This window comes from Pempheris klunzingeri, chromosome 4 (assembly GCF_042242105.1).
Source record: "Pempheris klunzingeri isolate RE-2024b chromosome 4, fPemKlu1.hap1, whole genome shotgun sequence".
In the NCBI taxonomy this organism is placed as follows: Eukaryota; Metazoa; Chordata; class Actinopteri; order Acropomatiformes; family Pempheridae; genus Pempheris; species Pempheris klunzingeri.
Window position 1 is genome coordinate 8,892,010 of NC_092015.1, and position 143,730 is coordinate 9,035,739.

The window sequence follows — 143,730 nt, forward strand, 5'->3', positions numbered from 1 at the left end:
TTCATTCAGTGAGTGTATGAAATGCAAAGTTCCATTTTAACTGCATTTGAATTTGAAATTAAATCGTATATGTCATTTATGCACACCTCTGGTGTTCACCTCAAAAACTTTAACTAGTGACTCATAAAATGAACTCTGTACCATGTTACAAGTACCACATAATGTTGTTGTTTTACATAATGAGAATTCTAGTCATTGTTTGTGCCCCAGTGCCAAACCTGAGATGCAATTTGTGAAACTAACCTCGAGTGATTTAATTGGTAACCTTTTAAGATGTTGAAATGCTTCACACCACTGAGGTGAATTTGGTCCCTGGAGAGCATCAAAGAGAAGTGCAAGACAGAAAGGAGCGACAGATCAGTGGAAAGGCCGGCATTAGAATCTGACCCTGCAGACATGGAGGTATCCAGTGACAAGTTTTTCTGCTGCAGGTGGATGCGCCACAAGGTTCCTCTGGCCCACAGAGAGGAACTGTACCACATCCTGTGGATGACAGGGCCTCTGGTAAGGACTGGCTTTGTTTACATACCCTGCTCTGTCTGCAAAGGACTGTGTGGACTGTCCTTTGGAATAACTTGATTTATAAAATGAGAGACTGATGAGACTGTTTAGTTTAATACGTCAGGCAAAATGTCACTTTGTGAGTTTTAGAAGCAGTGTTTGCCAGGTTTCAAACAGCGGCTGCACCCTGCCAAAGTGATGACAGCATGATAGCTCATTTGCATTGAGAGCTGTGCTTATTAATTGCAACTTGTGTTTACTGTATTTTACAATGTATCATCTGTGAACCGATAGCTGTATCAACTCCACCATTGTCAATGTTTGTCTTTCTAGCTGTTCTCTCGAATCCTCAATTACCTGCTTCCATTTGTGGTCACAATGTTCTGTGGGCGTCTGGGCAATGAAGTGATGGCTGGCTATGGATTAGCTTCTGCTGTGAGTGGTCATCTGTATGCTCTATGGACTTGGGGAGGCTAACACGAGGAAATTACAGGTGGAGATGTAACGTTAGGGGAGAAAATGAAATATTCCAACTATAAACTGACTTTCCCATGATAGCTTTTACACACCTCTCACAAACTGGATGATTTAATCAATATAGGGTACATTTACTCATATGAGTCATGGAACAATTGGTTACATCAGAGTCCTCAAGCTTACATCAGACTCATTCAACTATGTTTCATATTCATTTCAGGCCATTAATGTTACCACTGCAGCAACAGGATGTGGTCTGGGACTGGCATGTGATACTTTAATATCTCAGGTTAGGAAAATCTTTTAACTGACCCCAGATCCAAACGGTTCATCACTCCCTTTTCTTAAATGATTAACATTGTCTGTGTTGTTGTGCAGACATTTGGAGGTAAGAACCTGCTGCGGGTGGGAGTGATCCTTCAGCGAGGCATCATCATCCTGCTGTTGTTCTGTCTGCCCTGCTGGGGTCTCCTCATTAATGCTCAGGCCATTCTCTTATGCATGGGCCAGGAGCCTGAGGTGGCCAGGTAACAAACAGCACCCAACTTGCTCAGTAAAACTTCATCCTCTCAGTGGTAATTTACTGAACAAGAATCAGGAATCTGTATTCTAATCACTGATCAAATTACATCTGCTGTGTAAGGTTTATAACATTATATGAAAGTAGGTGCACACTCTCCTGAATTATTCTAATGCAGCCTTACTCCACCATTTTAGCAAACTTCTTTGGGGTTGCTAAGTCTATATACATTAACCTCTTAAAATTATTTCTCCTCAAAGGCAAGCCTTTCTCGCCATGAATCAATTTCTGAGTGACAGTGGAAGTAAATGGGCTTGAATAGTTTATAATTTACTTTAAACTGTCACGTTGCTGCTGTTGAGTACCGGCTCTTGGCTCTTGATTTCAGAATAGCCCAGCTGTATATGACAGCCTTTCTTCCAGCTGTACCGGTGAGTAGTGACTTTTCCCCCACTATTATCTGCAAAGTTGATATATTCCACTGAAGCATAGAGAAACGACTTTCTCTTAAATCTTAATGTCAAGAGTTTAAATCTTTTCTTTGTCTTTTAGGCAATGTTTCTACATCAGCTTCAGGTGTCGTATCTGCAGAACCAGGTGCACTAATGGACGCAGATCTTTTATTTCAGAGAATCAAAGCATCTTGTCTTAATTAAGGTAATCAAATTTCTCATGGGAAAGGTAATCATCTGGTGTTTGTGTACCCAGGGTATAATACTGCCACAAATGTACACTGCTGCCATGGCAAACATCGCAAATGTGGTGACGAACTACGTCTTTCTTTACTGGCTGGATCTTGGTGTTGGGTAGGTGAACTCACACACATCAGAGTAACATTTTAGATTTGAGCAAAACGATTACACACACTGATATCACTGTGTCTGTGTGCATGTCTCACAGTGGATCTGCAGCAGCCAATACCCTGTCTCAGATTTACATCTGCGCTTTTCTGTTTGCTTACATTTGGTGGAAGAAGCTCCATGTAACAACATGGGGAGGTAATATCCATGGTTCCCCTATGATTTCTTGCATCCCTCTGTCTATCCTTCATTTTTCTCAGGCCACATGAATGTGTTTCTCTCTCCCCCTGCAGGCTGGTCCGTAGAATCACTGCAGGAGTGGGGCTCCTACATGAAACTGGCCATTCCCAGTACACTAATGACATGTTTCGAGTGGTGGGTTTATGAGTTTGGAGGATTCTTTGCAGGTAATACAAATATTTTCATATTAACATTACTCCTGTTCTTACAGACATAAACAATGATCAGCACAGAACCATGTCATTCAAACCAGCATGTGCTACAAACTTGGAGTCATGACTGTTCTTTGTCTCTAATGATCAGGAATGCTGAGTGAGGATGAGCTGGCAGCCCAACATGCTGTGATAATGGTGGCTTTCATAACCTACATGGTAGTAACTACACACACAGAGTGTTTCATTCTTATTTTGAAAGTCCTCTCCTAACATGTCTCTTTTCAAAGAATAGATTTCACAAATTAAAGTCAGCCTAAAGAGAAAGCTTTTCTGTATATCAGTGTTCATACTTTCAGATATATATATTTTCTTTTATTCTTTTTCTTTTTTCTAAAATGATGAATCCATAGTTCCCTCTTGGTATTCAAGCTGCAGCGTGTGCCCGTGTGGGAAATGCTCTGGGTGCAGGAGACACTGCCAGGGCGATCCTCACCAGCAAGCTATCACTCACTCTCGCAGGTCAGTTAGTGCATCTTATGTTAATAAATCAGCATTTCATGTGTGATTTCTTCAGCATTTTCTGCTGTTCGACAGATTTCACAGCTCCTCTTTTCCAGGTAGCTTTGCAGTTGTTGAAGGTATTGTGCTTGGCTCAACAAAAACAGTGATTGGATTCATCTTCACCTCTGATGAGTGAGTCTCTACTGCTGCAGTCACATTTCAATAACTGTGTGCTATAGTTGTTGGAGCACAGCTGCTGCACATAAAGACACATCTTAATTTTCCTTTCAGGAAGATTATTGGTCTGGTTTCCCATTTGATGAATGCTTACTGTTTCCTTCAATTCTTTGATGGCCTTGTGGTGAGTCTACCAGCTTCTCTTGTGTGCAGAGCAAAAATATATTTACAGTATCATTCTGCTGTTGTTCTGTCATTTATGTCTTTTTTTTAATATATATGTGTTTTCCCCATCCTAGTGTGTGTGCACGGGCATCTTCTTGGGCACAGGGAAACAGAAGATACCAGCTGTGGCTAATTTCATTGGATACTACTGCATAGGACTTTCAATGAGTGTTACTTTAATGTTTGTTGCAAAACTGAGAGTTTTGGGTAAATGAATGAAGTGACCATGTTTTGTTGGCTGCATAGAAAGAGCAGGACATTGATAGTGAATCCTGCTCTGCACTTTACAGGCTAATTTGTGCTTTTCTCTCCAGGTTTTTGGCTTGGACTGCTCATTTGTGTCGTCATACAATCAACCTTCTACATCATTGTCATTTTCAAGCTCAACTGGAAGAGAATTACAGAAGAGGTACGCCACTGGTTAAAACAACAATCAGCATCATGCAGGGCCTCAAATGTTCAGATATACTCACAGAATTTGTTTTATTTCAACAGCTGAAACAAATCTGGTAAATTTCAATGACTATTTGTTAAATTGTGTATCTGCTTGTTTGTAGGCCGTTAGCCGAGCTCAGAAAAAGACACACTTGACATTATTAAGTACAGCTGCCCTGTCAGATGCTGCAGGTAACAACACTTCTGATCAGACAGGAACTAACACAAATGTAAGTACCCAGTTATTCTTCACACTAACAATCTAATTGGCTTTTCATAGATTGTTTGTAACTGTTTCTGCATAGTTTTCTATGTAGTATTATCTATGGGACACTTGAGTCAAAGATTTCAAATGTGTGACAACTTTCCCATTAAGTTTAATGTGCTTGTTCTCCATTTTCCTTCAAGTCAGTGCATGACTACATGTCTGTGAGCACCCGGGACCATGATAGGGACACGGAGACACAGGGTGGACATGTGACGCAGCAGCTGAAGGGTGGCCATCTCTCCACTACTCAGCTGATCCTCAGACGAGGCCTCACTCTTTTTGCAGCAGTTGCACTTCTGGCTGTGGGAGCCAGTGTGCATTTCCTTGTGCCTTTGCCAGAGACCCTGCCTTTAGAGGCCAACGTTACTTTGGACCAGATCAATACTACATACACTCCTGATCAAATTCTCTCCACTGCACTGGTCTCAACAGAGAAATCACGATGACCTTGAGAGCCTTGATTGTAAAATCACTGTATGTTCTCAATGTGATAAAAGCATTGACTTTTCGACTCTTGTGGACTCATTATCTCTGACAGAAAGCGCAAAACAGTTGCAGATTTGAGGAGAAATGTTGTGAATGAATGGTTGAACTAACACTTTGCTTTTAGATCGTATACAGTTGGTAGGTTCTCTAGGTGCTTTTTATGTCATCTGCTCTTATGTCACATCTATCTTTCAGTGTTTTACTTGTGAAAAAAGTTTTTTAACTGGCTCTTTGGAGCATTCTTAAGTGTAACTAATGAATATGCAAATCTTTAGTCTTATGGCAAAATAAGTAATGTTGCTTAAATGTTTATAGATATTCTATTTTACTAAATACAACAAGTAAAGCAGATTTGAGGTTTGAACTCCTCTGTGCTTTTGTATTCAGTGGTTGTTTCCCTGTGAGAATTAAAGAAGACAAAGTTGTCTCTTATTTGCTAGCGTTTAGTATTTACATCTTAGCGATTAATGGTTATGTTATTTACACTGGGAGTCCTTGTGTGAATGTAAATTATTTAAGTTAGATTTTAGATGGCTTGAGATGTTGAAAATAAATAGAAAAAAACAGGTCACCAGGTGTAATACACAAGTTCATACATAATAAGGGTGGGCTTACTATGTTTACAGTAGCTTTTTCAATTCTCACAGATTAAACAAATACTCATCATTGTTAGATACAAAGATAAAACTGAAAGTAACTTTTCCTCTTCTTCTCATATTTACATGTTAATACCTAAATGAAAAGTCCTGCCATTGTCACATTATTTGGTTAGAATAAACAGTATATAGTTAGTTATCCCAGGGAAAAAATAAAATGTGTAAAAGGAAAGGAAAAATAATAACAATAGAAAGGTGAGTGTTAAATTACACTTTAAGGTCATCGCTGTTCCTTATAGTCCCGAACTGTATTCAAAAAAGAGCACTGGTGTTGTAGAAAGACCGGACAAGGTAAACCGTATGCAACAGTGACAGAGTGGAGTAATGTTTCTTAGTAATTGTACTATATTCATGTGCACATGCAGCCACCATTGTATGCTGCATTGACCTATAATTTCAATGAAATTACCATTGGTATATTACTTACATACATCTGCAATGAACATTTTACCAACTTAACTAGTCAAGATTAAGACATTCTTGCTTTCAAGTTCGCCGTCTTAGTCTTTACTGTGATTTCAGATTTCATTTTGGCTTAGTTCCAGGGCAGCTGTGACAACAGCAAGATTTCTATCCTGTCCAACAGCCTAGAGAGAAAGTAGGATGAGCACATGAGAGAAAACACAGACACCTCAGTGGAGGGACATACATCGGTATCTCGTGCTGAAGACATGGAGGCATCCAGTGACAAGCTGTTCTGCTGCAGGTGGGTGCGCCACAGGGTTGCCCTGGCCCACAGAGAGGAACTGTACCACATCCTGAAGATGACAGGGCCTCTGGTAAGGACTGGCTTTATTTAAACACCCTGCTCTGTCAGTAAGGGATTGTGTGGACTGTGGCTGTCCTTGCTGGAAATCTGACTTGTACAACATAAGATTGATGACAGTCTTTCTTTGCCAAAGAAAACGTTAAGATGTCAGGAAAAGGAGACTTTGATGCAGAAATCAGTAGTCCTAAAACTCTGTTTGGCAGGTTTCAAACTGTGGCTGAAGAGCGGCTGCAATCTGCCAAAGTGATGGCAGTATGGTAGCTGGTTCGTCAAGACATAGTATGAGTGCAATGATAGTTAATTGCAACTTGTGTTTACTGTACTTTACAATGTATCATCTGTGAGCCAATAGCTGTATCAACTCCACCATTGTCAATGTTTGTCTTTCTAGCTGCTCTCTCGAATCCTCAATTACCTGCTTCCATTTGTGGTCACAATGTTCTGTGGGCGTCTGGGCAATGAAGTGATGGCTGGCTATGGATTAGCTTCTGCTGTAAGTGGTCATCTACATGCTCTACAGATTTGGGGAGGCTAACACGAGGAAATTACAGGCTGAGATGTAACGTTAGGGGAGAAAATATTCCAACTATAAGCACATCAACATAGCTTTTATGATACTCTCACAGTCACCTTAGAAAGACTGCTGATGATTTAATCAATATATAGTACATCTACTGTTATGAGTCATAGTATTAATGTTTACATCAGGCTCATCTGAGTATGTTTCATATCTATTTCAGACCATTAATGTTACCACTGCAGCAACAGGATATGGTCTCGGACTGGCATGTGATACTTTAATATCTCAGGTGTGGAAAACCCTTCAGATGTGATGATAAAATACAATGGATTATTATTGACCCCTGTTTGTGACTGCAGTCCTTTTCTAAAATACTAATTATGTTGTGCAGACTTTTGGTGCTAAGAACCTGCTGCGGGTGGGAGTGATCCTTCAGCGGGGCATCATCATCCTGCTGTTGTTCTGTCTGCCCTGCTGGGGTCTCCTCATTAATGCTCAGGCCATCCTGTTGTGCCTGGGCCAGGACCCCGAGGTAGCCAGGTAACAAACAGCACCCAATATGAGCAGTAGTGCTGTTGCTACCATTAACAGTGATGTGGGCAAGTTTGAGGGGTCATCTGTTACAATTTCAGAATTTTCAGTTCCACACAGATTCAGCATAAACAGAGAATCTGTATTCCAAATATTGATCAAATGACCTCTTACTAGTTGTATAAAGTCAGTATTACAGTTTTATTGCACTAATTCTGCTCCAGTGTTGCTAATCATTTAAGGTAGCTTCATCGAATATATATATATATACACACACACACACACACACAATATATACAGTGGGGCAAAAAAGTATTTAGTCAGCCACCAATTGTGCAAGTTCTCCCACTTAAAAAGATGAGAGAGGCCTGTAATTTTCATCAAAGGTACACTTCAACTGTGAGAGACAAAATGAGAAAAAAAAAATCCAGAAAATCACATTGTCTGATTTTTAAAGAATTTATTTGCAAATTATGGTGGAAAATAAGTATTTGGTCAATAACAAAAGTTCATCTCAATACTTTGTTATATACCCTTTGTTGGCAATGACAGAGGTCAAACGTTTTCTGTAAGTCTTCACAAGGTTTTCACACACTGTTGCTGGTATTTTGGTATTCCTCCATGCAGATCTCCTCTAGAGCAGTGATGTTTTGGGGCTGTCGCTGGGCAACACGGACTTTCAACTCCCTCCAAAGATTTTCTATGGGGTTGAGATCTGGAGACTGGCTAGGCCACTCCAGGATCTTGAAATGCTTCTTACGAAGCCACTCCTTCGTTGCCCGGGCAGTGTGTTTGGGATCATTGTCATGCTGAAAGACCCAGCCACATTTCATCTTCAATGCCCTTGCTGATGGAAGGAGGTTTTCACTCAAAATCTCACGATACATGGCCCCATTCATTCTTTCCTTTACACGGATCAGTCGTCCTGGTCCCTTTGCAGATAAACAGCCCCAAAGCATGATGTTTCCACCCCCATGCTTCACAGTAGGTATGGTGTTCTTTGGATGCAACTCAGCATTCTTTCTCCTCCAAACACAACAAGTTGAGTTTTTACCAAAAAGTTCTATTTTGGTTTCATCTGACCATATGACATTTTCCCAATCCTCTTCTGGATCATCCAAATGCTCTCTAGCAAACTTCAGACGGGCCTGGACATGTACTGGCTTAAGCAGGGGGACACGTCTGGCACTGCAGGATTTGAGTCCCTGGCGGCGTAGTGTGTTACTGATGGTAGCCTTTGTTACTTTGGTCCCAGCTCTCTGCAGGTCATTCACTAGGTCCCCCCTTGTGGTTCTGGGATTTTTGCTCACCGTTCTTGTGATCATTTTGACCCCACGGGGTGAGATCTTGCGTGGAGCCCCAGATCGAGGGAGATTATCAGTGGTCTTGTATGTCTTCCATTTTTTAATAATTGCTCCCACAGTTGATTTCTTCACACCAAGCTGCTTACCTATTGCAGATTCAGTCTTCCCAGTCTGGTGCAGGTCTACAATTTTGTTTCTGGTGTCCTTTGACAGCTCTTTGGTCTTGGCCATAGTGGAGTTTGGAGTGTGACTGTTTGAGGTTGTGGACAGGTGTCTTTTATACTGATAACGAGTTCAAACAGGTGCCATTAATACAGGTAACGAGTGGAGGACAGAGGAGCCTCTTAAAGAAGAAGTTACAGGTCTGTGAGAGCCAGAAATCTTGCTTGTTTGTAGGTGACCAAATACTTATTTTACCGAGGAATTTACCAATTAATTCATTAAAAAATCCTACAATGTGATTTCCTGGATTCTTTCCCCTCATTCTGTCTCTCATAGTTGAAGTGTACCTATGATGAAAATTACAGACCTCTCTCATCTTTTTAAGTGGGAGAACTTGCACAATTGGTGGCTCACTAAATACTTTTTTGTCCCACTGTACATTATACATTATGAAATGTATTTTTAAATGTATCTATTTTCATTTATCTTTGATTAATGCAGCTTTAACTCGATAGTTTTTCATTAAACAGGACATTTCCATATTACAGTTTCAAGATTTAAATAATGATGTTCAACAGTGCATATTACCTTAAAACTGGTAGGTGCTTGTTTATGTTTATTTTGAACTGAATGCATTGTCTGGATTTCAGAATAGCCCACCTGTATATTATAGGCTTCCTTCCTGCAGTGCCAGTGAGTCATGAGTTTTCTCTCATCTTTATTTGCAAATTCAAATTTGTTAATTTGCTGTTTTTTTTCTGCTGAGCTGTCCAATTGATTATAAACACTTTGTATAAATCATCTTTCTCTATAGGCAATGTTTCTATATCATCTTCAGGTGTCTTACCTACAGAACCAGGTGCATTGCTGTCCAAGCCAAACTAAGTCTAGTTCTCTGTGTTGATCCCTTTCTGTATCACATTAGTTCACTATATACACATCACAAATATTGTAAATCTTATGAACTCTAATCTGATTTCTCGTGGGAAAGGTATAACTGGTGGTGATCACATTGCCTGGTGTTTATGTACCCAGGGTATAATACTGCCACAAATGTACACTGCTGCCATGGCAAACATCGCAAATGTGGTGACGAACTACGTCTTTCTTTACTGGCTGGATCTTGGTGTTGGGTAGGTGAACTCACACACGTCAGAGTAGCATTTTAAATTTGAGCAAAACGATTACACACACTGATATCACTGTGTCTGTGTGCATGTCTCACAGTGGATCTGCAGCAGCCAATACCCTGTCTCAGATTTACATCTGCGCTTTTCTGTTTGCTTACATTTGGTGGAAGAAGCTCCATGTAACAACATGGGGAGGTGAGGGGCAGTTATATTTAGTAGATATTTGGGGTGACCTTGATCTTGTGGACCACTTTGTTCATCCTCCCAGTTTTTCCCTCTACATAAATGTGTTTCTCTCTCCCCCTGCAGGCTGGTCCGTAGAATCACTGCAGGAGTGGGGCTCCTACATGAAACTGGCCATTCCCAGTACACTAATGAAATGCTTTGAGTGGTGGGTTTATGAGTTTGGAGGATTCTTTGCAGGTAATACAGATATTAGATATTAGTTAGCTGTATGATTTCATCAAAGCAGATACAAACTTGGAGTCACGACTGTTCTTCGTCTCTAATGATCAGGAATGCTGAGTGAGGATGAGCTGGCAGCCCAACATGCTGTGATAATGGTGGCTTTCATAACCTACATGGTAGTAACTACACATCAGAGTGTTTCATTCTCACTTTAGATTCAGATATATTGTACCAGAATGTTTCTCTGCATATATTTGAACTGTGGAACAAACTCTGTCTCGCACTTTTTCTAAAATGATGAATCCATAGTTCCCTCTTGGTATTCAAGCTGCAGCGTGTGTCCGTGTGGGAAATGCTCTGGGTGCAGGAGACACTGCCAGGGCGATCCTCACCAGCAAGCTATCACTCACTCTCGCAGGTCAGTTAGTGCATCTTATGTTAATAAATCAGCATTTCATGTGTGATTTCTTCAGCATTTTCTGCTGTTCGACAGATTTCACCGCTCCTCTTTTCCAGGTAGCTTTGCAGTTGTTGAAGGTATTGTGCTTGGCTCAACAAAAACAGTGATTGGATTCATCTTCACCTCTGATGAGTGAGTCTCTACTGCTGCAGTCACATTGTGTGCTATAGTTGTTGGAGCACAGCTGCTGCACATAAAGACACATCTTAATTTTCCTTTCAGGAAGATTATTGGTCTGGTTTCCCATTTGATGAATGCTTACTGTTTCCTTCAATTCTTTGATGGCCTTGTGGTGAGTCTACCAGCTTCTCTTGTGTGCAGAGCAAAAATATATTTACAGTATCATTCTGCTGTTGTTCTGTCATTTATGTCTTTTTTTTAATATATATGTGTTTTCCCCATCCTAGTGTGTGTGCACGGGCATCTTCTTGGGCACAGGGAAACAGAAGATACCAGCTGTGGCTAATTTCATTGGATACTACGGCATAGGACTTTCAATGAGTGTTACTTTAATGTTTGCTGCAAAACTGAGAGTTTTGGGTAAATGAATGAAGTGACCATGTTTTGTTGGCTGCATAGAAAGAGCAGGACATTGATAGTGAAGCCTGCTCTGCACTTTACAGGCTAATTTGTGCTTTTCTTTCCAGGTTTTTGGCTTGGACTGCTCATTTGTGTCGTCATACAATCAACCTTCTACATCATTGTCATCTTCAAGCTCAACTGGAGGAGAATTACAGAAGAGGTACGCCACTGGTTAATCCAACAATCAGCATCATGCAGGGCCTCAAATGTTCAGATATACTCACAGAATTTGTTTTATTTCAACAGCTGAAATAAATGTGGTAAATTTCAATGACTATTTGTTAAATTGTGTATCTGCTTGTTTGTAGGCTGTTAGCCGAGCTCAGAAAAAGACACACTTGACATTATTAAGTACAGCTGCCCTGTCAGATGCTGCAGGTAACAACACTTCTGATCAGACAGGAACTACCACAAATGTAAGTGCCCAGTTATTCTTCACACTAACAATCTAAATGGCTTTTCATAGATTGTATGTAACTGTTGCTGGACTTTTCTGCATAGTTTTCTATGTAGTATTATCTATGGGACACTTGAGTCAAAGATTTCAAATGTGTGACAACTTTCCCATTAAGTTTAATGTGCTTGTTCTCCATTTTCCTTCAAGTCAGTGCATGACTACATGTCTGTGAGCACCCGGGACCATGATGGGGACACAGAGACACAGGGTGGACATGTGACGCAGCAGCTGAAGGGTGGCCATCTCTCCACTACTCAGCTGATCCTCAGACGAGGCCTCACTCTTTTTGCAGCAGTTGCACTTCTGGCTGTGGGAGCCAGTGTGCATTTCCTTGTGCCTTTGCCAGAGACCCTGCCTTTAGAGGCCAACGTTACTTTGGACCGGATCAATACTACATACACTCCTGATCAAATTCTCTCCACTGCACTGGTCCCAACAGAGAAATCACGATGACCTTGAGAGCCTTGATTATAAAATCACTGTATGTTCTCAATGTGATAAAAGCATTGACTTTTAGACTCTTGTGGACTCATTATCTCTGACAGAAAGCACAAAACAGTTGCAGATTTGAGGAGAAATGTTGTGAATGAATGGTTGAACTAACACTTTGCTTTTAGATCATATACAGTTGGTAGGTTCTCTAGGTGCTTTTTATGTCATCTGCTCTTATGTCACATCTATCTTTCAGTGTTTTACTTGTGAAAAAAAGTTTTTTAACTGGCTCTTTGGAGCATTCTTAAGTGTAACTAATGAATATGCAAATCTTTAGTCTTATGGCAAAATAAGTAATGTTGCTTAAATGTGAATTCTGTTCAACTACTACAGTATTGTGTATCTGTGCTTTTGTATTCAGTGGTTGTTTCCGCTCTGAAATACAATATGACAAAGTACACTGTCACTCATTTGCTAGCGTACAAGTGTTCATATATTTGCACCAAATGTTTAAGTTATTTAAAATAACTGGCATGACTTGTGTGCCATGTAGATATCTTAAGCTAGATTTTAGATGATGTGACATGTTGAAAATAAATAGAAAAAACAGGTCACCAGGTGTAATACACAAGTTCATACATAATAAGGGTGGGTTTATCATGTTTACAGTAGCTTTTTCAATTCTCACAGATTAAACAAATACTCATCATTGTTAAACACAAAGATAAAACTGAAAGTAACTTTTCTTCTTCTTCTTATATGTACATGTTAATTACTAAATGAAAAGTCCTGCCATTGTCACATTATTTGGTTAGAATAAACAGTATATAGTTAGTTATCCCAGGGAAAAAATAAAATGTGTAAAAGGAAAGGAAAAATAATAACAATAGAAAGGTGAGTGTTAAATTACACTTTAAGGTCATTGCTGGTCCTTATAGTCCCGAACTGTATTCAAAAAAGAGCACTGGTGTTGTAGAAAGACCGGACAAGGTAAACCGCATGCAACAGTGACAGAGTGGAGCAATGTTTCTTAGTAATTGTACTATATTCATGTGCACATGCAGCCACCATTGTATGCTGCATTGACCTATAATTTCAATGAAATTACCATTGGTATATTACTTACATACATCTGCAATGAACATTTTACCAGCTTAACTAGTCAAGATTAAGACATTCTTGCTTTCAAGTCCACCGTCTTAGTCTTTACTGTGATTTCAGATTTAATTTTGGCTTAGTTCCAGGGCAGCTGTGACAACAGCAAGATTTCTATCCTGTCCAACAGCCTAGAGAGAAAGTAGGATGAGCACATGAGAGAAAACACAGACACCTCAGTGGAGCGACATACATCGGTATCTCGTGCTGAAGACATGGAGGCATCCAGTGACAAGCTGTTCTGCTGCAGGTGGGTGCGCCACAGGGTTGCCCTGGCCCACAGAGAGGAACTGTACCACATCCTGAAGATGACAGGGCCTCTGGTAAGGACTGGCTTTATTTAAACACCCTGCTCTGTCAGTAAGGGATTGTGTGGACTGTGGCTGTCCTTGCTGGAAAGCTGACTTGTACAACATAAGATTGATGACAGTCTTTCTTTGCCAAAGAAAAGGTTAAGATGTCAGGAAAAGGAGACTTTGATGCAGAAATCAATAGTCCTAAAACTCTGTTTGGCAGGTTTCAAACAGTGGCTGAAGAGCGGCTGCAATCTGCCAAAGTGATGGCAGTATGGTAGCTGGTTCGTCAAGACATAGTATGAGTGCAATGATAATTAATTGTAACTTGTGTTTACTGTACTTTACAATGTATCATCTGTGAGCTGATAGCTGTATCAACTGCTGCTCTCTCGAATCCTCAATTACCTGCTTCCATTTGTGGTCACAATGTTCTGTGGCCGTCTGGGCAATGAAGTGATGGCTGCTATAAGTGGTCATCTACATGCTCTACAGACTTGGGGAGGCTAACACGAGGAAATTACAGGCTGAGATGTAACGTTAGGGGAGAAAATATTCCAACTATAAGCACATCAACATAGCTTTTATGATACTCTCACAGTCACCTTCATTTATTTGCTGTTTTTTTTCTGCTGAGCTGTTCAATTGATTATAAACACTTTGTATAAATCATCTTTCTCTATAGGCAATGTTTCTATATCATCTTCAGGTGTCTTACCTACAGAACCAGGTGCATTGCTGTCCAAGCCAACCCAAGTCCACTCCTCTGTGTTGATCCCTTTCTGTATGACTTCCCTATATATACATCACAAATATTATAAATCTTATTAACTCTAATCTGATTTCTCATGAAAGGTATAACTGGTGGTAATCACATTGCCTGATGTTTGTATACTCAGACTATAGCACTGCCACAAATGTACGCTGCTGCCATGGCAAACATGGGTAGGTGAGGGGCGTTTATATTTAGTAGCTATTTGGGGTGACCTTGATTTTGTGGACTACTTTGTACACTTACCCTTTACTCCCGGTTTTTCCCTCTACATGAATGTGTTTCCCCCCTCCCCCTGCAGGTTGGTCCGTAGAATCACTGCAGGAGTGGGGCTCCTACATGAAACTGGCCCACATGAAACAATCCCTCACTCTCGCGGCTCTGTTAGAAATGTTTTCTTGTATTGTAGTCTACATTAATCGTTCGACTGTTTCTCTACTGTTTGATTTCTGTTCCAGGTAGTTTTGCAGTTGTTGAAGGTATTGTTCTTGGCTCTACTAAAGCAGTGATTGGATTCATCTTCACCTCTGATGAGTCTCTACTGCTGCAGTCACACATCAGTAAATGTACCGATATATCATAACTGCTACATACAATGAGTAGCCAAGTGAACTAGATCTTAATTATAAAACCATATTTCAGGAAGATCATAGGTCTGGTCTCATGCTTGATGAATGATTACCTTTGATGGTCTTGTGGTGAGTCTTACAGTTTTTCTTGCTTGCACAACACATATTTATACATTATGGTACGTAATGCATGTCAAATATGTAAAATATAAAATGTTTACCTATCCAGAAGTTACCATGTGATGATCAATGGAGTGTAATAATTAGGGATTTGTCTCTTTACATCGTAGTGTGTGTGTGTGTGTGTGTGTGTGTGTGTGTGTGTGTGTATACAGGCATCTCCACGGGTAAACAGAAGTTACCAGCTGCGCCTAATCTCATAGGATACTTCAGCATGGGACTTTCACTCAGCATTACTTTAATGTTTGCAGCAAAACTGAGAGTTTTAGGTAAATGTATGAAGTGACCTTTTTTTGTTCTTTTCTGTAAGTGAAGCCTGCTCTGCCCTTGACAGACTAATCTGTCTCTTTCCCCACAGGTTTTTGGCTGGGACTGCTCGTTTGTGTCGTCTTACAATCCACCTGCTACATCATTGTCATCTTCAAGCTCAACTGGGAGAGAATGACAGAAGAGGTACACTATGCGGTGCCTCAGGATTTGGACAGTTACTGAGACAAATAGACTATGAGAAATTGGAAGATGGTTTTATTTTGTTTCTGCTTGTTTGTGGGCTTTGCACTGAGCACAGAAAAGCACTCACATGACATTATTAAGCACAGCTGCCCTGTCAGATGCTGCAGGTAACATCACTACTGGCCAGACAGCAACTAATGCAAATTGAAGTGGCATGTTATTCTTAACATTAACAGAACTTATTCCTGCCCGTTTCCTTTTATCACTTGACATTCAAGTTTTTGTTACCCAACTGATCCTCAGGCGAGGCCTCACTATTTTTATAGCAGTTGCATTTCTGGCTGTTGGAGCAAGTGTGCACTTCCTCCTGCCGTGGTCAGAAACTTTACTTTGGACTGGATCACTGCTACATATACTCCTGATCAAATTTTGTCCCACTTCACTGGTCCCAAAAGAAGAGCGAGATTGACCTTGACAGTCCGAGATAGCCACATCGTTTCTGTTTAATGAAAAGTTGTCAAGCTCCATTTAGTTTGACTCATTCTCTTTGACAGAATGTGGTCGTGAGCCAAACGCTGACACATGACTTAAAAGTATTCTTTTCCTTTAAGAGATTAATTCATTGATCATAGACCACTTCACTTTCTGTGTTTCTCTCACTTTCTCTGCCTACTCTCCACTCATCTGCACTTGTGCCTTTCTTCTGCATGGCGTGACATCCTGCTGTGAAAACATCCACATCATTTTGTGCACTTATGACTAAGGAGGAGTTACTTCAATAATAGACTTTGCTCATGTTCATGTAACCAAGTTAGTGATTAGCAAGTTTATGATGATTCCAGCAGCCAGTATGAATAGCATGGCAGCCAGAGTCAGTCCCCTACGGAGGATCAGAATCCTGTGAGGTATCTCCACCTCCACCTCCACCGGTTTTACTGCTGGTCCCGCCTCACTCTCAACCAAGTCTATGGTGTCTGTTTGGTCCTGCGAGTTCCCCAGATCATTTGTTTGGGGACCTGGACATACAAATGCAAATGTGACTGAAATGCTTTCACAGGAAAATATTAAACTGTGACCAACAGTTCTACCTTACATTTATCAAAAATGTGTTATTTGCTTAATACAATTTTTTGATAAGTTATTAATATGTTGTTTTATTTTTTAGTTTTATGCATTAATAGAGAGATGAAGTGAAGCCATAACTTATGGTTTCTGTTCAAGAAGACTATTTGCATAAAACTAAAAATAAAGCTACATACCAATAGTATATATACAAATAGTTACTACTAAACTACTAAAGGTGCAACAGGTGTCACTTTTATCAGTATCAATGTAACACCATTAAACTACATCCTGAGGGAGAACCCCAAAATGTCTTTATTGCTTTACAATCTGTCTTACTTGTGTCTGAGGAGCTTCCACACACTCCCGCTCTGATTTGAGCCTGAAACAAAAACATGTGTGAACATTTATGCATAAAGAAGTAGCTTTAGGCCATTAAAAATGGGAAGATTTACCTCTGAATACTAACCTCGACTGTAGCTTTCCCCCAATTCATTCTTATCAAGTAGAAAATCAGGAAAGAGCACTGCAGGAACACACAGGTAAACAAGCCTGTCCAAAGACCTGAGGAAAATAAAGAAGTGCACATTTTAAAAATAGCAAGTACTGTAGAGGTTTGATGTTATGATGGATCTCTTACTAAAAAACAGGACACTGCGGACAAAACTTCAAAATTACCAGTTACGCAGCAATGTGGCTTACCTTTGATTCCCAATTTGGCTGCAAACATCAGTGACACGCCAATAGGAAACCCAACTCCATAATATCCCAAAATGTTGCAAACAGCACCAATTTTCTGTTTACCTGCTCCTCTTATGATGCCGCCCGAGGCAGCCTAGTCGTGCAAAAAGGATAAACACATGGTTAGACTTGACATAAAAAGCTTCTGGTATGTTTTGCAAATGCAATATTATATGGGTTTGTCATGCGATACTGTTTGGGTGTAGTGACAGACACTTACTGATATTGCATCTAGGAGGACGAATGGAGCATAAAAGGATATAACATCTGCAACTCTTTGCCTGATCTGTCTGGAAGAAGAATATAAAAGAAGTTTATAGTTTGACACCATAAGACGGTTAATTTTTGTGTTATATCTGAACTCTTGGACGTTTTATATTATCCTTGACCACAGAGGAATCAGTTAACTGCTATTAAACGCAGTGGTGATACACGGCAGAGCTGACAGGAATGTTCACCTCTGGTTAATATGTAAAAGAATTTGAAAGCAAAGTTCATTGTTCACTGTGCAGGCAATAAGTGACATAATGGTGAAAGGTCTGTTATCTCTGCCAGGGTTGACACCTTTTATTGAAACATACATGATCGAGGTATACTCACTCATCATATGTGAAGACATAAGAGATATGGTCCTTCAGACCCCCGATGAGAGCTGCCAGACTTATAGAGACTGACCCTGTGGTAAAGTGTAACAGACTTAATTATCCACCAGCACTCAAGCGTTCAAAACATGCTAAACTGATGGACAAACATTCTCCTGCTGTTGGTCAGTGAGTAGCTCTACCGAAGTAGGCTCGTTCTGTAAGATCTAAACCACCCCAGTAATAATTTCTTGAGTGAAATTAGAATTATACAAGAATGATTCTCATGTTATCCTCTAATACATGTCATTTTCATAAAATATCAATATAAAGAAATAGAGTTTTAAACACGCTGACCTGCACAGAACATTGCCATTTTAGCAGACAGCTTGGCCTGCTCTGTGTCTCCGGCTCCCAGCGCATTTCCAACTCTTACATTGCCTGCTATAGCAAAACCCATAGGAAACTAATAACAAAAGAAAATTATATTTTAACATGCTGTTACGCTGCATGTACAAATAGATGATCCATTTCATAACAATTTAATGCACATCCAATATTTGACGGAAGAAAGATTATCTTGCTTGAGAGGCATTACCATATATGCAATATTTGCCAGTTGGTATACTACTGATTGAGCTCCAAGCTCCACCTCACTTATTAGGCCTGGCAATGACAAACAGATGTTAGATTTCACACCAACTTTGGTTCACACAAATGTTTTAAAAACCACAACGTAGCCTGTGCCATTACCTGCCAGAAAACTTCCAATCTCATACGTCCACCACTCGACACACATCATGACCATGCTGGGGATGGCCAAGCGGATGTACGAGCCCCAGTCCTGCAGGCACTCTTTAGACCAGCCTGTGTGGTTCAACAATAAATCAATAAAACATTCAATATAGAACGTAAATATGCTTAACTAATTTATAAAAAGAAACACTTGGGAGTATGAAATACATTTAATTAGGTGTTATTATTGAGAATGTGAGAACAACAACCAGATTTGTATAAAGCAGGTCAGATAAGTCAGATGTTTGGGCTGATGGTTTAATAAATTCAAGTCTATTATTGTAGATTCCAAATCAAACCAAGAGGAAAGTGAAGAAGAGAATGAAACCAGTCTCGTGTCATTGTTTAATTTAAGCATACAGGACCCCTGAGGCAGAGCCTGTGCATGAAGTCATTGTTACTGTACATCCTCAAAGGGTTTAGTCCATCATTTCAATAGCAGAGCCCCAAAAGTCCTACTGAAGAACTAAAGGAATGGCTAAAATATTCACTTTGAAGATGTCACAGGAAAGAAACCATCATGGTGCATTCTAAGAGAGTATTTATCACTTAGGTGGCTTAAACGTTTCTTATTTGTGGTTAAGAACTGTGTGTTTGTTTGTGTGCTGTTGGCTTTTATTGAGTGTACCTGTGATGTAAACAGAAGATAGAGGTGAATTTATTTCTATCTGTTGTGCTTTTGGCTTTGAGTGTTCCTGTGCTGAACATTCTGTTGAGATCCATGTGAATTTAGTTTGAAATTAAGTCTGTATATCTGCCCTGTTTTTATACATTAAGGTCCGGGGGGGACTCATAATCCATCTATGACTGGGCCTACTGGTGAAGACCACACAAAGGGTTATATATATAATGGAGAAAAAGAAAGGAACTCCATGTTGCTTAAATAATTACAAATGTTCGATTTTTTTTTCAGAATTTCTTCACATTTCCTCATATATTTATCTTTAAACTTTCCTTAAAGTTTTCTTTCTGAACATGACTAACTAAATGTTTGTTTTCTGTGGGACAACAATTTTGGAAATCACTACATAGCCTGGAAGCACTACACACTTTGTTTAAGCTCCTCAAGACTGGTTTCCTTGACTCCTGAGCTACAGCTTTATTAAACCAAACCACAATCCTCCCACTCCAGGTTTTCAGTAATAACCACAGGAGCATCTGATTATGTGCAGGGTCATTATAGTCCAATCAAACATTGTACTCACCTCCCCAGGTGGCTTTATGAAGACCTTTCCACATGATATAAGCATAGAGAATCAGAGCCATGGAGAACACGGAAATGACGTTAGCAACAGCAGAACCTCTGTAAAGAACATGTCAGTGCGTGATACTGGCTGTGTGTTTTCGAGCAAATAATGATGTTGTTGAAAAAGTCGAGCGCAGGTCAATAGGCAACACTCACGCTACTCCCAGATTTAGTGGGTGAAGAACGATGTAGTTGATGAGAGCATTAAAGAGATTGACCACAATGCCTGTGATTACCTGTGGCCATATGATGCCCTAAAATGGAAGTGTCACATTTTATTGTTATTAGAAGCAGAAGATAACTATAGGAGACCTTTAATTGTTCTCCACCACTGATGCCTCTGTACCTGATTAAGAACCAATTTAGGCTTAAAATGCTTAAAGGGACCATTATATAGAGCTGCTGAGTCCTTGAGAAGCAGAATTTAGTGTACAGTGTTTGGACTCTGTAGCCAAATAAATGCAAGGCTGGCTAATAGAACTCTCCTGCTTAATTGATCAACCATATCCTTTTGTGGATAAAAGGAATCAAAGATTGTATGATGTCTCTTTCATACAATGAATCAGCCCGTCTTATTTCAGCTCAGAGAGTTACTTAATGTTCATTGACAATGGACTAACCTGGTTTTGCAGATATCTTGTCTCCAATGAATACATGAACGTAGCCTAGAAACAACAACAAAGAAAAAAATCAATCTCTGCATTCCCCATCCCACCATGCACTGAAGCAAGTGACCCCCCCACACAGAAAACACCAGTTCCTTGATGAAGGGAGATGAGTCTCATACTGACAGGGTTGAAATACTCACAGGAAGTGCTGGCATAAAGATCTTCACATACAGCTGGGCCAACCTATAGAGAGAGAGATTTTCTATCAGTATCATCAAATCAAATAAACAACAAAGGAAAGTAGGGGGGGGGGAGACGAGTGACACAGCTGACCTGGCCACCTCTGGTTCCTGTCTGACGGCCAACAGAATGGGCTCTGTGTTAATGAGGATCGCCCAGCAGGGGAAACACGCTAGCAGCAAAATGAGGATCGCCCGCTGCAGGATGACCCCAACTCTGAGGAGGTTCCGGCCCCCAAAGGTCTGAAACCAGAGAGTTTTATCTTATCTTTTTATATTAAGAGTCATGTCAGTACCCGATGAAAGACGTCTGTCAAGCTGAGGCTCCTACCTGAGAAATCAGAGTATCACACGCTGCTGCCAAACCAACTCCAATAGATATACCTGTGACGTTAATAACCTGAGGATACACACAAACATTGGTGGATTATGTTCTGCCGCCCGACTGGATTAACTTTCACTGTGAGAACGTCACTGTACTCTACTTACTGATATGGCCAAAGACACTCCTGCCAGCTCCGTCTTCCCCAGATGTCCACAGAAAATAGTGCTAACAAAACTTACCATAAAAACCATGAGCTGGGACATAAACTGGTGAGAAAAATCCAAATGAATGAAAAGTAGTTTGGGCAACAAAATTACATCAGTATCAGGTGATTAGTGGTGTTCTGGCCATGGATCTACAGCTTCATTAACAGCAGTCCACTGTCACAGCAAAAAAGACTATTTATCTTGTTTTATTCTGACTATTGATGAGTAGACAAATTATTCCCATACTGACTGGACACTGACTGCTAATTTAACCACAGGCTACTCACCACTGGGCCAGCCAGTTTAGTCAACTGTATTATTTCAGTCTTGAAACCGACTGGTACCAACATGTTGATCCTCCTGATGAAACGTTCCCTCCGTGAAGAGGACACAGGTGAAGTGTGCGTGCTGCTCTCCATCATGGTTCAGTAGGCAGACTCTTTGCTCCAGGCACCGCTGAATGTGCTGCTGCTGCTGCTGCTGTCGAGGAGGGATCTCTGTCCGTGTGAAGGCTGGGATGATGAAAGCTGCTGAAAATGTGATTTCACGTGAGTCATCCACGGGCTGTTACTTCCTGTGAGTCAGCCGGCTGTGACGGGGTCAGTGACCTCACGTTGTAGGGGGGAAATAAATGTGTTTTCAGACACATTCCTCTTTTTTTATTCCCATTTATATACATCAGTAATCACCTTTGACCAGGTGCAGCGATCACATACTGAGTCCCAGTTACCCAGGTGGACATTCCTTTTCCTGCTTAACCTTTATGTGGTGTTCGGGTTTGTGGGACTTTCATGTTCTTTATCAAAAGAAAAACTATACGATTAATCTTTTTTTTCCCAGACTCATCAATATCAGCCAAGGCTCATGAGTCTGAGTTTGACAAAAATGATTAATCGTATCATTTTGCTCTCGATAATAAAAATGAAAACACCATACAAGGGTCAAAGTCCGCATGCAGGCAAGTCTACGTTTTCAGAGCTGACTGTAGAATCTCTGGACGGACACAGACAAGCCGACACTGATCATTTCCGTGTAATATCGCAGAATTCGGTCCGTGAAAGCCTCAAACATCATCTGAGGCCACGAACATCTCCAGGTAGACCGAGACTAACTACCAGACGAGCTGATCGGCAACAGCTGAATCTGATCCGTAGAAAGTGGGAAACGCTTCCTTGTTTGTGGAGAAGACGTCATTGGATCGACGTTTCCCGCCAAACTGTAAATGGAAGATTGCAAGATAAGTGACGTGAGTGTCCACACCTGACTGTTCAACACGGAGCTGCTCACAGGGAGCACAGAGGACTACAGCTTGGGCACTGGAGACATGTTTATATCCCGCTTTATATCCTTGATCCTTGGTGAGAACCTCCGCGATGAAACCACAAGGCAGACAGAGTGCTGTCTTAACCCATTGATCTGTGTCAGGGGAGGCCATACTCAATTTTGGTGACTGAGTGACTTTTGATATAATATTGGAATATTGTGCATGAAATCCCCTCAAATATGTGTTTCCTGTTGAATTGAAACAAAGCCATTGATCACATTGTGCACTACCCCCAATCTTGTTTAAGTCTGAATACAGTTTGCAAAGGTTAGTTGTGGTTTAATTTTCACTGATATGCTTGAAGCGATTGATCAATAAAGTTTTGAGATGATATACACTTTATCTGTCAAGAATAAATCACATTGTCACAATCATTTCATGAGAAGAGGTAAAACATATTTTATTCCAACTTTATGGGCAACACTGTAGGTTAAGGTCTGATAACACAAGAGACACACACACACACACAAGAGTCCTGACAGGGCAAGGTAACCTAAGATAGGAGGAAACCACTGCAAATACAATGTGCAGCAGCTGAAGGACATGCACACAAGCTGCACAAAGATAATCTAAGTTAGGAGCAGAACACCACATGCACACACATTGAGTACGTGACACAGTATTAAAGTATAAAACCCCCTGAAGTTGATCAGAACTTTGGAATCGTTTGGTATTGAAGTGCTTTGTGAAGCTGTGTGGTACCAAATAAATTCCCAGAGGCTGCTTTCACAGCGTGAGCTCATACCTGACAGCAGGTGTGTTAACTGTCAGGTTAACCTGTTACCTTTATTTGACTGGGGCTTTTTTTTTTTTTTTTTTATCACCTGTGTATAGAGTAACAGGTAAAATCAAAATAGCCTACAAACAGATGTAATGGATGTAATCTGAAATGTCAAAAATGTACATTTTAAATACTTTTAACAGGTTTGAATTGACAAAACTATTCGTTCACTGCAAGACATTTCATGTTATTTTAACTTGCAAATGAAAGTTCACCTGCCGCCTTGAAAACACAAATTAACTCAACTGGAAGACGACCTTTGTTTCAACTCGTGAATTAAAGTCCATCTAGTTGATATGACTACAATGTTCTAGTTGTCTCAACATTGTTTTTTAAGTTGTCTAAATTGATTTAACTTTGGACTCAGAGTTAAAACAACAACTAACCTTACATTAACAAAATGTTCAATTAGTCAAGACAATGAATAAATGTAAATTTAACCTACAAAAACTAGAATAGCTGAGTTCACTTTGAGTTAAAGTTAAAATGTAAATTGACATAACTAAAAGGGGCTGTGATGTTTTACAGTGTTGTAAGCAAGCAAGCTATGGTGACAATAACTATCCTTGATATAAATCGAAAGCAATGTATTTTATTTTTTTAATGTTTATAAAAGGAGCCAAAAGTATATCCTCTCTTCCTTTCTGTCTTTCATTCTATTTTAATTTGAAATTTGTCCACAGGAGTCCAGTACATAGGCTACAGGTTTCTGTATCACTCAGTAACACCCCCTCCTGAGACTCCTTGTCGTCAGTGCTGCATCGTACCAACAGATGGAGCCATTTCTCAGTAACACAGGAAAACTGATCTGTTCTGTACTGTAGCTCTTCACAAAATTATCAAGTGTTACAGTGCATTACAGGTATTTATATATATATATATATATATATATATTTATATATCATATGAAAGAACATGAATTATTATATACTTAGCCTTTATACTGTAGAGTTGCTCTCCACTATCCCTAAAATGTCCATAATTTCTGTATAAATTATTGTTAATTATTCATTAAAAATATCAAAGCCTAAACAACTTTTACTTGGTTTCATTATTTTAGGAAAAGCAGTGCATTCATGAGGTGGATTTCTAGTGTATTAAAGTACATCAGAGATGTACTTGATCACTTTATGCTTTATGCAAAGATCATAAGGCTCTAATTGAGAAACGGTTGTTTTAAGGTTGTTTAATTGTATTAGTAGTCATGTAGGGCATGACAACTATCACAGAGAGCTCCTTCACAACAGACTTCTAGAGGAAAAACTGCTGCAATTTGTTTGTTACATAGAACAATTTCAGCATCAGGTCATGCTGTCCCGAAGGAGAGACATCAGATCAGGGCACTTTGGGGTAGAGCCACATGCCCTTTGGTCGGCAAATTGTCTGTGCTTTGTTTTGACATGCAAGAGAAAAACAGACAGGCGACTTTGACTGTAAATCAGCCGACTGTAAATATCAATCCAGGCAGTTTCATCAAAACAGTCCATTGAGAACTCCAGAGAGACAGACACAATAGTAGGGTTGCAGTGCTTCAACCTCTTATTACACCTAAAAATGTCATTTCTGCGAGTGAAGTGGTGCAAAGAAGTTATGAACTGTGGTCATACTGTCCAATGCGTCATCCCTCACCCTGTGTTTGAGCACATGTGTGAGTCCAAAAGGGGAATGTTCCCTAAGGTGAAGGGTTCTGGGTCTGTTTCCTTCAAAATGTAGAAACCCCACAGACGGTCTCCTGTATGACACATTAATCTGTTAAAGTGGCTAAAGATGGGCCCAGTCCTTAAGACCCAATTCATCCACCATTCTGTGCAATGTATATAGTATTCCTTCCTATGTTTTATGTGCTGGACATAGCTGCTGTGTGGGAATTGGAATAAACATAAATCAAGTCAGGAATATGCTCTTTGTAAGCACAATATCAAAATCTGAAATAGTGAGCTCACACTTACTGTAGTTTGCTGTACAATTTGTTGGTTGTGCTCAAACTAATAAAAGTACATACATCATTTAGATACCTATATGCTACAAATGGATGATAACAAAATTATTCATGAGTGAAAATTAATGGTTCACATTCTTGTATAGTGGATAGTTGCCTAAAATGTTTGTAAGTAGCCTCATTTTATTTTATTTTGTACACTTGCAACTATGTGTTTTTATAAGGATGCCAGAATCCCCCACAGGCCAGTATGACACCTCACTGCTCCTGACAACCTGCACCTCTACGTTACAGGATGACCAGCCCCAACACCCTGTCACCTTTTGTCACCCAGTGGTTTAGGAGATGTTTCAGTGCTCCTCTGCATTATTACTTTATTTCATAAAGACCTTTCATTATTTCTTCACTTTTAAAATCTGTATTTTCTCTTGGTGTTGGGTTATAAATCAAAATATTGTGCAAGTTACAATTTTGACCTGAGGATGGCACCATCTGAAAACGTTAGAGGTTACCAAAGTCACTACAATCAATTCTGATTCTGAGGGGTCGGCACCAAATTTCATGGCAATTCATCTTCATATTTGATTGGACATTTCTGTCTGAACTGAAGTGGTGGACTGACTGACTGAAAGCTCAACATTGCCAACCCAAAGAGCTACAGCGATAATGGTAATATAGATAATACATTGGATTAAGGTTTGATCTGTAATATCAACAAAGTTACTCAAACTGAGACTCATTATTTGGACATACAGAAGAAATTTAAATGGTAATAAAGCAGTGAGTGTTTTCGTTTCATCTCTGAATCAGAGGCAGCACTCTACTTTTTAGAAAACCACCCACTGATGGAGTATTTTCTTATAATCTCTTCAATCATTTCGTAAAGAGCAGAATCAAATCTTATTTCTTGTTAAAATGGCAAGTTGGAGTTTGTTTCTTTTAATGTTTATCATCATCTGTATTTCTTGTATTGTCTTTGTGCTGTTTGAATGTAATTTGCAATAATTCTGATCAGTGCAAACCTGATATTGGAGCCATTTTGGTGACTTTTGGGATGATGAAAGTGTAATGATTTACATATAATCACCAAGGAAATGATTGTAAAAGCACCATTATCTAAGCGTGGTTAGTATGAATGTACTTTGGCCAAAAGAGTGCAAAGAAAGGCCCTCTGTCCTCTCCAGGATCTTTTAGATTTTTGGCCTGACTCTTGTCTACAGCTTAATTGGATACTCGGATTGCTAACAGAAACCATCTATACACACAAGTCTTTATGTGCCAGGAGGGATTGATTGTATCGGACAAGCTACATATTGTCCTCATGTGTAACTGATACAGAAAAGGTGGAAGGCCAATGTGGCTTTAAGAAGCCTCCTCGTCCTCTGAATACTCTTGAATGCAACAGGTAGACGAGGTTGACCTCTTATGGCCCCGGAAAAATTTTCTTGAGTCCAAGCTGACAGTATATTTGTCTGATGGTCATTTATTAATCTCTCTACTTGCTTACTCAGCACCCAGAGTTCATAAAGATTTAATAGAAATGTGTTTTTGGGATCACCAGAGGTCTTGTGTGTGCAGTCAGTCGCATGAAAAGCAAAGAGAGCATTTCACAGGTTCAATTTCCTACTGAAGCTCTACATGTATATATAGCCAATAATGGAGGCCATGATACATGAGGATGTGTTTCAATTGGATAATGAGTGGGTGGCTGAGAGGCAGCAAAGGGAGAGAAAGGCACTGTAATTACAAAAGCTTTTTTTCCTCACTGGGACCCAAGATCATAGTGATCTGAACTGCCCTATGAACCCAACCGCTTGTTAACCACTTTTAAACATTTTAATTGTCCAACAGAACTGAGGTCAGGACTTTGATGGGATCCTTTCATTTCTTTCTCCCCGCTACCTTCGCTGCAGTGTAACATGCTTTCCTCTGTCACACGATACCACCAACATGGTTTGGTGCTGTTTACTGCCATGCATGTAGAGCCTTATGACTGATGATGGCCTCTTGTCTTGCTGTAACACATAATTCTCATCATGGTGATAAATACTCATTAGGATACGCATGTGGTTGTATTAAAGTGCTCTTTGGTCTTTAAATGGAGACATGTGAAATGTCTTCTTTGAGCTCATAATGTTTATGACGCAAGGCAACGCCGGACAATAGCACTGCCTTGACCCTCGGCTCACGCAACGTCTCGGCAAAAGGACAATAACACAGCGTTTTCCTACTTACATTAGGTGTGGCCTTTCAGTCCGGGATGACTGTGGCTTTCCGTAGTGTGTTTAAAGGATTATATCAGCTTTATGCACGAGACAAGAGGTCACTAAGCAAGCGGCAGAGAAACACGTGTGCACTTTAAAACACAGGTAATTGTCATGTGGAGTTGAGAAAGAGCCGACTGGTGATGAAAGTGGGATCATTTTGTTTTGCATGACACACAGGGATGACAATGCTGTTTGTATTGCGAAGATTGAGTTATGTTTCCACCTGCCTTTTTAAAGCCTTTTACTTCTTTAAAAGTTTCATGAGTCATTAGTGGAATCTGTCAAGGTGTAACTGTAAAATCTGTAACTTAGATTTGAGTGTTTTTTTCTCAAAGAGTTTTTGCAGAATTTAAAAATATTGTTAGCATGATCTGAACTGACTACATCATCCCTTGTTTATTACTATACTATGAAAATCAAACTAGATAGTGAGTGCATGCTCTTCTGGTGCTATTAGACCACTGAAGAGGAAATGTAACAAGAAAGAATCATCAACTTATCATATTAAAACTCTTGTCTTTTATTTTTACAGTCACAGGCTAATAAAATATTATTTATTTCAGTTCATTGGGCATTTAGGCTGAGAAGACACTTTTCCAAATACAAAGGTTTTGAAACTGAACAAAAAAATATACATTGGTTCTCCAATACCACTTTAATACAAATGAAGACAGAATTCATTATTGCTGTGAGACATTTCACAATGTCAGCACATACTGTATTGATCAAAATACTGAAGATGTGTTTACAGCACAATGAGGCACCGTGCTCGCACAAGGCACATCTGGGGTTTCTTGCTTTGTAGTAATGACACATTTCAAAGTTCAAATGATGCTGGAACTGTAGCAAACCCTGATACATTGTCAACGCAGGAGGCAGTTTGGATGCAAGGGGACAAAAGTTCATGTTTACTTCTAGTCAGGTGTCTGCTATACCATCCATATCAGCCCAATACAGCAAACCAAACCAACAGCCTTTTTGACGTAAATCTATGGGAGTTGTTTGCAAAACGTCCCATAATTGTTAGCAGTGGTGGAAGATCTACTTAGAAGTAGAAGTGGCAACACCACAATGTAGAAATAGTTGCATTCAAGATTTTACACGTGAAAGTACAGATTTTGACACAAAATGTAGAAAGAGTAAAACATATTCATTAGGCAGCTGAGTAGCACTTGTCAGTGTAATGTTACTGGATTATTGTTATTGCATCTGTATTTTATGGAATTCTAATGTTTTTTTTTGGCTGAGATCATTTTCATGTAGTTGGGTAGTTTAATCTATAATCATCTATCTGTACTTTATATGGAGACGTAACCAGTAACTACAGCTGTGATAAAAGTAGTATAAACCAGTACAACAGTATTTAGTTGTGAAATGTTGTGATATAAAAGCAGCTGTTTAAGATTATTAACATATATAATCTATTTAGGTGTGAAACATTTCTAATAACTTAAAAGAGTTGACTTAATGGTGTTTCTAGAATTGGCTGCTTAGGAAGATTATAAAGTCTGTCTATCTGAAGATATAAATCAGTTCAAGTGTAACCTCATTACTATACAATGTAAATAAAATAAGATTTTCGTTTCATTCTTTAGCCACTCCTCCTCCATTCTTAATCATATTCATCACCACTTTCTTCCACAAGCAAGACGCAGGTGCTTGTATTCCAACAGCAATCAGACGCATGCAGTCCACCATGTGGTCCTGTGCTGTCGCTCTGACCAGAGGTCTTTGTCCAGCACCTGTGGATAGGGAGGGCAGGGTGTGCATGGATCATCTCCTGTGGCAGAGCCAGGCTCACACCCCGGTGACATTGGCCCAGGTGGGGAAGGAGTCCAGGTCAAACATGGCCTTGCCCCAGCTGTTGATGGCCAGGGTAATACAAAGGATCCCAATGATGTTCATGACTATTCCTGTCCTGGCCTGATGGAGAAGAAAAACATGTTGTTGTATTAAAGTAACAGTGGATATTTGGGGAAATATACATATTTCTTGAGAGTTAGAAGAGAAGATTCACACCACCCTTTGTCTTTGTGTGAATATGAACCTAGAACCTGCAGATGGTTGGCTTTGCTTGGCTTAAAGACGCAGAGAGAAAGAGCTAACATGGCTCTGTCCAGAGGTAACAAAATTTGCCTACCTGCACCTCAAAACCTTAATGTTTCATTAATCAGCACCAAAACAACACATGTAGTCTCACAGTGACAACAAGACTTCAGGATGTCTCTGCTCCTGCCCAAGAAATGGTAAAGTATACAAACCCCCATTAATGAAAACTGTCCTAATCCCATGACTTGAATCTCTCTCATACACGGATGAGAGGAAAAAGGAGAGAGGCCAACTGATAAGACGCCAGAGTCAGAACACAAACCGCCACATAGACACACTCCCGTATACACAATTAGTGTGTTTGTTTTTAGTCGATACATTGGACAAAGACTTCACAAGCGATCCAGGGATAAAAAACGATGTTGGCGGGTCTGAACACACCACGGATCCTCTTTTCTCCAAACTCTCAACAACAAAATGAACAAGAGTATTTCCCAAAAAAACAATTCTATTTCTTATTTAGTTAAACTTAAGTTAAAACTAACCGTTTTAACATAAATTCAGCTGTCCTTACAGTGTAGTTGTGGCCTTAAAGTGACAACTTTGCATGTACAACATATAATTTTCTGAACCAACACAGCAAATCACTGCCATACTCACCATGTCAGCAACCTTGAGGTATCCGTAAGAGAAGACTATAGCGTTCGGAGGCGTAGCAACAGGCAGCATGAATGCAAAAGAGGCACTCAGAGTACAAGGCACCATGATGTACAGTGGATTGATTCCAATGGACTGAGACTGCAATAATCACAGAGAATATAGTCTGAGACAGAGATGAACATAAGCTTGATAACAAAATCCTCCCCTCCTCCATCTGGCTGTTTTTCTGCAACTGTAATCACTGACTCATAACTCAGAGTGAAACGTGTGCAATTCTGTGTGAAGTGAAAACTCTCATTAGGTGGCTGTAATTAAGATGTAATTCCTGCAAGCTCGGGGCTGAGTCATGATATCTAAAATAGAAAAGCACTACATAGGCATGGCAGACTACGAGGATGCAGAAATCATTACTCTGGAATTTACTTCTGAATTACATATCCCACAGCACAGTAGTTTACAAGTGCACAGTAATTTCTGGTTCTCGAAATAAACAAAGCGAAAAGACTTGAACTTTATACTTAGTCTTCCTCAAACTGGCTGTAGATCAGGTTCCTACAATGACAGTGTTTTATCTTCACCCATGTCCTTTGTTTTAGTTTGACTTGACAGGACAACACAAAAAGTGACATACCACAAGCCAGGACCAGTTTCAGCTGCAAGTAACAGATCACATGTTCTTTTTTTTCTTCTTCTATTTTCACAGAAGAGCCTCATAGAACCCACTTAGCTTGACCCACCACAAATATCCTTCTGAATGGCCCTGATTGGCAATGTCTTTCACAACCCGGCTTTGGCGTTCAGTGCTTGTCTAGCGGGCACAGTAATGCCATTCTTTAGCAGCAGCGGGGTGGGAAGAACTACAAGGCGCTGGGCTGAATTGGTGTGTTTGGCAAGTTATTAATGGGAGGTGGGGCCCGGAGAAGGGGACCAAACATGTTCAGCCTGGATGACCAACTAGATGGGTACCCAAACAAGGGAAAATAGGCCGGCTCCCACTGGGAGTAGCTTCAATGCTGGACTCCAATTGGGGAAATTGGTTCAAAAGAAATGTTATGGTATGTAGCACTTCACCTCACTGAACCACTGCTGCTGAAGATTATTATCTGTCTCTTGCAGTCTGACATCCAGCCTCTGCTTCTGCCTTTTTCCATCAAACACATGTCATTTCACTTTCTCTTTGAGAACTTACCATTGAGGCTAAGACAGGTAGGAAGAGCGTCGCTGTGGCCACATTACTGGTGCACTCTGTGAAAGTAGCGATCAGCAGGCATAAGACGATAGCAATTGCCCAGGGAGGGATGTTTTGCAGGGGAGTCATTTGATCTCCTAACCACTTTGAGAGTCCTGACTCCTACAAAGATATAATGACACAAACACATACATGTCTCCTCTGGAAATGTACACAGTATTTATCTATACAGCTGACTCAACATGTGCTCATTTACTGTCCAATTCAGGTTTGAGCATCACATACAGGATCCTTTGGAATGTAACTCAGTGATATTTACAGTTTAAAAATGCAGCATAAATAAAACAAAAGCATCACATCCAGGGTAATATTTGAAATAGCAGCAGTAGGAAATATTGTGTTTGCAAAGAAGTAACCTAATGCAGCTCTGATATGACGCTGATTTAGTCAAGATGAAATTAAAAACAGTAGCGCTGCATTGCACACTATGCCATTTCCTGAGAATCCTTTGTGCACAGCTTGGTAATTTGGATTGGAATCCACCACAAACAACAAAATCCACCAAACAGAAAGGTAGTTACAGAATGTAAATACATTGAAAGGTCATTGATGAATATTTTTGATAATAAAGGCCCTTGGCCCATTAACATTATGACAGTCACTGCCACTTACTTCACTGCCCTTGGCCAGGGCAAAACCTCCTCCAAGAAGAAGCACGATGCCCCATGGTAACTTCTTCTGGGCCACTTTCCAGGTGAGCAAAGGTGGAGTTGGGCCGGCAGTTTGACAGGGTGCTACAGATCCAATAAATTCAATGTCAGTATTTAATCAGTGCAGTTCTCTTAAAACTTTGACATAACTGTACGACATGTAATCTTTGCAGCTCACCTGTGTCGAAACCTTGAGTCCTCCACGAACAGAAACGCGGGGGTTTAGAGGGCAGAACGAAGAGAAGGACGGCAATGAAGACTGCCACCGTGGCATCTGTCACATACCTGGGAAATGATGAGGGTATGAACAAACTCAGATGTGAAAGTTTCTTCACAGCAAATAGTTCACCACACATACATTAGATTAATGTATCAGTGAAAATTAGGTGCAGAAACAGAAAAATGACGTGTACAAACTCTGCTTTGGAGTTGAAGAGATCTGTTGCCCAGCCGGCAACAAAGCCGGGGTCCCTTGAAAACCACATCACCACCAGCAGCGTGAAGAGACTCAAGACACTTATTTCTCCAAAGGACATGGGCCCCAGCAGGCGATGCTGCTCACGGATGACATTATAGGCAGCGATGTCCTTCTCTGTCTTCACAGCCCCACATCCCCACGTCTTCTTAAAGCTAGAGGGGTCACACGGGAAAAATCTTTGTGTCACTTCTACACTAAATCACACTCCTGATGCGGCAAAAGTTTCTTCATCCTGATTCAAGTCTCTGTCACTATAATTAGGCTTTAACCATCACCAAACTCACTTGAATCCCATGAAGACAAACTGCAGCCAAAGCCAGGCCATTGTGAGCATGAGGATCATGTTAGGGAAGGCAAAGCCAAACCAGGAGGCAAAGTTAATCACGTCTCCGTTTTGAGGAAAGAGTCTAAGGAAAACAACAAAAATATAATATTTTATAGGACAAAACTGAGAGAAGTTGATCATTACTAAATGTTGCTTTGAGAAAACACTCACTGGTTCATCTGGCCATTGAGCACCAGATTGGGACCGGTTCCTGTCAGTGTGGCGGTGCCTCCAATACTGGCAGCGTAACAAACACACAGGGTCATCCCTTTACACATTCTTCGCCTTTCTGCTGCCTCTTTATGCCTAGAAGCCTCCACAGTGGCATCCAAGAAAGTCACCACCACTGAACCTTCAAACAAAGAGCAAGACATGAAATGTGCCATTATAGCAACACAGCTTTAGAAGTACAGTAGTCAATTATGCTGTAACAGAACATTGTACTTGAAAATGACCATGGCTCACTTTGTCCCTCACTCTGCTTCTCTGTCTGTGCAGGCTGTTTGCTGGCAGTCTCTGATGTCTGGACCGGCTCCTCTGAGCTGAGGATCGGGGATATGTCTGCCTCAGTGTTGAGCTGCTCCAGCACTGCTTGGACAATAGGCACCATCATGGCAGTGGTAGCCGTGTTACTGATCCACATGGACAAGAAGGCTGTCACACCCATGAAACCCAACATCAAACTGCCATGGAAATAAAAGAAACATATATATATACTGTTACTGGCCTTGGATTGGAAGAAAGGGGCCTTTGTGTTTGTGAGAGAAAAACAGACTTTTATGACGGCATTAAAAACTTTTCTTATCTGTATCAGGTGTTAGTTATGTCATAGTTGATTAGATATGCTTCGTAAAGTTAGGTCTTAAAACTGAAAAGCCAAACAGAGAATCTGCTGTGGAGGTGTGCATCTGAGCCACTCACAGCGCTGGACGCACACCAACAAAGAGCAGCACCCTCAAGGCGATGCGCTTGTGCAGGTTCCAGTGCTCCACTGCTACTGCAACCATCAGTCCCCCCACAAACAACAGGTTTGTGTCCTTTAGGTACTGCATACACACCTGAGACGTCAGGGTCACACAGAGTGAGAAGTGTGTGAAACAGAAATTCTTTCTCGCTGGGCAAATTCTAGGCATTCTAGTTTATTGTACTTACGTCTTTGGACTGCATGATGCCAAATAACGGGAAAAGGACGGCTGGGAGCAGAGCTGTTACAGCCAGTGGTAGGACCTCTGTGCACCAGTAAACCGCCATCAGGGCTATCACGTAGGCACATTCTGCCTCCTGCATCAAAACATGTAAAAAGCACAGTGGCAAATGCATGCACACACACACATACACACACATAAACACAAAGACCTTGCTTTAGGGGTAAAGATTCTGCCAAAATGCAATTAAAGGGCTAAAAACAGCTTCTGAGATCAATACTTACATAATTTTAGTGGGATGTTATGATGGTTCAAAGGGTAAAGATACTGTTAAGTGCTTATTGTTCTATTGTTTCTTGTCACCTGCTTCTCTTTAGGCTTAGAGGTATGACCAAGGCAAATAATGAATGAGACTTAGAGTCTAAGCTCCATGAACACCCCTAAAATCATTATTACACTACATATTAGTTCATCGTGTTTTATCCTCCTGCAATCTGTCTAATTATGACTTTCCCTTACAGGAGAGGCTGGTTGATTTTAGATTGACTCTCATTAAAGAATTAAGGAGAACTTTTTTTTTTAATTTTTTGCAAGCAAGCAAAGAATCCCAAAGTCTAAGACCTGGTCCCCCTCCTCTACCCTGTGTTCGTGTCAGTCTGCGTCTATCATAACATGCTTCCAGCCCGTGTGCACGTCTCCATGTCACATGTAACCGGTAGCAACGTGGACAGAGCCCTTTCTTTACTCTGTGTTCCCACGCTGGACACGGCCCTTCATGTTAACAACACGGACTTAAAATAACAAGACTTCAGAGGGCTCCAGCCTCAGGCAACTCTGGACAGTTCTCATGCATTTTGCTCGCAAGCGCGCTGCGCACTTGTGAGCCGCATCGACAGGTGCACTGCAGAACCAAAGCACATCAGACCCGTTCATTAAAGCAACAAAAAAAAAAAAAAAAAGTCTGTGGTGCGCTAAGTTTGAGCGTGAATTTAGCTCATCTTAAAACTGCATGCACACGAAGTGAAACACAAAGCGAATGTTTCCCTTATTAAACTAACTTTTTTTTAAAAATGTAATTCTGGGAGTAGTACGTGTTGCCAGAATTAGCCTATAGATCCAACACCTCCAATCATCTGATGCCAAAGTCAAGCCAAGAGGTGCAGGAGTTCCCCACATTTCACGGTGCGAAAAAGTTCAATCTGAAATCGATCTGTCGTTTTATCCAAATGTGCTGGTCTACATACCGATGTCCCGATCACTAACGGCAGCGGCAGAAGGAGAAACGGAGCGGAGAAGAGGACAAGCTCGTTCTTAACAGAGCGAAGATATTTGAAGAATGCCATCCTGAAGGAAAAGGGAGAAAAGGAGGCTTTCGCACTATGGATCGAGCTTTTGAGGCGCAGAGGAGAGGAAGAGGAGGAGGGGGGGGGAGTCCCACAGCAAATAAAGGAGAGAGAGAGAGAGAGGGAGACGAATCACAATGGAGCTAGAGGAGAGGGGGGGGGGGTGTTCAAAACAAAAGAACTGACTGATTATCTCAGAAGCAGTCCAGTCATACATCTGTCTTCTATCATACACCATCAGCCACAAATAATGAGGAGGACTTCATTATTTGTGTCTGTGTATAGTGAGTTTGTTCATGTTTGATATAGGATCGATCATTTTAGCCCTTGCATCAGAGCAGACTGGATGTCACAAGGAGGTGATACACTATGATGTGAAAGAATATGTCATCAACATTTGCTCAATGCAATACCGGATTAACTCCCTAAATGCAACAGAGTTCCAGTAAAGGTAATCTGAGTCACTGCGGCTTCACCTTATTATTTGGGTAGATCATTAATGAGGCTGTGAATTTCAGTCTTCATCAAAAACAGCACTGTTTTTATTATTCGCCCCAAAATGATGGATCATTGACTAAATACTGAAGTCATTCATCCAGATTCCCACCGAACAAATTTTGAACTAGACATAAAGAAAAGCTTGTGAACTTCATGTTTATTTTCATTTCTCGTTTAACTTTCCTATACGTTTCATTTCATCTCCCCAACTCTAAAGTCTAAACTCTAAATTCAGTTTCGAAAAAACCAAAGAAATAACATTTCAAGATAGTCTGTGTTAAAAATACCACAGTGGGTGTCTGCTATGGCCTGATGGATATGTATGCAACAACTCTCTGTCATTCAAACGTAATAACACAAGTCTGGATTTTTTCAGTAGACTTATTGAAAAGCAATGGATGCTGGGAGATAAATCAACAATTCAACAACCTCCTTAAGCAGCATGTTGTTCCCTGCGCAGGACCAACAACCTTAAAAACACACAGCGACCAAATAGCTGCCATTCCAAGACTTTTGTTTAAATTTCGCGTGTACTCTGTGCACTAATTGTTAATAGTTACCCATCTTTCCTCTGTGTGTTTCTTCTGACCTGAATACTTCGGCCTATCGACCCTTCAGCAGAAAACACGTCGTAAGTGCTTGTATCTGCTACAGCACATAAACCATGTGAGTTTGTCAGTTTCAGTCTGATTTAAGACGCGGTCTGTACTGCAAAAATGATTGTCACAATGTTCTGTAATACCTTCACAACACTGGGAGAAGACTGGGAGAACTATTTTGGGGATGTGGGCAAAATGGACACCACTTCCCCAAACATATTAGAGTTTCAACAGACTTAATTTGTGTGTATCAATCAATTTATGTGATGCTTTGTTTGCTTGATTGTTTAAATCTTATATAAGAAACACATGACGTGCAAATGTCCAGCCAAACTGAACTGATATTTGTGTGTATTTGTTAACATTGTACTCGGTAACAATGTAGTTCCCGCTAATGCCAGATAGGGAAAGTCTGGCTTCCTCAAATATAGTCCAATGAATGCTATATAAATAAATATCTTTACCAGCAGTCTCGATATTTCAACAAGAATGTGGCTTTAAATGTAACCCTGGTGTGTTGGTTGGTCATGTGGGGTCTAGTTCTTATAATTCAACCTCATACTTTGTGGCACACTTTGCATTTTGCAAATTACTGTATTCACCAGTCAGTGGATGAGATGATTGTCTATTGTTTGCTATGTGAGCAATCTCAGATTGGAGATTGGTGCAAAGTTTTAAGAGTCACAACTGTTGCACTATAGCTGAACAATGCTGCTGTATTACGCCAAATTGAGAATTTGGCAACCAGTAATACAAAACATTTTCAGTGTCATCTGAATGTGTTATCCAAATATATATCTCTTTCACCATTTCATGCATTTGCTTCACTTTTTCCATGAAAACATCTGTAGTTGTAGGTTTTTGAGGTGTCAAAGGTCCCCTCAGCCTTCAGGCTCTGCCTATAATGAACCACATGTCCCTTCTAGTGACTCAATGAGGTGACAGTCACATTTCTTTGAGCGATGCGACACAATACAAAAGTACAAACAGAATTTATTCCAAGGCTACTCTATTGCACTGAAATGCACAGTATGCTTCATTGTGTCCAGTCTCTGTGTCAAACCAACACTGGCTTGGGATATAAAACACATTCTGTCCGGCAGTACTGTACAACTACTGAGTGCAGAACTAAGAGAGGAACATGATATGCTGAGCCAAGGAATACCATGTTCTTTGGCTGTACATTTTCTGTGTACTGATAGTAATTATGCTGCATTAGTGGTATGCTGCGATGAGAGAAGCTTTTAATTTGAGTCCCTGTAATTGTGAGTCTACAACCCACTGTGTGATTTCAACATTCATGCATGTAGACAAATTTTTACCAATTTGGAAGACAAGCAAAATTTGTCAGAATCTGGACAATCCGTTTGTTGAGCTTTGACAACAATTGTCTTTATCAGCTTTGTCAATAGTGCACTTTTTAAAAAAATCAGTTTTGCCTGCTATTTTTTGACTTCCTCCTTAAAACAACTTTCAAAACATCCATACATGAATATATTCATACTTGAACGCTGCTTAAAATTTCCATATAGATTAACGAAGGGGGATTGCTTTGCACGCATCATTCACATTAGTGCATCTCCAGGTACTGGCAACAGCATAACTTATACAGCAGCAAAAACAAAAGGGAATACTTGCACACTGGGAGTCACACATCGATGCTCTGTATTTTTTAAGGTTCATACTTATTTCAGTTGCAACCTACAGAGTTAGATATACTCAGTCATAAGTATCTCAGATAATAAAGTTGAAAATTAAATCAAATGTCAACATGTATTTTCTGCAAAAAAAGAAATGATGTATTCTTACTGTACTGTGTATGACACTGTACTCTGATAAATGGACCATAGAAACAAATGAATTCTATTCAGTTTCTAATGAAGCCTGTTTTCGCATTCATGTTTAATAAAGGGTCCAACTTCAAATCATTGCAAATGGTTTGAGTTTTTGAAATCAATAACTCAGAAAAAGAGTAATGCCAGAGGGGAAATCAAGCATGATGCTACCAGCCATCAATCATGCCCACATGACAAGACCATATTACATCAAAACAAAACAGTGGTGGACAGAGATGCTGACGCACTTGGGTTTTGGGGATATTATAAAAGATTCAGTCAATGTCTGAACCACTAAAACAAAAACAGAAGGTCAGATGACTGCAAATCTGCATACTGTAAGTCTTCACAAACCCGCTGAAGGATTTGTTTGTGAATTTGCACACACAATGACACCTGGTGGAAATGACTTGCACTACATCCCAGTCAGGTACTAGAGGCAAATGTTCATTTAAACTGATCACAGCAGAGACTTTTGTTTGTTTGTTTGGGAGTTTGTCTAAGATGAGGCCATTTACAGGAACCTTAAAGGCCTGCAAAGTGTGGAACTGTGACAAGAATCAGAGGATTGTACCAAAGAAAACAGAAACAGAATCCAATAAAAATATGAAGAGAAGGTTTAAACAGTGTGCTGGGATATACTGTACCCTTAACCTGACTACTATAACTCACCCACGTCGGTTGCCATTACATCTACAGCTGGCTATCCTCACTATCAGGTAGCCACCTGAATCATTTCTGGTGTTCACATGGACTGTACGTGTTGTCATTGAGGAAGTGGTCCTGCAGCTGCACTGGTCACATGAGATGGGGCTGGTGTTGTGTCACGTGAGGTGTCGCTTCTAAAACATGGCTCCGACTAGCACAGAGGAAAAACACCGTCGGCTGACCGTCGTCCGTCCGGCTGACACGCACCAGTAAACACCAGAAAATGGAGCAAGTGGTTCGGCGTCGCCCCGCAGGATGTCGTCGCTTTCTGGAGTTAATGTAGTACAAAACTCATCATGCGTGAAACCGGCGGCGCAGCGTTAGCTTAACGCTAGCTAGCTGTCAACTGCTACAAGTGGTGAGCTAAATATTAAGAAGGAAGCGCTGTTGCTCGGTAATTAGCGTTACAGTGGCTTTACATTTAAAACGTGACATATATATATATACAGCTGGATTTCTTCAGCTTCCTGTAATTAATGTTAATAACTATATAATGGCTTTTTGTATGTTTAAATTAGGCTTCGTTATGTTAGCCACTTAAGCTATCTGCTAGCATTAAGTTGACGTTACTTCCCCATTTGTCCTAAAGCTCCCAACTCACATTCACCTTTCCGATATTATAACATGAAAGAGGGTGCAATTAGCTAAATGACAGATACATACTTTGTTTGAGGCTTACAATATTTGTAGTAGCGGTATAAGTTGGGCTTTGTCTCTTGATTGTTATCTCTGCCAACCAACTAGCAGCCTAGCTAACGTTAAACGTTCAAACTTCTAACCACTGGTACCATCTGCTCGTTTTGGAAACTTGTTGTGAGTAAATTAAGTTGCACATTTAATCAGAAGCACCGAGTAGTCATTTTAAATGGGAAAACTTAAATCCAGAGCCTCTTAAATAGTTTGACACCAGGGTAGAGTGAGTGTGTTGACGAGGCAGAGACAGCTCAGTCATGTGAGTTGAGCATGAGCTCAAGCTTTCAGGGGCTTTAATGACAGACGGTTATGTGCATTTACCAACATCACCACCTTTTCTCCTCTGTGGAAAACAATCAATCTGTCATTTCAGCCTCGCTCAGCAGTATCACTGTTAGAGCACTACAAATGGAGTAGCTGCTCATCTAATTGTTCATTTATGCTTCTCGATTATTTCCTCAGAGGGACAGGCAGAGGAGGACGTTCGGTCTGCTCTTGATGACTTCTTGATTTCTTCCTCCATGAATCTCTGAAGGTCATCCTTGCGGGAGACAGCGAGGTGTACGCAGCAGGACATTGTGCGACTCTTAAGCATTGGCGACTCACCATGGATTGGCTGATGCATGCAGTTGAGAAAGACTTGGGGGTTGATCGAAGGCAGCAAGGCCCAGGTCCCCGTCCAAGGGAGCTTGTGGCCCTTGTTCCTACGCGCTGGGTGATGGGCCTGAGGGAGCGGAGGGTCATGCGCTGTGCCCGCTTTGACAGCATCAATGAGGCAGAAATTCGCACGTACCTTCAGTGTTCCCAGGCAAAGCTGCCTCCTGGCTGGACACGAGTGTGCATTCAGGGTCTGAGGAAAAGCAAGCTGAGCTACAGATTGGCCAGAGACCCTTGTCATCAACAAATGGAGCTTATGTCACAGGATTCTTATGTCAAAACCATGCAGTGTGTGTCACAACATAACGTCAGGTACTGTATATGCTCAGATATTCTACCGTCATATGCGGCTTGTATGCTTGTACATCTGTGCCTCAATCTGTAATCGTTCATTCCAATAGCATTTATTGTTTGTGAACATTATTCTCATCCAAAGAGCTTTTATTTGATCATTTTAGTTAGAGCTGAAACAATTAGTTGACTTAGTTAATTAGTAGGAAAATAAATTGGCAACAATTTTGATAACTCATTAAATTGATTTATCTAGTAGTAATTTATCTAGCAAAAACATTTTCTGGTTCTACTATCTGAACAGTTAGGATTTACAGCTTTAATCTGTTTTATTGATTTGCTGTCTTTATGTTTTGTGCTGTTGGCCAAGCAAAATAAGTAAATTAAAGGTGTGGCATTGGGGATTTTGATTATTTTATTTTTTTGACAATATATAGCATAAATAATTAACTGAAAAAGTTATGGTAAGATTAATTGCTAATGAAACTAATAATTAGTCGTAGAACTAATATCAGGGTACCTATAGCTATTACTTTAAATGATCTAGAACTTGGATTTGTGGATTTGTCTGGTCTTTGTGTGCTATTTTTGTTTGAGTTTCTCATTCTCAGTTAGTGTGGTTGTTTAGTTGTGCAATTTTTACTCTAATGTCTCTGCTCGTGCTTAACTCTGGCTTGTTGCTTTTAGAATAGTCAGAAAGTCAGACTTAACTGTTATTAGACAGTTAAATGCTAAGACTAGATGTTAATTACATGTCTTGTTTGCAGTAAATTGAAAGTTTTATTCATATGGGATTTATGACTGACTTTAAAGTATGTATAAGTAAGTATGTCATTTTTCCTCTTTTCAGGAATCTGTGGCGTGAAGCTCATTACAAACATGTGCAGGCATATGCAGGAGCCAATGAGCAGATGCATGTTGCAGCTGTAGATGCAGTGCGCCATGCTTTACAGAAGCTCTTCAATGCCACGTTCATTTCATCTGAAAGAGTGTCACCATCTCTTTCTCCAGCCAGAGAGAAAGAGAGAGAAAACTACTCGCCATCCAGTTCATCTTACTTTTCCAAGTCCCAGTCAGACCATCTGTGTCCCAATGTTCTGCCTGCAGAGTGCTTGCTGGAGACAGCAGAGATGCTCTACGTGATTCTACCTTATACTCAGTATTCACTCCATGATATTGTTTCCTTCAGCCCAGCCAAGCTCGCTAACAGCCATGCCAAAGTCTTGTTCATTCTCTACCAGTTACTAACTGCAATGCAGGCATGTCATGCAGTAGGTCTGTCTTGTGGAGAGCTCTCCCTGCAGGACGTAGCAGTAGATGAGCAACTTTGCAGCCGTCTCAAGCTCAACCTCGCTCAGTATGAGGAACTGGGGACGGACAGAGATGCAAACAGTGATGTTACTGGCAGACAAGTGCCAAAAAATGCCCTGCCAAGGGACAATTCATGCGTAAGCCAAGAGAACAAGAGACTGTGTGAAGACTGTTTTGGTGAGCTTAAGAAGTTGGTTCTGGACTGGGTCCATGGGCGAGTCAGTAACTTCCGCTACTTGATGGAACTGAACAGGTTAGCGGGGCGACGAGAAGGAGACCCTAATTATCACCCAGTGCTACCTTGGGTGGTGGATTTCACTGTGCCATTTGGAAAATTTCGGGACCTCAGGAGGTCAAAGTTTAGGCTCAATAAGGGGGATAAACAGCTGGACTTCACATATGAGATGACTAAAGAGGCTTTGGCAGCTGCAGTTGGTAATGAGGTGGGTGGAGGTGGTGTAGGTGGAGATCTCAGTGGCTCTGTAGGTGCTGGCGGTGCGGGACAGTCCGACCACCTCCATGTACCTCATCACATATCTGATGTGCTCTCAGACATCACTTACTATGTCTACAAAGCGCGGCAGACACCCAAGTCAGTGTTGTGCAGCCACGTTAGATCCCAGTGGGAGCCTAATGAGTACCCAGCCAGTATGGAGCGCATGCAGAGCTGGACCCCTGATGAGTGCATCCCAGAGTTCTACACAGATCCCTCCATTTTCCGCTCAATCCACCCTGATATGCCAGACCTAGATGTGCCTTCCTGGTGCAAGTCATGTGAGGAGTTTGTGGAGGTCCATCGTCGCCTTCTGGAGAGCAGAGAGGTGTCCCAGCATTTGCATCACTGGATAGATCTCACATTTGGCTACAAGCTCTCTGGTAAAGAAGCTGTCAAGGCTAAGAATGTGTGCCTGCACCTCGTGGACAACCACACCAATCTGACTACCTATGGTGTAGTTCAGTTGTTTGACCAGCCCCACCCACCCCGCTTATCTCCTTCCCAGTACGCTCCAGCAGAACCTCCTCTCCTTGGTGTTGCTGCTCTTAATGTGCCTTCGCTACGCATCCCTCAAATCGACACCGTGGCTGACACTGTGGATGGAATGGTGCCAGAGTCCACAGGGTGTGAGTCCAGTGGCTGGACCATGGTAGACCGAGATGAAGAGCTTGAACAAGGTATGGAAGCTCTGGACTCATTAGCATCCACTGGCTCATCCAGTTCTGTGTCCAGCTCTATTCCATTGCCAAGCATCAGTACGGCAGGAGGAAAGATGGGAGGAGAGCACACAGCACTTGTATCTCAGTCCCCGAGCTCATTCCCTGGTGACTTCACAAGCGGCTTAGGCCCTGGTTTACGCAGTGCCATGTTACAAAGAGGTGGGCCTACGAACAAAAAACATGGAGAGGGGAGTGTAACCACCACTAATGCAGAGGAAATCAAGATCATCCTCCCCGAAGGCTTCAATCCATTGCAGCCCTTGGAAGAGCTGGAGAGGTTGAACCATTTCCTGGTGAAGAGTCTGCACGCTGAAGTATGGCATCCCGTAGGCATGATTGTTGAATCTCTACCCTCTCTTACACAGCTCTACCAAAGAGACATGCAAGCCCTTGGTGTTCTCATCGCTGAGCTATTCTACTCCTCCAAACTGAGAGGACTGAAACCAGGCAGCCCCCTCAGACAGCGTTTCCAAGCTGTCATGAAGCTATGCTCTGCCAGCCTTCGTGATGTGCCACTGGCTTTGCATCATGCCCTTGAGACACTGCTGCTAATAGAGAAGCACTCTGGAAGAGCAAATGGAGACGTACCAGATTGCCCACGTCCACTCCTTTTCAAGTACGACCCCATCTGTGATGGTCTGCCTCCCCCAAACCCCTCTGAGATGTTGAACTCAATCATCAGCCCCTTTCCTTTCCCTTCCTACTTTGCAGCTCTTCATCAGTTTATCTTTTCCTACCACGCCAAGATGGAGACTACGAGTAGTCTTCAAGGAAGAGATGTTGTTTTTCACCTGTGGCAGCAGCTTGAGACACTGTTGCGTGGTAACATTACAGCTGAGGGTCTTGAGATTCTCTTGCCCTTCATTCTGGCCCTCATGCTTGAGGAGTCCACTGCTGTCTATGCTGCGTGGTACCTTTTTGAGCCCATCACGAGGGTACTGGGCCCAAGAAATGGAAACAAATACTTACTGAAGCCACTGATCAATGTTTATGAAAACCCTCACTGCCTGCGAGGGCGCTTCTATCTCTACACTGATTGTTTCATCCTGCAGCTGATTGTGAGGCTCGGCCTGCAGGCCTTTCTGTCCAGCCTACTCCCCCATGTGCTGCAGGTCATCACTGGCTTTGAAAGCTGCATCACAGGCTCTGGTGGCGAAGCATGCAAAGGGCTGAGGGGTGGCACATGCAATCTAGGAGAGGAAGAGGAAGAGGACTTTCAGTGTGGAGAGGTGCGATCATCTACTGGTTCTGTTAGTGGGAATATGGGAGGTAGCAGTGGGGCCAGCGGAGGAGTGGTTGGAGACACAGGACTGGTCGATTACTCCTCTGGCATCAGTCTCAGTGACCAAGTGTTTCTCTCAGAGGCAGAGGATTTTCAGAACGGTTTTTATGTCAACAGTGGAGCAGGGGTGGCTGCTGGGAAACAGCAGAGCCAGAACTCTGCAGCCAAAGATCAAGACCAGGAATCTGTAAGTGTGGGGAAACTAAGTGACAAAAGCAGCACAAGTGAGCTCTCACTGGGCGATGGAGACTCAATGCGGGATAGAGCCAGTCTGAAATCAGCTGACAGCAGCCAGGACCTGAAACACGCTAGTGAGGGAGAAGAGGGAGGAGAACTGGAGGAAGAAGAGGTGACTGAGACTAATGAGGGTAAAGATGGGACAGATGACACTGCTCCAAACCTGGAGCTCACTCTCTCTGGTTGCACAGAAGCTTCAGTCGCCACTCTGCAGGGCGAGTTTTTGAATGGAATGCCACTGGAAGGAACCGAGAAAGGCAACGTGGGAGAGCAGGAGGAGGACGACCATGATCCTTCAGAAGACTCGGAAGAGAAAGAGCAAAAGATTCTACTAGGTGAGCTAATGATCTAACTTTATGTAAATTATTTGTTTATCTGCTGATGATGTCTGATGATTATTCATGTCTCCACACACAGATACAGTCTGCAAAACAGTTCGATGGCTGTCAGCAAAGCTTGGACCAACAGTGACGTCTCGATATGTAGCCAGAAATTTGCTGCGATTGCTCACAAATTGTTACATTGGTATGTAAAGTTATAACAAGAGATTCACTGGCCTCGTTTTGTACTTCTGTTTTATATTTCCAACCAGTGTCATGTATTGCTGATTGTCTTCTCATGTTCCCTGCCTGTAGGTGCTGAGAAACACCAGTTTTTGGCCCCTGCATCTGAGGAGAGCACTCTGGAGAGCGTGGGAATGGGCAGCGTGTATGAGAAGAAACCTGTGGTTGGTGACCAGACAGCGGGGCCTGTGTTGGACTGTCTCATCTACATAGCTCAACTTTATGGAGAGCCTGTACTCACTTACCAGTACTTGCCATATATTGGATATCTGGTAAGGCAGGAAAAATTACATGCTGTACAAAAAAAGAAAATGCACACTCACACACATGGCTTAAGATAGTTTTTTTTTTTGTGTGTGTGTTATAGACATTTGTATCAAAGGACTTTTAAAAGTAATTATTTGTCTACGAAGTTTAAAAATATCTGCATTGATCTCACAAATGTGTGTACTTGCAGGTTTCCCCACCTTCTTCGCAGCGTCTTAACACACGTAAGGAGGCTAGTCTGCTTGGAGCCGTTGCACTTACACAGAAGATCATTGTCTTTCTCTCCGATACCACTCTAATGGACATGCTTATGAAGATCAACCAGGATGTGCTCCTGCCACTACTGGACTTGCTCACCACCCCCAGTATGGGGTAAATTACACACATACAACCACACACTTACTCTAAATGTATGTTGAGGTATTGCTTATGATAGTGCAAGAGCATCACAGCATGTGAAATTACAGAAACATTGAAATACGTGGGAAACAAATTGTTTTTCTTTTTATTTGTCACACACTTAAAACTGTCTTTAGTTTTTGAAGTGCAAAGTCATTAATGTTTGTGTTTTAAATAGATTGTAATCAGAAAACATGCAACAATAGATCTGTCAATCATCCTCTGACTGGTTGTACCCATTCTGCTATACTCAGGTTCCCCAGCGGGGTGCAGACACGCACTGCCGTCTGTCTGAAGATTCTGAGCCTGATGGCTCTCATTTGTCTACGCATCGGGAGGGAGATGGTGCAACAGCATATGGCTGACACTCTGCGTCGGTTCTTTGCTGTTTTCTCTCTGCTGCATTTGCTGCAGCCCCAGGTATGGTGAGACGCGAGGAGTGACGAGCATCACATCAAGTTTATTTCTAGAATGCTTTCAACAAGCACACGGGCAGATGAAAATGAAGATGAGACAGACACTTAGAATACAAACTGTGTGACAGGCAGACGGAGAGAAACATGTTTCTAAGCATGCCAGCATATTATCTTGTTTCAGATAATTTTGAAGTTTTTCAAGTAGTTACATGTATTTCTTTTGAAGATGTGATTGGAAAAACTGCCTTTTTTGCACTGTAGCTCGACAGCGCCCCTCGCAGAGTTGTGGGAGAAGTCACGGTTGTGGACGTTTGCACACCTGAGGAGTCTAATGTTACATATGAGTTGGGGGTCTTGGAGGAGCTGCAGACTGTATTTAACCCTGAGATGGCTCATGCCTCCTACATCCCCTTCTACTGCCTCATAGGTAAGAAACACCTCAGCTTGTATCAAATACAAAATACCTTATCCAGCAGGGAGAGGGCAGTATACTGTGAGAAATTGAATACGTTTTTACTCTTCAGTGTGGTATGAATCAGTGCTGTATTATGATATCTGTAGGTGACACGGCAATTCGGAAACTGGTCCCCAACCATGAGCTGGTCTGGCAGTTGGCCCAGTCCTACCATCAGAGTGTGAGTCAGGGGAGTCCAGGGACAAACCTCACAACAGCATCCAGGGTGGAGCTACCTCCTTCCTCCATGGTCACCTCTGGTTTTGGTAGACGTGTGGGTTGCAGCCCATTCCCTGCACCCTCAACTGGCTCCACCCTGCCAGGAGACTCCCTCCCTGAGTCAGGCACATTTGGGAGCCACCTGGTAGGAAACCGCATCCACGTCTCCCGGGATACTGATTATGACGGTAGCACGAACCTGGGCTTGGCCAACTCTTGGGGACGCTCCAGCCATACCACCCCCATCATCACCACTGCCTCCACCTTCACCACTCCATCCATTGGCACAGCTTCCTTTTCCTCTTCCTGGGTGACAGGCCCCACCCCAGAGGACAGTGCCCTGAAGCAGGAGCTCCCTCGCAGTGGCCGCTCCCTGCAGGGCAACTGGCTGGCCTACTGGCAGTATGAGATTGGTCTCAACCAGCAGGATCCACACTTCCACTTCCACCAGATCCGACTGCAGAGCTTCCTGGGTCACTCAGGCACTACAAAGTGTTTGGCACCGCTGGCAGGAGAGGATTACTTCCTTTCTGGTAGTAAAGACAAGACTGTGAAGCTTTGGCCCCTTTATAACCATGGTGATGGAACACAGGAAGTGGAGCCCAGGCTGACGTATAACGACCATCGAAAATCAGTCTTCTATGTAGGACAGCTAGAGACTTCACAAGAGGTAGTCAGCTGTGATGGCACTGTGCACCTCTGGGACCAATATACAGGTAAGAGATATAAAGCACAAAGCATTTCTGCTCATGATTCCAACCGTGCATCTATAATGTATGAAGTTGTGTGTGATTAGTTGGAAGACATGAGTCAAATAGGTGGAGAGAAATGCTTCTTCTATGTCCCCACACTCTGTTTATTGTCCTTAGGCAAGCAGATCCGCTCGTATGAAGCCGTGGATGGGAAGAATCCCATTACAGCTGTCACCACCATGCCAGCTCCACACTGCAGTGTTGTTTTTGGCAGTGCAGATTCTATTCTCCGCTTCATTGATCCTCGCAAACCAGGATTGCAGGTAGCAATTTCACTTAGCAAGTTCATTCTGTTGAGACCTACTCCATACAATGTGCACCAATTATCAATCATTATTGTGTTTCCAAAATAGTAGCACTTTTGACACTTCTCCACTACAGTTATTTCAGCCTTGACAGTGACAAATCTTCCACTGTGCCCTTAGCACGAATTTCGTCTGGCGTACAACAATGTGAGTGCTGGGCTCATCCGCTACCTGGCAGTGAGCCCTTCAGGGCGCACTGTGGCTGCAGGTTTCTCATCCGGCTTCATTGTTCTGCTGGACGCACGCACTGGACTTATTCTGAAAGGCTGGCCAGCTCACGAGGGAGATATCCTCCAAATGAAGGTATACTTGGAGAGAGAAAGTGTGTGTGAGTGTGTGTGTGTGTAGTTTTCTTCACCTCTGTATAAGAGAGAGGAGCTATGACATGCAACAAAAGGCCAGACTCGAACTGAGGTGTGTCAACTGGTATATGTAGACTAATCCATTGGCTAGTCAGGCACGCCTAAAATGCATTACATATGGCAGGATTCATTTAAAATAGTTAAAAATAGTAAAGCTATTTGGGAACTGGGGTAGTTAATATTGGTTTCAGTAGATTAGTCAATTGCCTAAATAAACAAGTGAAGGAAGGAAGGAAGGAAGGAAACTAAATATGGGTGTTTTGAAAAGAAAAATACGAATGAATAATTCTGGCACTGACATGTTTGTCAGCCAACATCTTTAAATGCACCACCAATTAGAGTTTATAAACACACTCGTTTATACTGCTTTACTATAACATGATAATTTAATTAAGGAGTCTCTTTCAGTCTTTGTATGTTCACCCAGCAAGGAAAGTAAACAGAAATATCTGTGATTTGCTGATTGTTAGTTTTTTTTTTTTTTGTTTTAGGCGATAATACCTTGGTCAAATGGTGGCCACACTTGAACTTGTTACACCAAGGGCTCATATTCAATGTGTGTTTCCAACACTGACATGTATGAGACTCGTTACAGTTGTTTACACATGACACAGGCCAGTGGGCGCGGGTCATGCAGTGTGTCACATAAATGGGCGTTCGCTGCCGATGCTGTGGTCAAACTTTGTATTCTGCCAGATAAACTTGTAGCCAAACACAGTGGACAGTTTGTCTAACATGACTCATTACTTTGTGCAGCTTTAAGGTTGGTGTGATTTCTGAAATAACAGAAAGGTTGTGTGGGTTTGAAGTGGGGTTGGATGATGGATATACCATCAAATACAACAGGCCCATAGGTTTTGTCTAAGTTTTTATTGTGTTTCTACAAAATCTCTCTGGCTTTTTAGCTACATAATTGGAGAGTCAGTGAGGAGGATATTTACATTGTCCTCCGTTAGCCAGATTGTACATTTTGGTGCATCAACCAGCAGAATCCGGTGGGTATCAGATCACAATCAGTCTGTATGGTTAACACGGGAAACTTTTGGATGACCACAACTGAGGAAATCGCAACACAACCAGTTAATCACTTGTCATCTATGTTTACTCTTTTTCTCAAAGCTACCCACCTGGACCTGTTGGTGGGCTGTTAAATAATTACACTCTGATTCTGGACCTGCTTTTGCTAAAGGTTGAGAGTTTGTTGTAACAGGGGTATTACTGATAGTTGTACTGGGTTTAGAAGAGGAATGTTGCTTTTTGATGTGTATTCAGCCTGTATTTTAATAGGTGTAATGTTAATTTAATCTTAATTTAGTACCATACTTGTAAAAACCTGAGCTATTGCCATGACATAAGTACCGGTCCAGAAGATTTGCTAGTAAATAGTTGTAACAGCCAGTTACTGTACTCCTGGACCACATCCCAATATTTAAGCAGGAAGGTGTGGCTGTACTATTCAGTAGTCATGTGATTAGTGCTGAAGTAGATGATCGGTCAAGTGGCTTTTACTTTGACATTCTCCAAAGGCAGTGGTGCAGAGATGGTGAAAGTTGTACCCAGCGGATCTGTTGTCAACAGTGCGCAAGGATGAGCAAACTTTATTTAACCCCAAATTAGGTCAAGGATTGTATCTAGCTTGTATCTAGTTTTAAAAGCACAAGGCAAATATGGACACAGGTTAGTCATTAGAAAGACCAGTGATTCTCATTGGCACATTCATATTACTCAGGCTACCTGTCAATTCTTACGTGTATCAACTAGTGGCTTTTTTTCATGTTTAGCTTGGAAGAATAAATCAACTTTATTCATTATCTTATCTTATTTTAAATATTAGTTCCTAAACTGCATTTGGCAACATTACTAGTGCAATGTCCAATTTGAATGTTTTTCATTAACCCTTTATAGGGCACTCATACTTAGAAATTCAAAATTTCAACCCTAGACCATTACTGGTGGTCATTATAAGAAAATCCAGGTCAATGAAGTTACCATATATCGTTTCTTGCCGGTCTGTCATGTAGCCTGATTGTCGCTGATTGGCTTGGAGAAATCTTGTAGTTCTACTGCCTCATGGTGAGGCAAGGGGCATTTTGAACTCCCACTTAAGTTACTAAACATGGTCCCTTGCCCGATGAAGGGTTAAATCTGAAGTGATGTGCTTTAGAGTAGCAGTCAGTGAGTAACTGTAGACTGATACTAAGAAACTGATTTATAGAAATAGAGCTCTATCTATCTTTCTATGCTTTTCAGGCAGCAGAAGGAAACTTGGTCATCAGCTCCTCCACTGACTACACGCTGGCTGTGTGGAAAGACCTGGAACACAAGCCTCTCCGCCAGTACAAGTCTCAGTCCGACCCCATCCACGCCTTCGACCTTTACGGTTCAGAGATTGTAACCGGAACGGTGGCTAACAAGATCGGGGTGTACTCCATGGCAGACATCTCCCTGAGCCCTGTCAGCAGCACAAAGCTGAGCTCGGAGAACTTCCGCGGCACTCTGACCAGCCTGGCTGTCCTGCCCACCAAGAGGCTCTTGCTGCTGGGCTCTGAGAACGGGGCCATCCGGTTACTAGCTTAGGGAAAAACGGTGGCTCCCAGCTACACAAAGCACTCTTACCACTGACCCTGAAAGTGTCTTATTTGTGAAGACAGAAGGTGTCCGAGCTCTCTGTCCCTTCTCCTGTGCTTAAGGTCAATTGGACTGGTAGGGCAGCTCATCAGTTCCTCTAAATTGCTTTTTGAATGAAGCAGCACAAGCAGAGGCATTGTATAAGCTTCATGTCTCCAGAATCTTGCCACTCTTGCTGTCGGCACCAAATTTGATGAGCAGGAAATGTGTGCCAGACATTAACATTTATCATGTACAGTAGATAAGCCTATAGGTGCATACATAGTATATGAGGGGGAATTCTTATCTCGACAAGGTAATTTGTTCTTTTGACTAGGTCAGTTATTCTGTTCAAAAGAATGAATCAGAAGACACGCTCAGGAAGGTGGAACCAAACACGGTTCTTTTGTAGTGTTTACACTTTCCAAATAGATGCATAAGAACACCAAAAATACATTGACCTCAACTTTCGTTTCCCTTGATGTTAGAATACATGCGTATCCAAATGCACTGATTAAACTATGCAGTATTTGTAGATCAAATCGTTTGCTCGTGATAGCATCACTCTGTGTTTCATGAGAGGTGTTCCAGTAGATTGTTTATACATCATGAACAATAAAAGTACACTCACCGTTTTGTCGACAGTCTTGGTGCATCTCAGAGTGGAGACACTCCAAGTGTTGCATACAAAAGTCAAATACTGATGCACAGCCTTTTTTCTACTGCACAAGTTGTAGTGGCCTGAATTGTTAGAATTTAGATTCTCACTCAGATTTTAAAGACTGAATGTTTTTATCCACTAATAAATTACTTGAAGTTGCTTTGGGATTTTTAAACAGTGTTTAGAGATTCTTGATTTAGCAGTCAGAACCTGTAGCAACATTATACAGGGAGCGTATCTAGGCAGATGCCACTTTGACTGGGTATGCCAGTTGTTAGACTCACCGCTTTCTAATTTCTGACCACAAAATCTAACATTGAAACAGTTCATGCCAAGATAAACAGTTTTGTATACAATGACATGTCGAGAAAATACCGCCAAAAGTTATAAAATCAATAAAAAAGTGGTTTAAGTCTCCTTATTGTGTAACGCAAATGAATATACTGTTTTTTGTTCTTAAAGCTCTGCTTCATGAATCCACCAGTTTCCAAAGCTCGTTAGCACCCAACAGTCAAAGCTCTGCCCTTTGTATGATTTTATCAATCATGTTGTAAAACACAGTTTGCCTACTTTTCTAATTATTTGCCCAAAGCTCAAAATGCTCTGACAAGTGTTCTACACTTTTTTGATATGTTGTGTTTTTTGTAAACCTGGAGTGAAAGCTCAATAATCATGAAACAACAAACTTTGTTTTAAAAAGAAAATTTGTAGTTACATATTGATAATTGGTTACTATTGTTCCAGTATCTCTTTGAACATTTTAAGAAAAGTCCATTAAAAAGTCTTATTTATTAACTGGATTAATAAAAAATTTTGCTTCGATGTTTTTTTTTTGGGTGTGTGTGTTCTAGTTCTGCGTGATTCACCTGGATTCATCGTGACTTCCAGCTTTGCTTTCTGATCTTGGCCGAGTCACTAGAGCTCAGATTGGACAAAGTCCCCTTTTGTGTTTGCAGATGCCTGTCATGTAACCTACAAGATATCAGTTTAGTTTAGAGGTGAAATGTGATTAAGTTGGCTAAACAAGTGATCTTCTCTTGAGTAAGTTACTCATCTAACATACAAACACTGTTTTAAACAGCAGTAAAGTTGTTGGCTGTTTGTTCTGTGAAATTGGCGTTATATCAAAGCCAGGGGTTTCTGGGAAGTGTGGGCTTAGGTTCTGTGACATTAAATGTGTAACTCTGATGTCAGCAACTTGTATTTGTTTACCCACACAGAGTTGGACTAACCATCCTTTTGCAATTAATCAATCAGTTTCCCAAGTTGTGTGATAATATTATTGCCTGCCCATTTACATGCAAAATAGCTAAGCGTCTCAGTCTTCAATATTTAACCCTAGATGAGGCTCAGTAGCTGCATTTACAAACAAATAGTGGCTTAAACGAGGCCCCAATCAATGTAAGTTGATATTTAACTGTTTGCTGAGTAAGTGCCAATCTTTTTCTCTCAGGAATTCTGCCATCCACAGTCACTTAGTCTCTCCTTTTTTGGACAAGGCAGCAGGTTTCTTTCTAATTTAATTTTAAGGTAAGATTGAATATTTTTTTAATGAACTTTTTGGTCAACTATTGCTCCTTTGAATTATTTGAAAATTTGGTGTACTTTGCTAAATTTTACTCAATTCATGGCTTATTGATGTTTGTCTATGTCATTACACCAGTTAATGCTTTTGGCTTCTTTTTACATTTTATGTTGATTTGAACACAGAATACCAGTAGAAACAATGCACTGATACTAACATTTGTTAGTGCCGAACAACTTTTTCTGCCACAAGTGGATTTTCCATCCAAGTGCATAGCCTTTTACAGTGTTTTACCGAACAATAAGTCTGCATTATTAGAATACGGTTCACACACTTTGCAGCATATATGTGGAGCTCCTGGTGCATGATCTACAAAATCTTCTGTGTGGTACCCATGTTTTAGGGATATTTTCAGATGATCTTGGCTCCTTTTAAAGAGGGTGACTAAGTAAAGTAAAAGAGTTTGAGACCTGCAGACAATACAGCAAAGAAACTACAAACAAAAGGTGAGTGATATATTTAAAGAGGCTTGAATACAAGAGGTACATTTATTATTTCAGCCAACACCATTTCTCTCTTTTCCAGTTACATTATAAGGACATGGACCTTCGTCTGACACTCCTGCTAATCTGTGTCTGCAGCCACGGCGTCACTGTAAAGCACCAAAATGACTTGGAAATTACTTTTCAGATTATGCAAGATGATTAAAATCTGTGCTAATCATATAACGCTTTTATAGTTTGCTACATCGTTCTGTCTTTCTGCTCGACAGAATGGTGAGGTGGCAGATGATGAGTCAGTCCCTTTGGTGCCTCTTATTCCTCTGATTCCCAGCCACCCTATAGAGGTCTGGAAGTTTATTTCTCATGGTGTCACAGCAGTATGCTGGTCTTTAAATTCACAGGTTGTGAAATGTGTCTTTGTACTTAACATTTTGTCTAATTTCTGCCTTTAGAAAGCAGAAAATGAAAGTACAGTACAACCAGAAGCTGCATATACCACACTAGCACCAGTATCTGCAACAACCATAAGCAGGCCCAATGGAGGCTCATCAGAGGAGGAACAGGAAGAGGGCTGTCTGTCTGTCGGCCGAAGCCCGCAGTCCAGAGAGGCAGTCGCTGCTGCAATTCAAAAACTGGGTATGCAGCTGCTGCGGAACCTGGAGACAACGCCAGAGCAGCCAAATATCATCATATCTCCTTTCAGCATATCCTTAGCGCTCTCCCAACTGGCTTTAGGTATGCATATCCTGCTGCATGTCACCACGTTTGATGAATTGTGTCAGCAACTTTCCCAGGTTTAGAGTCGTCTGGAGACTGTCATCGCTCTCATCCAATTATTGCATCCCTCCTCTTTACAGGTGCAGTAAATGAGACACAGGAGCTGCTGATGCATCATCTCCATGAAAACACTCTCCCCTGCTACCACGAGTCTCTGCATAATGTCTTAGTGCAGCTCAGAAGTGACCTACAAATTGCCACCCGAATCTTCCTGCGCCAAGGTTACCTTTTGTCTAAGTCATTCTTAACTGTTGTAAAAGTTCACACATCCTGCTTCCACAAACATTAATTGTCTTTCCAATTTATTGTTACTTATTAGTGCTTATCGAGAAAAAAAGTAGACTTTGTGAGAGTGTATGTTTATTATGTGTTTTAGGGTTTGAGCCTAAGCAAGAGTTTATCAATGAATCCCGGCGGTTATATGACTCGGAGCCAGGACTCTTTGAGAGCCTGCAGCAGATAAATGACTGGGTAGAGAAGGCGACAAACGGAAAGATGACCGACTTCCTGTCTGCCCTACCACCCAATCTGCTCCTCATGCTCATTAATGCTGTCCATTTCAAAGGTGAAATGCCGCCATATTCATAAAATCAGCCTCTTTTCTATGATATCATGTCTGCTGAAGATGCTCATTTCCCAAGATCCCTGTGGAAAAGAACGGATGAGCTTCTGGATGCTGACTAAAACTGAGACCCCTTTTTCATGTCATCCACAGGAGAGTGGAAAGCTCGATTTGATCCACGCTTTACCACCAGAGGTGTGTTCTACCTTGATGACAAGCACATGGTTGATGTTGAAGTGATGGAAGATGCCAAACATCCATTGAGTTTATTTATTGATAATGAACTGGATGCTCAGGTAAAATACGGTGTCTCCAGAATACACTTATGTCTAATCATACAGTTTGGAAGGAAACTTCAAATCCTGACTTAACCTCCATTTTATTACAACACCATTTCTTCTCCATATGCAGGTAGCAAGCTTCCCATTCCAGACATCCATGAGCTTGTTGGTGGTCATGCCGATGTCTGGCCAGGTGAACATGTCTTCACTTTCTGCAAAGCTAAATGTCATAGACCTGTATAAACGTCTGCCCAGGGAGAGAGCAGTTCAAGTCAAAGTCCCCAAATTCAAACTGGAGTATGCTCAGGAGCTGCAGGAAGTTTTTACCAAATTGGGTAAGACCTCTTTTTTCCCCCTCAGTCTTTGTTAGGATATTTATTTTCACCACACATACAAATTCTTATTACTTGATGAAAATGTTAAACCTGCTGTGGTCTAGAATTGATTCTGTCCTCTGTGCTCCGTGTTAGGCCTTGGAGAGATGTTTTCCAGCCCGAACCTCGCTGACATGGCAGACGGCCCCCTGCTGGTGTCCAGTGTGATGCACAAGTCCAGCATGGAGATAAATGAGGAGGGTGCAGAGGCCGCTGCAGCCACCACTGTGGTCATCTCGCGCGCATCCAACCCTATTTTCCACCTCAGCCAACCCTTCTTCTTTGCCCTTATGGATGATAAGACTCAAGTGCCGATCTTCATGGGTGTCATCAACAACCCAAATCCTGGAGCTCCTGTCATGCAGAGAGGAGAACCTGGAAGCAAAGATAAAGTGGGATACCCAATTGATAAGAATCATGTTGGCTCATTTGGAGGCCCACCTAAGTAGGCACTAACACCCGCACTGCTGTCCCAGAGAAAACCCAGATCAAGACCTTTATGATTGTACAGATTAAATGTACGATATTGCTTAGCTGGATTAAAATGTGTGTGGAAACAGATTCTTCATTTGTTTCTTTGTGCCATTGTAGAATAAACACACTGTGGAGCACAATATCCATTTAAAACCCAAATATTTCTTCAAAAGATTACAGTTTTTCTCCATTATCGTAATCGTAAAATTCTGATTAGATACTAGAAATGGTATAAGTAAAATCTCTCTTCATCTTAAAGTTAGCTGATTTCACTTTAAATTCCCAAGGGGTGAAAATAATGTCACAGCATTACTGCATCATTTTGTATGTAGCTGAATTCTTAAAGATGTTGTCTAATGGGATAATACAATGAATTGATCATAACATATCAAGTTTGTGCCTTGTATTGTCTTCTTGAGGGAAAACATTTATTACAATCGGAACGTAAATTGATGCATTAAAAAAGAGGAAATAGAGGGCTTGTGGCTTGCAACATACCTCACACATGGCTAGTTTTATCCAAATGCCAGCAATTTGTGGTTTTACCTAATAGAGTTACCTTTTGATTTATTTAGGCCAGAAGCAACTGATATTTGGTGGTAGTACCCCATCAGTATATCACCTTGTCTCTGCGACAAAACAAGTGATTGATTAATGTGATGCTATAATGATTGAATGCAATAACCTTTATAATTAACTTCTTTTCATAACTTTTTTGAAAAAGACACAGTCTGTATTACCTTTTGTTATTCTTGTGTTGTCCACTGGAGTGGAGATTAAATAATCAAAAGGAAGAGGTATCTTCTTGCATAATTAGATAAGATCGCTCACTATGTATGAATGTTTTTTGGATGTATTTTAGCCTTAAAGGTAATAACTTAATTTGAAATAAACTTCATTCAAGGTTCTGTAATATCCTTTAAAAAATTGGAGTTTCAAAATATCCCACATTTATGTGGCGTGAATGCATCACATTTAGCGCCTGACGTCATGTCGTGTTTGGCGCTGACCCTCAGTCTGCCGGTCTCCGGTCAGTTTTACAGTTTACCAGTCGTTTAGATATGAAAACTGAGAGACTGAAAACTGATCTGAGATCTGTGAGCGGAAACGGAAACCGGAGCAGCTTATACGTCGCTTGGCGCGCTTGTCCAAGCTGTTGGCGCCAGTGAGCACAATTCACCGAGCACTTTCAGTGAGAGAAGCAAAGAGTTGGCTGTCTGGCTAACATATCAGAAAAGTTGTATTTTTGTTGCTAAATCACCTCTTCGCAGACATGACGAAGCTCACAGAAGGCGCCATAGAGGTAAGGTTAATCTCTGCGGTACAAACCATAAGATAAAACACGATTTTAAAAACGAGAAACTGCCGAAATGTAAGATGATTTGTTGGAGTTTGATTGGCAGTCTTTGTCCGGCTAGAGAAGTTGGCAGTCATTTGTTTGCTTTTTTAATGTGATTTTAAGACGAACCGTTGTCTCCGCTAGCTTGATGTAATATTAGCAACACTGATAACGGCTGTGTGTTTTTTTTTTAAGTGTAACGTTCGCTGGACTTCTGTTGTCACACAGTCGAAACTGAGCTAATTAATGTTAGCTATGAAAGCTGAGTCAGCTGTGGGATAAATACTCATGTTTAACTCTTCTCAGGCAAAGCATTGTGTCAAATATCGACCATGAATCGCGTAAGTGAGGTCCTGATTTGTGTTTTCAGGCTCTGGCAAATGGCAACACTGTCGACGATGCAGTGCTTCAGTTGGTGGTGAGTAACAAATAATCTAGGATCACATAATCCGCCCTGAATGTTGCTGTCCAGCTGCTAACTTTTCCTGTATTTGGTGAAAACTAAGACTGACACCACATGCACAAATCCTCACACAGTTATTTAGCACTCACATCTGTTTGAATGAGATTTAAGAAGCATTCTGCACACTGGAAACATGATTCAGTATAAACTACAGTATGAGCAGTTAGCAGCTCTGTTCCGCTCTGCACATATTCAACATGATGCAACGATGACAAGTTGTGCTTGTGTTAGAGTTGTATTTACTAAAGACAGCAGAAAATGTACAAATGTAGGTAATAACTGATAATAGTGGGTAATTAGATTTTTTTTTTTCAGTGCACCATACATCAAAAATTAACACAATGAATGCTGTCACATGACCAGGTGTGCATGATACCTGGACAGACAAACCTTTTATGTTGAATACGTTTCCCTCATGTATCGCCTTTCAGAACATTCGTAAGATGGATGGAGCGAATGGTCTGGCTCGCTTTCGGGTGATGATGAGTGATGGACTGCACTCCATGTCCTGTAAGTTTGTATTTTTATTTATTCATTCTTTTTAAAGCATGGACGCAGTCATCACATAGACGTAGAAAAGTAGATTTAAATCCAATGTGATGCGCACATTGAGTTAGTGCAAATAATTTGATTGCTTAAGAACAAATATTCATGTGGTTGCCAGTAAACTATCCTTTGAGATTTTTCTAGATCTTAGATCCCCTCAGTAGATCTGATCTCATTAAAAGGCGAATGCGATTTGCATTTATGTGGGTAGTGCAATACAAGGAGGTTGTATAATGTGCATTGTTTGGCTTTCCTAGATGCCCTTTAGTTTAATGAACCTAGGCTGCCACTATCTGAATTTTCTTTTCTAACTTTTCAGCTTTCATGCTCTCAACCCAGCTGAACTTCATGGCTGACGAAAACAAGCTGGCCACGAACTGCATCTGCATTTTGAAGAAGCATGTGACCAATATAATGAAGGACGGACGGTATGCAGGTCTTCTGTACATTATGTTAATGGTTGTGAGCGTATTCTATAATTCTCTACCAAAACTAAATGCAAAGAAGGCGAGGGGTATAGGTTTATGGCAATGTCTTCTTACAGACGAGTGGTAATCATCTTGGAAATTGATGTCATCAAGCCTGCTGAAGATGTTGCTGGGAGAATAGGTGACCCTATTCCTTACAATCAGGGTAAGGCTTCAAAACACATTTCTGCTGCTTACTGAATAATTAATGTTTGTCTTGAAGCAGTGCTCAGTGAATATTTTTATGACTTGAGATTGACATTTCTATATAATGGGTTGCAGTGCCTATGCAGGCTAAATAATAATGTCAACTCAACTTGCAGCTCAGAATAAAGGCCCGCAGCCAGTGCCAAACCCTGAAGGCCGCCCCCCACTACAGCCACAAAATAGAAACGAAGGTTGGTGCAAGTTTTTATTTTAACTCTTGAGTGAGAATGTTCAGAATTGACATTTTTGTAGAAAAACGCAGTCCATGAATAGCTCATAAATAACCACCAGATGGCGGCATTTCTCTGCTGCTTTCTGTAATTTGGGTGACCCACAGATTTACAGGACATGAGTAATTTTGACAGCCCCGTTGAGAAACATTTTCATTTTTAGCTTTCTCAAGCCTTTCTTTTTTTCTTTTTTTTTCCCCACAGTGGTATTGACACTCATTCTCCAGAGTTCCCCTTCTTCATGTGAACACTTGGCATCATAAACTTTAACAACTCTGAGCCTGGGCTGATGGGTAGCTGTCTCTGCCTGTGCATTTTAATAATTGTGTTTATCTCTTTTGTGGATACACAAACAAATACCTATCAACACAGACTACCTGGAGAGTGTTTATTAACCCCAGTGAACAAGCAAATGTATTTTTCAAACACTGGCAGTTGTATATGTGAAAGATAAGCAGTGGATTGCTGCATAGCAAATAAGTTGGACCAGGAGAGATGTGGAATCCAGCTGTCAGAAGGGTTTTACTGTCTTCTAATGTATGTCATAGCAGGTATTCATCCCTCTAAATCTGCCACGTGGCAATTGAGGTTGTGGCGAGCTCACTCCTCATCAGCACAGTCATTGTTCAATTCTCTGTATGTGCTGCTTGATCTGGGGGCTTAATTACCAGAAGTGCAGTGGTTGGCAAAGTGGGAGGACTTAAGTGGACACTTTGAACTCTAATCCTCCGCGTGAGACGCACACAAATCAAATGTGCAGCGCTTGTTCAAACGGAAAATCTCAAAGTCAGGCAGCACCGCTCTCCTGGGGAAGAGCAGCTTCAGTTTGTTATAGCATTTCACACTCTGCCCTGATTCTGTGAAATGTGAATCTTCTTTCTCACTGAAACGCTGGATCACGTATCTCCAGCAGCTCGGTTTGACAAGATTTTGGTTTTCTGTTCAAGTCTTTCCTCTTTGCCCGACTTGAGAGTCAACGGTAGTAAATTTACTTTAAGTCATTAGGATTTTCTTTGATGAAACTTCCCTCATGAAGTGAGATAATTACAGTGATCAAGCATTCGCAATCCAAAGAAATTGGATTTTTGTAATTCGTCTCTGATGAATAATGCATGTGTCTCTCTCTTGACTTCTCTCCATCACTGCTCTTCATGGATCATTTATTTCCCTCTTCATTCCTCCAACAGCGAACAGAGGTTTCAATAGAGACTTTGGGAAGAAAGCCCTATCTGCTATGCCCAGTACTCCAGGGGGCGGCTCCAAAGTTGTGCCCATCGCCAGCCTCAACCCCTACCAGTCCAAGTGAGTGTGTTAGCCAGTTAGTGGGAAGTGGTAATGGCAATTCAAAAGCCCGATGTTTGCGACAGTAACAATACAACGCTACATACATTTATCCTCAAAACGACAAACTTGAAAACAAAAAAATGAATGAAAAATGCAGCAAAAACCTGTGGGTCACAATTCTTGTTTTAAAAAAGGGAAATCCTCATGAAAAATGTGTGAATGTAAAAGGCTATAGGCAGATTTATCTGAATTGTTATGTTTGAATATTGATGTTGTCCTTAAAAATGTAATATCGGTCAGGTTCCAGAGTGTTCTGACTAACAGACTGTAGTTGTTGTTTATGACAAGGATGTTAGGAAGAGTCTGGTGGGTGAGAGTTGGCCTTAAAACCGTATCTACAAAATGACACTGTTGTGAATAACTGTGTAAGATATAGACATTTGCTGCAAAGACACAAAGTGTCAAAACCTGAACCTCCCTGCACTGTTTCACAGTATAGCCCTTTCTCACAGGATATGTCGATTTGCCAAACACAGGTGTTACCGATGATGAACGACTAGGTTCTATTGTGGACTGCCAGTACAGGGCTCATGCTGTCCTACTGGCACACCTGAATGTAGCCATCATTAATGCCATTAGCTACACCTGTGCTTTTCTCTCCTATGAGTAATCAGAATGTCCCTCAAAAGTCTGTTGCAGAGGAGGCAAGAAAATGATTCATGTCCAGTTTTGTCTTTACACCTTAACATTCATCCAAAGAACCACGAGAGCCATGAATGAATGTGTATGTGGAGTTGCATTCAGTGTCCATGAGGTGCTGTGAAAATGTGCATTGACATGAATAACCTGAGATCTGTGTCTGTCTGGTAGGTGGACCGTCCGCGCCCGTGTAACCAACAAGAGCAGCATCCGTACATGGAGCAACTCTCGTGGCGATGGCAAACTTTTCTCCATGGAGATTGTGGATGAGAGTGTGAGTGTTATTGTGGTCCCACTGTTGATTTTTAAGAAATGTGTTGGAATACTTGAACCATTTTTTACATGTTATTACAGGGAGAGATACGAGTGACTGGATTCAACCAAGAGGTGGACAAATTCTTCAGCCTTATTGAGGTTGGCAAGGTGAGATGCTCCTCTAGATAATGATTCAGTGTGTCCCAATTATCTGTCAAAACTGTGTTTTAGTGTGCTGTTGAAGACAGATTTGGTTGCAGACTGCTTTAGCAACAGCTGCCAGTACTTTGTGAGTTAAAACCACAGAGACTATGAATGAGTCATCTGGCTACACACAGTACCCATACAGTAAGCAGCTTAAGATCATCTGCCAGCCTTTGTTGATCCCCCCCGACTGTCTGAAGTCATATCTTGTTTGCACCATTCAGTCAGGTGAATTACTCCCCAGATCTCTGATTAACATGTGCCTCATCCATCTGTACGGGCCAGGTCTACTACGTCTCCAAGGGCTCCCTGAAGATTGCCAACAAACAGTACACATCAGTGAAGAATGACTACGAGATGACGCTCAATGGAGAGTCCACTGTCATTCCCTGTGAAGACAGCAGCGATGTTCCCATGGTGCAGTGCGACTTTGTCTCTATTGCTGACCTGGAGAACAGAGACAAAGATGCCATTATTGGTAAGGAGCATTAGTAATGCTAATGTACCCAGGCATTTCTGAACCCAACTTGTGCCAGTGAAGACAACTGCAACCAGGTTCTTACAATGGTCCTGGACTGTATTTTGAGATAAACCACTGAACAGCCTTCAGCCCAAACTACATATACAAAGACATGACATGCTGTCAGGAATATAACATCAAGCCCTACACATAGCCCTCAGTTTCGGGCAAGCTCAAACCTGATGACTTTATTAGAGAATGAATCTCCTGATTGTTCATGTATTGTTTGGTTCAGGTTGCAGACTTCTAAGCACAAGTTTTTTTTGGCTGTTGATAACTATTACAGGTGCTTAAAAGACATCTATAGACTGAACCAGTGGGTGGAATAAATGAGTGAAACCGTCAGCTTTAAACCCTCCACGTACAATACGTAACAACATTTAAAAGGCAAACATTTCTAAATATGTGCTGTGAGCACACTCGTCATACTCAATTGCCCCAAAATGTATTGCATCGTGGGCCGTGAGGCAGACTGTTCTAGCACCACAGTGTGGCTGGTGAGAATCATGGTTGGATAAAATAATTAAGGATAGTGATGCGCGCTGTAGTGATTAGTGTAGTGATTCGCAGATTATGTAAGCATAAATCATCCACCCACAGTAATGAATTATGTTCTCCAGTTTAGGGAACCGCACATGGACATTTCTGGCTCTATGGGTCCCTGTAGGCCGTATGTCCTTTTAAATTACTTTTAGCAGTGTGAGCTTTCTTTCTTGTTTCTAGTCTGTCTGACTGTTTTCTACAGCGATTTAAGGTTGGCGATTAGAAAGGGTGCCTTCAGTAATTGTCAACGTTGCTGTGCGTGCTGTAATGTCACTGCAGCAAATATTAAAGGACATTTAAGCAGCAAAACTATAAACTTGACAGGACAGAAGAAACTTTCCAGGGGAAACACAATTAAACGTTTTGCCTCTGAAATAAGTGTTTTGGACAGTTCTAATGGAGCTCAGGATTTATTAGGAGGATGCAGCTTTGCTCCAAATAATCTCACTGTATGAACCTGGATTGTGAGTGTGAACTTTAGGATGTGTAGAGGAACACAGAACATTGATGAACATTAGATCCTGAACGATTCTGTTTGGAGATTTAAATAATTTATGAAATTAATTTATGAAATTATGCTGCTGCACACAGGAGATCTTTCAATGGGGAGACGCGCTCATTGTTTCTGTTGTGGGGGGGTGGTTACTGCAGTGTTATTGCACCCACTGCAACCCATTCACTAGTAATCAGAGTGTTAATTTTTATGACCCGACCCATTCGTTCTGCGGATGTGGTATCAAAATATAACTGCAATACGTGCATCATTATTGGGGAGTAAATGCTAAGCAGGAGCTCCTCAGGAACCTGCAGGACATTAAGGTACAGTTAAGAGGAACAACTCACATGCATAATGTGCTGTAGAAATCATTTTAAATCAAAGTATTTAATAATCATAGTTTACCTTTAAATGACATTGGAAAATACATTGAGTGGAACAGATGATGATGATTTACATTAGTGGTGAACAACTTTCATTCAACTGTAACTCGGACCATGTCACAATTAATACTGGGATGCAGAGAAGATGTGTTGCTAGAGCATACATTAGTGTGAACAGTCTGCTGGAATTGGCATACTTAATGGTTCTTATAGTAGACAGAATACAGTGCATACAGTTTGAATCAGGTGGTTCCATGCTCCAAAACACCTAAGACATACAGGACAGTGGGTCCCCAACACCAGGATTGGGAAAACTGTCCTAAACAGACTTATCTTACAGTGTAGAATATTGTATACACGTAGGTAGTTAGACTAAAACTTAACTTGAGACTGGTTTAGACTTTAGCTATTGAGAAACTTGTCATGCCCTACTACACACTGTCTCATGTCTATTACTCAACCATGCCGTGTAAACCCTTTCGGGGCAGAGCTCAAGGCTCACTTTGTTTCTGTGCTGCACTATTGGAATTAGATGATCTGTCTAGTGTGAGCTGCTTTAATCGAGGCCACATTTTGCCAGCCCATTAAATGAGATTTTGATGTTGTCTTATGTATTCTTTGCTCTAAACAAATGTACAGAGAGTTGTGTGACACAGTGCATAGGGGAGTGATAATGTCACTGTGAATATACTATGCACCAAAGTCTAGTGCTTTTGTCCTCTATAATTCCCGGTGTGTAAGTGTTATATATGTAAGTATTACACATCATAATTCTCTTAAGCACTGTGTATTGTGGAAAGCCCAAACCAACCAACCAATTGAAGTTCAGAGCTCAGATCCTACTGAAGTGTTCCCAAGCAACCAATAATAAGCTATCATAAGCAGAGGATAGAGTTTGTAGCGGAAAGCAGAGCCGGATATGCTGGGAGGTTGAGGTAATTACAGTATACGAGCAGAGAGATAAAAGTGGTATTAATAATACTGATGACAGTAATAGCCTGTAGTGCAGATTGACTGTGGGCCCCATGGCAGAGCCAATGAGAAAATGAGAACCTGCTGTCACAGGTAAAATGAAGTAATAATAAGGAGTCTGCTTGTAATTCCTTTAATGAAGACTGCGGCTTTACTGCTGTTTGAGTAATTTCTCTCCCGCATACAGTCAACCGGTAAGTTTTGTGCATCATGGTTAAATCCATTTAACATCCCGTTACTCTGTGGGTTTATACTGTAGATGATGAGTAGTATTGTTGATGCCACTCTTGCACCTTTACAAATGAATGGCTCTACATCTATTATGCTTGATTGCATTTGTCAACAAAGTACGCTTGATTAATTGCATTGGTGGGAACAAGTAAAGTTTATTTAATGGTTTCTCTCCTACATTATGGATGCAAGTGCCTGGCACACAGGCCACTGACCTCACACTTGATTTGAAATGAGTGAATCACTTATTTCCCAAGAGCCAGTTTGTGCTGGCAACCATGGGACCTAGAGTGACCTGATCAATATTTATGCCATTTATATGGGAACAATCTGTGTTTCTGGAAAATTAAATCATATGTGGTTTTCTCAAGAATGTCATTTAGTATATGACACAATGTTCACTGGAGAGTGTGAATCAGTCATCCAGCATCTCCTGCTAATGTGCAACCCTGATTCATGTGTTCCATTACAGATGTGATCGGAGTGTGTAAGAGTGTGGACGAAGTGTCCCGCCTCACCACCAAGACCAACAAAGAGGTTTCCAAGAGGACATTCGGTCTGATGGACATGTCCGGGAAAGTGGTGACTGTCACACTGTGGGGAGAAGAAGTGAGTATAGACATTAGACAGTGAGTAAAACATGTGGTGTGGGGAGCTTTTTGAACGGACGGTGAAAATCAATGCCAGCCTCATAATGTATAGACATATTTTAATGGTTAAGCTTTCTTCTCAGAGCACTTGTCTTTTCAGATGTTAATCATCATCTGAGAACAACTGCTTTTGAGAAGAGAGACCGAATCAGTGCAATTTGTAAAATTTGTCCACCGGCTCCAAATAGATAGGGGACCGCGTTTCACCTCCTCCTCCCTACCGTCCTCTTCTAACAAACCTTGTAACCTAAATTGTCTAGTGATACTAGACTATTATTGGACATCTTTGACGTAACGTCAGTCCTGTTCATTTTTTGAATGTTTTAAAATATAATTATGACCACATTTTGCATATTGTATCTTTTTGATGTCGGAGGTTTTAGACGATTTACTATAAATGACCGCCAAATTGAAGCTCGATCACAAATTCAGCAGGGGAGCACAATGGCACAAGCACCTGCATCACACAAAGCTTTTATAAAGCTTTTGTTCAGTTTTTGGCGACATTGTCAGAGAAAGGTTGTTCCACACATTTGCTGCTCACTGTTGTTTTACAGTCAAAGACCTTTTAACAATGTGTGCATTGTTTAATGGAGGAGGATGTGGTTGAAATTGTTAACTGAATTCCCTGTCACGGGATGATGAAGTAACTGCCCTCCTGCAGTTGATTTTTACCTGTGGCTCAGAGGGACTGTGCTGAGTTTGCCACCATTTCTTTCCTCCTGACAAGAAGCACAGTGTTCCCGGTTTGTTTGTTCGACAGATAACCCTTTTCCAGAGGGACTTGCTGAGGTACGCAAGATGTATAGTTTATAAAGAACAATGGCCATGCCCAAAAAGCAAGTATTGGATAGTTTCTCCCATCTCTGAAGGCTTTCTTTACTGTTGCCCCCCTTTTTCTTAGTTGTCAGTTGTATGGAAATAGATGTATCTCATTATTTGTGTGTCAACAACACGTGTAAATGCATGATCTGGAAATATAAAACATTTCCACAAATACAAAAAAAGTTTTGTAAGCTCACAAAATACTTTTAATCAATTTACAATTACCTGTATAATATCTTTCTAACATTTACAAACAGGCATTTGTGGATCTCAAGGCTACACTTAACATACACAGAGTTTGAGACAAACTCTCTCTTAGTCCGAGTGAAAATTCACTTGTATCACTTGGCCATTTTTCAGACAGCACATGAGTGTGTACTGACAATGTTAAATCTGCATTTAAAAGTAAGACCTTGCTGTCTGTCTGAGCTTCTTTGCATTCAGCTCAAAGTGCCACTGTACAGCCTCACAGTAACACTAGATTCTTGCTGTACAAAGTACTGACATGTAAGTTAATGAACCAAGAAACCGAAGGCATTAAATCCAAACAAATACAAGTAACATCAAAGTTTTAATAATTGCATGTTGTCCATTTCTCTTGTTTTGTGTAGGCAGAAAAGTTTGATGGCTCGGGGCAGCCCATTGTAGCCATTAAGGGGGCAAAGCTTTCAGACTTTGGAGGCCGGTCCCTCTCTGCATCCTTTAGCAGCACCCTGATGGTCAACCCAGACATCCCAGAGGCATATAAGCTCCGAGGCTGGTAAGTCAGTCTGAGGTTCATAGATAATGCCGTGCAGAAAAATGCTTATATGCTCTAGCAATTGTACAGTCATGACAAAGTGTTTTTACAGCAGGTATGAAACATGGTATACTTTAAGCACCAGAGGGATTTCTATTATTTATATCACCTGCTGGAAGCTAATGTCTCAGATGCAAGTATTACTGTTTTGGAATTGAAGAACTCAAAGCATCTAAATGGCGAGTTTCCATTTCCCAAGCTGGGAGAAAGCATGCTCTGATTCTCATTATCAAGATTAGTTTCCCCCCATTAGCCACAATGTGGGGGGTGCCACAATGAAACATTACATATAAATGGAAATCGCACTTAATCTGTGGAAATGCGGTTTTTACTCCCCTGATCGCTTCTCGAGATGAAATCAAATCCAGACTAATTTCTGTGTGATTATTTTGATTGTAGAATTTCTGTTCTCTTTGTGTGTGTGTGTGTGTGTGTATTGTGTTTTCACTTAAACACACAGCATTACGTGGAAATTAGTTAAGATATCAAAGATATAGAGGCACTGCAGCCAAGAGCTGTAGGATAGATCAGTAACAAATGAAGGCATGTGACTCTATTCCCTGAAGATTTTTTGTTGGCTTCTCTTGAAATGGAGTTGAGAAACATTTGACTCGAGCTTTTCTCTTTTCTTTGGGCTCATTTGCCAGTTCCTCAGTTCCTTTTCCACTCTCCAGTCTTTGGGTTGACCAAAAATAAGCTTGCACTATATGTATGTATGTGCTTTGCAGGAGGTGACATTTTTGTTGTTTTTGTTATCTATTTTTAAACAAAGTCATCACCTGGTCAGTGTCTGACGTCAAAGTTTATAGGGACACAGATGGCTGTATGAAGCTGTACTGGTTGGCACATGATTGATAAATGCCGTAGTGCTCACATGGACCTCTCTCTAGTACTGTGGCACACTGATTGATCAGTCTGCCTTAAAAATCTACTTAAACAGGCCAGGTCTGCCCCTCCTCTCTGACATGAGGGCAAATGTCTCGATTTGTGAGTGGAGATCCAATCGATTGCATCCAAAGGGTTCCATTTATTTACCTACCAATGCCTGCTCTGCACAGAGGAATAAAAGACAGTAAATAGTTCAAATTTATTTTGTGACAAGTCCAAGGCAGTCTATTATTCTGCCTTGACAAATGTGGCTGTGAGTATTTATACACAATTAGAAGACGTTCCATATAATCACACAGCAGTGACTCTACTTTGCAGGTGAGAAAGAGGCAAATTACAAAATATGCTCCGATGTCCCTCTTTAATCAGATGTCTTGACTCATGGCGGTTTCTTGATGATAGTTTTAGCACCAGCCTCTGGCTTCTTCGAATGTATTTGTTTTGTTTTATTTGTCAGAATGCCAATCACTGTCACCTGCTGCTAAATTATTTAATTTTTTTGTGATGTGATTATTTCATTTTTACATAGTGATAGTAAATGCTGTATTACCAGCACTCTGACTCCTGGATCGCCTGCTTCTTTTACCTGAACAGCATGAAGTCCTGAATCGTGTTTCCACATCCGTGCTGTTGCATGGGCTTTCTACACTTTCTGTGTAATGAACAGAGGGTTGTTCCCCACATTCTCCAGTCACTTCTCACTTGGACACCCAGAGATAATGATCCTTAAATCCGTGCGTTGGTTTATCCTCTGAAGGAGAGGGGTCGGCCCACGTGGGTCCTCCTTGGACAATGGCTTCCCTCAGGTCCGCAGGCTTCCACTAATGAACAGTTTAAAAGTCACAGATGGAAGGAGGCCAGACTGGACTCATTACTCTCGAGCCAAGTGAGAACCATGGTGAAGACAAGATCGTTATGCAGACATCTAAGTGCTGTCGCCAAGCCAGCTTCATGCTGTGAAGAGGGTGAGGAGAATAGTCTCCTTAGTTATTTATCTTTATTTTAAGGCTTCGTTAGAGAGATGATATCTGGTGATGAGAAAAGTTGTTGTGTGTTCTCATTGGAAGACTGCCAGCTGTGTGTTTTGTTGTGCTGGTGATAAGCCTCGGTCTCAGGATGGTAGCCCTCCAAGAAGTGTGTCCCTTAATGATTGTTCTGTAAGCCAACATGTGAGTTATGGAAAACTGAACAAGGAGGCAAATCAATTAAACCCTGAGTGAATCTTTTGATGATAATTTTTTTTAATCTTGCACAGAAGAATCCAAAGCTTTTTTTCTCTCAGCCAAACAAAGATATGCTTTTACTGTACAGCCAGGGCTGCTGAAACATCATTGTTTTACTTGTGGAGGCGTCTTAATTGATTGTGTCTTGGCGCAGACCTTTGGGATTTCCTCAAATGAATAGTCTATCCTTGGTGGGCTGTTGTCTCAAACTCATGTTGAGTTTTAGTGGTGCAACTCAGCACTTTCCAGCATGCTTATAAGTAAGAATGCTGCCCTATGCACTAATAATCTTGATCTTGGGATAATTTGGGGTCTTCAATGTGTCAGTGCGTTGTTGTGTGTGCATGTGCTGTATGCCCTCACTATCTTTTTGAGATTAGTTGACATAGGTTGCTACCTTGTAGGGCTTGGCAATTTAATCAAATTATATCTTCAGTTACGATTTTTGTAAACAGTATAACTGAGAAACTGGCCTGGTCTGCCATTCAGGACCTTAATCCAAGTGTGGTGGAGCATCCTTACCCTAGCCATCCACCATGCGCCTCCTCCTTCCTCCAGAGGGAGGCACGGGGGTTTAGTGTCTCCTCCCTCATTTTGGTCTAATTTATTTATATTTATTGTTTTTATACATTGAATGCATGTTTTCCACATGTGCATTACAACATAGTTGATATTTATTTGGATGAAATGTATTTTTTTTTATTTTTTAAATGTTTATATTTACTTAGTTTATTGTCAATTGATATAGTTTACTTATTTTTCAGTTGAATTACATTTAAAGTTTGAGGAAATTCACGTTAATAAAACAATGTTTAATGTTACCAAAGTCGATGCATAATCATATTAAATAATCCTAATCTCAATATTAACCAAAATAATCGTTATCGAAAAATGATTTGTGCCATAATCAAGCACCCATACCACTTTGACGTTAAACCTACCGTTAATTCCTCTGTGAAATTTATCAGTGCAAGAATCTGACTTCACATTCACATTTTCATCCATGTAACTGTGCAAATGCAGTTGTCCATTAGGTGGCAACAGCACATTTGGAGATTGTCATGCTTTGGTCCAAGCTGACATTTTCTCCCTTCTTCCTTATCAAGACTCCAACATTTCCACATGTACAGGCCACAGTTTATATTTAGGGCACTAATTATGTCAGCCATGAGCAAACAAGCTTTAACACAGTCTAGTGAACATGATGCGCCTCATCATTTAATTGACTGTTATTTTACCCAAATGTTTTACTGTGCTGTATTGATTTAGGGGAAAAAGGTGGAAGAATACCATCTGAATTGCGAGGGCTTAATTATTAGCTGAATTGAATTAGTAACTGATTACTGCACTGAATTTTTTAAACCAAATTTGGAAACTGGTGTCTGACAAAGGTGAGGAATTCTTCCCTTGGAGGCATTTTCGCTCAATTCAGTCACCACTGCCAAACTTCCCTTCTGATGTCATCTCTGTCTCATTTTACCAGAAAAATGCTGCAGCATAACAACAGCTTGTGCTTCTTTTTCATCATATATGTATAGGACAAACTCATTAAAATTCAGCTATTGTGACTTATTGAGAGTCTACTGATGCATGCAGAACTGTCCTATGTTGTAAGAATGACATTAACATTAGATTGCTGTTTGCTCACTCATTTATTCTACATTGCTCTCTACCACAGATGGTTTTACGACTGCGGTATCTTTCCATTATGAAGAAAAATTAACATGTTGCTGTTATTTTGCCAAAATGAGAATAAAGCAAAACATGCATTCATCAACATTTACATTAATATAATCTACTAATGCTGCTTCCATTAAGTTACTGGTAGCTCAACGTTTGCCCACATGCCAGTCACTACAGATGAAGTAGCTAACACCATGTCGCACACAACATTGAGTAATCGTATTTGTGGTGTGTTTGCCGCTCTCAGCCCAGGCATTAGAGTCTTAGCCCGGAGCAGAGAACACTGCTTACTGAGACTTTCCCATCATCCCCTCATGCCTCCTCATCTGACGCGTCTCTGCTCCTGCCTTGTCCTTGTTCATTGACACACTGACATTTGATATGTCTATGCCATGCACATGCATGTCTACCAACCTCCAGTCATCTATCTTGGTGTTCTGCAGATAGTTTGTCTCACTGAAGCTGTGCTGCTCTAAGCTGGGATCTGCCTGCTCTCAGTTGACTGTTGCACATTTTCTGCCAGGTCCAATTTGTCCCCTTTTTGTCTCCTTTATCACTGTCTTCCGTGCCATTTCTGTTTCCTGTGCACCTCGCTGTCTCTATGATAAACAGAAAAACAGCAGCAGCTTTAAACCTGGGAACTGTCACGGTGGTATCTTGTTGAGCGTTTTACAGTCCTTTTGGGTATCTGTCAAATCAGATGTCCAGAGCAGCCATGTAGGACTGTGAAGCCTTACCAGTCTGCAGTCTTACCTTTTAAAGTCTGATGCATTTTTAATCACCTCAGCTATGTTGTCACTACAATTTTCTCCTGTAGCACATCTGTCGTAGGAGAGATGTTGGGCCATGACAAGAAATGGTATCCAGATTTGATTTGTCAGAGTATCTTTTTCCAAGCTTCTAACTAGGTGCTGGCACAATTGAAACAAAGCAGTGCAGGTGCACTATAGAAAAGTCTGGTGCCACCACGAAGAATTGCTCACATTTGTCAGCAGGAGTGGGAAATTGGCAGCTTGTGTGTTGCCCTAGCCACAGTCTGAACCGTTAATGGGAATATTTTCAATTAGTCATGGCTCCAGGAGCAAGGCATACTTTCACCGTATTTACAGCCTTACCTCCTCATTGTGTGCCACTCTACCTTGTGGGTAACAGATTAGTAAGCTCTATTGATCTCTCTGACCGTTTTAAACTGTTGTTTCTTTCCCCACAACTGCGTTTTACCTCCACCCATCTTTCTTCTCTCTCTACCCCGCCTTCCCTCTTTTTCTTCTTCTTCCTATTGTCTTCCCTGAATTACCGGGAACATTGGGAGAAAATGGGTTTCTGATATCACCGTAACAGCCCTGACCCTGGCCAGCTCATCTGTCCCTCTGCTGTTGATTCATTTCACAAGCCTCTCAGCCTGCCTTGCTCTCAGCTGAGCCATCCCTGCTTTGACAAACACAAATGGATGCTCAGCCTGGAACAAGATTTTTTTTTTCCTTAAGCTAACTGTTAAATGGACAGCCTGCTGTCTGTTGACAGCCATGTGAACAGCAGCGTATTGTCTCCTGCTTTGGTTCAGATGTATTAAAATAAATAAAGCTGCCGTCCAAAAGTGGGCCTCGGCATTGCCACATTATGAATCTCTCAAGTGGATATGCTGCTTTCTTACATTTATTTTTATCTGGGCAAATATCGTAATACACTATAGAATTGATTGATCTAATGTCGAGTTGTCAAGTCTACACACCGGATTCATTGTTTTACATGTATGCAAATCTCTTGGTTACCATGTTTTTCACTTCATACTGTGACTTTTACACATTCTCTGGTCAATATTTTGCACATCCCTACACACACAGCAAAAATGTCTAATATTCAATTGCTTTCATGTCTCAAATGTCTAATATTTTTTAATTGTCCTGGTCTTCTGTGACGTTAAACTTTAATCTTGATTTTCAGCTGTTAGTGGGACAAAACAGGCAATAGGAATATGTCGGCTTGGGCTTTCGTCCATAAAAAAAGCATGGAAAAAAGATGCGTATCTCAATTTCCCAAACACTTTACTGAGGGAATAATAATGATTATTCAATGATGAATATAATTGCTAGTTGCAATCCTAAACTATATGTGACTGGACTCAAATCAGCAGTGACTGGCATTTGTTTTCTTTCACATAGGTATGACGAGGAGGGTCATGCCATGGATGGACAGTCTCTGACGGAGGTGAAAGGTGGCAGCAGGGGAGGAAACACAGGCTGGAAGACTCTATCTGACGTTAAGACTGAGCACCTGGGACATGGAGACAAGGTACGCCCACGCTCAGCTTTGCCTTGACGCACTCAAACATTCAAGATATGGTAACCCCAGACATATTGTTATTCAAGGGTGATTCTTTGAAGATATTCAAGGACAGACTGAAAGACTGGTTTTGAATCCCAAACAACAAATGTGAAGGTGCTCACAGTCGAGCTGCATTTGCACACGGTACAATTTGCAGCTCTGTATAGTCTTGCTACAGTGTAATCTTGTCATTTGTCTCTATGATTTGCAAAGATACTTTTAGCTGGGAGTCAGCATGATGAATCTTCACAATCATAGACATATAAAATATCTACACCACCAGATATATGTGCTTAAAAAACAGATTCCACTAAGGTTCCAGACCCCTTTCTACTCATTAATCCTCTTATTGTTCGTGTCCTCTCACAGCCTAGCGAGGTGTATGTTCACGCTGAAAGTCACATTTATGTGTGGTATTGATTACTAAGATTACATAGGCTCTATTCTTTGCCCTCTGGAGTGAAATTACTGCCCTTGGGTAAGTGAAATAATGTGTGTTCTTTAATTTCTCCCTTTTTTTATTTACACTGTTGTGGGAAATGGTGCTCAAAGAAGTGTATAAGTTGTCTAGAGAAGATAATGTGACCTGTACAGAGATCATAATTTAACATGCCTCTGCACATTAGTCATCATCACAGTATGATGTCCCATTAAGACTAGGACATTTAATAGATGTTCAAGATTGTGAAAGGACACCAACATTTTTCTGTGGTTGTGAAAGACGAGAGAACGACAATGGAGAATGGGGCATGTATTGTTTGTTTGGAAGCTCAATGAAGACTTGAGGGACCATGATTGCTTAGAAAACAAAGAAAAATGTAAAAATAAATGGCTTAAACAGGAGCAGCAGCAGCAGTCATCTGTGAGTCTCAATTAAGTGAGAAACATGTTTTGATGATTGAATAATTTCAGGATTTTTATCCAGTTGTAAAACTGTCCCTGTTTGTCTGCTGCCCGAGGCTATGAGTGACCCCGCCCTGCTACTGGTGCACTCATAATTCTCTTCTCTGTGGCCAGAACATCAGGATTCCCAGTCACAGACAGTACATTTCTCTTCCTTATGCCTTTTTATTAGTATAGCCACTTCAGCAATTCTGTCATATGGAGGCCTACTATGCAGCAGCCTCACCTATTGCTTTTCTCTTAAATTCCACACCTGAAATCCTGACTATAACCATTAGCTCCCTGTCAGGTGAAAGGCTTCTCCTAGCATTAACTCCCTGCTGTTCAGAAGGAAAGGTTTGACCCTGGGCTGTGGAGGCCCCTGCTCCTCCTCAGTATGGCGTGTGATGAGGCTCGCCACTGACAAAGGCGCTGAGCCGAGGATGTCCTCAACCCCTCTGAGACATCCCGTACACACGGGCATGGGGGTCAGGCCTCTCAAGACCTCCCCAACCAAAGTCTGTTGCAATTAATTGTCCCTGTCACAAAGTCTTTGTGTCACAATCTCAAGTTTCCACATTGCTCCCGTGCCCTCTCTGACAGTAAGTGGTCACCCTCCTCTTGTCGGCTTGACACTGCATTTGTAAAGGCTTATGACAGAGGCGAGAAACAAGTCCTTCTGTCCTCTTCCCACTGTGGCAGCCCTGCTCAGTCACACACTAATTGAAGAGGTATTTACTTGATTAATTGAACCTCCTTTGAAAAAGCAGCAGAGGTTGATGTCTGGGTTGTTTTGTTGGTAAATCAAAACAGTAATTAAAAAAAGCATAGCCAGCGGCTCCTTGTGTTGGAACAGGATGATTTTCTCTTGTTTTGTTGCTGCCATTACCAGACTCTTCTACTCTTCTGCCAGAAGTGACATGAATTATCAATTGTCCTGTTTTGGAAGTTAATTGGGGTTGAATGCTGTAGCGCACTGATCAGCACTTGAAGAAGAGAGAGGGGAAAGAATTAACTTTGAAAATCTCCCTAAAGTACAATCAGTTTTTTGATACATTATTTTCCTTACAGCCAGTGCCATGCATGTCCTGGGTATGGCTGTTATGCCCCTCTAAAGTTAACTACCCACATGGCCAGATTGGCAGGTCCTGTTTTCAACTGGCCGTTGTGTCCGTAAAATGAAATGTAAAAATTTAAACTACGTGATAGGGAGCAAAATAAACAAACTCAAGGTTCCCAGTGTCTCCATCGTCACACTGGACATCAACAGAAGCACATTTTTGCCCACTCCCCAAATATATGTGTAATGTTAATATAGATATTCACAACTAACACACTAACAGCAATTGGCGTTATGTGATGAGCACAAGCAGCTAAACACTCACTACACTTTTGAGTATAAGTATTAATACATGTGTGTTTTAAAGTTTTTCAGGACGTTGCTTAGGGCTGTACAATCCATGGTGCAGAGCAGCACCTCTAATTTACTCCGCCTCATCTACAACACCACAAATGAACCTCATTTAGTATGTACCATTATCATTAAACTAGACAGTATCTAAATATAAGACACATCAAGCAATTCGCCAATGTAATGAAGAATATTGTAAAATGAACTGGGTTGATAACGAGCAGCAAAAATGGTACCAGTGACAGAAACACTGGCAACCAGGAATGACACACCAGGGTGAGTCTAGTAACTGCTGTTTTACAGAAATACTTTCTGCAGCATCTGATTAAGATATATTGATTTTACTGATGCTATTTGATCATTATATTAACATACTACTTAATGTAATGATTTTACTTTGTATTTCATTGATATTTTTTCACACATTTTCAATCATTAGTAGGAAATGTCTTCCATGTACAGCTGAAAATTTGTATGTCTGTAATCATGATTTTCAGTGTTTTAACATTTAGTCATACTTACAGATTTTATACTGTTTTGTCTTTGTGCAATCTAACATCACTTATTGTTATTGCATCATTGCTGTAGGCCTGGGTGCCCTATATTTTTTGTGATGGCCCAATAAGTTATTTATCAAAGGCCAAAATGGCCTTGCCCTGAAAATGACTTAATTTCAGGTCTGCCATTACTTAAGCAAATGTTAGTAATATTAGTAAGAGCTTTTGTAAAGGTCAGTGTAGCACTCCGCAAGATATTTATGCATGCACTTCATTTGAATGACTGTTCTTGACCGTGAAAATAAATCAGGATGACTGGATCGCTGAAATATTTCAAAGATGTGTTCACATTTTTCAAAATATATTTTTTTCGTGCTTCAGTCCTTTGTGTTCATAGATGTCTGTGTTGTGTTCACAACACAAAGTGGCATTAATGATCGGTTGATGCACTTTGTGTTTTTGCTCCAAAGTGGCAGGCCTGTTGCTCTGTTCCCACACCCTGAACAAGCACTTTTAGCCTTTATCAAAGCGTACAGGGGCCTAGTGTCCTCTATGTTGTCACAGCCAATGTTGAGATTAGTCGGAGTGGGAGACTCTGTCCAAAACAATCAGCTGTTGGGGCGCGTCAGCTGTCTGTTGTGTGCACTAGGGCCTGCCCAGCATGAGGAAACCCTTCTAGCGGTGGAATTGTGATGGGGAATCATTTGCAAACATGTTTAAACTTTTCTTGAATCCATTTATTTATCCAATGTCACTTGCTCAGGTGTTTTCCATGCCTACTTTGAACGTTTCCTGAAGGTTGTTTATGTGCAGCCACCTAAATGCTGCAGCTGCCACACTAGTTTGCATTTGTGTCAGAGCCATTAGGTTTCTGGTTGGGAGTGTAACATGTGCATCTGCTCCACAAATGTTGCTTTCTGGCTGTTCACACACAACACTATATACGTCTTAAAATGCCTTTTCAATGTCAATTTCATGCTGTGTTATTCCTGATTTTCAACAGTCAACACATTTAACATACAAATCGCAGGGGTCGACAGAGAGAAGACATCTAGTAAAAGGTTTGTTTGTTTGTATTTATTTTCCATTTTAGGCCGACTACTTCACCTGCAAAGCTACCATAGTGTACCTGCGCAAGGAAAATTGCCTTTACCAGGCCTGTCCCAGCCAAGAGTGCAACAAAAAAGTGATAGACCAACAGAATGGCATGTACCGCTGTGAAAAGTGCGACAAAGAGTTCCCGAACTTCCAGTACCGCCTCATCCTTTCTGTAAGTCACTCAGCACTGGGTTCCCCAAAACTTGCAAGTCTGTGCCACACATGCACTCACACACAAGCACATATGCTAAATCTTAAATGTCTGTTCTACCTGCTTAATCCTGAGCAGATGATTCAGCTGAGGCGATAGGTGTCATCCCTCTTGTCCATCTCATTTCCCTGTCCCACTGTTCCCCTTTTATACTGTCCTTTGTCATCTTTCTTCCTCCCAGGACTCAGGCCTCGTGCTCCCCTCCCTGTAGCATAACACTACCCCAATCTGCTCTTTGTAATTAATTTTAGAGACCTTTGAAGCTCACTTTTACAGTTGTTGTGTGAAAATCAGCACTAGGTTGATTTAATTGCTGCAGCTAACCTTACTGTGCTGTTAGTCATTTTACAGAGTGCGGAAAGGAACACTAATACAGGTCCTTTTTCTCAGCTCATTTGCAAACAAACATTACTTAAACAAAAACATAAAATACAAAAACTCACTTAGTCAGCAACAGAGCAATTGCAGCCAGGCATCTGAAATAAGCGGCTTTTGTTTTGTACCACTCACCAGTTGACATATTGTTATTCTTCACAAGCTGTAGCATAAGCTGTGATTTTGCTTCCACTGTATGTATCACAAGCGCACAGTGACTGTTTTGCCAGGCTTGCCAGCAGGACATAGGCTAATTAGAGGATGCAATGATTTCTTAAGAGCAGAGCAGTCTGTTAACATGCCATATTGAATCATCCAGCAATTACTTTATCAAACAAACTTAAACAACATTTAAAAAAATATAAACAAGAGCACACTGACCTAAACTGTGTATTCATCTAACTTTTCTTGCCATTTACTCTTGCCTTTTGTTTTCTGTATTTTCCGACAGGCCAACATTGCAGATTATGGGGACAACCAGTGGGTGACCTGCTTCCAGGACAGTGCAGAGACCATCCTGGGCCAGAATGCAGCTTACTTAGGACAGCTCAAGGACTCGGTGAGACTCCTCTTCCTGAATATAATACTGGCCTCAGGAAATGGCCAGGGAAGGAGCTAAACCTTAAGCTTTGTTGCTGCCAAACATTCACACTCGCACGCGCTCCTGCAGCGACGAAGCTGTCTTAAAGACACCTACTGTGCTTTGTGTCTTCTAGGGGTAATTACTTAGAAAATCACAGTCTTTTATTTTTTCGGTGTGCAGTTATATAGACACTTAATTTTGCACTTGAAACGCTGATGAAAATGACAATTGATTAAAAGAATTTGTTTACCCCTTGAAATTGAGCCATCAAATCTTTCTCTATTTCAGAACGAAGCCGCCTTTGACGAGGTCTTCCAGCAAGCCAACTTCAACACATTTGTCTTTCGCAGCAGAGTGAAGCTAGAAACGTATAACGTAAGTAGACCATGAAAGGTAACTAGTCAGATAAAGTGCTTATGGGTTTGTTGTCATCACAGCTCATTTTCTAGATGGACCATATTGCTACAATACAATGGATATGTCCATGTTCCTTCATAAGCTCCAATTGCATCACATGTAAACAAGTTCTTTATGTTTTACATGTTTGTGTTTTCCTCTTTGGTAGTTTCCCATTCATTGACAATCCTACCCTGCTTTCACTTTGACTGACAGAACCATCTGTAAAACAAAAAGAATGCTGCTCATTTTCAGTGGCTTTGTGAGGGACGCACACACAGATTAGTCGTGGTCACTCTTTCCTGTAGGCCGCACAGATAGAGGTTTGTTTTGAGGGAAGCACATAAAAGAATTGATTGGGCTGGGACTCTGAGCAGGAAGTCTGGAGCCGAGCCAGAGGCTGCATCCGCCTTCAACGCACAGAAGAGGCCACTGTGTCTGTCATAGTCAGCTCAGCATCCCAACTGCCAATGGCACTACTGCAAGCATGTATTGGCTGCTGCCTCCAAACCCCATATTCCTTTAACAGAGACACCTGCAAACCCCTCTTTCAGTTTATTTTCTTCTCCTCAATGCTACAAGCCAGCAATTGTGCTGTGCTCTCACGTGTTGTCATGTCTACAGTGTTGTAGAGACAGGTTCTCAACAGTAAATGACACCGATTCATTCTCTTGTACTGTAGTGAGACCTAAACTTTGACAGGACTCTCTAACAAGGGTTATCCCAACTGTTGAGTCAAATACACTCATCATTTGTAATTCAGTCCCACGAAGATCCTGATGAAATTACGAAATTAAGACACTGTCAGCACATTTCGAGGTCACCTTAGCTATATTTAACGTTGGCAAGATGTTTAGCCATATGCGTGCATATACAGTACCAAAGCTGACGCAGTTGATAAATTTGTCAGTCGAATTTTTTTTTAAAGCAAATTAACAAAAATGTGGCGGCTCAGGAAGGGAAAGCAGGTCTTGACTCAGTCGCTGCTCGTTCATATCGAAAGGAGCCAGTTGAGGTGGTTCGAACATCTGGCCAGGATGCCTCCTGGACGCCTCCTTTTGGAAGTTTACATCCTACTGGGAGGAGACCCCGGGGCAGACCCAGAGCTCGCTAGCGGGATTACGTATCTCATCTGGCCTGGGAACGCCTCGGGATCCCCCAGGAGAAGCTGCTCGGGAGAATGGGCTCTGGAGTGCCCTGCTTGACCTGTTGCCACCACGATCCAAACCCAGATAAGCGGAAGAGGATGGATGGATGGATTGACTAAATTTAGGCCAAACCAAGACACTTTTGATAGAGCCTTGTGTCATCTTAAGGATAAAGTCAAAACTACATTAAAGTTTGTCCAGCCATCAATATGTCTTAAATAGATGAGCCTTTTTAAGGATAAATATGGGGTGACATTGAGAACCAAAAGCCATGCCACTTAATATAGTTAAATTGATGCAATTAAATCACAACACTGAATAATTAGTTTATGTCAAAACAAATGTGATGTGCAGCTAGTTCCTGTGGGTGTGATGCATTGCCTAATTATTTTCACACAAATCAATATCCAAGTTGTACTTCGGTATTCAAAATATTGACATTATTGTGATATTATGAGTAGGTAATTGTATTGTAACTCTCAAAATGTCAGTGGGTGAAATTACTTTATTCCCATAAATGTGTTATTACTGTCAAAACTCAATCTTTTAAATATTACCCCTCAGCACTTCAGTCTTTGACAGTCATAATCTTTAACTTGCCTGACATCAGGAGTGCCTGCTTGGGGCTATAATATTCGAACTATTGTGCTGTTATTAAGGTCTCGTTGTCCCTGTTGGCTGTGTCTAGACATCGTAACTGATTTAAGGGTCTCAAAAGCATCATGCTGATGAAAAGTGTTGATATTAAACATTCAAGGATTTTCATTGCAGCACCTGCCCAGTCTTGACCACTGCAGGCCCAGTTTCAAACAGAAATGTGCTGGATTTGAAAGCATTTTTTCCACTCATAAATCCTGTCTGTCTTACAAGTTCAGTGCAGGGTGGTAATGTGATTGTAGAGAGCAGTGAAATGGTTTGCTGTGGTTCCCAATGCTGTACCTCTAGTTTTCTAGGGCTGGGTAGAACCACTGTGTGATGTAACACTGTGTGCAAAGATCAAATATACAGCAAACATTTATGGTAGGGATTTAAAGGGAAGATTTGACTGATTTTCAAATTACTCATTAGATGTTGGTACATGAGTGTCTATGCCAATTTCCAGTTGATTCTTTATCCGCTGCAGCTTTTAAAAAGAACTAGAATGTCTGCTTTTGTGAGTATAAAACGGTTAGTTTCCTTGGCTGTTGTTTGCTGTCAGTGTTCCTGGCAAGTTTAAAGCTGTTAGAAAAAGGTCACAGCAGAACAAATTTATGTATGTGCTGTTCCTCTTGCACTTGTGTGTGTGTGTGTGTGTGTGTGTGTGTGTACAAACTCGCAGCGATGGGTGGGGGAGGAGGGGGGGCAGCACAGGTTGTCCAAGTGTGGATCAACACCCAAGTTGGCTGTGTGGTGTTTTCTGCTTACAGATTCACACACCTCATCTTACTCTCCCACTCATCAGCTGCAACCACAGTCACCATTACTGTCAGTGTATATGATGGATGGAGGAACACTATCATAATGCCTTGCTCATAATTCCGTTTTTTTCTTTAAGATAAACAAGAGGTCCTTCGTTTTTAGTGGGCTGACTGTCATTCATTAATATCATTCCTACATTTGAAATTCAGTCACAGAAACTTGTTAATAAGAAACTTAAAGTTTCTGTTACTTTCGAGGAGCAGACAAGATTTTTGTAACATCATGTTCCAATCACAAATGTGATGGATTACCCTCTCCCCTCTGCCAGAATGTGATTTTTACAGTGGTGCGTGAAAGAGGCTGGACAGACAGAGGTGTGCTGGTTTTAAATGGGGCTTAACCTGAGAAGGGCAGCTACATTTGAACCTTCTGCATTGATGATTACATTCGAGTCACAGAGCAACGAATCTCTTAACCTGAAAGTTAAATCTCTGGCGACCTTTTAGAAACCCAGACGGTCATTTCAACACTTAAAGCTGCCCTGTGGAGTTTTCTCATAAACAAAGTCTCTCTTTATATTCAGTGTTGCTCACCAAAATGCATTCTGTGTATCCTTGAGGCCAGATAAATGTGCTGAATCCATTTTCTTACTCTTACAATATTTGCAAAGCTTATTTCAATGTTTTCTAGTTTACAGCCTCTCCTTCCCTTTGAATTGCTATGTTTCATAGCGCATTATTGCAACCAACAGTTGATCTGTTTAATTATGTAAAACCGATGGCAGAATCTGATTTGCATCTCTCTTGTGCATGTGCGTACTCATGCACTTGTAGAAAATAGCTCATAAAACATTTCTCCGTAGCAACTCTAGTCATCAGAACCTTCAGTGTGTCTGGGTCTGCATGTATTCCTTCAACTAAACAATAAAAATGTCTTTTAATCTGTTTTTCCACATCGTACCTATTACCTAACTCACACCAAGACAGTAGCCAGAAGTGACATATTCATTTAATACGTTTTTAATTTCAGGTTCATTTGTCTGTATTGATGTATAATGTATAACTATATGCCAGACTGTAACGAAGTTTTCTGTTATTGTATATTTTTATATAAAGTATGTTCATGTTTCTCATACATGTGAATAAATTAGTGTGTATATATATAAAACAGGCTATTTTTAAAGAATGTGACCACCAGTCTAAAGGAAGATGATTTACATTTCAGCCACTTCAGCTGCAGAGGATTAATGGAGACAAAATGAGTGTAACCTCTGCTTAAATGCAGAGAATAATGGCTGTGGTAGAAGTGACCTTCTCATGTCTAGACAGCTGTGGAGGTGGTTATGGCTTTAAAAGCTGCCTCTGTTTGTTTTTTTTTTTTTTTTTGTGAGACTTCACTTGAATGCCAACACATTTCTGTTACCCAGTCCAAACATCTCACATTAACCTACTTTGTCAAGGAGGAAGGGAGTGGGTGCCTGTGTATTGTGTGTACAGTGTGTGTGTTCAGCCGACAGTGGTGTGTGGGAGTGTGTGTGAAGATATGTAATAGACCTTTGGAGGTGCTTACTTCGTCACGGTTAGGGAGGGGCCAGAGAAATCAGCCGAGCCAAACTTTCAAATCCAAGCAGAGGCGTACTAGCTAATTTTCATTCAAATGGTTTTCTTATTGTTTGTCCGACAGGATGAGTCCAGGATCAAGGTCACACTGATGGACGCGAGGCCCGTTGACCATAAGGACTACAGCAAGACGTTGATCATGAACATAAGGAGACTGGCTGCTCAGTAGGAGCTTCTGATCTGTGACAAGTATTCTGCTTTTCCTTAGTCTCGGTACAGCCAGCAATTGGCTCTAAATGTGACAAATGTGTTTAGTATTTTTGTTGTCTTGTTTTTTTTGCTTCTCTATGAATGAGTAAACGTCAGAGTACTTGTAACTGTTCACCTGTCCTTTGTGAAATAATGTTTGGTGACCTTATTCTGGATTTTCTTTTCTTTTTGATGAATATAACAGATTTTCTTTCTCTGTTATTTGGGGAAGCAGAGCAGAGAGTGGGTCAGTAAGCCACAAAAGAAATCATCACTGTGCCTGTCTTAAGTCCGCCAGTTGTTCCTGCATGTACTGTGGTCATGTGGGGGTGGTGGCAGCTTTAAGCAGCAGCACAGTTGCTAGCACTCTTTTCACTTTGTGACACACACTCAAAATGGCTGGGCTGGACCTGCACATCCCTGATAAGACCGTTTACTCTCCCACTCTTTTTTTTTTTTTTCTTCCCTCCTCTCGCATACTTGCAAACATAAGCACATATACACATGCACGGTGAGGACTTAATGGGAAATGCACTGCATTCTATTTAAGTAGATACAAGTTGTCCATGTTTTCGATGCCTGCAACCATTTGATGTGTTCTGTAGTTCAAATTTTTTTGTGATAATTAACTTTCAGAATAAACATGTTTATAATCAAGTTATTGTCTGTTTTACAAGGATACTTAACCATTTATGTGCGTGCTGTGATTACATAACAGAAATGTGTAAATCTGTTGGGCTCACACAGCTATCCCTTACAGCACCTGATCCTAGTAAACGAAAACATGTACACTACTTCTGTTAGGAGTTGCACTATGTTTAGGGGATTTATTCAAGGGCTAGCACACAATGCCCTCTATCTCCTCAGGTTTTGCTCAGATGTGCAACAGATTCCCCTGCAAACTTGACTTTCATGTTGTATTAAAGCAGAACATCAGTGAGGCTGCACCTCCCCATTTTTCTTACGATAACATCTCGTTTCTGCTGAGCGCTGCATCTGTTGCCTGTAGTGTGCTGAGATGGATTAAACCTGTCTTTAAATGGTAAGGAAAGGTTTTATTTAAATAGTTTTACTTATTTTATATCGCCTGCCACGCTTGGAGATAAATTTGAGTTTGCCTGTGATTGCTTCCCTAAATCTCATATGCTGTTGCGGTTGTTTTAACTGTTAATGCGCTACCTCTCGTCTCCCTAGATCAGGGGTGTCAAACTCATTTTAGCTCAGGGGCCACATACAGCTCAATTTGATCTCAAGTGGGCTGGACCAGTAAAATCACAGCATGATAACCTATAAATAACTACAACTCCAAAATTTCCCCTTTGTTTTAGTGCAAAAAAGTACAAGTACGTTCTGAAAATGCTCACATTTAATGAACTATCTTTTTACAAAACATTATGAACAACCTGAAATTTGTCTTCTCTGCAATTTTCACACTTTGCAAAGTCATCCCGTGGGCCGGATTGGACCCTCTGGCGGGCCGGTTTTGGTCCTCGGGCCGTATGTTTGACACCCCTGGCCTAGATGTTGCAGTCCATCCATAGCTTTTTTTTTTTAACCAAGTCTGTTATTGTTGTAGTGAAGTGCTGAGGGATGCCTGTGATGCCTCACCCCATGCCCACCTTAAACTGCCTGTCAGTCAGCAGCAGCAGAAAGGACCTGATAGGACCCGATGGCTCTTTTAGCCCTCTGAAATGTAACATTTTATCCAGGTGCTCATGGCACTGCATAGGAAAAAAGGTGTAATTCTGCCAGGGTAAAACAAGTCACTTCCCGTGGGAGTTCGGGCTAGCGAGTTATTTTCTGCCCTCATTTACATCTAGTTTCACATAAGCTTTTATTTTAGAAGGGAAAGCTCTAGCTGTTGTTAGACTCAGCTCAAGTGAAGTCACTTTATAACTCAATTCTCACACCTGTTTTTTTAATTTTGATTAAGCTGATTACATGGTTCTAGTTAAGTAAAAATTAGATTGTAATGCATTTCTAATTGATTTTGCACTTGTTAGAATGAGATAGCCGACTAACTGGACTGAATTATGTTTGTTACTCGGTTCGCTCTTGCTGTTTTTATTAGTAGCAAATGAGCACAGCTAAATGGAATTGTCACACAACATGGCGAAAATGAAAAATGTGATTACAATCCCTGAGATGGCACTTTGCCGGGGTCAGGGGTTTGTTTCCATCCCATAGCCATCTGCAGCACGCTAAGAATGAAAACTTATGTATTATAGGCACATCTGAAAGCTTTTGAGCAAATGTCTGATTCATTTATGGTTGAAATTAATTGGAATCAAAGAGGTAATTGCATTATAATAGTTATCTAATCAAATGTTTGGCAGTAGTAAACACAGGCATAAAAACTAATGTCTTTAGAAACTGGAGGTCGTATCGGTCATTCACTTGGTGAACTACCTTTTCTGCTGTGGTAGGAATGGATGCCACGGCATTGAGCCATTGATTGCTGTTTGTGTGCTCATCTGTTTTGCTGAGTTGTTTAAGGGTTTGACATTTTTCTGTGAATTTATGCATTTTTACCTCTGTCTGAAAGAATGACATTAATTTCATTCCAAATGCATTTGCCCATATGATTGAGTACCCAAGACACAATCTAAATGGAGCCGTGTTCGGCTTTGTTTCTCTTTTTTAAGATGTGTTGATCTTAAGCCTTGGCAGCTGCCTCCATCTTTTCAGTATGTGCTGTGTGTTTGCATTCAATCCTTCATGTAACAGGAAGCTTTTGGTTTCTTTTTATACCCATGAGGTTTAGGTTTTAGGACCAACCGCTAACTTATCTAGTAAGTTAGGGCAGTTAAATGAGGGCAGACTAGTTGATGGCTCTATGGATGAATGTCATAGGCCCCTGAATTTCATTGTGTGTATATATTAAGGCCATGACAATAAAGGAATTTTGATCCTGATCTATCTTTTTTAGAAGAACTTAATACATACCAGCATCAACAAATTCATTATGCCACTGATACATTAGAGTAGTCTTAAACTCAATGGAGTGTTTTGGGTACCAGCAACATATTCATGTACTGCTTTTAAAAGAGCTTCTACTGTGTAAATCATTGAGTTATTGTGCTCACAGGCACTCAGTAGTACCACAGCCGTGGCCTTGCACAGTCTGCTGGTTGTTTTGCTTTATTGCTGGTGCTTCTTTGGACCAGTGGAGCCCGGCTGGTTGAGACTCACTGCAATGAATGTAGGAAAGCCTGTGGCCATGACACCGTGGAGACAAATGGGCAGGGGCAGGAGCTGGACCCCTGGGGTACTGCTGTAATGAATGGAAGCAGGCAGTTTATATATTTCTCAAGATTCATGGGTCTCGTTCGCCTCCTGGTTCAGGGTATTTGCTTATGTGTATGAGAGGGGACAGGTGCAAGACTTTGTTTGTGTTTGAGCACGCAGCAGCCATGTGTAGTCTGGGGACCTGTTGACCAAACAGTGGTCACGGGGATGGTCTGACTGTCCTCGCCAAGAGCTCTGCTGATGAAAGAGAATAAGTGTTTCTGGCAGGATCTGTGCTCCGCTGTTGAATGGGCCGAGCAAAATTGCACTGACAGTCAAAATGTCTGGCAGGTGGAAAGCTGATCGTTACAATAATTGTTGCAATCAAATAAAGTAATAATCCATTGTTGCTTCTGAAAAGCGGTGCAGATTGAATCTGTAGATACAAATGTGTCTCAGGCCTCTATCCTGTTTCCACTTTAATTGGATTTGGGTATAGATAAATTTCGGTTTGTCTCCTCAAGCACTAGATTGTAAGGCCATGTAGTCAGTTTGTGGTGTTGTCTTTTCTGAGGTGTCTCCTTGACATTGTCCTAAAAAACACACTTTACGATGATTCAATTTCAATGAGTTGTTTTGAGTTCTGTGTTTTCTTTCTCCTTTGTAACTATTCTCGGTAAAATGTCAGACTTAGGACAGAGTTTGCTTGGTACAATTCATGTGGAAATTGTGGTAGCAATCTCTGGTCCAAAGATTATATACTTTAAGGCGCTGCGATTTTCTCCTATACACTAAACCAGGGGTGTCCAAACTACGGCCCGCGGGCCAACTGCGGCCCATGGTCCAATTTTCATTGGCCTGCAGGAAATTCTAAAAATGTATTGGAAAGCTGCCCACACATGGAACTTGCGCTGGACTGTATTGTACTTCTTAGTCTCACCGCTAGGTGGAGTAACGGTCTTGAACGAGGCAGCTTCTCTATAAAATGAGTAACCGAAGAAGAAATGTGCTACAGGAGACCCAAAATGGCAGAATTAAGGAAACATAACAGAGCAAGTGAGTGTAGAAAATTTCAGACGCGGTGTGTGATGAGAGCACAGCTAATAACTAATGACGATCACTTTTGCATTATGGAGGAGCTGCTTGATGTTAGCAGTCTAAAGAGCACCACGACAGGTGAGGATGTTTTTGAAGCTGTGCCAGATGCAGTTGGCATGATCAGAGTTAAATGGGACGAGCTGTGTGGAGGTGCGACGGATGGGGCTCCAGCTGGGACAGGCCAGCGCAAAGGAATCTACGGTGTCCGCCGAGGGGCAAGAAAGTGGAGGTAAGGCTGTTAATTCGAGCACCAGGGCTCTAGCACAGACTATTTCAAGCTTCCCTCTCTGATGCTGATGGTTGGCATTTTTAGTGGATCTCACTGATCACCTTAACACACTGAAGAAGAGCCTACAAGGCAAAGACCAGCTTGTACCACAACTAATAAATGAAAGCCCACAAATGGAAAGGCTGTTTTTTTTCTTGAATCATATTCAGTCAACTCTAATCCACTAGAGGTGAGGCGATGTACATCACCTCTAGTGGATTAAAGTTATAAATATAGCTCACTTCTAGTGAGTGGCCTAGCCCTTTGTATGTTTTTCTGTATGTGGCCCTCAGGGAAAAAAGTTTGGACACCCCTGCACTAAACAGTCCAGGTAATAGCATACAAAGTGCAATGGTTTGATATTTTAGGACCGGGAATGAGGCTGATTTGATCTGTGGGGTAGACGCTGTCTCTGACAAAGTGTTGTATAGTTTGAAAACAGTTACTTTCTTTTATCTTACTTTCTCAACCCTCCACTGAAATGCACACGGGTTTCTGTTTATTTATTCATTTATTTAAATTCTGTCCTGTAATTCAACGTTCAGTAACCTTTATTGTGTGCATGAGAGGAGCTTATTCATGTACTGAAGTGATTTAACTCAAACATTGCTATAGGAAAGAATGGGATTAGATCTATCAACCGTTTTCGCTCATACACATAAAAAGGTCTAATGTTTAAACAGCGCAGCTAAGTTGGGGAATAGTTTGTATTTGAATCACTGGGGGGAAAAAAAGCGATGAAATGTGGGCAACAATTCAGAGGTCTGGAGCTGGGCGATAAACCTCTGAGGATGGGACCATTTTTATTATTATCACCTAAAGATACAAGCTAGCGTGTCCTTTAAACTGTGATGATACTGTACTCTCCAGCACACGAGCAGAGATTGTGAACACGAGCACTTACTGAAAACAGCTTTAAGAGCAGATTTTAATATGGCCAAAGAAATATGAGCCTTAGAACGCCGTTGTGCTTCCAGGTCTACGTGCAGGTTCCTGTAGCTCTGCAAAGCAAAGGCAGTTGTAATTATTGGAGAAACTACTTTTTAATGTTTGTCATGTTTTAGAGCCCCAAACGTTTTTTTTTTCATAGTTAACATTGGACTTTTTGAAAGGATTTGGGGATTTTGTACTCTTTGGCCTTACTGGACTCTGTTGTACAAGGTGTTTGCAGTGCTTGTGTCTACCTTGTATAAATCGTCAATCTGGTTATACAACCGTACGTTGATATATAAATACAGAACTGAGAAACTGACTTCCTTGGCTGCTCAGTAACGATCCTCTAAGGAGGCTGTTTGTTTATATGTATATAAAATATATGTATTCTGCAAAATTGGTTAAAAAAAGCATGCCTTTAAAACAGCGACATTTTAATAAAATTCAAATACAACCAGGCTTGGCTTGGTTTCCATATGTGATAGGAAAGGCAATGGCAGGGGATTGTCCTGTAGCTGTCAGATTTTTTCTTTTTTTTTTTTTTTTTTTAGAATCAGCACCACAGGGGCGTTTGAAAAAATATTTTACCAGCAGCTTTCCAGATACTCATTACACTGAGGAAGGAAAGAAATAATAAAAGGAGAAACATCAAAGGTTCATCACGTCACTGAAATTACTATTCCTAGTATGGTTTCCAATATCAAAATAACTTTGAAGTTTCATGTTGCTCTTTTGTAAACCTCACAAAGGAACTGACACCTCATACTTTGAGATCCGCTGGTCTTCATTCTGTATGTACAGGTGCGGGTGACCTTGTCTAGGTTCTCTTTAATTGGATGACCTATTACTTTGAATAAGGGCTGCTCATCAGTGAATGTTGAGGAGGGGAATCATCTCTAAGTTCATTGAAGTGTCAAGATAACAAGTGATTAGACGGTGCAATGAGACATGGTGCGAGACTGTCAGAGCCCATCGCCATGCTGAAAATACCACATGTATGTGTCCGATTTTTTCCCCCTCAGGGAACTCTGAATGAACTGGGAGACGACTCCAAACAATAATTCATTGTGATGCCGATGCTGTTCAGTTCATCATCTCTCCATCCACCCTCTCTGTCCAGTTCCTCCCTGCCTTTCCACTTTTACACTCTTCTGCTTTGCTCTCCATTCCGGCCTCCATACAGAGACATTTTTAATAGTCCCTGTGGTGTGGGATTTGGACATGAGTTTTGGTTATGTAAGTGGGCCCTACTTGTGCTGCTTCTGTGCCTCTCTTTCCCTCCCTTCTTGTTTTTTTCCCCCTCTCTCTCTTACTCATCTTCACTTTTTCATGCATTGGGGCTGTAATTTTTTTGGAAATGCTGGTAGAGTTCTCTTCAGGCTTGACTGTGTGACCTGTAATATGTCTAGTTAGTATTCTTGCGTACGCTCCAGGACGCCGCAGCTTCTACATTAGCTCACACTCACTCACTCTCCATCCTCTCTGCTTCATCCTACCTCTCTGTTCACTCCACAAGGTTTCTAAATTTATAGTATTCCTCAGTGTGGAGATTCACTTTTAGCATTTCCCTTTTTTCCCCTCTTACGTTGTTATCCTATGTTACCTCAGTACCTGCACATTATCTCCTCAGTGCAATGGGAGTCCAAGTGGAACTCATGCATTCAAACATGTTTGTTTGAATTTATGCCAAGGTCTTGTTGGGAAAACAAAATTTGCTTGCTCCCCTGTTTCTCCCTGGGATACAGATTATATCTCCTTTTGTCAAGTAGGCCCGGCCAAGGAAAGAGTCACCCCTTGAGGGGAGGCTGTAGCCTCGGGCCCTGCTACAATTCGTCTCAGTAGTCCAGCCCTCTTGATCCTCAGGGTGATGCACCGTGGTGACAGAGTAATTTTTTTTTTCTGCATCTGCACAGCACTCAATTTACACAAACCCTTTGAGTTGCCCCCCTCCTACCAAAGTGAAAAGCAATTGGCTTATTTACTTACTGTCAGTGGAAGCCTGTGCTGTTTCTTGAACAAGATGAAAAAAGGGTAAGTCGGGGAGAGTGACTGCACTGTCTCAGCAGCTGACAGAGTGCCTGCACAGGCAGCTTTACACACTTCCAGCTGGAGATGATATTTTGACATCTTTTTACAGACCCCTTGAAGACGGGGCTGAATCTGGAGAAACCCTTTAGTCAGTCATGTGAATGCAATGGAAAAAGAAAAGCTGGTGGAAAAAAGATTTTTTTTAAAAACAATTTTCACCGTTTTTGTCACTGGTCTTCAAATGTGTTGCTCTATTCACATCATCGCTGTCTCATTTAAAGTATTTCCACATAAATTTTGCTCTCTTGAGCTTATTACTGAGACGATGTATGTGTTTGCAGTTACTGAAGTGAAACTCTGGACCGTATTCACCGGACTATAACAATTACAGCTGAACAAAGAGGCACTTGAAAACTAGAGTTTAGAGGAAAATCTGTTTGAAACTGTCAAATTTCACAATCACTCAAATAACCAGGTTGAAGAGCACAATAAAGGAACATTTCTGTGTCATATACTGTGCCGTCAGCTCTTTGGTCTAAGGCTTAGTCTGTCAGTTTGAGAGATCAATACTGTCTTCAAACCAACACAACAAGCAGAGCTGGAAGGGGAAGTCTTGGCAACACCACTGATTCTTGGTTGTTTCTTTCTCTGGCACAAGGCTTTTAAATTAGTCTCATCTTCCTCTAACGGAGTCTCACATTATCATCCTGGAAAAAGAGAAGATACTGTGATGCAGACACACTATCCAGGACAGGAGAGGAGAGGATAGGATAGCACTTTATTAATCCCTTGGGAGGGTTCCCTCAGGAAATTGAGGTTCCAGCAGCAGCACAGCACCGTACAGTACAGTAAAGAGAACAGAGTTACAATAAACATCCAATAATAATCAATATATTAATATATACACAAGGGTAGTGTTTTGCACAAGATGAATTTCACACACCAGGGGAAAAAAAAAACAAAAAAAAAAACTATTGCACCTGTCTAGCACCTCCCCTCACCCCTCCCCCTCCCACCGAGGGCAGAGTTGTACAGATTAATGGCTCGGGGGACAAAGGACTCTTTCAGTCTATTGGTTTTGCATCTGGGGAGGAGCAGTCTGTTACTGATCAGGCTTCTCTGTGCGCTGATGACAGTGTGCAGAGGGTGACTGACATCATCCATGATGGCCAGTAGTTTGTCCAACAATCTCCTCTCTGCAACTGTCACCAGAGAGTCCAGCTTCATGCCGACCACAGAGCCAGCTCGCCTGATCAGTTTATCCAGCCTGTTGGTGTCCTTCTTTGTTACCCTGCCACCCCAGCACACCACAGCATAAAAGAGAACACTGGCGACCACAGTCTGGTAGAACATCCACAGGAGTTCCCTGCAGATGTTAAATGATCTCAGCCTCCTCAGAAAGTACAGCTTACTCTGGCCCCTCTTGTACAGGTGGTCTGTGTTGCATGACCAGTCCAGCTTGTTGTCCCGCCACACCCCGAGGTACTTATAGTTGCCTACAATGTCGACCTCGTCACCCTTGATTGACACTGGACGTGGACGTGGTCTGGACTTCCCAAAGTCTGTGACTAGCTCTTTAGTCTTTGAGGTGTTGAGCTGTAGTTTTTGTCACTCCAGGCGACAAAGTCTTTTACCAGACTCCTGTACTCATCCTCTCTTTCATCCCTAATACACCCCATGATGGCTGTGTCATCGGCAAACTTCTGGATGTGACACAGTACCAAGCTGTAGCAGAAGTCTGAGGTGTATAGGGTGAAGAGAAGGGAGGCCAGCACCGTCCCCTGAGGTGCTCCCGTGCTGCTGACCACAGTGTCAGATGTGATGTCCTTCATCCTGACGTTCTGTGGCCTATCAGTAAGGTAGTCCGAGATCCAGGACACCAGGCAGGGGTCCACGTGCATCCCGAACAGTTTGTCCTGTAGCATAAGGGGCTGGATGGTATTGAATGCACTAGAGAAGTCCAGAAAAAGGATTCTCACTGAGCCACTTTCCTTATCCAGGAGGGAGTGGGTGCGATGTAGGAGATAGACGATGGCATCATCTACACCAACAGCTGCCCGGTAGGCAAACTGTAAGGGATCCTGGGCATGCTGCACTTGGGGCCTGAGGAGGTTAAGGACGACTGCTGACAATGTGGCTTAGCTTCTGCCCTGCCAACTCTGTGGCGTTAAATCAGCAAATGCCCCGCAGCTATCATTTCACTTCATTACTTACAAGCCATTGTGCCTCATGTTTGACTAATAAAATCAACAAACTGAAAAACGGGTAGAGGGAGAAGCTGAGGGATGCTTTGACAGTCATTAATGAGGGAAAATTAAGGTAATGTGCAGCATTACTCTGAAGATCTATAATTAAACAAGAACGTCCAATGCCAACTGTGTGTCTTCTGATGAGCTTCAGGCAATGCATGCATGTCTGTAGTGGGAGAGATAACGCCGCTGTGTGGGTGGGAATGTCTCCTCGAGCTAGTAGTAGCCTGAACTAGCACCCATTGTTTTCGCCTAATTGAAGTCCTGATTTGGCCAAGCAGTGACCCATGTGTTTCCTGGCCGGTGTTTGAAGTTTTCCTGGTGATGTAGCCACAGGGGGTTTAATTTAATGGACTGTGTGTTTGGCCAGAATTTGGACTGTTTATCCCATCAGCAGCTGCACCATTGAACCACACTGGAAACGTAATAAGCGCAGACGAGCAATAGGAAAATATGTCACATTTGAACCTGAGGATATGTCTTTAACTGGCAGCTGTGCTGGAAGCTTTACAGCAGAAAGCAAAATAGTGGGACGGTGTGATACCAGGCCTTACTTGCAGGCTTCAAAGCCAGGTGGTGAGATGTTTGGGTCAACATCTAAATCCTTTCTTTCATGCCTGTCAGTTTTGGAATCAACAACAACCCCTTAAGACTGGGGTTTACACTGTGTAAAAAGACAGAGGGTCTGCCACTGCCCCTGCCATGCTCTGTCCCCTGAATTATCCCGATAAAGAAATAAGCCCAGGATCTGGTGTCACCAGGAGCAATGCTTCAGTCCCTGGGGATTCTGTAAAATGGTTTATTTTGTTATACATAAACAGTGTAGTGCAAAAGTTTATGTTTGAAAGAAAACACAGTTTGTGTTAGGAACAAGAGGATACAGGAAAGGACATGACATTATTTTCAGAGTGCGGTGAGCTGCACAATGAAGAAATTAATTTCCTCCCTCTGTATGCCCATTACTTTTTTTCCCTTTAAATGATATCCTCAATTAACCTGATGCGCCGGATGGTTTGTCACACAGAACTATGTAAAGGAGCATGCACGTTCAAAAACTACTTAGCAGGTGATTGGATAAACTGTCAATCACTGTCTAACATAGGCTAACGTCAACCAGTCAGATCAATGAACCAGATAACATGGTTTGAACAAGTGCCATTGCTCTGCATTCAGTGAAGAAATAGTCTCCAGTTCAGAGACTGAAGCTTTAGCTACATCTTCTCTAACCTCTTTAGGAGCTGCCATTGTTATTTTCCAACTTGTCACACTAAAACCCTGCCCGTACTCACTTGGATGCTGACAAGATGGATAGTTGTGTGATGGTAATTTAGCAAATCTGGCTGCCTCACAAGGTAAATCCTTAATGTTTCCACATGTAGAAATAATGGGACTATGGGACAATATAACAGCCCTATAGGTTTATGTTATGGCCACCAGTTTTAATTATTTCAACTGTATTGATGAGAAATTAAGTTTTGTGGGTCAGTCTGACACGACAGGTGGTTCTAAACACTACAGTAACCACAGGCTTGTGAACATGGTGCTGTGGTTGCCAAATTCATCCAAAATGAATTCAGAATTGTGAATTAATTCAAGGTGCCGTCTGGATTGTCAGTTTTCTCAGAAGTGGTATTTTTGGCCTCCACTTCATGGCATCGCTGCTCGGGGTGGTTACAGGTGCAACGACCCCTGCACGCCTCTGTCCACACCCAAAATGTGAGGTTAAACAGGATTGCAAATTCATCCAGAGAGGGCAGCAAAACACTGCTTTCCAGCCAGTTTCTCTTTGACATCATCATTAGGCAACCTGACTGAGGGAGAGGGGAATAGATTTCTTTCACTGCAGATATTTTGACATGTCATAGCAGGAAAAGCACAGGTGTGACTAATACCATTAATTAATAATGAGGGTGTCCCATTTAAGTGTGCCAGTTCCAGGGTCCTGCATTGTACACCCTGGCTCATTGGAGTGGTTTAGAGAGGAAATAACTGGAACTGAGAAATTGTTAATGTTATTAATCACACATGTGCTTTTCTTGCCCAAAATATCTGCTGTAAAATTTTAAAAAAAAGGCCTTTGGGACCACAAGAAGTGAGCATGTCTGCTGGTGGGGTTCGATGTGTCTACTTCTTGTTGTATGACATGTTAAATAATGTAACAGCAGACAAGATATGAAGTCAGCAAGCTGACTCAGTGATTTCAATGATGTGTAGCCATGTTTGCTAACATTAGGTTACATCAGCCGCCATAAGCTACTAGTCCCATAGAATCCTGATGGAGCTGAACAGAGCTACATTAGTGCATGCTTTATATGAATTCAATGTTGTATTCGTAAAAGGAACAATGTGCTATTCTTTTTTAATATTAAATAGTCTTGCTTCAAGGATATTTAGAAGTATGGTAAAAAAGTTTCTATTGTGTGCATGTGTCTACAGACTTTGCTGTGAATAGTTTAATGGGGACTGTGTTTTCAAGAGAATATTTTAAATGAAAACAGGTCACATTGAGGTCTGTAGATAAACCAGAGTAAACCAGGCATTGTGTTTGGAAAGACACTTTGCTGCTGAGTTTTTCTTTGTTTTTTTTATTCAAATTCTTTGAGCACCACAAACAGAATTTCCTTCACCCCCATTATTCTGGGGTTAGGCATTAGTCCTCCTTCCCAAATAAAAGGAGGAAAGAGGAAAAATATGTTTTTTGGTGATTTGGTAAACTGAGCCTTTGAACATTAGTTACTGAATTTGCAAAGATGAACAGAGAAGAATATGATAAGCGTTGAAGAGTTTTAAGGGTGGTCCGTCAATGTTTTGTTCACTTTTATTTCTGCAAATGTCGGTGGACAAAATATTAAACACATTTTAAGATGGTGCAGTCCAACGAGGAGCTTAATATAATATAGGATTTAATTTAGGGCTGACTTGCATTGCATTGTACAGTTGTAGCTAATGAACAGGTAACTTTCTGCATACAAAGAGGGCAGAGTACTCAAAATGTTTTGTGGATAAATAGAATGTCACATGGAGGTCCATGGAAGTCCCAGAAGCTTCCTTTCAGGGAACTGTTACCTGCAATAAAAATACTCTGACAGATCAGTAGTTGCATCTTTCAGTGGTAAACGGCTGTCACCGATGACTTGTCTTTTGGGGCCGGCATTGCTTGTTTCAGGATAAATAGGAAGCCAACATGCCAGCGAGAATGGCCCTACAAATATTGACATATCTGTCAGCCTGTCTAATCCTTAATGATGGCTTTCTGAGCCTACAGGGATGTCATTTTTTCACCTAACCACATGACATTTTCTTCTGGAAAATGCAGCTAAAGAGAGCTAGTGGGGTGTGGATTTAACAATATTTTGGGACTAATTTTATTTGCAGGTTCAGTCAAGCAGTGCTAATTATATCAATGGGCAACAAATTGCTCCAACCATACTGATGCTTCGCAGGTCTGATGCTATGTCATCTCATGGGGAAGAGCTGGCAGTTTTACTTACACTGTCCTATCTTTGTGTGTTCTGTATGAAAGGTACTTTGAAACTAGCATTTACTGTATCTATTGCAACCTTATACCGGTCATTACAATTAACTGTTTCTTAAGATATTATCGCTGTTATACACTTTAGACTTTTGTTTAAACAACATGAAGGAGGCTTTTATGGTCGCAGATGAAGAAGTGTTTGTGTCCTCATCTCCTCGAAAAGCACCAGAGGCTGTGTGCTTATAATGCAGTATTAGATTAGCTCTTTTTCTTCCAGAAGCTTCATGCATATGCAGGCAAAAGCAATTATTTCTGTGAGACACTCGCAGCCTCCATTAACTCATACATCACACTGGCCAAAACCTACATTATCTGTCACTGAAATACTGCACTGGTAAATACGATAAAGAAACACCCTTCCTGCAAATATCAAAATTGTTTAATGACACAATTTCAATTATCTTCAGCTGTTTTCTCTGCCTGCCTGTCACAGCGCTGGGAACAAATGAAATGAGAGGTTAAACCCTCGGTGGAAAGGCTGCATTGCTCAATGAGAGTGAAAAGCAAATATATTTTGTATTTGCAACAGTAATGCAGTTGTAACCACAGATGTCAGCATGCGTAAATGTGGTTAAATCATTTTAAATCCCGATTTTCAATGCTTTAGAAGGAATGTTGATTTCACAGTATCTTGTGTGCAGTGGCGGTGTGAAGTGGTAGTTAAAAAAAAACAAAACAAGCAGTGTTCAAGGTGGTGTGTAATTAAAATCAGTGTGTTGAGAGGGAGTTTTGCCATGAAAGACCATTATGACAGAGTGCAGTGCTGATATGATTGTGCATGTTGTGCTTCTGCGTGTGTACTTGTCTACTAGATAACATCAGCAGACAATAGAGCTGAGCCAGATAACAGACAACAGACACAGATAGAACTGTCTGAATGACAAGTCAGTGAGAGTGTAGTCCCCATGTTCTCTCTTCTACCAGGAGTTATTGATTTAGCTAGAATTGATTATGACTTGAAAAGGCTTTTCTGTGGACTACAGGCTATGTAGAAATGGAGTGATTGGGTTAAGATGTATTATGGGTCATTAGGTGTGAATAAGACATGTCCTGCCCAAGACAGAAAGTGAGCTGAGGCCACTGCGACCGTCTCAAGCAACGGCTGAATGATTAGGGCGAGACGAAACTTGACAGGAATTGCGCTTCACGAAGACAAACCAGCAAAAGGTCAGTGATGAGAGTTTCTTCTTAAACAATGAACCAACACAAAGGAAAAGATCAAACTCTTCAGACCATTTTGTCTTCCTCAACACCACCACACTCAATGATAATCGGTTGATGTCTTCACATGGTTGGCTTCTGTAATTGAACCTGACAACTCTAAAAGGCTCTGTAATCCCTCTGCGCCAGAAAGACAGGCACTCTTTGATTACAAAAAAGCGACTATGGAGGGAAACCTCGAACTATGATGGAACTCTCACAGTGACCCCAACCGGCTCATTGTGCAAATGGGTGCCAGGCTCTGTTTATTGGCAGCCACTGGATTGGGTTGACTGCATCTGTATTGTTACTGTAATGCTCCCTCATTAACCAAAATCATTTGTGCAGAGGATTAGAAAAGCTCTACCAAAGGTTTCCCTTAATTATTGCAACCATTGATTGAACAGTGGCTTTGGTGTTTGTGTGTTGAGGATGCACCATTACACATGTAGTGTTTATAAGTATTATGTGGATTTAGGCCTCTTTCTCTAATTCCTGGTCAGTGTCTCCAAACTTAATGCAGGTGATTTAACAGAACCCTACAGAGGGTATGTCATTTTTCAGTGTTTCTGCATTTTGTTCTAGTTGCCATTGAATATAACACACAGTGCATTTATTTGTTTTTACACAGACCTACTGCTTTGCTTTTGCATTTGCAATTTGCGTAAACCTGCATTAACACATTTTTGGCCACTTGGGGGCACCACAAAGAAAGTGTGACTATTGAAGTTGATTTGGCTAAGGTGTTAGCAAACAGCTGGTAATTTATGCATCCATTCATTACGCACATTCATTTTTAGGTTTAGACGGAATAAATTAGACAGACAACCTTATAACACAGTGGTATGTGCTTTCCGACACGTAGCAACATTAGCATTCATTTGGAGTTGTGTTTCTGGCCACAACTCCAAGTGTTTGTCTTTCCTCTCTGTGTTGTTCTTATGAAACTCCTGAGGGAAATAGTTGGCTCTTTAGCTGTTAAATGCTCTGCTATGTTCACCAGCTAGTTACTAACCTTGTCTCACTGCTGTCAAATGCTGGGCAGATGAGAGCTGTGAGAATGAAATCAAAGTAAAGTTAGGTGCCCAGAAAACCAAAACAATGATCCTCAGTACATTAAAATGCTTTGCAGAGCTGAAGGGAACTGCAGAGTCGGGTGATAATCATCTGAGATTTCATCACTCCAGGCAACTCCTGCCACATTACACGTGATCATTTGATCCATTGTTAATATAAAGATATTGAGTATAGCAGCTTTAAAATCATGTTGTCTTGAGTTTGCCAATGCAAATAAATTACTGTGCATGGATGTATTTTTCTTGTCTGTCTTTTCTCAATGTTTATGCACAATTTGCAGTTAATCTGACTTACACATTTCCACCTTGTTAATGTCTGCAAGTTGTATTGGATTCCAACACAGCTTTTGCTTTACATACTAATGCCACTGCTTTTGTAAACAAACCTAAGTAACCATGTTGTGAGTATTGAAGCCAAAGTTTTGCATTGATGGAAATACACAAAAGACTTGTGCCAGTGCGCTTACAAGTTTATTGCAGTCACATACAAAAATATACACACAACGCAGAACTACAAACTAAGCACTCCTTTATATTAAAGCATGAAAAAATAAATCAGCTGAATTGGTGAGCAGCAGGCTTAAAAAAAAAAGAAGAATATCAGACGCTTTGTTTTCTGTCACAGGAAACTGAGCAGAGAATGCGTTTTTGTTTATTTTCTATTTAAATTCCCACTTGCTTGGGGAAAAAAAAGTTAATCCTTTTATTTCTGATGTCAAGAGTCCATGAAATAGGTAGAGAAGGGGTGGGCGCCTCTGAAGTCAGCGCAAACTGTCATCATGCTGATAGTGTTTTTCTGAAAGGCCCATGAGGAGAACTGAGGACTCTCACTTTTATACGGTGGGAATACAGGAGAGCTCTTCACTCACTATTTGCATACTGTTGCCCCTTCCGAGAGGGGAATAGTAAGCGAGATGCTAAATAAGCTACGGCTCATGACTGGGAATATAAAATAACTTTATAGTGTTCAGCCCCCCACCACCGTCATATTTTTGTTTTTAGCTCTTTCCCATAATTTAGACTGATGAATATCTGATCAAAATTAGCATCATAATTAGCACATATTATGTTCTCTTGACCCCATACATCTTAGAAAGGGCACATTTGGAATCGTGAGTGGCAGAGATGAAGCCTCTCACCTCTAAACCGGAGGCCTCTGTCATGTTCAATGTATGTATTTGTGACACATGCTGACAAAATGCTTAGTGCAGCGTGAGGATGCAGAAAGACATTTGACCTGATCTCTGTCATTAGTGGGCTGATTATGGCTGTAACTGTGTGTGCATTGGCATATGGGCTGTGGGAGGAAATAAAGATGACCTCAAACCCAGAATCTTTTTCTTGTTCAAATGATGCAGCTAATGGGAAAACTTATATGCATCAGGTTTGTGCAGTTTATATGGACTATTTTAGCTTGATCCTTGGTCAGTTTTGATAAATTGTGAGATAAACCTTTAACTTTGTTTTAGCATTAAAGGAGTCAACTTCTTGCTTCCTAAAAAAGAAGTATTAATATTGCCAGAACGTTCAGCAGTTTTTCTGAGTTTCTCTAATCTGTCGTTTTTGTTTGTGTATGAGTGTACTTCTTAAACATGCTGAGACATTTAATTTGCTAATTCAATAAACCCAGGGGAAGAGATATTAGTGTTGCTGCTCTTGTTTGACTATAAGTCAAAGAATTTGAATCACACCAGATGTCAAAAGTTTTTTTTGGCAGAACCATTTTAAGCAATCATGCTTTTATTAAACTTCTCCCCGACCACTGATCTCATCTGCCAGCCTTGTCAAGATAACAGATGAATCATTATGTGCAACAATTAAAAATTACATAGGATTTTCATTTCATCACTGTTATCATTTATATTCCCCATGGCTACAGAAATCGCTCTCAGGAGATTGAACTTTATTGTTTCTGAGAGTCCAGTATTGACATTTCTCAGATGCTCTAAGCTCAGAACAGGCCGATCTGAGCTCAGGTCAAATCAGAGTCATTCACACACTGGAGGGCATCTAACAAAGCAGAAGTCTTATTGATAACAAAACAGGTCAAGTACTAACAGGGAAAACTAAAGCTATGTCTTTTGAATGTTCACCTGTTGCCTGAGGGTGTGTGGGTGTGTGTGTATGTGTGTGTGTGTGTGTGTGTGTGCCTCTGTTGAACTGGCAGCGAAGTGATTAGAGAGGGAATATGTCGATTTTCATCCGGCTTTGTATCATTACAATGTGGGTAGTATATGCAAATGACAATGGCCACCACAGCCATTGAGAATAGCCGTGCAGTGCATTGCGGTTGTTGCAGATTTTCTTTTCTTTCCTGAGATGAAATTCTTCTTTAAATACTTGATTAAATACAGTAAAGGGTAAATAGGTGGAAGTAAAGCAAATGTATGGTGTTTATAATCATGCTGATCTTTCCCTGACCTTCCCACAAGAAGCTCCTCTGTGTCTTGTGCGTCCCTCTATGGGAATTTACAAGTTCACAGATACAAATCTTTAATCAGCGGTTTGTTCTGCATTTTTGTACCGGTACATTTATTTCATAGACAGTCTCAATGATGGAAAGTCATACAAATTAATGCTATTCATTAATTACGCATGGAATGTTGTATAGATGTGTAAAAAGGAATATTTAAATGGGTATGGCCTGTGTAAATCTGCATATTAGCTCATTAGTGATACTGGATTGTAAATATTTTATCACACATGTTTTGAGGACGTTATTTACGTATACAGACCAGTTTGAAAGTATATTTTATTGCTGTGTTCATTATACTGCATGGTTCCCACTTTATTGAGGTTTAAAGTTTATTTCTGACCTTAGAAACAGGAATTGAGAGAACAATCTCACTACAAAGTTCATTTAGCACCTCTGGAGCTTTTGATCACACAGTATTACATGATCTTCATCAGCAGCTTAAAAAAAGATTGCACTGAAAAAGCTGAACATCTAAAATCTGTATTTACTGGTTAGATTTAGTTTTTTTTTTAGAGCATTTTGTTTATCATGTAGCACGATAACATTTTCTTCAGTCAATAAATGTGTAAAATTAATGATAGTAATAATAATAATAGTACATAATGGGACTTTTATTTTTCTTAATTCTTCTTAAATTCTTAAATATGGAAGTCACTTCAAGTCAGTTTTATACAATGTAGCCCCACAATCACAAATCTAAAAATTCTTTACAATTCATACGTACAATTTGGATATTGACAAAAACTCTAACAAACAACAAAACTCTGACATGTGGACAGCAGGAGCCGGGGATTGAACCACCAAGTCTGTGATTAATTGACAATACAGTTTATGTCATGTAGAATTACAATTTTAGAAAACAAAGCCTGTAACTTGTAATTATTATATTATATAATAAGTGTGTGTTCTGAGTAGATTTAAGCCTAATTTCTTCTAATAAATCAGAGATGATGGTGAACAGCGTTGGCGTGCCATGGAGACCTAGAAAGAGTACAGATTACACAGACACAGAAGAAACAGAAGTGGCGCAGAACTGATGAAGCTATCTTGCAATAAAATAGATGATATCTACCACTGAAAGCATCACTACATTTCCTTCTCTGTAGTGCAGGACTGTGTGTTCCGACAGTAAGTAAGTATTGTGTTCTTGCGCTTGTGTGTGTGTGTGTGTGTGGATATTCCTGTGTGGGAGTTGCACATTAAATACTGAGCCATGTCCAGAGCATATGAAAGCAGATCAAAGGCTTTCATGGAGCATGTTGTTAATTGAGAGTACTGGACAGCATGCATCTCAGGGCAAAACCGATGGTTCTCTGCAAATGTCAGCTTTCCTCTCCTCACCGTGAATTAAAGACATCGCTTCACTTCCTAGTGTCCTTGTGGGGGGTTGTTATGTGTGTGTGAGAGAGGGAAAGGCAGAGTAAGCCTGTCTGATCTGACAAGCTTGAATTTAATTGACTGTGATGGGGCTACAGAGGACACATAAGAAAAAGGATGGACAAGAAGCAGAGGTGGTTTCCATTTTTGCTCAGTTCTCTCAGTGCTGACAGAGAGGAGTGCAAAGACGAGGGTGGCACTTGTCACTTTGTACCACGGCAGCAGTCTGTTTAGGCTTCACATACTTAAAGTGTGGGTTATAAAAGTTCAAAATCAAGTTTATCTGCAACCGCAGAGCCCCAAGGTGGGCTGGAAAATGTTTTGTTACCCACCAAAGAGAGCTGAAGCAGCTCCACCACCTCTATTCACAGAATCTGTGTTCTTTTTTGGTTGGGGTTTACAAATTCACGGCATCACTGCCGCCCTGAAATATGTTGAATTCTTTGATCAGATACCTACCTTCACGGAAAGACCTTGAAAAGATGCATCTTCTCCACACAACCTTCCACGCTGACTGATGTGAAGCTCTATAGAGATAATGATTTCAATGTGTAACACAGCTTTTTTAGATTCTGACAGTTGCCTCCCTAGTGTCCGTGGGATAGAGGAGAGTTGCACCAAAGCTGATGAGATAGATGGAATCTCTTAGAGTCTCCCTGTTGAGACGACTTAGCAAACCAACTGAGTTGGGAGGCAGGTTTTTCGAAGGGTTTTACATCTTATTTTTAGCGGCGAGGAGAGAACAGCATGCTGACATGAGTAGCGGTACCACTGGTCCCCTGTGACGGAGTGGCACTCACAACGCTGCCTCACCGTTTGCTGTCAGTGCCGTGGGAATGTGACGTGGGAGCTTGGTTCTTCAACTGAAACCCCCAGGGAGATGGCAAAGGACACTGTTGGGTACATTTTTACATTTTTTCATAGCACGCTCCGCAAACCTTATTACAAAAGATGGCAGGCCATTTCTTTCCATTAAATTAAAATAAGATAGAAAATCCTAACCATTTTTCATTTTCTTTGTGCTCTTTTTATCTATTCATCTACCTTCTCATTTATCACCCTTGTCACTTAGACTTCCCTCTCCATTTCTTCTACATGTTTTCCTTACAGCCAGTTAACCACTTGCCTCCAGTAAAAATTCACATGCCAAATCACTCCTTATTGTGGTTAACAGTCCAGAAGCAAAACCTTTTGTTTTTCAGACAACCTTTCAATTACTCAAAAACATTACTGTGGAGTCTGGGGAAATAACACTCAATGTAATAATGCATCCCTTTTATATATAAATATGCAAAGAAAAACAATAGAGACACTTAATGCAAGACAGCACAAACACTAAAGATTAAAAAGGGTTGACTAAATCCTCCTGTAAGTTTCATGAATAGAATATTTTCTCCAGTAAATGACATTCATCATCTGCAGTATCAATCTACATACAAAATGAATGCAGGTGGAGGATTTCTTTAGCATGCCAGGTGCGTTAGAAATCCAGAGAGCTGTTGGTATTCCTCTTCTGTATAACAGCGCCGACTGCATTAGAAAATGGCCATTAGGGAGCACAGAGAAATCCTTCACAAGTTGGTTGCACGTCTGTTCAGGCCAGCTGTGCTCTCCCAAAGCCAAGAGAAACATGATGGGCAAGGTCTGTAGAGCGCAAGGAGAGGCTACAGTCCAAATCTACATACCTAACGGAGTAGACTTGCCCTGTGGAGTTTGCTGCCAGGGGTGGAAGTAATTCCATTTACTCGCATTACCATAACAAAGTTGTATTTTAATTAGTATTTTTCAAATATCACAAATTTTAGTAATACTTAATAGTATTGGACTTTGCTACATTTAAAATTGCATCAGTGAGTGCATGAGTGAAATCGAAATGTATGTGAACGGAGTAGACGATTCCAGATGAGCATCTGTAGAAGAGTGTCAGGGGTCGGACCTGGGTCGGGGATAGCAGTTGTGAACACTACAAACGATGCACAATATTGCATTAAAATCAAGTGAAACAAATGCATGACCAGCAGATGCATGCTGGGCCTCGCTAATTGGATCCTCCAGGTGACTTCAGCTTTGGCTTCACTGCTTAGGAGGAACATTTACCTTCAGTGTTCAGTCACTGTTGTGACTGCAGACAAACTTTCAGCTACAGGACAGAGAGGCTGAGTGGACTGGTTGTAGTGGGACAGGGAGGCTGAACAAGCAGAGAACCTGTGGCAGACTGTCCAAGGACTTCCCAGACCACTTTGCCACCTATGATTGTAGCCTTATGTAGACGCTACCTGATTTCTTTTTGCTGTGTTTGTGGCTCCAGCTGCTGTGGAGTTGATGGTTTTGCTGTTACTTAATTTCTTTAGCCTAATGAAGCTTGCTGTAGCCACTGCATCTATAGGCTGCAATGTGCCAAGAAGTGGAACTTGTTTTTTCTGTGATGGGATGTTGTTCCACTAATTTATTTTGTAGCCTAAAGATATTCTTTAATTCAACAGTAGCACCCACATTTAAAAACATTTACTCAGAGCGCATTTTAACTAACCCTTTTTTTAAAACTTTTATCTAACAATGTTTTAACACAAGTACTTTAACCTGTGAAAAAGTTCTATTAAGATTTCTAAAATCTAAATATTAAAGTTTTCTTCTGATTCTCAGGAGGATGTCTGTCATAAATCAAAGCAGGTTTTGTAGTTTTGTCATGTAGAAGCAGTTTTAAATATTCACTTAGGTCTTAAAATCTTACTTTTTCGTCTTTTGAAGTAGCAGCATCCTTCAAAGGTTGCTCAGCTCTGTACTAAGTTTTCTTTGGATAATTGACAAAGGTTCAGCCTTGGTGTTGTGTAGATACATGGTGTGCTTTTAATTATTTAATAAACCAAAGTGGCTCTGTTGCTAAAGCTATTTGAATAAAAAACAGTCTTCCAGCAAGTCACATGTTATTGCAAAGTGGCTCTTTAAAAATATCTTTTGCGCCTGTAGCCACACCGAACTGTGATGTATTCAAACAGCCTTTAGTGCACTTTAGTGCAGTAAGGAGAGCAGTCAGGGGTAGAGTTAAGCAAAGATCAGATTTTCAGCTGCAAATAAATTGCTCTTTAATGGTTATTTATTCACTTACAGGTACATCTATGTACTATATATAATGCAAAAAAAAAAACCTCTGCCCAGCAATCAATCCTGCCACAACAGTTGGCTCACTTTCACTTGCAGCAGCCTAGTATTTACTCTAACAAGAATGTCTTCCTGACTTCACACGCCGGCTATTGATCAAAACACTTGCCTCCCAGTACGATATTGGTGTTACAATATTGTCATACCAGAGATACATCAGTGATAAAACAGGGCCGGTCCGCTCCCACCAACCTGGGTGGATTATTCTGTACAGAGCTGCAGACCGGGCCGCAACTGTCGAATATCACACAGGTGTGGTCGCAGCAGCTTGTCTTGACCTGCCATGGTCTTGTGCAATTAGCTCGGAGGACTGCAAGTGCACATATCTAATTATAGCAGAGCCTCATTCACTTCTCAGAAAAATCAATGCACATCCGTCCCCAAATGTGAGAGGCAGCGGTGCCTGGGAAGGTGTGAACAAAGTGACGTCTTCTCTGCCTTTACCATCATTTTCCCTCCCGCTGTTCACTGAATGTGATACAGCAGCCCTATAGTAGTAAAGTACTGTCAGGGAGCAGCAAATTAATTGTAACTGAAACTGTGTTGGATCGCAGGAGTATTTTGTCTTTCGTATCCTTTGTTGTTTTTGTAGAGATGGGTGTATTTTGTAAAAACAAAGAATCTTTTGGATATTCTGGTCTTCATGCAGGCTGCCATTCCCCTTCCTGCACCAGTCTGGCACATTTCAAGGCTAATGAAAAGAAACTGACAGGCATCTCAAAGGAATATTTCACTTTGATCTAACATTTTGTTTTAACTGCGTGCTTACTCAACTTTTGACATTAGTTGCCCCGTAAGCTTATTCAGCTTATTCTGTTTGCTCAGCATATCCCTTTATTAATAATAAACCAAATGTAGTCTTTATTCCTTAGGCAAATTTAAGTTGATGTTATGTTGAAAATCAACATAAAGTAACAGAAAAAAGTACAATATTATTACATGATACACCACCACCCTGTCTTCTACTAACAATCAACACAACTTTCATGAACACAGCTTTATCTGACCAAACACTAACCATAGTCATATGATTTAAAATCCATTGCCACATTGAGGCAAATGCTGCCTGTCCTCTCATGCTCTCACCATTCGTCGGTAACTCTGTCCCAGCTCACGGTGGGTGGAACTATTGTCAAAGCAGAGTGCAAATCTCTGTTCCCCCCTCTTACACTGTTCTTACTGGCACTGTTGTTGTTTGTTCCTTGTTTTTCTTTTTTGGAATGTGAAAAATGTGTTTTACATCTGTACCTTTTGTAATAACTTTGTGAAGGAAAGTCCGACTGTGGCCACTATGGCAAAACTGTTGCATTGTTTTTGTTCACTGTTGGATAATAATGGCGCACTTCAACAGAACACTGCTGGAGATGGTTCAGAAACAGTATCTGTGCTGCCAGAGCTTCCAAGAGTGTGTTGCTGAAACAGAGACATGTCAAAATTAATTTTCTCCCGATTTGTTTGTCTGAAAAATGCCATTTTAGTATCAGAATGTTCAGAAGATATGTGGCTTGTGAAAACTGGGTGAAAACAGGAAAACAGTGAAAACAGGAAGCGACTGTAAAGTGTCTCTTTCCTATATCGTCTGTAATACCACTGAATATGCATACAGTGACTGGACATAAGAGGAGAGGGCTTGAAAAAAAGTCAGTGAGAAATTGGACTACCTGTTAAAATCTGGAAATGTATGTGTGTTATTTGACTCTAGCTTTTGGTTGCTCTTTATTATGAAGGAAGTTTGCACAAGCACTCGCCCCAATTAGCCACAGCCCCTCCCACAATTGTGTTTACTTGTGCAAGGGAAGCGAATAAACACAAATGATCTGGCAATCAAGGTTGGCATTTGGTGGAAAGACAGCGTAACTTGATGAGCCTAGTGTTGGCATCATCAAAACGTCTGATTTAAAATAGTCCTGGGAAATGTAGGGAAGCTTGAAGTAATAATGTGTCATTACTCCATAATTAATAAACAACTTCTGTGATCATAGTGGACAAGCTGCATTTGTTAGATGCTAAGATTGAATATGTTGTCTCACAATGCAGTGTCTCATAGAAATTAATCTTGAAAATAAGAAAATCCCATCAAACATTTTAGAAATTACAAATTGTTTAATGTGAAATTGCTGGCACTTGTATGCTATGAGAAATTACAGTGCATCGCACACAGCACAGTGCATAACCTGGATAAATTCAGATATAACATTAGTATACAAAGAAGTCTGGCATTTGGCCACGGTCTATGAGTTCATCAGTGGGGTTTGTTTGCTATAAACACAGCTGGGGCCTAGTACTTGTGTGGGTGGTACAAACCTACTTGGAAGACATACAGTGCTGATACACCCATGTACGCTGGTGTATATGTGTACGTGTCTCACGGAGACGACGAGAGGGCGATGAGCATCACATGTAAAAATATGCGCTTCTAAGTGCATGTTAGTGTGAGTATTATTATAATGTGCCGTGCTGCGTGTCAGTGTGGGAGTGTGTTTATCTGAGTGATGCCTGCGCCGCGGGGCAGGAGCACCGAGCGAGGGAGTGAGACAAGCTTGAACTCAACCCCAGACACCCTGCAGCTTCCCACTGAGTGGGAGCGTGTAGATGTGAGGGGACACACTTGTGGTGTTTTCTTTTGTTGGAGTGGCAAAAAATTTAGCGACAGTGTAATCTGGAAACAGCAGCAGCGAAGCCACTTCAGACGGAGAGGTTCACCACTCCTGCACTTCTTCTCTTACAGTAATATTTCCAAAATTAGGGTTAGCTGATACACAGGAGGCTGTTTGATTTATTGTCTTTGTTAGTGTGGATGCTGTATTCTCCCAAACAGTGTGAATGAACCGTTGTTTATAAAGACAAAGAGATAGGGAAACAAAACCCTATCCGATTGTTAAACTCTATTTTATTGCTGTGCATAATAGCTACATAGTTTCAGAGTATTGGCTTTGGGAGAGTTGCCAGTGTGGTATTGAAATGTGTGCAGAATATGTCATCATAATTAGACATTGCTGGCCCGGTGATCAGGCCCATCAGCTGCAAACGACACCCTTCATTGCACTCCCTGTGCTGCTTCGGTAAGTTGGTGTTATTTCTCGGTACTTAGAGATGCAGAGAGGATTAAGAGGGTTTTGGAGGGTCTGTCACTGGCTAGCCTCAAGGTGAGTGACAAAATTGCTACAACATCAGCATATTTCATTCTCTTTGTACCCAGCGGTAAGAGAGCCAGAGAGCCACTTTGTCAGTAGATCAGGACAGAGTTTTATTCAAATTAAAAACGAGAAGATATCTGGACATGGACACCCAAAATGTTCTGTGAAAAACATTTTTCCCTCTCTGGCTCCATTCTCTTGAAGAGCATGTTGTATGTTGTCGCCCTGTAACTCCCCAGAATTCTTATGGATGGATTCAAATTCTGACATCTGGCAATAAAATCTGTCTTATTGCAGAATTAAAATGCAAATCATCATCATTTTCTTCTATCGGTGACATACGGTTGTATGTATGGTACTAATTGCAGGGAAAAGTTCTGAGATGTTTATTTTAGTTGATTTAATTGTGTTGAGTTTATCATCAGGTGGTGATTTCCTCAGGATTGTCAATGAAGAAACTGCTCACATTAAAAGAAAACAACCCCCCCCCCCAGTCTTTATGCTAAGCTAAGCTAATGTCTCTGATGGCTTCATATTTACTTCATGTGAACTAACATGAGAGATGTACCAAGCGTCTCATCAAACTTTCTTTAAACCCAAATAAATACTCATTCATTATTCATTTGTTATTGTCAGATTTTAATTGTATGCATGTCTGTAAGCAAAAATTACATTTTTGAATGTTCAATGAACCTACACTTACTAAAAGACTGTGCAATTAATTTGAAGTCTACCAACTGTACACTTTGTTTTAACACTTAACTGTACACTGCATTTTACTGATAATTTGTACTACCATAAATTACAAGGTTCGTTCCGGGAACATTTATGAATCAGTTCTTTTTGTGTAAAATGAGTAATTTCCATAACCTATCATTTAAAAACAGGTTTTCAATCATTGAAAAATACTTTGACTGTAATTTATTTCTAAGTCTCTCATAAAAGCAAAAACGTACCCTCTTATTATGTTGTCTTTCCATGTACAAACATATACGTACAAATATGTAGGTACAAGGCTTGTACCTATACATTTGTCCATATTTAGGCACCCAGTACTTTATTGATACACGGTACAGTAAGCACTAAATGCACTGTAATGTTCCGGCTGTAATCTAAAGCATAACACATAACACACTTTCCTTTAACTCCCAGCTACAGTACACTGACGCCTAATTTCCCTTTGTTCATGGGCACAAACTGTAGCTCTTCTGTAGTGTAAGAGCTCAAATTTCACCTCATTGATAAAGATGCAATCACATTAATTGAAATGTATTGCTTTAATTTGCAATCCTAACCGCTGAAAATGAATGTTCATAATATGAATTCTTGCATGCAGAAGTTTGGGTTTTTGTCTCTTTTATCTCTGGGAGATTATAGAGGTCACTGAATCCTTTTGAATATGTGTCATCTGTCATCTTCATTTCTCTTTTGACCTCTTGTGATCACAGACCTACAATATAATTTTGACATAATTTTAAAGGCTGACCAATGCACAGTTTGAGCTCATCAAAGTTTATACATTTAAGTGGTGTTCCTAGGCTTTTGAACAGAATACTTTAATTCCTGAAAATGGTTGGAGGAAGATACATGAAGTACTTGCCTTCTCTTGAGTGGATTTCTTTAAAAAAAAAACACTCTTAGATATAGCATAACATGCTGATGATTTTAATAAATTGTACATACTGTAGATATTTGTATATATAGTCATTTTATTTGACTATATTTTGTCTCTATGTTGCAATTATGGGAACTGAATATCTGCATACAAAGGCGCAACTCATCAGCAGCCTTGACGACGGCAGAAAAAAATGCTGCTTTGAAGAGGAGTTTTCCTTCTCTCAGATCCGCCGGAGGAGTGATTAATTGTGGGGGGGTAGAAAGTGCTGTGTGTGTCATTAGCCTCTTGACTGGAGCGTGGACCCCTCCAGGAGTGATGGGCTCCACAGCTGCTTCACACTCAAAGGACGACGTCTCTCTTCCTGAGGCCTCCTCAATTGATTGCATGCTTTAATTGTAGACATTGATCAGAACAAAAGCAGACCACGAGCCTTCTGAGCGAGGATGTGAGCAGGGTGGGAAAAAAAGAGACGTGCTGCTGTCTTAAAGGGGAATTTAGATTTCATGCGACCTAAATCTATATGAATATATATCTTTGACATGTCTAATTGACATGAATTTAAATTTAATGATGCCTTTGTTAATTAAATGTCAGTGCTTTATTGAAATTGTCCTCTGAAGTCCGTGAAGCAGGAGAAGTAATGCTATGGTGTTTGCAAACATAGAATATTCACAAAATACAGCCACAAGGGCTAACACTTTATACTGAGGTACACAAAATCCTAAAGAGTTACTGACGAATGACTCAAGAACAACCTAATAATTGACAAATCCCTACAAAGTAGTTCCCGAGGACTGTTCTCGACTCAGAGATGATTAAAAGATTTTTTGTGAATCCTGCAGTCTAATTATGAATTCTCAGTAAACATCAGCAGATACATGTCACATGGGCGGCATTCACTTGGTGGAAAAAAAAAAATCAGTAGGCTGATGGTTTCTTGGTATGTTGCGTTTTTTTCATGGTGCACGAAAAGAGTAACTAATGTTTGAGTGAGTAGTGTTTGAGTGAGTAGTGGTTAAGTACCAGTTAAGTTACTGTGTTTGTGATTCAGTCAGGAACGACTCATGAAGTGGTCAGCACGTTAATTCACAAACTAATTATTACATCGGTTCATTAATATAGCATCTCCATTTCTGATCTGGTGTAACTCATCATTACCTACTATAAAGCCCCCAATTCATTTATTGAGGAGCTACTTATTGATGATTATTCAGTTGTCAGGTCACTTCGTCCTGAGTCAATACAGATTAAATATACTACATTGTGAAGTGTCAGCGCCACAAAGTATCTGTTATCACTCAATAATAAGTATTCACTTTTACTTTTAAAATACAATAAAATAAGATGTAATTCTCCCTTTGAGAACACAAACACAAAGATTGACAGACCCGTGTGAGCTTCAATGCATGTCCAATACGAATTTCTTTATTCGCCTTCATGTTTTCGGCCATCTTGTCTTCATCATGGTGGGAAAACAACACCTGATTACTGAAAAGCAGACTTCTCAAAGATGCTTCACCTCTGAGTTGTTTCCACTGATCTGAAACATGCTGTGACTACATCTAGTAGATGTCCAAGGCACCTTCCAGTTTTTTCACCAAATCAACTGGCTAAACTGTTTACGACCTGCTTGGCGGTCTTGCAGCGGCGTCCCTCCCACTGTGTTGGAGGCTGTTCTGCAACTTCAGCAGGCAAACTATCTGTCGTGGGAGGGTTGTCAGCTGATTAAGCTCACCCAGGCTCCCCAGCTTTTATAGCTGGGGAGCCTGGGTGATCACTTGCTTTCTCCCTTCCCACAGCTGGCGTCCACTCTGTCTTTTTGGTTTGTTTTGACTTGCTTTAATGAATCAATCTTGTTTTATGAGAAATCTTTTGCATGCACTCCCTTACTTTTGCAAGTATGTTGTTATCATAACTATTAGAAAAGCTGGCAAAAAAGTCCCAAAGTTGTTATAAGCTAGACTTCTCCTTTAAACACACTCAGAAGCTTAAGTTTCCTGGTAAATTGGCTCAAGCCATGGGCACTTCAAAGCACACAACCGTCAGCATTTTCCACCGTAAAATCAGCAACAGTGCAATGTGATTCATGAAAAGTTACACTGCACCAACCAGACCCTCCCTCCTCCACCTTCCAAAAAAAGAAAATCATTTAACCTAGATGTATTGTTATGGAGAAACATGCCACGCTGACTTTCAGTAATTTTTCTGCATATTCCATCTGACTTGAGGTCAAACATGAGAGGATTAGTGAGCCTCTAATCCATGCAGGTGGTGGTGTGGCCTTGGGCTGCTCAAGTCCTCTCAGTATGCAGCCCGGCTTTTTTGAAGAATTGGAGCACACCACAGCTCTGTTGGGCTTTTAAGCTAAATAAACAGACAAAATAAAAAAGCTGGAATAAGAAAGGGTTTTATGGAGAAAGAGGTGATATTAGGTTTGTGATTGAGTGGGGAGAGTGGGACTCGAAGAAGGAGAGGGAGAGGGTGCAAGTGTTATGGCATTTTGTGGCGTGTCTGCTCTTAATTATCATGTCCCCCTGTGCGCTGTCTCCCTTCCCAGCTCACCCACTTTCTTCATCTCCTTTTCAATTTTCTAATTGCTTGGTTTTAATTAAAGCCACACAGAAGTGACAGTGAGTCAATTAAAAGTCAAGAAATGGGCATAGATAGTTAAAGGCTTTATTTTTTTTTTTGAGGATGGGGAAGAAGGGTTGTCAGAGAATGTTGTTTCCACAATACTGTCACGCCTTAGGATGTATCAACAAACAGTCTCTCTCCTGCATGAATAAGTGATGTGAAATCTCACGAGCTGGTGCTATATTGGGAGGGTTATACTGCGTGTAGTGATATGTAATACAGGCTATATGTGGAATTGCATACATGTTATATTGATGTGTAGACTCCTGGAGTGATGTGAAGTAGCACACACCTTTGTAATTCATCTTTGCACTGTTTCTGTTCTTTTTTTCTCACTTTTCTTCTCAGTTTTATTACTGTGATATCATATGTCTGGTTGCGTTCCCTTTGTGCGTCATTTCCTCCCCCATGAATCCCAGCCAATTCTCCTCCCTCTAACCGCTCAATTACTGATGTGCTGTAGCCTCCCGCTCTCCCTCCCTCTGCTTCTCTCATTTTCTTAATGATACCACATTCCACATTTTAGGACTTATTTCTCCTCATCCCATCCATTAATTATGCAGCAGCATTTTGGCTCTGGCTTCTAACGATATAGTCGGTGTCCTACCTGCTTTTACACAGAGGATCTTCCAGCTGAACTGGGTCCTGACTGTAAGCTGATTGCTCCTAGATTTCATCTGCAATAAGACAATTACAATTACGGCCCTGCCTTTGATGTGCTTTCCAAATAACTGGGTGAAGTCATATGAGAGTATCTGTGAGTCAGATACTAATTTACCCCAAATTTGAGGAAAAATCAAACAATTCTGTGTAAAACTCTCTGACGAGATCAATCTGGTTGGAAAAGATTGCAGCAATACTTTAGTGCCAAAGTTTTTGAAGTGCTATTTTTTCAGGTTCATTAGATAAGACAACTAGCATGGGACGCCATAACCAAGTGGCTGGCATAGTGTACAGGAACACTTGTGCTGAGTTCATGGTCAGAATGGCTGAGCTAAAAATTCTGTGGTGGTGTGTCTTCTTATATTCATATATTTATATATTAGATTAGATTAGCTATTAGTTATGAACGGACTCCTGGCCAACAACTTTGCCCTCTTCCTCAGAGATGCTGTTTTTTGTCTGATGGTGAAAGAGCAAATATAACTGCTGTATTAATAAATGATGAAGATGATGATGATAATGGTGATGATGATCATTTCAGACACCTAGTTAAATGTCAAAAAAACAGCTTTCACTTCCTTTAACATACATAAATGAACACATTTAAACATTGCTATAATTTAAGCAATGTATGAATAATTCATCCTACCCTCATATCCTGGCTGCTTTGCCATTTTATTTCACTTTATTTCACACTCTAAAGGTGGTGTACCTTATGGAACAATAAATTCAATAAGAAACATCAGCATAATTAAAAAAGCCACCAAGGTGCACATTAGAATGAGTATAATTAACATACTCCAGCCACTCAGTATTTGAAATAAGAGCTAATAAATGAATGGTTATCATCAGCTGCCGCTGAATGAGTAAACTGGGAACGTTATGTATTCAGGCACACCTGCAGGGCTCTTTCATCCGGTGGCACTTGTTGTCATTGTGTGTTTATGACATCCATCATGTAATAACAAGTGGTTGTGTTTCTCAGAAAAAGCTTGTAAAATTGTTAAATTGATGTTATATTGTCCCACATACTAATCTGAGCAGTTTAACTATCATCCTATATACAGACAGTTAAACTTTCCCTGAAAAGAGACATAACTTAATTAATTCAAATGAATTTCTTTTGAAATATATAGCCTCCATATTAAATTACGTAAAAATTAGACTTGCCTTTTATTTAAACTACTGTCAGTGTAAAGTAAGACGTTTATATAAAAATGTAAATTGTTCAATTTACTACAGCTGCAACCACAGCAAAGGCATGTTTATTCTCAGATTTATGAAGTTCTGTGCACTCCACTTTAGTAGGTGCATGTTTCCTTTTTTTCCCATAAATTACAGTGATGGATGTTTGAGTGCATGAGAAGATGCTTATCAGAGAATCCGCACCCCATCAGCCCCAGCAAACAGTTACAGATGGATACGTCTTATTTTACCTGGTTATTATTCTCTCATTCGAACATGAACATGGAAAAAGAAGGTTATTCGTAACTGAACTTCTACAAAAACACTGTATATTTTGAGGCATTTAGTGCCATTAAAAATAATAATAATAATGTTTTCAAATGGCAAGAAATACTTTAACTACTCATTATCATCAAAACCAAAAATCTGGAAAGATTTTCAATGTGGGTTTATGGCCAAAAAAAATCATACTAAAATGTAGTGTACAAAAATTTGTTGTAACATTATTACGTTTACTTATTTTGTTGTCACAGTCTTTGGGCTGTCCCAGCACTAAAATGTTTAATCCTGCAACCAGAAATAATGATTTTAGTGAGTTATGTAAAGGAAAGCAGAAAAGCAAAATCATCCAGGGATGCAGAGTAAAGAGTAGCTGTGAGATGGAAGGGGGGGTGAAAGCTGCTGCTGGTGGTGAATGTATGAGCATCAAACACTAGATGCCAGACCTGCTATCAGTTTAAATATAATTACACAGCACTCTCATCCATGCATATAACCACTGTGCTCATTTATCATTTAACAGCATTTGGAAAAAAAAAAGTTTAATGGAACACTTACTTGAGGATCAATTTCTATCATGGTGAGGGGAATGTAAAGAAGAGGAAATAGAATTTATGTTCTTAAGGTCCATTAATAATAATAATAGCCTGGAATATCTACAGATTCCATGTGACACTTTCATTAATATCCTTAGTGCTTTTCAATGATTTATTGAACTGCAATATATCACACCACAGTCTGCATGCCATCTTAGAAGTTTCCTTTTTCTATGTTGATCATGAACATGAACTCATGTTTAACTTTTGCATGTTGTTGCATTCGACTTCATTTGTAGGCCATATTTACTTACATTGTATACTGTGCATAAATCCTTGGTTTGTAGAGGAAGAATGGATCTGTCTGTAGGAAGCAACTACAGTTAAACCAGCAGGGTCTGATCAGTGGAGACAAATTGCAAAACAGAACAAAGATAGAGGAGGAAAAATAGAAAGAAAAAAAGCTACATTTGCTGACAGAATCAATTTCTCATTTAAATGAATTAAAATGGAAAAAAGGCAAGAGAAAGGGATCGAGCATGCTTTTTACTTTCCTCAAACCAGCCTATAAAATCTTAAACGCAGCAATAAACAGACTCAGACTGCAACGGTAGACATAAGAAGATATAGATTTTAATATCTTTATAAACATTTTTGTACTGTTGTTTTCTGATGATAACTTACTGAACAATTGAATTATGGCAAAGAAAGAAGATGAATAGGCATACAGCAGAACAAGAAATAGGGAGGTGAGGAATTGTGCATTAACAAATAAAAGGTTCTAAAAATATAACATGAAAAATACGTAAATAAACAAATCACCAGAAAATCAAAAAATCGAAAGACCCCTCCTGAGAGGAGAAGCAGAAAACCCTGTTATCATCATCATCATTGTCACTGATATCGTTTTTCTCATAGTAATACAGTAAATGATTAATATCAGCACTTCAAGAAGTCCTCTTGTCTCCATTCTTACTGGCACAGTTCACATCATTAATACAAACATCATCTTATCAGTAGATTGAAGGGAGGCACAAAAGCTCCAGAAGTACAGCAAGATGTCCCGTAATTGTCCATCTGTCAATCTACATTGTGCTGCATCCCCTTGTTACTTCAGAAGCGATTGTCTTGGTCTTGGATCCCCACATCCATGGACAATCACACCAGTTAATTCTCAGGCGTAATTCTTTCTGCATGATCCCTGTTTTGCCATGCTCCATTCAAAATGTTTTTTCTTTTTTTCTCATCTTTTATTGATCAAATGAGTCATTTCAGGTACACACATTTTTTCCTTGAGTCTTGTTCTTGTATTCCTTTAAAGTTTAGTCATTTAAAAAAATGTGTTCCTCACATTCTCAAAGAGGGGGTTACGTCCTCATTGAAGAGGAATATGTTCAGCACAACCTCAATGGGAAACTGAGAAAGCCCCTTTTGACCCTTGACCTCTAAGGCTCCTGTTGGCCCTGCAGCAGGGATCCGTCTCTAGGTCCGTTTTGTGTCTTAGAAAAATCAAATGAACAACATCTGACACAAGATATAGACAGACTCTTCAATATTCACAGCTTGATCTCCCAGAGACGCACATCGTTTTCCAAGCAAATGAAAATAGCGCATGGCAGTCCTTCATCTTGAAACAATTAGCAGCTTAATATTCAGTTGCAAAGGAGATGTGAAGTGATGTAAATGAAGATGGAAACAGAGTTATGTGTGGAATTGTAATACCAATGAGATACACTGTTGGATGGGCAGAGAGAGTGGTACAGTACTGGAAATAAGCCAGCATTAAGTAAACAGTAGTTATTGAAGTTTGTTAGGCCATCATACAGTGTGTGAGCTAACTGGTTGCTCTGTTTCCTTGAAACATCTGTGGCTACAGATTTCCATTTTGTTGTGAGGATGGCACATTCCTATGTCTGACACTGGCAATTTATTGCCATGCTTATACCTCTTCTTCTCCCTCTTTGTTACGCGCAATTGTTCGGACTTGTTTTTAGCAAAGGATGCAACAGAAAATATACATTTGACAGGAAAAATGGGAGCAAGATAGGACTGACACTTCACATGGGCATCGACTTTCCATTCTTGAGAACAATTTACAAACCATGAACTGAAAATTAAAGCTGGAAGGAGCACTTGAAGACCTAGCTTATCTGTCTCAGAGCTAACTAGCTAACAGGTTTTACCCATTTCTTCCTCTTTTCTCTATTTTCACCAAATTTTGGTTATCTGAGCTCCAGTTGAGTGATAAACAGAAGTTAGAAAAAATATATATGAGATACCAAGACAAATGAAGATGAAATCATATTGGCATAAGTGGCAGTGCAAGCTCCGTCTATGTCAACCTTCTGTCATTCTCTGACTCATAGTCCCTCTGATTTTTGTGCTGCAAGTCTTTCTGTTGTAGATGTTTGATGCTTTGATGCCTGTTTCAGTCTGAACATTAAAGCTCCCTACACAACATTTACACATATAATCACACTCACACATACATACATAAAAGACACACAGGCCTTGTAGTGCAGGAGCAAGAGAGGGTCTGAGGGCTGTGTTTTTTTGTGATTAGCATTTGCCAAACCCCCTGGAGGTCAGCGGAGAATGTAGTCAATTTTTGTCGTTATCAAGGCCACAAAAAGGGCACAGACATGTAGTAAGGACTGGGACAAGGATGCCCTATTGTTGGCTTGCTGAACCCCACTAGGGGGGCGAACAGTGGTCCGGGGAGTGCACTTGTGCTTCCTCCGTGTGACGGTGCCGTCTGGGGACGTGTGGTCATGTTTCCCCCCATCTGTGAAATCTGGGGAGGAATCCTCCTTGTCTGCCATGACCTCCTTTGAATGGTGAACCTCATTGTCACCCTTCCCCTTGCTCACCCTGTTACGAGGCTTCGTGCAGTTTCGAGAACGGCCAGGCCTCGAGGGGTGCACTATGTGGGTCTGCCCTCCAGAGCCCACCGCCACACCACGATTCATAGACGGATTCACTGTGCCAGATAAATTGTTAGTCTGGGCTCTGGACTCTGAATTAGGTACAGTTGGTGAACAGTTGGGGAAGTCCTCCTTGCGCAGCTCCTTCAGGTCTTTCCCAACCATATCAGGTGGCGAGTGGCAACCAACTGAAGATGTGGAACCTCGGAAACGTTTCAACCATTCCCATAGCGACAGGGCCTTGCAGTCACATGACCAGGGGTTGTTGTTGAGGCGCAGGTATTCCAAGGCAGGCAGTGTGTCCAGACACTGCCCTGACAGTTGTATCAGGGAGTTGTTGAACAGGTAGAGGGTCGTGAGACGTTTCAGGTCATGGAAGGCCAGGCGGTCAACCCACTCGATCTGGTTTTGGTGCAGAAGCAGTCGGTCCAAGGCTCGAAGCCCTTTAAAGGTGTTCTGGTTAATGCTCCACAGACGGTTTCCATGCAGGAACAGGTGGCTAAGGTTGTGGAGGTCCATAAATGTGTCATCCTGCAGGAATTTCAGATGATTATCCTGCAGAGATAGAGAGAAGACACAATCACAAGATTACAAGTTATGCAACCGTTTTTGTTCTTTTGGAAAAGTGACAGTCCTCTTTATGGTGAAACAAACCAGAATAAAACTGTCTAGTGTACCTGCAGGTAGAGATACTGCAGGTTTCTGAGGCCTTGGAAGATGTTATTAGGAAGTGAACTGAGCCCACAACGGTACAGGTGTAGCGCATTGAGACGACTCAGTCCATGAAAGGTGTCTTCAGCCAAGGAACGAAGGTGGCGATTGTCTCCCAGATCCAGCTCCTCGAGTACAGTGAAGCCGTGGAAGGTGGAGGGCTCAATGTATGTGATGTTATTGGAGTAGATCCAGAGAGTGACCGTGTTGGAGCTGAAGTGGCCCCGAAGTAAGCGATGAATCTTATTGTTCTGTAAGAAAATGCGCTCACTGTCAGGAGGAATGCCTTCAGGGACAGACAGGAAGTTGTGCGCTTGGCAGGAGACTGTGCTGGGTGCAGTGTAGCAGATACAGTGACGAGGGCAGGACCAGGAAAACTCGAGCCCACAGAGAAGCAGCAGGAACTCCAGCCCACAGCCTGCAGTGAGCACACACACATACACAGATTGATTGAGAGTAAGAGGAAAGTTGAGAAAGAGAGGAGATTACAGACATAAATCACACACACATACACACAAAGAGAGACAGGAAAGAAAAGGGAAAATGAATTAAATGCAGGGTTCATTTCAATTTTATATTTAGACTCAATGCTTTCTCGTACTTGAAAAGGAAAAATATATATGAATAAGACTAAGTCTACAGCCACAGTGGTTCTACTTGTCCCTACAGCTAACACCATACTAACATGCTCACAGTGCCAATGCTAACATGCTGACGTTTAGCAGAAATTCACCATCTTTAGCGTGTTTGCATGCTAATATTTGCTGCGTAGCATTTAACACAAAGTACATCTGAGGCTAATGATAATACCATTAGGTTTGCAGGTGTTAAAAAGGAAAAGTCAAGGGATCACCATAGTCATTAGAACATATTCTCTACGGCAGTGTCGCCCAATCCTGGTCTGTTTGACCCACTGCCCTGCAACTTTTACATGTTGCCCTGCTCCAACACATCTCATTCAAATGAATGGGTCAAAATCAGGTATCTGTCGAACTTGATGACGACTTCATTGTTGAGTCAGATGTGTTGGAGCAGGGAAACATCTAAAACATGCAGAACAGAGGGCCCAGAGGACAAGGATTGGGAAACACTGCCCATGGATATCTCTAGCAGGTGACAATCAATGTAATAAATGTCTAAATATGTCACTCTAAACCACAAATGCCAACCTCATGACCATAAATATCTTAACAAAAAAGTTGTTGAGATATTTCAGCCAGGACCAAAGTGGTCCACACCAAATGGCCCACCATGCTGCTAGCGTGAAAAAAAATTGACATAGTATGTGTTGAGGTCATACAACACAAACACTGAGCAGACTCCAGAGGACTGCGAATGAATTTATATTCTGTGCCAACTGGTGACATGTGGTCTCAGCCTAGGTTCATTTTGTGCTTTATTTCTCACAAAGCAGTGATATTGTTTCTCTGATTAGTTCGACTTGCTACACATATGGACCTTCTCTGCCGCAGTTTACTACCCGAATCCACTGAGTATGTCTAGCCTCACAATGAGGAGTCTATTGAGGAGAGCAAACAATAACACCTGCTCCAGTGAGTCACAAGACATCTCAGTGAAGCTGATTGGATCCCTAATGCAGCACTGTTGTCTGATTTGACACATATGCAGCTATTTCAGAAATTACCCAATATTCTGCCACCTTAGGGAGATGTGCTATTAAGAGTCCAATCCCTTCCCTGAGACCATTGGCACTACTTTGCAGTGAGTGGAGGCTGTGATCAGTCTTTTTGTGTTGTTAAATGGGGCGTGGAATGCCTATTTAAACTTGTAGTAAGCTGCTCTGAGGCGCTTTCTGATCGGTGACATGATTCCCTAGATCCTTGAGACGGGAGATGTGACTTATCCACAGTCTCATCTAAAGTGAGCACAACTCATAGCCCATCATGAAAGTTCCATCTGACAACCCCTGGCTGTCTTCTACTCAATTTATTATTCACAGCATAGCAGAGGCCTGATTCACTGCCTCTAATCGATATGCCTCTGTTGCCTTTTAAGTCTCCCTGTAATCCTGGGTCTTTTATGCTGGAAATTCAGGAGCTGCAGAATTACTCTCCACCAAGAGACAGGCATATTTATCGAACGTATTTTCTCTCCAAACTGTGGCTAAGCTGTGACATTCAGTGTCTGACTCCACTGACCTTTAACAGTAATTCTGTGTCTAGTTGCAGAGCTGGTGCACGGAGCTGTGTGTCACCTGAACAGGAGTGTGCTCTCTCGGGCATGGATCTAATCCTATTTGTTAAGCCCAGCCACTGGGCAACAATGGAAATGCATGCATCCTCCTAAATCAGAAATGTGCCCACTAAATGAGGTAAATCTTCACGGTTGAACACTGTCAAAAGGTTGAATGCGAGTGTGTGTGCTGGTGTGCATGTGACATTGTGGTGTTTCAGACCATGACATGCCATGAGTGCACTACAATAGGCCTAGGCTTTATTTAGACTTTTAATTCTAATGCCATGACCTACACCAGGACATGGAACCTTTAGTGCATTACTGTCTATATCCAGATTTGTCCAAACAAGAAATTTGTTTCACTTCATCTCTCTGCCGCTCCTTTTAATCTCAATCTTTCTTTCTACTTGCCATTTCCATGAGGATGTATCAAGCACGGCACCTACTGACTGAATAAATAGGTGAAAACATTTTGCATTACACCTGGGAAATGAAGGTTTACTTTATTTATCAAACAAATAAACAAGACAAGACACAGTAAATTTCCCAGCCACTGTTTGAGGAGCGTTTGCATTAAGCAGCATCCAGCAGGTACTTGAGATGCAGCTCTAGTCATTTGGTATTTGCTATTGGTTGACATTTTATTAGACTATTGACCCTCACAGAATAAGTGTTTTTATAAAGAACACAAAGAATACAGCAAATTTAATCACTCTTATTTTTACATTTGACTCTCATACTTCCAAGAGATGCCATTATTCATGAAGCTGATCATTCTCTCACTCCAGTAATTATAATTTTGAGGCTTAAACTGTTTCCATTAAGGATTTATTTCATGCATGTCAGTAGAATCAGGTAGCAGATTTCTAACAGGAAAATGATCTGAGCAGGCGAGAGACAGACAGTGATAAGTGCGATACACAGGGAAAGCGAGGGAATGAGAACGTAGATGCTGCCGAGATAGTGAGACAATTTGAATCAGTGATCTGCTAATCACGTTGGACACATAAGGATGCGCCTCCTTTCCTCTCACTCTCCTCAGCTTGTCAGGACAAAGTAATAGATTCTTTATCCTGCTTCATCTGTTCCTCTAAAATGGCTGTTTTTACTGGTTTGCCAAATACCTCTATTTGCAGAGAAAACCACTAAGAAAATAAAAACATGGCAGATATGGGGTGTAATATTTTCCTATTTCCTATTTTCCTTCACTATGAACAAAATGTTTTAGCTTCATCCCTGATGAGGCTTTAGAAGATGTGAATTTATGATGTGACTGCTCTTTAGATGCTCAAAGTATCTCAAACACTCTGTTCTGCGTGCATATTGAGTGACGAGGGGGAAGCATACACCGTTTTCCTTGTTTTCAGCCACACTGAAGACATGTGTGCTCTCTTTTGAAGCTGGCATAACATGCACTTCCACTGGAGACCCCAACAGCTGCCAGCTCCCTGATCTCTGCACCCCATATATTAACACAGCCAAACACTATTTTGTATACCAATGTAAAGGTAAATGCACACATTCACACAAGACAATGTCATAGAAATATATGTGATTAACTGCATGTATACTGTGTATGCATAAGCTCTCTATGGATACACTAAGACATACAGTATATTCTCCGGCATTCACACGTGCATCAGGTTTGGGAATAAATGAGGCAGATCATGTCAGTGTGACAAGCATAAAAGGCTGAATGACGCTTGTTTACAGATCTTTGAATAGGGAGACTGGTTTAGCAAAGTGGAAAAAAAGAAGTATTATGTGGGAATGCTGTCCTTAAATGAAAATGTAAGAAATTAATGTGTGTCATAACTGCATTGTGCGCTCACACAATGAGCCATTCAGCTCAAATTGTATTATATAAATAGCTTTGGACACAACGGAGCATATATATGCCAATAGTGCCTATTGGAATTTGGCAGAATAAAGGAGAGGCTCTGAAAGAGAGATAATGTGTTTTTGGAAAGGAAAAGGCACAGCTATTTCTGGTTAGAGCCTGGGCTGTGTTTTAACACTCTCGTCACTAGTCTTTCACTTCCAAGTCTTTCCTCATGCAGCTTCCCATCACCCCCTTTTTCCTCCCCACTGATTACTGATGACAGATGCTATTGATAGCGCTTCACAGGAAGAATTACGTTTGACCCTGTGATCCCATCATCACCAAGTTTTCTTTTTTCTTTGGGGGCGTAGAACGGAAATAGATAAATAATTGAATAAAACACAATGGCTCGGGTCCCCTGACAGACTGAGAAGTGAGTGTGTAGAATATCACTGAAGCATAGTTCACTCTAGATTTGCCCTCATGAATAACACATCTCTGCTAATAGGAGGGAAATGGTACGACTGTAGGGCTGCGTGACTCTGCCCATCATTACACTGGACAAACTCAATTTCCTGTGTCTCTCCAAAGACCCTGATAAGCACCCTGGTGTTTTCGCTCTTGCTATTGGCTGGTTCTAAATAATGTCTCTCCATCAAAATGTGATTAATAGTCATATGTATGCACAAGATGGCTAATAATGCTAAAGCAGTATATTTGATTATTGATTGGATGGGCTCGTTTTTCTGAGGAGAATGGCTTGAAACCCAACAATGACAATGTGTCAATGTTACCCTGTGGAACTAAATGTGGTGCCTCTATGTGTAATAAAGTGAATTCTCTGTAGTAATATATTCTGCATTGTTTCTTATAGGGGTGTAGCACAATGCTTCTATCTCCATCTGTCGCTCTTTTGTCATGAAAACATCTGAATTTTTACTATGGAGGCATTCACTTTTGAGACAGCTCCTGATTTTTGCTTGATATTTAGGTCACTATTTAGGCGCTGACAGAATGGCGCCGGTGAGACGGCAGCCTGTCGCGTGCAGCTGTGTGCAGTGTGGATGCTTATTGTTGTGCTTATTGTTTGTTTAGCATTTTATTGCTTTTTTTACTAGGCTACGGATGAGTGTTATAGCTACAGCTATTGCGTGCTGTTGAGTTCTTAGCCAAGACTTAACCACTATCAAGAGGAACGAGAGTGGAATTATGTGCCTGATATCGGCCAGATGGACGGAACTAGAGATGTGACGTTCGCGAACAAGTCGAGTCTTTTGAATGGCTCTTTTAAGTGAACGATGAGAACCGATTCGCAGTTGTGAGCCGTTCGTTTGCGAGTCGTTCTTATATGCAAATTGCCCACGTTGCCTTCATGTGTCACCTGTGTGCCCCATGAGTCTGAGTTGTCCACGCTGCCTTCACGTTAATGACCAAATAAAATCTCCGAGTTTGAGTTGTCCACAGCACGCTCCATTCACGTGAACGCAGCTATAGATGCGCAGCAATAGGGGAGGACATATTAGTGAGCGCCGCCCGACCAGACTGAAGACATTTACATTATTGTTATTGTTATTATTATTGTTATTGTTATTGTTTCCATTGTTCTGATGTGGATTCGAGTCAAGGAGCTGAGCTCCTGTTTGTAAAGTAGTTCAGGTGAACACACACCAGGTAGTTCAGTACAATTTTGCATTCACATTTTAATCATGTCCTAATTTTTTCTCTCTCTCTCTCTCTCTCTCTCTCTCTCTCTCTCTCTCTCTCTTTATTTGCAAATTATAGTGGTAAGTATTAAGTAAGTATTTGGTCAATAACAAAAGTTCATCTCAATACTTTGTTATATATCCTTTGTTGGCAATGACAGAGGTCAAACGTTTTCTGCAAGTCTTCACAAGGTTCACACACTGTTGCTGGTATTTTGGTATTCCTCCATGCTGATCTCCTCTAGAGCAGTGATGTTTTGGGGCTGTCGCTGGGCAACACGGACTTTCAACTCCCTCCAAAGATTTTCTATGGGGTTGAGATCTGGAGACTGGCTAGGCCACTCCAGGACCTTGAAATGCTTCTTACGAAGCCACTCCTTCGTTGCCCGGGCGGTGTGTTTGGGATCATTGTCATGCTGAAAGACCCAGCCACGTTTCATCTACAATGCCCTTGCTGATGGAAGGAGGTTTTCACTCAAAATCTCACGATACATGGCCCCATTCATTCTTTCCTTTACACAGATCAGTCGTCCTGGTCCCTTTGCAGAAAAACAGCCCCAAAGCATGATGTTTCCACCCCCATGCTTCACAGTAGGTATGGTGTTCTTTGGATGCAACTCAGCATTCTTTCTCCTCCAAACACGACAAGTTGAGTTTTTACCAAAAAAGACCCTGATAAGCAGATAAGCAAGGAACTAGTACTTGTCAAGTACCAGAAACTGTACCAGGAGAGCAGCATCGTATGACGGACAACACGCCCGATTCTCTTGTCAGTTTTACCGACTTCAGGGCGATACGAGCGGACAGGGACACCAGAGCAAGTGGTAAGCAGAAAGGAGGGGGGCTTATACTGCTCGTCAACAACAAGTGGTGTAACCCTAGGCATGCTACTATCAAAGAACAGATATGCAACAAGGACTTTGAACTCGTAGTGGTTAGTTTAAGACTTTACTACCTACCCAGGGAGTTCACAGTGGTGGTAGCCATAGTTGTTTAAATTCCCCCATCTGCCAAGGCGGAAGTCGCGTGCGACATGATACACACCACTATCGCGAGACTTCAGTCCAAGCACCCAGAGGCGTTCATTGTTGTGTCTGGAGATTACAACCATGTCTGTCTTTCTAAGACTATGCTCACCTTTAAACAGTTTGTTGACTGTACAACCAGAGGTGATAAAACGCTGGATCTTTTGTATGCAAATGTTAAAAATGCATACAAATGTACTGCACTGCCCCCTCTTGGTCAATCAGACCATGACATGGTACCCCAGCTGTCAAGAGGCTGCCCATCACCACCAGAACATCAAGAGGCTGGTATCCTGAAGCTGATGAAGTCCTGAGGTGCTGTTTCGAGACAACAGATTGGGAGGTGTTTTGCGAGGAGTATGGGGAGGACATTGATGGCCTAACAGAATGCATTACCCATTACATCAATTTCTGTTTTGATGACATCATGCCATCCAGGGTAATTCGTGGCTACAGGAATAAAATAAAAGAAATTCAAAAGAAACTGAAGGGGAAGATTAAGGAGGAGAAAGAAGCATATAGGCTCAAATTAGAACAGCAGCTGCAGCAAGATGGAGTGAAACAGGTATGGGCTGGAATGCGAAAGATCACGGGCATGAAGCAGAAGGGCCGCACACTGCCTGATGGCGATCGGAGTCTGGCTGATGATCTGAACAAATTTTTCAACAGATTTGATTGCCCCACACCACCCCAGCGACCCCCACCTCTGCTGACCATTGCTGCTTCCTCTCCACCCCCCTTCCATCTCTCCAACACTCCTGGGATATTACCTGCACAGAGTCCCCTCCTCCCACCTCCTACTCCACCAGCAGTCCCATCTATGACTCTTCATCCAGCTCAGGTCAAGATGATGTTGGACAGACTGAAGCCAAGGAAAGCAGGGGGGCCCGATGACATCAGCCCAAGGCTACTGAAGACCTGCTCTACAGAGCTATGTGGTATCCTAACACACCTGTTCAACCTGAGCTTAAGTCTACAGAAGGTCCCAAGGCTGTGGAAAACATCTTGCCTGGTACGTGTCCCTAAGAAGACCCATTCCACTCACCACAATGACTACAGACCAGTAGCACTCACATCTCATGTGATGAAGACATTTGAGAGACTTGTCCTCTTCTACATCAGGACTAGTGTGTCAACTCAAATGGATCCTCTACAGTTTGCCTATCAGCCCAACATCAGTGTCGATGATGCCCTCATTTACATGCTGCAGAGGGCATACACACATCTGGATACCCCTGATGCATCTGTAAGGATTACATTCTTTGATTTTTCAAGCGCCTTCAACACCATTCATCCCCGATTACTAGGGAAAAAGATGGAGAAGACCACAGTACGTGCGACTACAGAACAGTGTCTCAAGCACCATCCTGAGCAGCACAGGGGCCCCACAAGGAACGGTGCTGGCTCCATTCCTGTTTACCATCTACACAGCGGATTTCCAACACAACACCAACAGCTGTTTTATGCAGAAATTTTCAGATGACACTGCTGTTGTTGGCCTCATCAAAGAGGACGATGAGGATGACTACAGACACACAATAAACAACTTTGTGGGGTGGAGTGCACACAATCGCTTCCATCTCAACACCGAAAAAACAAAGGAGATAGTTGTGGATTTCAGGAGGAAAAGGAGGAGGACCCAACCAACACCAATCACCATCAGGGGCACTGAGGTGGAGGTGGTCACCAACCACAGGTACCTTGGTGTGCAGCTTGACAGTGATCTGGCCTGGAGGAGTCATATGGAGGCGGTGCACAGGAAGGGACAAAGCTGACTTTACTTCCTAAGGCGGCTAAAGTCATTTAACATCTGCCAATCCCTGCTGTGCAGTGTCTACCATTCAGTGGTGGCTGGGGCTCTGTTTTTTGCTGTGGCCTGCTGGGGAGAAGGTGCCCGCACAGCGGACAAAAACAGGCTGAGCAAGCTGATCAGGAAGGCTGGCTCAGTAGTCGGGACTGAGCAACAAACAGTCCAGCAGGTGGCAGGGGTCAGAACTCTGAACAAATTAGGCTCAATAATGACCAACACTGCACACCCACTCCACGCCCTGAGGGTGATCAATAGCAGCACCTTCAGTCAGAGACTGATTGCACCGATGTGCAGTTCTGAGAGATACAGGAAGTCTTTTATACCAGCTGCTATAAGGTTTTACAATGCAAAAAAATAACTTTGCACTTCTCAACTTAGTACGTACGAAAGATAGCTGAGGAAATGTGTGGTGTTATGTCTGCTTTGCACTTTTATATCTGCTCTGCACTTTTTTTAGTATTTATTTATTGTATTTTTAACTTAGTAAGTATGAAAGATACCTGAGGAAATGTGCGATGGTATGTCTGCTTTGAAAGCTGCCGTGCCACTATAATTTCCTGTAAAGGATTATTAAAGGATCTATCTATCTATCACACACAATTTTATCTTCAAAACACTTCCTCACTCCTCAGGGCTCTAACTTTACAAAACTATACCTGCAAATGTCCGAAAGCCCCTGATAGTTCACATCACATCGAGAGGGGGCAAACAAATAAAAACTTGCACAGCAGCCTTCTAAACCATTTCTCTTGATTTTCTGAGTGCTCTCGTTATTCTCTCTCTCTCTCTCTCTCTCTCTTTTGATAATTACCTCTAAGCAAAGGCTTTCTGCCAGTGAGGTACAGTAAATGACAGTCACATAATAGGCATTCTGCATGTATAAGCGGGTGGAGGAGGGGTTTTTGTTTTATTTTAAGTTATATTTTGGTAGTCAACAAAGAGACATAAAGTACCTGACACATACAATTGACCCCAGGGATAAAAGTAAATCTGAAGATAACAGTCCGGTTAACGAATGTCTTTGTGGACTTGTTAAAAGCACTGATTAGTGCTATTATTTTCTGACTGAACAGCAAACTCACACATGAACACTTCTGCCAACATCTGTGACCAGCAATGCTTCTGCCCGGGAATATTTGTTTTTTGTTTTTTTTCACAGTCTGCTGCAGAGCGTTATAGATTTTGTCTCATTTGCCATTCCCCGGCTCCACTGCAGGCAATATTGCCTCATAAGGTTGCCTGACTATTCTTCTAGTGAATGAAAGGAAAATGGGAGAGAACAATGACAACGCTAAGATCCCTGAGAAATGTAGCGAAATAGAAATATTTCAGAAATATATCACGGTGCTGTGATATTCTTCTGGTGCAGAGACATGACACAACAAAGTGAGAGATTGCTAACAAGTGCGTGAGAGTGTGTGTGTTTCTGTCTTTATCATCATAACTTGGTTTCATCTCTTATCTCATGCTAGCACACTACAAATAAATCAGGTCACATAGAACTGATAGGGTAATTAGTATATGCAATAAAATTTCCAAAATATGAAGGGTATCGTCCTGATAATGAGTTCAAGCCTTCAAAAACAAACAAACAAACAAACAAAAAAACTTGTTACAGTTGCCAAAATTGTTTCTCTGCCTCTTCCTCTCCAGCTTCTCTTCTGTGATTGATATAGATTTTATGAGAGAGATCAATCAGCTTTTTTACCTCAATTCACCTCCTCACTCCACTTCATAAAACACTTTTTAATCCTTTGGGCATTTAGGATGTTGTAAAAATGTTAAGACACCCAAATTATGATGCACAAGCTTCTGTCTAGACCCACAGGCCTCGCACTATTGAATTATACTGGGTTGTTCTGTTCCACGTTTGATTCCTTTGATTGAGGGCATGTGTGTTGGCAGAGTGTGGACGGTGAAACTGTAAATTGTCAACACTTCCTGCACATTAATTACGATTTGATCACTCTTCTGTCGAGCTGGCTTCACTTCAATGGCCTGAGCTGCTTCATGTTTCTGATTGCACACCGGCCGAGGCAGAGCGGTGGTTAAAGAGAGCAGGAGCCCAGTCACAGAGCAGGTAGGCACGCAGAGTGCCAAGTTATGTCAGGGTTAAATGGACCAGCATGTTCCCCACATTATTGATATTTATGTCTGCTAAGCGCTCCTTTATGGCTGTTTGATAATGTGACCAGTGGCTGGTCAATGAGGCGGCCCTGTCGATAAATCTCTTCGGCCTCACAATTTGGAAAGGACAAAGTGAGAGAGGAGGAGAGTAAAAAAAAAAACCAAAAAAACCTGCAGGTTGAGACAGAATAATAGGATTGTGTAACTATGACTGAGGTCTCTCTCACCTGAACTCTGCAGACAGTTGCAACTGCACAGAGGTGAAGATCTCACTGGTTACAGTGCTTCTGAACACACAAACACATATAAAAGCAAGCAAGCAAACCAGAGGGAAGCTGAACATAAAAAGGGCAGAGATGATGTGAGTGACAGCAGTGTTTCTCAGGTTGAGGAATCAGAGTGCCTAAAAATAACTCTCCAAACAAGCAACACCATATGGAGCACGTACAGAATAAAGGGGAGGATTTGTGGAGAGTGTGCAATTGAATAAAGCACATTTATTTAAAGATGGAACTCGAAGATGCTGAGAAGCCAGGCGGATAAGCGGGTGGCTGATGGCTGAGCTAACCGCAGATGTTTAATACCTACATTTTAATTAACAGACTTAATGGGTGTCTAGTAGGTGCTAATTCCGCTTGCTTACATTTACAGGCACATCTGTACTCGTTGGTCTTTTGCTCTCCATCCCTTCACAACATTCTGTTGAAATTTAATAGATGCCATACGTTGTGCATGCACACACATACATTACACACACACACACACCATCCATGCACACATTTACACAGCCATACCAGGCAAATCACCGCTGTTGGTGGCAACACTATCAGCCACAAACTACATTCATTCATCATGACAGCACAAAGCCAAACGATTCAAATATATTGCACAACCCTGCGGCAGTATTGCACTAGACTGGGCAAACTAAACTAATGGCTCTGCAAAACCTATATAAATCATCCAAGTGTATCCATACGTAGTTCACCAAGTGATAGAGAGCATTTATAATGCAATTCCCGCTGCTGGAGTGGATAATAATTATCTTTCATGGTTGAGGGTCTTTGATATAATGTAGGGTCTCTTCAAATGTGGGGAAATCTTTACAGTCTGTGGTATCAGTGTCATTTCACTAGTGGCACTAAAATGCAAGGTAAATTTGTCTCATTATTACAACATATGGCAAATTCTGGTTACATTTATTTCTGAATGAAAGGGCAATTACATAGTGTGAGATTTTTAACAAGTCCTCATGTGCCACTCCTAGTTAATATGGATTTCTCTGACAAGTTGAGCCTTCATGAATTTTGGTTGCGATCGGTTCAAAGGGAAGTTCAGTATGTCTTTGTACCACATTTACAACTATGAAAAAAATGATAATTAATGAGACTAGATGGTTACAGCAACATCTATTGAGTCAAAAAATATTTGACCAAAAAACAGATTTATTGGGCAGAAAATGTAGATTTAAAATTGATAAACACTCATTTTGTCTTTTTTTTTTATTTGAATTTGTGGATAAGCCAGTGCTACTAACTAAGTTGCCTTTTTATTGTAGGACCAAGCCCATGTAAGGGCCAATTTGGGCTCCAACACACTGACATTCTGCTTTCCATTTCACAAATTTGAGAGACAGTTATACTCTACATTAAGTCGAGTTTGGAGCTGAGTTTATAACTTTCAGCAGCAGGCTGTACGGCTGTCAGTCTGCCTGGCTCGTCCAGTTGTGGCGTCGTGTTCAATCATGGGGATGTATATCAATGACAGTGTGCAGCAGGGCCAATCACTGTGTGTCTCTGTCTGAGTGACAGCTGAATTGTGGTGACAGCAGGCAGACAAACTTAGGAAAAAACAGCAAATGTCAAGGAAAAGTCTTGGTCAAAAATAGACCTTATTGTAAGGACTCCATTTAATAGAGAAGTAAAGCACTGTGGTTATTGCACTCCATGAACCAGAGGACCTGGCTACAAGTTTTTTGTCAGCGAGCATCTGTCTCATGAAGAATCTAAGCAAGGCATTGAATCATTGCTAGCTGCAGGGCTGCTGCTCTTCAACTCACCCTGTGCTTTGATGTGTCTGTGGAAGGGGCCAAACAAAATATTGAAATTTCCCCATGGACTAAATTATCAGAGTGTTTAGAAAAGCAGAATAGAATGGCCAAAGCAGGGCTGCAGCCAAAAGTAGAAAAAAAAAAAATTATTATTTCTCCTTTTGGGATTCATACAGCGACTACTAACTATTATATATAACATTGCAATCAGTCTAATAGTACACTGATGTACCCCACAATTTGTCTCAGTCTGCTCTGCATTTGTGCCTTAGTGTCCTTGATTTAACATACCTGTCAGCTCAAACACTATACCAACTGTAAACACTACACCAACTATACCACTGTACCAACACAATTGTTGTTGTTGTACAATGACAATAAAACCTCTTACGTCTTATAATCCACATGAGATGGCCTGAGAGCAGTTTACTACATGACTTAACAATGTCCATGTGCTAGAAAGAATAATTTGACATTATTTACCAGAAAAATATTCAATTTGTTTAAGCTGCTGAATTGTTATTGTGTGACTACTTGGTTATCTACAGGAACTAAAGAGAGTAAATTGTGTTGCTTTTGTTAACTCTGACACATGTTTTTCCCAGTGTCAGCAACCTCACCATCTCATCCGCTTTTGTATGAGTTATCCTTATGATTTGAACTGCTGATTAAAATTGCAACATGTTGACACGTGTAGAAATGACGTTCCCTGACCACGAAGACACACAGAACGCTATAGTAGATGCCACTAAAAGCTTTTGGGGATTAATGATTTAGAGTCTGCACGGCTCTGCTTTGGAACCATCAGGTCAGTATAGACCTATATCTGCACTGAGAGGTGGCATTTTCCAGTTCACTCGTCTCCACCTCCTGGTACCCCTTACATGTTTCTCTTAAAACAAACTGTAAGGTACCCTCCTGCTGCAGCAGCTGCCTCCTTGCATACAAACCTCATGCGCCCTAGATTCAGCGGATCAATTATTCATAGCAGGTGAGAGTTTGGTGCTCCATGTACGTGAAGGCACACACACACACACACACACACACACACACACACTCGTATAGAGAGTTTCAACAGTCTCACCTAATGGCTTCAAAGAGGCAAGGAGAAATGTGAAATCAAGCAGAAAAGTGTGTGAGGAAACAGCAATGCATTGTGGCTCATTAGTTCAAGAGATAGTAGAATGACCAAGAGATGAAGAGGACTCACTGGGTGGAAGTTAGAGCTGAAAGACAGCCTCGAGGGAGGACATAACACACAACACAGACATGAGTGTGCAAAGAGGTACAGTATAAAATGTACAGTGTTAAATGCATGTACTCAGACTGTGTACATATTAAAGTACATGTGCACACATGTATCGCTCATGAAGTAAACAATAAGCTACATATCAACTGTGCTAAGTAGTTGCAAGCAGATTAAAGTCCCAAAAGTTTGCAGTTTACTCCTTCATGAGCGATGTTCATTGACTCAGATTACAAGTTACAGTTACAATGGATTCAATTAGTGACCCAGTCTCAGATGCACCAAAACATTCACAGAAACCTAACCCTTCCCCACAACCCACTTTCCTGTTGAACCATATGTTCAGTATAGTTTCAATCAAACAATCACATCACTAATGTGGGTCCTTGATTTTGGGCTTAGGAGCTATGACCAGGTGATACTGACATGAAAGTGTATTTAACTTTGTTGTGGAGAAACTGTGATTGGAACATACAGTGCTACAGGTCTCTATAAGTTTGATATATTTTGACAAATGTTGTTTGTCTTGAAAATCCATCAAGCTACAAACTTTGCAGTCACAAACCAAAGGGAGTGAAAACTATCTGATATTCAAAAGACTGACTTTTGGTATTTAAGCAGATTCCCACTAATCAACCAAATGTGCATAGACATAAATACTGTACATAATGATTGGGGAAGACATGTGATATTATGCAAAAAATAGAATATGTGTATGTGTTTTTCTTCTTCTCAGAAAGGGTGGGGGCGTGAGGAAACAAAACACCAGAATATAAAAGAGCAGAGGGGGTGAAGGGAAGTAGAAGACCTTGATCTTAAGAGAGTAATCCCTTTTCATTAAGTGTAGTTTTTCAGACCCTGAGAGCTTCACCATTGATCCTGCTGTAATGTCAATTCATTAATGTACTGGGCCTCTGCAGGGTTTATCACCTTGAAGGTCTCCATCACTTTCTCCCACCAAACACATTCAGCATTTACTGTAACTTTTTTTTTCTCACAATAGAAGGTAGGAAAAATGTACTGCTGTACATTCAATTCTCATCAAATTGAATTTAGATCTGTTTTGCTCCCGATTGGATCCCATCTTGGTCTTTCCACTTTTTTAGCCCCACTGTTCTGTCTTCATTCGGTCTGTCTTCAGTTTCAATAGTCTAGCTCCAGCTGGGGATGATAACTTATCATCATTTCATTCACTCAATTCTCTGCAGTGTATTAGAGTTGCCCTGAGTCACTGTTGTGGCTCCATCTAGCAAATGCACACATACCTGTGCCTGTTTATTGAGTCTACACTCCCGAGAAATTTACCAGCCTCCATTGTGAAATCTCTTCAATTTAAAGTTGAAATGGTGATAGCTCATGAATGCTACCTGTTATGTTTCTATAAATGAATATATCTAATGTCTTGCTCATTCAAGTCACTGCTCCTCTTTATGACCTGTCCCTGCCTTTATTTACTCCTCTCCTCCCTCATGCCATGTCCCTGTTGCTGTTTAATTGATTCTGTTGTTGTTTCCCAGAACTACAAAGCAGGAGGCTTCACGGGAAAAAACACAGTCACTGTCTAGGTGTGATTAAAGAAACCCCGGTCTGGCCGTTAGAGATACTATGGCAGCTTATGGGATTTAGTGAGTCCCTGAAAAGGCACAACACCAAACCAAAGATTCACTTCAAAGTGTACCATCGCCAAAACCTTAAAAACATACAACCCAATAATGAATTTCTCACTCTCATTACTTTGACCAGATGCCTGGGTTTTATCCACGAAGGGGAATCTCGAGGATCCCCCCTTGATCTTTTTATGTGTCACTGTGATTTTATGTCGTGGGCGCTGCTGCTTTTGACACAGCTGTGCCATTTGAAGGTGCTATTTTGCTTTCCTTCTCTTCATTGTAAACCTGAACCCTCTGGAGGTGAACCACACAAACTACTCTGCTTTGTGAGTGCTTTCCCCTCCCTCTCAGCTGCTTGTCTGCATGCAACTAACAGTGAGTGCTCCCAATCCCCTTTCTCCTCATAAAGCCAAGTGCCTTGCTGCAGACGTTCCACGGATAAGTGGTTTATTTTTTTCCCTCCATAGTAATGGCATGAGACTAATTTTCATTGCATGTAATAACATGGTCCCTACTCTTTCAACGTATGACCAAAAAGAGAGCCTTCCACTGAATATTGCACCATATGAGTCATAAACAACAATGATATTCAGACAAGCAGCTGCAAAAGGAGATGTCAGGCTCCATCTCAGTTCATATGGCTCGATGATGAAACATGATTCCCTCCAGCCAACCCCCCCACTCCCCGATCTCTCCTTGAAGACGGATAACGAGAAGTAAAGTCAAGGACAGAAAGAGAGAGCAAGTGAGGAGTTTGTTTACACAAAAAATTGTGAGTGTGGTATTTTCAAGACAGAGAGAGAGGCAGAAAAGGTAGAGAGGCAGTATAGAGAGATAGAGCAGGAGACTAAGAGTGTTGGAGAGATGTAGAAAGAGGTAGAGAATTAAGCAAATTTCCACTTTTAATTGGGGTTACAAAAAACAATCTAATCTTGTAAAACACCTTACAGAGTATATTAACACCCCATGAAAATTGTGTCTTTGCTGACCTCCGGTGATTTAACTTTTCACCTTGCTGCAAGGACACCGAGCCATCACCGCTGGGTGTTGAAGGTTCAACAGAGCACACTTCTGATCACATGCAGCAGTTTGCATCATAGTTAACAAAAATGTAATTTGTGTTTTGTTAATGTACATGTGTATGCCAGGTGTTACCGGTGCCTTGCCTCTAGCTACTCTTCACTTCTTAAACTTTCAAAGGCAAAAATAGATAAATAAATTAAAAAAAAAAACATTTAGCCTGGATCAGACTCGGATCAGTTTGGTCAACAAGGTCAACACGAGGTGTTTTTCTTTATGAATATTAACACGGGGCATGTAGTTTCATAATGCAGAATTCATTTTTAGTGTAGTTGTCTTTTTCAGTAAAAATCTAAAACTGGCTAATTTGACTTAAAAACCTCATCGGGGTTAACGCCGAAGCTCCCACCAAAGCCCTCTGTTGCTAAGAAGAGAAATGTACCACGAGTCAGCTGGGCATGAGCCTCAACTCCTCTAACAGTAGCACAACTCTCACAGGGTCTGGACCAACCAAATTATAGCCAAAGAAAAAGAAATGTACATCAAGCACTGGACATCTACTACAAGAACGCTATGCTATTTTGCACTGAACAGACAATACCAAGTGGCAGATTATCTGGGCACCATGAGCGACTAGAAACTGAGAAAGACAAACACTAAGACAACTAAGAGACTACAGTCTGTCTATTGAGACTGGCGTACAAACCTGGCAACCCAAAGAAAACAGACTGTGTCAGTTCTGCCAACAAGTACAGATAGAAAAAGAGCACTTCCTGCTACACTGCAGCCTGTACAAAGATGCAAGAACCAAAAACCACAAGTTCTTCACTAAAATAAAACTCACTTGCTCTCAGATCAAAACTGAATTCAATATTTACTTTTGGAGAAAAATCTGGCATTGCCATAGAGGCAGACAAACATGTCAGAACATGTCACAGCCTGAGGGAGAACCAGCAGAACACATGGAAGTGACTGAAATCTGCCTCCTTCTCTTCTTTTTCCTTTCTTCCATTGTTCTAACCCTTAACATTTGGATCACTTGTATCTCATTATATCACTCACATACAGTATGTTCTTTTACAGGTCTTTTACTTGATGTATTAATCACCAATTCATTTTCCTTTAAATTTGAGTATTTTTGAGAGTGGACACATACTTTTACAAATATACAAAGCATTCACATATAAATATGCTATTGATAGATAATTAATAGTTGTGGGTAGTAATTGTGGCTTAAACTAATATAAAAGAGCAAAATGTCACAACGACAAGAAAAAAACGATGTAGGATAAATTGAAGCCGTAATGTTTATTTTATAATAATGTAGTTGTATACTGTATATCACATAACAATGTGAAAACATTTATTATCTTCTTTGTTTCGTTCTGAATCATAATACTTTTGTGCACTTTGTGTAACAAAAGTGAATAATCACTTACTATGCAGTGGTGGTAATAAAGCAAACTACAATTTGAGAAGGAAAGAGAAATGAGAAAGTGTAAGAAGGGCCAAACGCAACAGAAGATAATAACAGATAGGTCCAAAGCCACCAGAAGTAAAAAAAAAACAAAAGCAAAAAAAAACTGAATAAGTTGAAGATTACTCTTTCAGTTTCTGTGTGCAATGCAGGACTCCTTCACACCACACTGACCAAGCCTCATAAACCCCCCCCCCACCTTGCATATCTCCCCATTGGGGCTATTATCTTCACACCTCTCTGCCCTCACCACCGCAGCCGTTACCTCCTCACCATGTCACCCTCTCTCACCCACCTACCCTCAGGCAGCATTGTTGGTAGGGCCGCTTTAAAGGTTAAACTGGGCCCCACTCAACCATGGGAAGCTATAATGGCGAAAGCCCAAAGTCAAACACACCAAGTTTGCTAAAGTGATTCTTTCTGTTAAACTCACACTGTTGACAAAATAACAAACTTGATGTGTGTGCAGAAGTTTTTAAAAGGGATGAAATTTACTTTGTAAAGAGCAAATAACAGATCAAATTAAAATGCCTTTATAAATGCAGGATTTAACAACCTAAATCAACATAAAACTGTCAAATTCAACGTTTCATATATGAATGACAAAATAGGTCATTTAGTGTCAAAGGTATTTTCTTATCTGCCACCTCCAAGGATACGGTTTGGTCAGGATTAGGTAACTAAAAGAAAAAGCTGTTTTTTTATTCATTGTATTATATATTTCTTATATTATATATATGTTTATATATTTTATAGTTGTGTCAGCGAATACCATGAAGAAAACAACTAATAGATCCCCTAACAAGTACTGTCTGTTAACACAACCCTGTTGTAACTTTATCCTTTGGGGAATAGAGCCCCATTGTCTATAAACTATTAAAAATGAATAAATTAATAAAAACAGAAATTAGCCAAACTGTTGCAGTGCATTGGATGATTATCACCATAAACATTTTTATTTAAAATATTTTTCAATCCAACACACACCTTCCTAACTAAACTAAAATACTAAACTAAACTAAATACTAACTATATCACTCCAAATGTGTCTTCTCACTACAGTCCTTTTGTTTGCCCCTTTCATTTATTTACTATTTCATTACTCAGCACATGTAGTTTTTTTTTTGTTTTTTGTTTTTGCATGCTATAAACTCGATTTGTTACAGGATTTGCTTACGCAACCTTTTTGTTTTATGAAAAAAATCTTAGAAAGGCCAACTTTCATTAGAAGAAACAAACGATAGAACATCCATCAACTATCTATGAAAAAAAATTTTGTACAATGAATATGGTGAATAAAAAGATCAAGCAAGACTCCCAGACATAAAAGAGAGAGAGCTCAGTCATTAAAACCTCTCAGGGCCATAACATGGCATGTTACAAAGTTATGTAGCACATCAGCCAATAATTGATGTTTTTGGAGCCGATTCTGGATGTTCTTCTTCTGACTTCCCTTGTGGAAATACCCACCATTCTTCATAGAGAAGTTTCCTGAGTGGAAAAAAGCCACATTTGGCTGCATTGGAAATGGGATGTGTGGGCGAGTGCGTAGGCGTGCTGGGGGTAGAAAGGTGGGGGGTCTCTACAGTAGTTTTGCCTGAAGGGATGGTGGGACTGATTAATATACAGTATGTGGTTATCTTGTCTGGAGAAACAGGGATTTGTATAATGTTAGGGATAATGAGAGGTAAAGTAATGTGAAAATTTCATGGTATGATAATAATGAGAATATCACACATAACGCAACACACAAATGCATTCCATGGCTGGGATTCCCTTACAATTGAGGCTTGAAAAAGAAGTTGATTTTCAAATATACTGTCTGTGATGTTCTGACTGATTTCAAACACCCACACTACAATAGCTTAAGTATTACATCTCACATTTGTGTTTGTAGAAAGTGAGTAAAGAAACTGAGTAAATGAGCAGTTTATGCAAATTTCTCCTCCGCTTATGGCAGAACCTTTTTTCTTTCAAAATGATGTACTCCACTAGTGTGTAATAACCCTTACAGTTAGAGTTATGATGAAACTTAATGTACATTATTTTTAATGACTATCAGTTTCAACATTCAATATACCCACTGTCTTAATCCTAATTTCCCATTACTTGAAAGCAATCATACCACTCTATTGTCCTGACTGTTACAGTGAATTTAATGAATCTTTCCTCGCAGACACATAATATGATCTTCCTTCTCTGCTTTCTCTGCTGCAGACACTCAGTAACCATTTAATTAGACACCTCTATTTAGCACTGGGTGGTTGTCTGCAGCTAACCAGTCTGTGCCAATTTCCAATAAATTCTGTGCACTAGGAAGCTGCTGTTGTGGAGTGTCAGCCAGGACCTCTTTCATCAATGTGCTCGCTATAAAACTATATTTCATCACAGCAAATCTTATACCTTTAACAGTATAGTGTCTTCAGGAGGAGCTAGTGTGCATCATTCTAAAGTTAAAGTCTTCCAAAAACTTGGTTTAAAATCTAAGATATGTCTCTATAACATTAAATATTCATGACTAAACAGACAACTAAGCAACAGTTTAGAAAAAATCCTTCTGTATTATTTATTAAGACTTTAACACCAAAAACCCATCAGGACTGTGTGGGTGTTGTTTAATCAGATTGTCAGTGACCTGGCAACATGAGCAAACAACCCCACAATTTTACAAATTCTGATTTAAGTGTTGTTAAATCCCAATTGGTGCAGGGCAGTACATCACCTTTTGCCCCACCCACTCCAAATCAGTGAAAAGGGTACAGACAAAACAGCACAAACAGGACTGTGAAATAACCAAAATTGCTCCAAGTTTAGCAGAAAGCGTGTGGCTCAAAGGGCCTCATTGCTCACAGCAAGAAGCCCTTCAGGCTTTTTAAGATGTGATGCAGCGGTCAGCGCAAAATATTTGTTACAACATCGGAAGGCCTGAAGGCTTGTTCACACCAAATCCAAAGCAAATTATTATTCCATAAAAACAAAGAAAAGAAACTTTCATGCCAAGTCAGTTTGCTTGCTAACTGCCACTGACTGGAGCAGATCTGGCAGCCATACAGTACATGTGCCAGACCCAACTCACAGTTGGTCATCTGGTGCCAGAACACAGCCGACACTCAGCCACAGCCACAATCAGCCCAACTTGGCAGGAACACCTGAATCCCTCTATTCTTGTCTGCATTCTGTACATAGAAAAAAGAATATGTGATCAGTTAAAATAAGGTAGCTACCTTATACACTTCTATCATCCCTGCTCTCACTGTGCAACTCCCTTCAAGCCATCTCCAGATGGCTTATTTCATTTCATTTTTAAGTTCAAAACTCTTACAGTATTCCTTCCAACATCTCAAGGTTTTTGTGTGCTGTTGAAGCACTGCCATGAGAGTCTGAGACTGTGTGCCTTCAAGAGTGCATGCATCTGCTTGTTCATGTGTAAAGCCTTTTAAGATGTGGGTTTCTTTAAGGGGTTACAACGAGCACCTTCCTCAGAGAAATGAGGCGTGCAAGAATAAACCATAGTCCATATCTGACTAACAGGTGGAGGAGTTTCTTTTTAGACTTCAGTCATCAGCGCTTCTGGTTTTGCATGTTTAATTTTAGCGTATACTATATCTTGTTTTTTGTTTGATGTAAACCAACATCATTAAAAATGTATATACATTTTTATTTCATTTTCATCATGTGTTTATGTATTTGTGAGCCAAAAATAGTTTGAAAACACCTCCTTGCAAACGAAGTAGAATACTAGTGGGAAACTGAAGAATGTGAGACTTGAGTTGCAAAAGTTTTGAACGCGAGAAATTTACATCATCCGTCCAGAAAAAACATGTTAGCTCACCTTTTTTTGTCCTCCAGGTTTGATTTTCCAGGCTTGTGAATGTGATGCTTGTCAGCCACTGAGTCTCACCAACAAATTTTCACAGCTGTCTCTGCTTACAACTGAATTACAATGAGATGGTAATGTAGCTTTGACATGGAAAATTGTATGCTGTAGAAAGTGGTCTGAAGTACACATGAAACATGGTTAATGGGCTTAAACCTGAAAAACCGAGTGTGTAATTAAACGCACAAGAACACCTTTTTTTCTCTGTCATCATTTTCCAGTACAGTAGCTAAGACTAGTTTTTGGCTTTTGGTTGTCTGAAAAAAAAACATGACATTGGAAAAAATATTCTTATACAGTTATTGTGATGCTTTGCGCCATTGTTTGATGATAGAATAATCGCAATTGGCAAGGCTAATGTGGAATTCATTAAGTGAGTGAGTGAGTGAGTGAGTGAGTGACAAATGGCACTAGTTTCATCATATTTGCCGCCCCAGCGTTATTATCTGCAGGCGCTCTTCCACCAATGACGGTCTGCGTGTTTGAAAGTGTAAATCTGCAGAGAGATAATGCGCTGAGCCCTGTACTTGGAGGGAAAGAGAAAATGAACCTTTTTTTCCACATCCAGAGACTAATGACACCGGGGGAGTTTGAGAAATAGTGATGGTGAGAAAAATTGTGAGGCAAATACTTCTCAGTCAAGAAGAATTATTTCCTGTTAAGTGCAGGAGATTTTTTTTTTTTGTATCCTTCCACACTTTCTCTCTGCCTCCCTCTTTCTGACATGTACTTTGGTACTCTGGGAATTCATTCAGTAGATTGCTCCAGTTAGAAATGACAAAACAGAAATTGAAAGTATATTTCTCTTATAGAAATAACTGAGCTGGGGCTGTGGAGTGAGAGGAATGCCAGTGATGTGTTGAGGGATGGAGAGTAGAGCACTGTATGGCATTTAGAGCATTTCAGATTTTTACAGTCCACCTGCCCCACAGACATTGGCAATGATGTGGGTGAGACTGATGAACACATTCATATTAAATGCTGTAAAAGCAGCAGGACCTCTTCATAGCTCCCTGTAGCTCGTGAAATCAAATCTGTTACGGGCCATTTTATAGATTTGAAATCACAAAATTTGACACGGCATGCTGTTTGTGTGTTTATGTAGCGCTCACAAACCAAACTCCATTTTCTGTCGATTCAAAATTCTGCAGCATCAGTAACCTAAGATGAATCAGTTGGTGGTCAGTGTTTTGGGATGTGCAGTGCAACTTTCTCTTCAAACAAACCAACATAAGATGTAAAACTATGACAAACAGCTGATTAATAAGGGTCATTTATACTCCAGCAGGTTAATGTGAAGTACTGTAACAAATGTATAGCTATTAGTGTATTACATTATGATAGTGTGTTTAGGGGGGCATGTTTTGTACATGTTAAATGGGATATCAGCGTGTTGGAGAAAGTACAATCCTATATATTCAACATTATGATCCTGCTGAGACAGCAAGTAACATTTATAGTTTAAACAGTCTCTCGTATTAAACCTGGTATTCACTGGTCTCTTGACAAATCTGTTCACGTAGGTAAGCTAACACTGTTTTTGTCTTATTGTCCTCAGTAGTCAGCAAGGAAAATGGCATTTCATCTGTACCCTTGCTTCTTCCCTCCATGCTCCAATAACACAGTGCTAACAATTAATACCGCTCAAGCCCATTTTGTACAGTGCTTCTTTTCTTTACATACAATGAAAGGCTACATTCTTGTACAACAGCCCTGTAAATGATGTAGTCTTTAGTGATGTTGTATAAAGGCATTAAGTGTTAATGCAATTTCAGTCCTGAACACCTTAAAGAACACAATCCATTGCATTATGGTCCATTACCGCTTCTGTTAGAGAAAAACACTGTAGAGAGGAGCTTTTACTTTTTGATTTAGAGGAAATAAGTGTGATATTTAGCATGGACACTTTAGATGGTGGAAAGACTTTCTGCAATCAAACTCCTTCTGGAAATATCTCAC

General features: G+C 40.9%; 8 protein-coding genes across 9 annotated transcripts; 5 read left to right on the plus strand and 3 right to left on the minus strand.

The window, feature by feature from the left end:
* Window positions 1-390: 390 nt before the first annotated feature.
* On the plus strand, window positions 391-4,807 carry LOC139199876 (multidrug and toxin extrusion protein 1-like). 2 transcript variants are annotated; one of them, XM_070829066.1, is made up of 17 exons: window positions 391-504; window positions 835-936; window positions 1,199-1,267; window positions 1,357-1,505; window positions 1,887-1,929; window positions 2,051-2,095; window positions 2,207-2,304; window positions 2,399-2,496; window positions 2,592-2,705; window positions 2,842-2,909; window positions 3,104-3,212; window positions 3,311-3,386; window positions 3,486-3,555; window positions 3,671-3,803; window positions 3,911-4,005; window positions 4,154-4,261; window positions 4,440-4,807. In XM_070829066.1, the coding sequence occupies exons 1-17, from the start codon at window positions 397-399 to the stop codon at window positions 4,743-4,745; spliced, it is 1,791 nt and encodes a 596-aa protein (XP_070685167.1). In that variant the 5' UTR covers window positions 391-396; the 3' UTR covers window positions 4,746-4,807. The 2 variants fall into 2 exon arrangements, with proteins under 2 accessions (XP_070685167.1, XP_070685166.1); XM_070829065.1 differs by lacking the exon at window positions 391-504 and having other exon boundaries at window positions 897-994.
* A 1,305-nt stretch (window positions 4,808-6,112) lies between these two features.
* On the plus strand, window positions 6,113-12,280 carry LOC139199937 (multidrug and toxin extrusion protein 1-like). The gene is made up of 17 exons (XM_070829143.1): window positions 6,113-6,220; window positions 6,602-6,703; window positions 6,951-7,019; window positions 7,122-7,270; window positions 9,378-9,420; window positions 9,542-9,586; window positions 9,763-9,860; window positions 9,955-10,052; window positions 10,167-10,280; window positions 10,374-10,441; window positions 10,575-10,683; window positions 10,782-10,857; window positions 10,948-11,017; window positions 11,133-11,265; window positions 11,373-11,467; window positions 11,616-11,723; window positions 11,912-12,280. Exons 1-17 carry the CDS (start codon window positions 6,113-6,115, stop codon window positions 12,215-12,217), a joined length of 1,791 nt encoding a protein of 596 aa, XP_070685244.1. The 3' UTR covers window positions 12,218-12,280.
* A 3,392-nt stretch (window positions 12,281-15,672) lies between these two features.
* On the minus strand, window positions 15,673-21,830 carry slc47a3 (solute carrier family 47 member 3). The gene is made up of 17 exons (XM_070829243.1): window positions 21,709-21,830; window positions 21,380-21,481; window positions 21,222-21,290; window positions 20,985-21,133; window positions 20,852-20,894; window positions 20,664-20,708; window positions 20,200-20,297; window positions 20,003-20,100; window positions 18,756-18,869; window positions 18,601-18,668; window positions 18,360-18,468; window positions 18,022-18,097; window positions 17,642-17,711; window positions 17,383-17,515; window positions 17,150-17,244; window positions 17,020-17,062; window positions 15,673-16,634 (listed from the first exon to the last, which is right to left on the minus strand). Exons 1-17 carry the CDS (start codon window positions 21,769-21,771, stop codon window positions 16,417-16,419), a joined length of 1,593 nt encoding a protein of 530 aa, XP_070685344.1. The 5' UTR covers window positions 21,772-21,830; the 3' UTR covers window positions 15,673-16,416.
* Window positions 21,831-29,361: 7,531 nt separating this feature from the next.
* slc13a5b (solute carrier family 13 member 5b) lies at window positions 29,362-35,672 on the minus strand. Its single transcript, XM_070829322.1, has 12 exons — window positions 35,533-35,672; window positions 34,296-34,424; window positions 34,065-34,201; window positions 33,609-33,826; window positions 33,315-33,495; window positions 33,103-33,225; window positions 32,758-32,970; window positions 32,519-32,625; window positions 32,303-32,424; window positions 31,631-31,792; window positions 30,442-30,579; window positions 29,362-29,655 (listed from the first exon to the last, which is right to left on the minus strand). Exons 1-12 carry the CDS (start codon window positions 35,629-35,631, stop codon window positions 29,530-29,532), a joined length of 1,755 nt encoding a protein of 584 aa, XP_070685423.1. The 5' UTR covers window positions 35,632-35,672; the 3' UTR covers window positions 29,362-29,529.
* Window positions 35,673-39,404: 3,732 nt separating this feature from the next.
* On the plus strand, window positions 39,405-52,784 carry wdr81 (WD repeat domain 81). Its single transcript, XM_070828823.1, has 12 exons — window positions 39,405-39,629; window positions 40,439-40,933; window positions 41,763-45,292; window positions 45,375-45,482; window positions 45,593-45,792; window positions 45,978-46,159; window positions 46,441-46,606; window positions 46,864-47,029; window positions 47,164-47,991; window positions 48,145-48,290; window positions 48,453-48,635; window positions 50,945-52,784. Exons 2-12 carry the CDS (start codon window positions 40,572-40,574, stop codon window positions 51,269-51,271), a joined length of 6,198 nt encoding a protein of 2,065 aa, XP_070684924.1. The 5' UTR covers window positions 39,405-39,629; window positions 40,439-40,571; the 3' UTR covers window positions 51,272-52,784.
* A 1,303-nt stretch (window positions 52,785-54,087) lies between these two features.
* Window positions 54,088-56,518, plus strand: serpinf2b (serpin peptidase inhibitor, clade F (alpha-2 antiplasmin, pigment epithelium derived factor), member 2b). Its single transcript, XM_070829760.1, has 8 exons — window positions 54,088-54,141; window positions 54,260-54,334; window positions 54,443-54,725; window positions 54,848-54,988; window positions 55,144-55,332; window positions 55,483-55,625; window positions 55,741-55,945; window positions 56,081-56,518. Exons 1-8 carry the CDS (start codon window positions 54,088-54,090, stop codon window positions 56,431-56,433), a joined length of 1,443 nt encoding a protein of 480 aa, XP_070685861.1. The 3' UTR covers window positions 56,434-56,518.
* A 1,158-nt stretch (window positions 56,519-57,676) lies between these two features.
* Window positions 57,677-84,154, plus strand: rpa1 (replication protein A1). The gene is made up of 17 exons (XM_070829079.1): window positions 57,677-57,761; window positions 58,168-58,215; window positions 58,692-58,770; window positions 59,126-59,234; window positions 59,351-59,439; window positions 59,597-59,671; window positions 60,898-61,012; window positions 61,865-61,967; window positions 62,048-62,116; window positions 62,438-62,630; window positions 65,770-65,906; window positions 67,384-67,532; window positions 73,528-73,657; window positions 77,574-77,750; window positions 78,616-78,723; window positions 79,036-79,122; window positions 83,373-84,154. Exons 1-17 carry the CDS (start codon window positions 57,732-57,734, stop codon window positions 83,475-83,477), a joined length of 1,803 nt encoding a protein of 600 aa, XP_070685180.1. The 5' UTR covers window positions 57,677-57,731; the 3' UTR covers window positions 83,478-84,154.
* Window positions 84,155-118,761: 34,607 nt separating this feature from the next.
* rtn4rl1b (reticulon 4 receptor-like 1b) lies at window positions 118,762-120,242 on the minus strand (the record flags this gene model as incomplete). Its single annotated transcript, XM_070829362.1, has 2 exons — window positions 118,762-119,655; window positions 119,778-120,242. Coding segments are annotated over 2 exons (1,359 nt in total), but the record flags the coding sequence as incomplete, so codon positions are not given.
* Between the last annotated feature and the right edge of the window lie 23,488 nt (window positions 120,243-143,730).

Bases quoted from the DNA above. Each gene is read 5' to 3' on its own strand.
- serpinf2b (XM_070829760.1), top strand. From the start codon at position 54,088: ATGGACCTTCGTCTGACACTCCTGCTAATCTGTGTCTGCAGCCACGGC. The intron at 54,989-55,143 runs GTTACCTTTTGT...TATGTGTTTTAG, and splicing joins CCGAATCTTCCTGCGCCAAG to GGTTTGAGCCTAAGCAAGAG. The intron at 55,333-55,482 runs GTGAAATGCCGC...TGTCATCCACAG, and splicing joins TAATGCTGTCCATTTCAAAG to GAGAGTGGAAAGCTCGATTT.
- LOC139199876 (XM_070829066.1), top strand. From the start codon at position 397: ATGGAGGTATCCAGTGACAAGTTTTTCTGCTGCAGGTGGATGCGCCAC. The intron at 1,268-1,356 runs GTTAGGAAAATC...GTTGTTGTGCAG, and splicing joins GTGATACTTTAATATCTCAG to ACATTTGGAGGTAAGAACCT. The intron at 4,262-4,439 runs GTAAGTACCCAG...TTTTCCTTCAAG, and splicing joins AGACAGGAACTAACACAAAT to TCAGTGCATGACTACATGTC.
- LOC139199937 (XM_070829143.1), top strand. From the start codon at position 6,113: ATGGAGGCATCCAGTGACAAGCTGTTCTGCTGCAGGTGGGTGCGCCAC. The intron at 9,861-9,954 runs GTAGGTGAACTC...CATGTCTCACAG, and splicing joins TGGCTGGATCTTGGTGTTGG to TGGATCTGCAGCAGCCAATA. The intron at 11,724-11,911 runs GTAAGTGCCCAG...TTTTCCTTCAAG, and splicing joins AGACAGGAACTACCACAAAT to TCAGTGCATGACTACATGTC.
- slc13a5b (XM_070829322.1), bottom strand. From the start codon at position 35,631: ATGGCATTCTTCAAATATCTTCGCTCTGTTAAGAACGAGCTTGTCCTC. The intron at 30,580-31,630 runs GTAAGTTCTCAA...TGATTATTGCAG, and splicing joins TACCTGTCTTAGCCTCAATG to TCTCAGTCCATTGGAATCAA. The intron at 29,656-30,441 runs GTGAGTATGGCA...CTTCTCCATCAG, and splicing joins ACCTCAAGGTTGCTGACATG to GCCAGGACAGGAATAGTCAT.
- slc47a3 (XM_070829243.1), bottom strand. From the start codon at position 21,771: ATGTTGGTACCAGTCGGTTTCAAGACTGAAATAATACAGTTGACTAAA. The intron at 21,291-21,379 runs GTAAGTAGAGTA...GTGTATCCTCAG, and splicing joins GAGTGTCTTTGGCCATATCA to GTTATTAACGTCACAGGTAT. The intron at 18,469-18,600 runs GTAATGCCTCTC...TTTTGTTATTAG, and splicing joins TGGCAAATATTGCATATATG to TTTCCTATGGGTTTTGCTAT.
- rpa1 (XM_070829079.1), top strand. From the start codon at position 57,732: ATGACGAAGCTCACAGAAGGCGCCATAGAG. The intron at 62,117-62,437 runs GTGAGATGCTCC...TGTACGGGCCAG, and splicing joins GCCTTATTGAGGTTGGCAAG to GTCTACTACGTCTCCAAGGG. The intron at 67,533-73,527 runs GTAAGTCAGTCT...TCTTTCACATAG, and splicing joins GCATATAAGCTCCGAGGCTG to GTATGACGAGGAGGGTCATG.
- wdr81 (XM_070828823.1), top strand. From the start codon at position 40,572: ATGGATTGGCTGATGCATGCAGTTGAGAAAGACTTGGGGGTTGATCGA. The intron at 45,793-45,977 runs GTAAGGCAGGAA...GTGTACTTGCAG, and splicing joins TGCCATATATTGGATATCTG to GTTTCCCCACCTTCTTCGCA. The intron at 47,992-48,144 runs GTAAGAGATATA...TATTGTCCTTAG, and splicing joins CCTCTGGGACCAATATACAG to GCAAGCAGATCCGCTCGTAT.